General features: G+C 36.3%; 6 protein-coding genes across 12 annotated transcripts; 2 read left to right on the top strand and 4 right to left on the bottom strand.

Moving 5' to 3' along the window:
• Positions 1 to 3,361: 3,361 nt before the first annotated feature.
• On the top strand, positions 3,362 to 18,215 carry si:ch211-195b13.1 (STKc_SGK domain-containing protein). Of its 2 annotated transcripts, none has more exons than XM_067410899.1 (12): positions 3,362 to 3,672; positions 12,357 to 12,432; positions 13,486 to 13,593; positions 13,683 to 13,740; positions 13,832 to 13,915; positions 13,999 to 14,130; positions 14,230 to 14,342; positions 14,456 to 14,579; positions 15,119 to 15,214; positions 15,318 to 15,473; positions 15,562 to 15,651; positions 16,463 to 18,215. In XM_067410899.1, the coding sequence occupies exons 1-12, from the start codon at positions 3,639 to 3,641 to the stop codon at positions 16,628 to 16,630; spliced, it is 1,239 nt and encodes a 412-aa protein (XP_067267000.1). In that variant the 5' UTR covers positions 3,362 to 3,638; the 3' UTR covers positions 16,631 to 18,215. The 2 variants fall into 2 exon arrangements, with proteins under 2 accessions (XP_067267000.1, XP_067266999.1); XM_067410898.1 differs by lacking the exon at positions 3,362 to 3,672 and adding an exon at positions 10,272 to 11,765.
• Positions 18,216 to 31,490: 13,275 nt separating this feature from the next.
• Positions 31,491 to 52,949, top strand: eya3 (EYA transcriptional coactivator and phosphatase 3). Of its 3 annotated transcripts, none has more exons than XM_067411494.1 (19): positions 31,491 to 31,599; positions 36,137 to 36,258; positions 39,666 to 39,715; positions 40,132 to 40,235; positions 42,119 to 42,202; positions 42,305 to 42,374; positions 42,899 to 43,008; positions 43,243 to 43,380; positions 43,615 to 43,694; positions 44,266 to 44,446; positions 45,186 to 45,355; positions 45,662 to 45,745; positions 45,864 to 45,953; positions 46,034 to 46,092; positions 46,296 to 46,456; positions 48,002 to 48,116; positions 48,670 to 48,791; positions 49,543 to 49,643; positions 50,377 to 52,949. In XM_067411494.1, the coding sequence occupies exons 2-19, from the start codon at positions 36,226 to 36,228 to the stop codon at positions 50,455 to 50,457; spliced, it is 1,833 nt and encodes a 610-aa protein (XP_067267595.1). In that variant the 5' UTR covers positions 31,491 to 31,599; positions 36,137 to 36,225; the 3' UTR covers positions 50,458 to 52,949. The 3 variants fall into 3 exon arrangements, with proteins under 3 accessions (XP_067267595.1, XP_067267593.1, XP_067267596.1); XM_067411492.1 differs by having other exon boundaries at positions 42,116 to 42,202; XM_067411495.1 differs by lacking the exon at positions 43,243 to 43,380 and having other exon boundaries at positions 42,116 to 42,202.
• Positions 52,950 to 62,322: 9,373 nt separating this feature from the next.
• LOC137037478 (XK-related protein 8-like) lies at positions 62,323 to 66,986 on the bottom strand. Its single transcript, XM_067411496.1, has 3 exons — positions 66,317 to 66,986; positions 64,119 to 64,312; positions 62,323 to 63,091 (listed from the first exon to the last, which is right to left on the bottom strand). The coding sequence occupies exons 1-3, from the start codon at positions 66,622 to 66,624 to the stop codon at positions 62,358 to 62,360; spliced, it is 1,236 nt and encodes a 411-aa protein (XP_067267597.1). The 5' UTR covers positions 66,625 to 66,986; the 3' UTR covers positions 62,323 to 62,357.
• Positions 66,987 to 76,793: 9,807 nt separating this feature from the next.
• On the bottom strand, positions 76,794 to 81,638 carry LOC137037906 (XK-related protein 8-like). Its single transcript, XM_067412296.1, has 3 exons — positions 80,724 to 81,638; positions 78,570 to 78,754; positions 76,794 to 77,885 (listed from the first exon to the last, which is right to left on the bottom strand). The coding sequence occupies exons 1-3, from the start codon at positions 81,029 to 81,031 to the stop codon at positions 77,173 to 77,175; spliced, it is 1,206 nt and encodes a 401-aa protein (XP_067268397.1). The 5' UTR covers positions 81,032 to 81,638; the 3' UTR covers positions 76,794 to 77,172.
• Positions 81,639 to 84,714: 3,076 nt separating this feature from the next.
• On the bottom strand, positions 84,715 to 96,750 carry xkr8.3 (XK related 8, tandem duplicate 3). 2 transcript variants are annotated; one of them, XM_067411526.1, is made up of 4 exons: positions 96,199 to 96,750; positions 90,694 to 90,881; positions 86,602 to 87,452; positions 84,715 to 86,469 (listed from the first exon to the last, which is right to left on the bottom strand). In XM_067411526.1, the coding sequence occupies exons 1-3, from the start codon at positions 96,531 to 96,533 to the stop codon at positions 86,611 to 86,613; spliced, it is 1,365 nt and encodes a 454-aa protein (XP_067267627.1). In that variant the 5' UTR covers positions 96,534 to 96,750; the 3' UTR covers positions 84,715 to 86,469; positions 86,602 to 86,610. The 2 variants fall into 2 exon arrangements, with proteins under 2 accessions (XP_067267627.1, XP_067267626.1); XM_067411525.1 differs by having other exon boundaries at positions 84,715 to 87,452.
• A 1,454-nt stretch (positions 96,751 to 98,204) lies between these two features.
• On the bottom strand, positions 98,205 to 140,768 carry ptp4a3a (protein tyrosine phosphatase 4A3a). Of its 3 annotated transcripts, none has more exons than XM_067411649.1 (6): positions 140,660 to 140,768; positions 110,909 to 111,377; positions 110,337 to 110,429; positions 104,894 to 105,024; positions 101,478 to 101,552; positions 98,211 to 101,147 (listed from the first exon to the last, which is right to left on the bottom strand). In XM_067411649.1, exons 2-6 carry the CDS (start codon positions 111,011 to 111,013, stop codon positions 101,030 to 101,032), a joined length of 522 nt encoding a protein of 173 aa, XP_067267750.1. In that variant the 5' UTR covers positions 111,014 to 111,377; positions 140,660 to 140,768; the 3' UTR covers positions 98,211 to 101,029. The 3 variants fall into 3 exon arrangements, with proteins under 3 accessions (XP_067267753.1, XP_067267750.1, XP_067267751.1); XM_067411650.1 differs by lacking the exon at positions 140,660 to 140,768 and adding an exon at positions 111,986 to 112,132; XM_067411652.1 differs by lacking the exon at positions 140,660 to 140,768 and having other exon boundaries at positions 98,205 to 101,147; positions 110,909 to 111,022.
• Positions 140,769 to 144,179: the final 3,411 nt, after the last annotated feature.

The raw sequence follows: 144,179 nt of genomic DNA, 5'->3' as shown, positions 1-144,179 counted from the left end.
AAAACACCTCAGTAATGCTGTGGCTTACTAAAGAGGCATGCTGTTACCTTTTCTAAGTGATCAGACTTATCTAAACTTATCCGGACAAGAATATCATAGAAACCTAAGTTAATTTAAAAAATAAATAAATAAATTTTCATCATGGTATAAACAAGTATTAGTATAAATATAATTCACTGTAGATTATTAGCTTAAGGAGCTATTTCTTCCTAATCTAACTCTTAAATTTAGCTTTGTATTTAGGTTGATTCAGTGAACACTTTACAATAAGGTTTCACAGTTAACACTTTATAATAAGGTAGCATTAGCTAACATAACAATAAGCAATATATATATATAGTGATATTATATATATATATATATATATATGTAGTATTTATTAATATTTGTTAATGTTAGTAAAATACAATTGCTAATTGTTTGTTCATAGTTTACAGTGCATTAAAGGTGCCCTAGAACCAGTTTTCACAAGATGTAATATAAGTCTAAGGTGTCCTCTGAATGTGTCTGTGAAGTTTCAGCTCAAAATACCCCATAGATTTTTGTTTTATAAATTTTTTTAACTGCCTATTTTGGGGCATCATTAACTATGCACTGATTCAGGCTGCGGCCCCTTTAAATCGCATGCTCCCTGCTCCTTCAAGCTCTCGTCTATAATACAGTGCATTTACAAAGTTCACACAACTAATATAACCGTCAAATGGATCTTTACAAGATGTTCGTCATGCATACTGCATGCATGCGTCGGATCATGTAGTATAGTAGTATAGTATTTATTTGGATGTTTACATTTGATTCTGAATGAGTTTGATAGTGCTCCGTGGCTAAAGCTAACATTACACACTGTTGGAGAGATTTATAAAGAATGAAGTTTATGAATTATACAGACTGCAAGTGTTTAAAAATGAAAATAGCGACAGCTCTCTTGTCTCCGTGAATACAGTAAGAAACGATGGTAACTTTAACCACATTTAACAGTACATTAGCAACATGCTAACGAAACATTTAGAAAGACAATTTACAAATATCACTAAAAATATCATGATATCATGGATCATGTCAGTTATTATTGCTCCATCTGCCATTTTTCGCTATTGTTCTTGCTTGCTTACCTAGTCTGATGATTCAGCTGTGCAGATCCAGACGTTAATACTGCCTGCCCTTGTGTAATGCCTTGAACATGAGCTGGCATATGCAAATATTGGGGGCGTACATATTAATGATCCCGACTGTTATGTTGAGATTCACCTGTTTTTCAGAGGTCTTTTAAACAAATGAGATTTATATAAGAAAGAGGAAGCAATGGAGTTTGAAACTCAATGTATGTCTTTTCCATGTACTGAACTCTTGTTATTCAACTATGCCGAGATAAATTCAGTTTTTGATTCTAGGGCACCTTTAATGTTAAAACTTGTGATTTTAAAAATGAATTAGTAAATGTTGAAATAACATTTACTAAGATTATTAAACGCTGTATAAGTATTATTTATTGTTAGTTCATGGTATCTAATGTAGTTAATGAAACAGAATAACATTAAGCCTTAAATTAAACCTTATTGTAAAGTGTTAACATACAAGTTTTCACAAATAATATATTTTTGACTTCTAATATTTTAAAAATCTAATAATTTATTGTACCAAGCAGATTACTTAGGTTAACATTTTTATTCACTGTAGCTTAATATAATAATAATAATAATAATAATAGTAATAATTTTTTCAACAACAACAATATTGACTAATTATTATTTAGTTAGTTAGTTAGTTAGTTAGTTAGTTAGTTAGTTAGTTAGTTAGTTAGTTAGTTAGTTAGTTAGTTAGTTAGTTAGTTAGTTAGTTAGTTAGTTAGTTAGTTAGTTAGAGAGAAGTGTTTTCTAGCTTGGAAAGTGGCCGGAAAAAAAAAAAAAAGTTCCAATCACACATAGAATTATCACACTGAGCTAAATTTAGTTAAACAGGAAGTTCTCAGTATAATGTAGCAATTGACTGCCATTGCTTGATGAAAACTACCAACACTTTCAGTTCCTTTACTAAAGCGTCATGGGACAATGTTCTAATTAAAACACAATTTGACCTGAAGATGTGAAAATGTCAATAAATGGTGGAAAATTCACTCGGTTTGACAACCAGATCATAGTTCTGCACATCTGTTAGCAATTTAAAAGTAAGAATATAATGGCACTTTTTTTTTTTTTTTTAGTATCTGGTGTTAATAACCACATCATAAGGAAGTCAATAAATACGTACAGTGAGTGCACCCTGATAAACTTTACACCCTTTACAATCTTTCTGTCTATAAAAGCTGAATAACAACATTATGAACAATGAACAAATTCCTGATTTATAGTTGCATGTAGTCACTTGCAACAGTTTAATAAGAAAGCTCTGCAGTGCTATTGCTGAAATTGCTTTTGTGTCCTTCCTTTGTTTCCAGACTAACTGAATTGGTCGGCAGAACGTATGGAGACATAAATATTGAGGTGTCCTATAGAAACGGCTAGGCAGTAATAAGGATATAATGGTTTCATTAAACTTCCTGTGCGTCATTAAGCCAGCCGTTTAGAAAGAACAGCCTAGCAGATGCCATTTACGGATGCTACGGAGGTGGTCTCTATTACCCAAAAGGCCATTAACATAAAACTATTCTACAGTGGGGATGAATGTGCACTGGGCAGGAAATCAGTAATAAAAATTCTGATTGTCTCTTTAAAAATCTCTGGATTGTCTTCATGATTTAATGAGGAAACCTTTAGGTAACCTTTACACAAGGAAATATGCTTCTTTTCATTGAGGCACTTCATCATTTAGCTTTGTTGAATTTGCATGTGTTTTGAAAGAAGCTGAATGTAATTGAAACCATTTGATGTTGTTAGGACATTAAAGGTCTTTGGCTATGTAATATATGTGTTATATTATATATGATTATGTATAAATAATAGCCAGTGTATGCACTGCACCTGGCCCATTTGCACAAATCATGCTGGCCAGGTGTAGCAGCACATTTGCCTGACTACGCAATTCCTAACAGCAAGAAACTAGAAAAACTTGCCAAGTCATTGTTTTTATCAGTTTTATTTCTGTAAGATATTCCCAGAGCGTAGCAATGGACCTGGGAAGTCATTAGAAGCTTAAGGCACATTTAAACAGGTGTAGAAGATGGTGCAGGTATTGCCCTAGTGACTGCTGTAACCTGGAAACTGGTTTCCCTATAGGGCGGTACCAGGACACTCGTGAGACGAGCTGCTATCCGACACCTGTCGCTTTGTTTTGTTTGCAAGGCTCAAGAACAAGGGAGCTGGGAGGGCAAGTATACGTCACTAGTTTTTGGTTTCAGTTACCACTGATCTGTGAGAAAGACAAGGAAAGAGCAAAAAGAGAGGCAAAGTGATACAGAGCAAGGAGTGATGAGGCCAATAATTTGCTGATCCTTGAAACTGAAGCGATGAGACCGCCTCTGACAATACTGCAGCACTAGAGAGACCTACACAACACCCACACACACATACATGTTCACATGCAAAATGTTTCAAAATGATGAACTGCTGAGGATACGACATTAAATTCAGCTTTTAAAAGGATTTCTGACAAAGCACAATAAAGAGGAAGGATCAACTTTGGACTGAGACATACGCTGTTAAATGACTATGAAGACCGGGAAGAAATCATTCATAGGTAGGTAGTTTTTTTCTACTAAAAACTAACCTAGATGTAACAAAGTTTGTACATTTTACAGGTAACACTTCACAATAAGATGTGTTTGTTAACATTTGGTAACTACGCATGAACTAACAAAGAAAAATACTTCTAAAGCATCTATTAATCTTAGTTCATGTTCATTTCAACATGTACAACATTGTTACAATCTGTAGGATGTCTGTTAATGTTATTTTATGGACCTAATCTAATATAAACTAACAATATACAGTTGTATTTTGAATTTTAGTTGTATGTCAATCTTAACAAATGTAGTTAATGCATTAACTAATGGAACCTTATTGTAAAGTGTTACCATTTTACATTACCTTTACAGAGTACTACACTCTAAAAAATGCTGGGTTGTTTCAACCCAAGTTTGGGTGAAAAATGGACAAACTCAACCATTGGGTTGAATTTTTTAAATGCATTTTTTAACCCAACGGTTGGGTTTGTCCATATTTGACCCAAATTTGGGTTGAAACAACCCAGCATTTTTTAGGGTGTGCTCTGTCATGTTTAACTGTGTGAAATGTTACTTCTAAATCTCCAATTTTGTGAAATTTATTAAGATGAAATTAAACTTTCATTGATTCTTTGAGAAAAAGAGATTGGTGTACCATAAATAGTAAAAATGCTGGGTTAAAAACAACCCAAGTTGGGTTGAAAATGGACAAACCCACGATTGGGTTGTTTTAACCCAGCGGTTGGGTTAAATGTTTGCCCAACCTGCTGGGTAGTTTTATTTAAACCAACTATTATTTAAAAATTGCTATATGGCTAGCTTAATGAACCCAAAATAGTTGGGAAATTAAAAACCAGATGCAATTAGAGACAACAATAATAGACAAAAGGTGAATGTTTATTAATAAGCTTTAATATTTTATTAATATAAATGTAATAGTTAATTAATATAAATGTATTAATAAGCAATTTAATAAATGTTTATTTTTTAATAATTATTCATTGAACATTAATAAATGTTCATTTCCAACATACTTTGGGTTCATTTTAATTAAGCAATACAGTCATTTTTAAACAATAGTTGAGTTAAATAAAAACTACCCAAACATTTAACCCAACTGCTGGGTTAAAACAACCCAATTGCTGGGTTTGTCCATTTTCAACCCAACTTCGGTTGTTTTTAACCCACCATTTTTTAAATTTTTACAGAAATGGCATATATGTGTTATTCTGAACTCCATCTTTGTGACGTCAAACATATGAATACATCAACATATCACACCCTTTTAGTAAATTGACAAACTTATAGGTGTCCCACTTATAGGTGCCTAAATACTAGTATGTACTAACATTTAAATGAATCATTTTATACAATACACTTATTATACAAACATGTTTTTACATTATACTTATATTATTAATAACCTGCATGTAATTACATCTATAATTACTGTAATTACACTGTTGTTACCCTTCCCTTACCTTTTAACCCACCCTTAAACCTACCCATGCCACCAAATCTGTCCCTAACCTTACCCGTATCCCACCTCAAGATCAGCAAAAAAGTTTTGCTATACAACATGAACACAATAAGCACATAGTAGTTAAGGCACCTAATATAAAGTGTGACCATAAACTTTACTTGCTGTAGCAGATGAAGGAATCGTGATGCCGTGCTCCTAGAGTCACCTATCAAATGTATGCCTACTTTTCTTCATGTTGTAGAGCATATAAAAAATTGTTAGCTCTTAGGTTGTAGCAATTTTGAAGAAAATTAGGTGGTAAGGCAAATGTAGGACACTGCAAAATATTGTGTATTTGGTCTTTAAAATGAGTTAATAAATAAAATTAGTGATGCATTATGATGCTGTATAATTTGAATTGTAGGATCCAGTTGAAAAGACAAAACCTCTCAGGTAAGATACACACAAAATCCCATTTTAAATGAACCGGAAATTGCGGCCAACTTCAGTATTGTGGAGTATTTCTGAGAAAAACTGAATATTAAATAGAGGGCGGGGCTTGATTTAGTGCACCTCCTCACCATCTCTCACTGACAGCAGACTGAGGTGTTTGTTTAAGGATTTTCTGTCCAAATGACGTCATTAGAGAACAAAAACCATTCCAGAGGGGAAGCACATTTTTAGATTTGGACTAAAGATTACGAAGACAAACATTTCTTTTTTCAGTGGATTAACCTGCACAGATTAATTGTTCACCACAAGACTAGTAACAGAGGCTAATAAAGTATATTTTGATTTCATGCGGAGGCAGCAGTCATTGGATATGTATATACTTTTCATGCCAGGTTAAATAACAGTTTTTTAATTGTGACATTTGCACCGCCTTTATAAAAAGGGTAAATATTTTTATAATATTGTGTATATTGTATGAGTTCCTTCTTTTGCCACACTGTTTGTAAAAATTTAAAGTGCAAAAAGGAAGCCAATTTTGCAGATAAAATCATTATCATGGCACATATTGTGTTTGGTAGAACAGCTTTGGCAGTCCATCCATTTATTCATCCATCACAACAGACATAATCCACTTTAGCCTGATTTAGCTGTCTAGGCTTTGATCTCTTTGACTCTGTGTTTGTTTCATCTGTCACCTGAGTGAGCAGGATGCTCTGTTTCACTTTTACAATTAACCTGCTTTATATACTAAATACACATACATGGCCTAATTGTGTATGATTTATCAGTACACATTATTCAAAAGGGAAAAAAAGAAGTTTGATTGTGCTCGATAAATCAAATTCCATTATCTTTTTTTTAATTAAATATCTTGTTTAATTTAGAAACAGGCATATATATCACTTTAGAAAACAAGGTCCCAATTTAGTTGACTTTACTATATACTACTATGTAACATTTCAATTAATCAGTTGATACAATGCACTTATTGTACATACATGATATTACATTGTACTTAGTTTTTAAAAATGCCAGCATTTAATTACAGCTGTAATAAATTTCTGTAATTACATCTACAATTACACTTTTGAGCCTTCCCTTACCTTAACCCACCAAACCTGTCCCTAACCTTACCCGTATCCCACCTCAATAGCAGCAAAAGAGTTTTGCTATACAATATGAACACAACATTGTACTTATTTTTGATGCAAGTGCATAGTTAAGGACACCTAATATAAAGTGTGACTGAAAATAAAATTTGGATGCTGCTTCAATTCTTATCACTCAAACAGAGGAATAACAATAGTTATCTCCCCCACATCATTCTTTGAGAAGTGATCCTTTAGGGGAAATACCGTAGCGTGAAAACCCCAAACTGAGGCATTGTGATGTCATGAACACTCAAATTTTGCAAAGATTTTAGCAAACTTTCTGTGGGAATTCTGTAAATGATCATGGCAGAGACTCAATCAGTGTGAATAGTTAACAAAGAAGACAATAAAAGATATTATTAAATGATATTTGGCAAAAAACAACTAAATAAATATGTCATTATATTTCTACTTATAAGTACCTATTTCAGGCCTTTTTCAGTAGATTTCCTCTGTAACACTTTACAGACAGGTTCAGTTCATTATGTAATGCATTGGTTCATGGATTAGATATCATAAACAATACGCTTATATTGCATGTTCATTAATTTAAGTTAATGTTAAATTAAATATTTAACAACATTATTAATTTATAATTTAATGATTATTTATTTATTTATTAATTATTTAATGATTTTACAATTAGTAATTTCTTTCATTTAAATGTATTTAATTTGAAATTGATATTAAATTAACTAATTTCTAGTACTAATGCATGTCTAATATTTCAATTCATATAAATTTACATTAGTTAAAGGACAAACATTAAAATAACAATAAATTTACAAACTAACATTAACTGTTAAATGCTGTAAAATAAAAGTTTAGTGTTGTTAGTTTATCATACATAATGAATTATGTTATTAAAATGTTACTAATGTTATTAAAAATTATTGTAAATGATTTTAAATGTCTTCCACTTTGCAACTATTTGATATAAGCTTTATTAAGATTATGGAGCGTCTTAATGCAGATTTCACCCCAAAATGGCAAAGAAGTGCTCCACCAGGCCAAATAATTTTCTCTTTAATATTCACATAACTTGCTTTCTAAATCATGTCTGCCCTGTAATCAACATTTAGTTATAGTTAAAGGGATCGTTCACCCAAAATTGAAAATTCTGTCATCATTTACTCACCCTCAAGTTCTTCCAAACCTGTATAAATTTCTTTTTTCTGCTGAACACAAAAGAAGATATTTGGAAGAATGTTTGTAAACAAGCAGATCTCGCCCCCATGTCACCCCCCCCCCCACCCCCCATTGACTACCATAGTAAAAAAAATACTATTGTAGACATTGGCGGGCGAGATCTGCTTGGTTACAAACATTCTTCCAAATATCTTCCTTTGTAATCAGCAAAACAAAGACATTTATACAGGTTTGGAACAATTTAAGGGTAAGTAAATGATGACAGAATTTTCAGTTTTGGGTGAACGATCCCTTTAACAGTTGCAAAGGCCTCAAAGCCCAATACACAGCTCCTACTGAGCCCTATACAACACAAATACATTACAGAGAACAATATATAGATGAGGCATAGGAAGGATGAGATGAGAGAGAAAATGCAAGTAGGGAGAGTCACGAATCAATCAAGAAAACAAAGAACTGAGATATCAAACATCAAGACCATGTGTCCGACTATAGGCAAACAGCAGCTAGAGAGAAATCGATGTATTTTACATGAGTGTGTGGGCATGAGGTTGGCGCAAGCCAGAAAGTCAATCGGCCCTGAGCAGTGAGAGAAGGTGCAGAAGTCAAGAATAAACTCCCCCTTCTCTTTAGATGATTCACTTCCTGCCCACCAGAATATGGCAGACAGTATCTGACCGAATGACACTCAGCCTGTTATGCAAATGCACACTCTCAGCCGAGCAACAGAGACCTGCGTCTCCACGGTAACGTGGCAAGTATAGTAACAGGAAATAAATAGTAATAATTGGATCTCTGACAACTATGACAGAATGACTCATTCAAAGACCCCTCGGTGAGAAGCGGAAAGACTTTGCCACCTGTGCGCTTGGCATATGAGATACTGTTACAGTAACACGATTATGTGGAAATATGGCAGGTTAGTGGGGGAAGGACGAGACAAGACTAAAAGAGAAAAGGTTATCAAGTTGAACCACCAGATATAGTCGCCTGATCTGAATAATATTGTTTTATCTCAGTTCTATAGTGTCAGAATAAACAAACAAACAAGCAAGCAAATAAATAATACAAAAATTTCAGTTATGAGCTGAAATGCACAGGAACCTGATAAGCGCTATCAAGTATTCCAATGAACTAAGTGACTTTTCTCTGAAGAATTTCCCTATTGTTTTTGTTATTTGAAACCTACAGCTCCAGCTGAATTTCCCTCTATGGTTCCTCCTAACTGCTATCTAAAAGACAGGATGTTTGGTTTGGATACAAAGCATGTAATGCTTAAGTCAGGTAATGTCATGCAATGTCACCCGATCCTGCTCGTGTAAACAGAACTTGGCGAGGCTCCTTCTCCACAGGCCACTTCAAAGAACTCATCCTCTTTGTTTAAAATGAAAGCATAACAGCGGCATTACGTGTAGACCGGATTTACAGATAGAACAGGTTATACATTCCCAATGGAAGTGAAAATGCAAATGATTTGCACCACAAGGAGACTGAACTGCAATCTTTACTGGCTTTGTTGTAATTTTTAGCAGCCATTGTGCAGTTAAACTCAGCATATTTTTAATACTGCAGCTGCCTACATGCGCAAGAAGCAACTGTTTACACTTACGCGCATGCCCAGTGTGCATGAACGGTCATGTGACATACTTTTTTGGTCATGTAGTGTAGACGGAGATCTGTGGAAATGCCAGCATAGACGCTGTTTTAAAACAAAAACGCACTAGTGTATATATACACTAGTATATTTTAAAATTCCAGTACTTGAATAACTTAAGCCGTGCACACACTTAACGATTGTAAGGCCGAATATGAATGTAAATTGATACTTATGACTGATCGCGCTCAAACGCGTCCAGTCAGAGCCAGTTGTTCAAATTCCATGTGAAAGTATATAAATCTGCTTCAGTCGCAGGAAACAATCGCTGTATGTTGAGCACAGTCTTAGAATGTTTTAGCTAGTCGTTAAATGTGTGCCCGGCTTTAGGCCCCGTTTACACTAGTGCGTTTTTTTTTTAAAATGGCATTTTAAAATAAAACAATCCTCGTCTACACTGGCGTTTCCACAGCGTTTCAGAACCACACGACCGAAAACGCATGTCACATGACTGTTCATGCACACTGCCTCTTGTTGTGCAAGTAGATAGTTGCAGTACAAAAAAATGCAGTTTAACTGCAAAATGGCTGCTAAAAATTACAACAAAGTCAGCAAAGATTGCAGTTCAGTCTCCATGTTATTGTTTACATGGTCGTCAAGGATACGCTGAGCGAACTTGGGCAGCCACGCCATCGTTTTCTCAGTTTTGGTCCATTTATTCTGAAATGCAACCCTGGCGTTTTCAAACTAAAACGAGGGGTCTGCAGGGTTTTCGAAAGTCTCCGTTTTCCAGGTTCGAAAACGCTGGCGTAGTGTAAACGACAGGGGTAGCCGTAGCAAAACTTTTGCGTTTTAAAACGAAAACGCACTAGTATAAACAGGGCCTTAAACTTACTTTATTTCAGCTAGTTGCCAAGGCAAATTTTTCATTTAGTTAAAGTTGATGTAGGCTACAAAGTGACAAACTAAAATAAAAAAATAAAAAAATAAAATACTATAGACATTTTTAAAAATGACTAATAAAAATGACAAAATTCACACAACAAAATAATTTAAAAAAATTAAACTTAAAAAGAAAATGGGAAATATAAAAATACAAAATAATTCAAAATATTAATAAAAATTAGTATCTTATTGATGCTAAAATAACTTTTTTCTGACAAGAGAGTTTTCTATGCCAAGGTTTTTCAGAAATTTTGATGTCATAAACCGCCAAATAGGATAATCCTTTTGTGTGGACCTCTTATCTAAAATAAGCAGCTAGATTTTCATGTAAAAAGAAAATCTAGCTGCTAGACATTATTTAAATATTTTATGATATATATATATATAATATATTTATTTAGTATTACACTTTCATGGACCCCTGGGGACCCCAGTCTTTAGTGTGACACCTTGTCCCAGTTGTGTCCCTTGACGTGACATAACCCTGTACTATAAGATCGAGGATGGCATCGTGTTATGACACACTTATATAATTTACAGGGTCAGTAGACCACATTTGAAGAACAGGCTGAAAAATAAATGATGTGGCTCAGAGTATCGGTTTACGTAATCCTTGATGGCGCAGCGTCCTCACACCCTTGACCTGGTCGGATGGCTTGAACATGATGAGAATCTGATAAAACACAGGCTTTCACAGATTAATAATGCACGTCAAAGTAACACAGAGAATATTTTAGCACATCTGTTTAGCACAGGAATGTCTTCCATTAACAGAGAGACCTTGAGAGATCTCATGTGTATGATGCCTAACGCATTTCATTTCTCATTTTCACTGCTTCAAATTCTTCTTCATCATTACTGATAAGGATTAGGAGTTAATCTGTTACACTATGATGAGATGGTGAGCCAGCTGTGTAGCGATTTTCAATTAATAGAAATTAATCTGGCTCACTTGAATGGAAGCGCTTCCGTTCCTCTTGCATCGCCCCCTATCGGTGGAACAGAGATTCGTGGGATCCCGTGACGTCACATTTTGCAAGTCTCCTCGGTTACTCAGGTGATGTCAGAGCCTCGCCTCCACAACCACGTGTTCCGTATAAAAATACGAGTCCAGCGCTGGCGGGGGAAGACAGTAGCGCTGACCACCGGACAGCCTGGCATCCAAACTCAGTAGTGCGCTTCGTCAAACGGTTTGCTGCTGGGAGATCAGCGCGGTGCAATAAAAGGCTTCTAAAGGAATACATTTCTCCTGTGGATTTATATCTACTTAGAAAATAATAGTGATGGCAGTTACTCAGGCTGGATGTGACTTGACATACTGCAAGATGAGGGGAATCGTGTCAGTTCTCACCGGTACGTCTCTCTCGACAGATTTGAGTTATTCTGATAGACTATGCTTATTTGGTTATGCTTTAGAAAAAAGGATGTAATATGTCAAAAATTGAATTAAACAACTGTAATGAGAGGGGGAAAAAAGATGTCTTTGGAGGTGTGATAGCCGTTTTTGTGTTTGTAACGTTAGTCTGTTTTAATTAGGTCTCCTAATTTATTATTAGGCTTCGCTATTCGCATTTTTTCTTTCCTTCTTTAAAAAACAAATGTAAAAATATATATAATATTGCATTTTTTTAATAATTCATTTATGCGGTCGGATAAAAATGATGAGTATCGTTCTTGATATTTGTACAGTGAGCACTGCGGTCTGTTGTGTAACACTGACACTGTTTTTGATATTAAACCATATTCACGCGGTTCCTGAATCACAGCATGTATAAAACACGATATCTGTCAAAGACCTGAAGTGCAAATTATTATTTTGCCGATAACCTTTAAGATTTTTAAGGATTTCCCTTCACGTATGTTCTTTCGTTTCAAATGCAGGGGTGTTAATGACGTCAGTTGTGGATTTCCTTCTGACGTAAATGTTTTTTTTCTTTCTTTCAGCTTTTATTAAAGAAAGGAAGATGGGCTTAAACGACTTCATCCAGAGGCTTGTTTCCAACCCTCCCATTTGTCAACAGTAAGTATCCCAATATATTAAATTATAAGAGCATAATAAACATTTTTATTAGGCTACACGTAGATTTTTGTACAGACAAAAGACACAGGCTAATGAAAATGAAGTGACTACTGTGTTTCAAAATCAGCAAGAAAGTGATTCAGGAAATTTCCAGCATTCATTCACCAAGTAATACTGTAGTGTATTTATATATGCCTTCATTGAGGTGAGGTGTACTAGAGGATGTAATCCCATCATCGGACTTTAGCTGTACATTCTGCTAATTGTGTAGGTTAATCTGTACCGACAAGTTAAAGCCAAGCACCAGAATAGTGCTCCACGGAAAGCAGCTGTCCAGGCCGCCGCTTGGCTGCAGTAAGCACCTTTGAGAAAATCCCTAATGTCCCCTAGACGAGGATAAGGGCCTGATTCAATTAAGTGCGGCCCATTTGGTCTTAGAGTCATTCAGGTCGGACCAGCGGAAAATTTCCCACCGTGTCATCTCTACCCTCCATATGCTCTACAATATTCATTCATGCTAGCGGATGCTGGGGGTGTCTAAAAGATTCAGCCCTCAATAGACTAAATAAAAAGTCATCATTTTGGGCAGGAGGACTGTTTTTATGAGGGCAAATGGTTTCAATAAAATATTATTTGATATATATTTTAGTAGATTTATGTAAGGTAATATTCTTGCACCGATAGCAGCTGTCTTGTCAGGTCAAAAAGTCTAAAATTTTGAATTTTCCAAAGTACCAGAAACGGCCCCTCATAAAATTCGACAACACTGCCATCTATCTGCCTGCAAAGGCATTACAAGAAATGCTTAAAAGATGAATAGTTCTATTTACCAATATTTAAAGAGCCTCTATATAATACAATACTGTAACTATAATATAATTTTATAAGTATAACTTATTATTAACAGAAACTGGGAGTGCCAATATAGGTCAAATTAATTCATTTTGTTATTCTGTAAGTGCTTTTTTTTTTTTTTTTTTTTACAAAATCTGACTTTTTAAAAAAAAAAATCTGAAATAAAATGCCTAACATTTTTAAACCTCTTTTCTCTAGTGCTGAGGTTGGATCATTCTTAAAAATTGATGAAAACCAGAACGAGGAGCTGGAAGAGAATCACCTGTGTTTGACCAATCCCAGGAGCTCTTTGGCTGAAGAAACTCAGTACGTAGTTACTCCTCGCAATCTGTTGTTTGGTTAATTTCAGTCAGTCAGTTGTTTGCATTACTGATGTTATTTAATTTCCTTAACAGGATCAAACCTTCAGATTTCGACTACTTAAAGATCATTGGGAAGGGGAGCTTTGGAAAGGTGTGCACAAACATTTTCCATACAGTCAAGATGTAAACATTTATGTAATATACTTCTAAACTGAGAACGCTAACAACATCTTATCCCACAGGTTCTGCTCGCGCGCCACAAGGAAAGCGAACTATACTATGCTGTGAAGGTGCTACAGAAGAAAATCATTCTGAAAAAGAAAGAGGTAAGACCTAATGCAATGTTCTCATAGATGTGAAAGCGCTTCGCCGCAATCATAATAACAATGACACTCAAATTGTTTTTCAGCAAAAGCATATCATGGCAGAACGGAGTGTATTAATGAAAAATATCAAGCATCCATTCCTGGTGGGACTGCACTTCTCTTTCCAAACCACAGACAAACTGTACTTCGTGCTAGACTACGTCAATGGAGGCGAGGTTAGTAAATAATGCGTTCATAGCCTGAAAGAATCCACACCTTAGCTCAAAATAGTTGACTAAATTCATGAACTCATGGAATTTGTTTTTCTCCTGCAGCTGTTCTACCACCTCCAGCGTGAGAGGGTGTTTCTGGAGCCCAGGGCAAGGTTTTATGCTGCTGAAATAGCTAGTGCACTCGGTTACCTCCACTCACTGCACATAGTTTACAGGTATGTGAATGCTTGCAGTGCCTCCTAGTGGAGTAGTAATTGAACTGAGTACTCGATTCTGTTCAATATAATGGCGACCATGGGGTCTTACCTTTACCTGTCTGTTTTCACAGAGACTTGAAGCCAGAGAACATCCTCTTGGACTCTCAGGGCCACATTGTCCTGACAGATTTCGGTCTGTGCAAAGAGGGACTGGAACCCAGTGGCACAACCACAACATTCTGTGGAACTCCTGAGGTGAGTCATTCATTAAAGACTATACCTTGTGAAAAAGAAGAGCACTTTAATTCAATTCAGTTCTATTGAATGTGCAATTCTATTGTACTTCAAATCTTAAAAGTATATTTTCTTGCAGATAATATTATAATAATGAAATAAAGGGCAAATTTAGTTTAGGCTACTTAAAGAGAGTACATTTAACACACTTAAGTACACTTTTAAAATGTCAGTGATTTAAAGTTTTACATTAAAATATATTTTAAATCATTATGTTTTAATAATTTTGGTCATGGTTTAAAGCACACTTATTTTGTAGTGTGTTATGCAATATTACCTTTAAAGTTAATATATTTTAAACATACTAAATTGCAACTTCATCATTATAAATATATTTATAGTTCACACTTAAGTATATTCTTATATTATTTCTGTAATAAGTGCTCTTTTTTAAAGTATCCTGAAGTGTACTTCCTTTTCACTGGGAAATACAAGATAGTTTGCCTATATTTGACTAGAAATTCTGATTTAAACATTTCTGTTTTCCCCTTTTTCCACAGTACTTGGCACCTGAGGTGCTCCAGAAACAGGCCTATGATCGTACAGTAGACTGGTGGTGCCTGGGATCAGTACTGTTTGAGATGCTGTACGGACTGGTGAGAAGACCCATCAATTCTTTTGCCTGATAAATGACTAGACCAGCTGTAGCAAAGGATAAATATTTACAAACAATTAATCTCTCGACCTATGTATTTCCAGCCTCCATTCTACAGTCGCAACACAGCCGAGATGTACAACAACATCCTTCACAAGCCTCTAGTCCTGAAGCCTAACGTTTCCAATGCGGGCCGTGACCTGCTGGAGGGTTTGCTGCACAAGGACCGTACCAAGAGACTGGGGTCCAAAGATGATTTTGTAAGTGGAACAACACACAGGTGCTACTCGCATATGGTTTATTTTCCTAAGATGCGTGATTCTTATACACACTTTTGCTTATTTGTAGCTGGAGCTGAAGTTCCACAGCTTCTTTTCTCCAATAAACTGGGACGACCTCATGGCCAAAAAGATTGTTCCTCCTTTCATTCCTTCAGTGGTAAGTTAACTCTTTACCTGTATAGTAATAATTAGTAATAACTGTGTAATTAGAAATATATTTAAATATATGACATACAATTCTCAAATAAGGCATTAAAGGGATAGTTCACCCAAAAATGTAAATTCTGTTATCATTTATTGATTTATTAATGGAAATTTTTACAGGTGATTAAATGATAACAACATTTTAATTTTTGGGTGAACTATCCCTTTAAGGCAAGACACCACAGATAAATAGAGTAAATTTAATTAAAAATTTAGACTAATAGATATCACCACACTTCCCCAGTAAATCAGAGCATGTTAAGCCATTAAATTCCCTATTACAAGTCTTCTGAAATGTTGATTAAAATGCAAATGAGCTAAATATTAAAATGCTCTCATTTGCATACATTTCCAGAACAAAAATCTGAACATTGGATAAAGCCAGGTTCAAAACATATGAAAGGTTTTTACAGAGGGGATTTTGGAAATCTCTTTTTATCACTTCAAAAATGAAAATAAATACATTTCCACCATGTTTGGAGTATGTAAGTGCTACTAAAGTGGAGATTTCTGATTTAGTTCATTAAAAAAAAAAAAAACATTTTGAGAAAAAGGCCTTTAGAGGTATGTTTTGTATTTGAAATCTTAAAGTATAATAATAAACCTTTTCCTTTCCACTAATCTACATATTTTGAAAGCCAAATAGCCCAGTGCATTAAAAATAATGGTTTTGCGTGTAGTGTCTTGCCTTAAAGTATATTTTAGTTTATCATAAATCCTTGTCTCTATATAGATATATAATAAATTTTCTATTCAATCTACAGAGTGGTCCCACTGACCTTCGGCACTTTGACCCAGAGTTCACACACTTACCTGTGTCGACCTCCCTATGCAACAACGATTACCTGCACATGACCAGCAGCGTACGGGAGGCAGCCGGAGCGTTCCCAGGCTTTTCTTATGGTCCTCCGGCTGACCATTCCTTCCAGTAATAGCCTCCGTGACACCATCAGGAATGTCCATTCCAGCATCGAGACAGAAGAAGGACCACAGGGTGGGACACTTAGCTCTTCCAATTTATTTGCATGTACGACCTGGCAGCACAAAGGGACACTGATACAACCCGGACACTCGGGCATGCCCAGGAGGAACATGGGACGTTATAGGACTACAGTAACAAGTTCCGGAAATTATGCAATGTGTGCCAATGTTTGCAGAACAGACCTGAGCTCCTAGAGAGATAGAGATTAGAAGTGCCTGAGAGTTTAACTGATGATCTATGGGAAAAACAATAACAGGCAAAATGAGCTTGCCGGAGATGATGGCACCAGCTACTGGGCGAAATGCCTTCTGTGATCTTTTACATTTGATCAAAAATGTCTTTGGATGATGTTTTATTTAATTGTATTTGTCATGCATTATTGCACAGTGGAGGTAAAGGATGAAGAAAAGTACAAAATATATGAATGGTTCGAAAAGGGGAATGAAATACATCAACCCCTGTCAGTACAGTACTGTACTGTCAGTAAGAGGATACACAGGCTGTATGACTCAAATATCAATACATTTTTAATGAATGCATTTATTATCTTCCTATTGACAAATGTTAATTTAATAACTGCAATATTTATCATGTTGCATTATTTTAGTGTGGTTTGGCTTAACTCTTCAGTCGTACTCAGAATTATATTAGAAGGGAAATTAGTTTAGATTACGAAGCCACAAGGCTTTTAGCTGTGATTATTTGTCTGAATGAGTAGAAGACATCCTGTGTTCCTCCTAAAACGAATATTTTGTCTTACAAGTACGTTCTTTCCCTTTTTTCTCCAATGCCAGCACTTTTACACAATATGCCAGACACTGTGTTTCTTGGGAAGGCAATTTTACTAGTCGTACATTACATTCTTTCATCATACATTTAGTGAGATGGATGTATGTTTTAAACATACTTTTATCACCATTATCTGAAGCGATTGCTGTCTACCGAAAACACAGCATGTCGATTAGATTGTATTGAAACAGTTTGCATCTTGTATAGAAGTTATATTTACTAGCCCAAAAGGATCTGTGTCTTTTTTTGTTCAAATTGTGCCTGTTCTGCTAATTTATGTATGTTGTGATGCACTTCCACGTGTGTCTATCATTCCTGTCTGCATCGTTCTGGGTTGGGCAGGGACATGGAATGCTGTGCAATAGAAATGATGACTTGATAGAGATGTGAACAATTTGTCATGCAAGACGTTGTTGTTGGGACGATTGAGTGGCATCGGCTTAATGAAGAAGAGGGGTTTGGATGCCCTCATGAAATGCATCCCTGTTTTAACTGAAATATATTTCATATCACTGGACCAGTAATGCGCAATACATTGTTTTTTAGATTACTGCAAACATGGCAATATTGATAAAGTTTATTTTCTTCCATTTTTGGAAGCTAATTCATATATTGTTTTATATTTTTCCATGTATATTTATTTACGTCACATATTGTACATCTAATGATCAGAGTATTAAATTCTTAGAATGAAGAAATATTGGAGAATGATCTATTTGAATGCAAAATAAATATTTAAAAATGAATCCATGGGTACTTATTCCTCACTTTTGTTTTGATGTTTGATTTGTTTGCTTTAAAGCAGAACTAAGTAACTTTTTTACCTTCATAAATAGTTTTCTAAGTCCTTACAATGGTTAATTGACTTGTAGTGGTGTGTTTGAGGCCAGCACTAACCCCCTCTGGCACGTCTACGCCAGAATACAGCACTTGCAAGTTGAGCTGCGCCGACCCGACACAATCTCGCCTCATGTTCACGTTCACGCGAGAGTGACAAAATGCTTTACGGTAATTCAAAAACAATGGATATATTATGACTTTATAAGACAATTTAGAAAATTACCCACCTCCATCGAGATTTCTTGTACTGTATTTGCAAAACTGCTGCGCTGGTGAGCGTTGTAGTCGTTGTAGTCCAGAGCTGCGCTTGGACTATTTACTACAGTGTGATTCACTGAAGAAACCTGTAGGGGGAGCTTCGCAAATCTTACTGAGTTCCGCTTTCATTTTTAAAAAGTTGTTCAGTTTTGGGTTGTGAATTTTCTCATTTCATCCATCCAGGGTATTTCATTTCCCAAGCCCCGAGATGCTGCAATCCTATACAGGACAAGAGATCTGGGAAATGGATAAATGAATGGAGTTCTTATGAATGGAGTTCAAGAAATAATTCTCATTATCAATGTTAAAAGCTTTACACACACACACATACACTGCCCTCCAAAAGTTTGGAAACACCCATGGCAAAGTGTGGTTTTGGACGATATCAGCATAAATTCTTATCATTTTTTGGTGCAAATACATTGAAGTAACTTGACATTATCATTGAAAACCAGCAATAATAATTTTCATTTTGATTGCATAATAATGGCAATATATACATGTCAAAGTCAGGCATGCCCCTTTGCCAGCTGTGATGCCTGGTTACTGCTTTAAACTTGGCCCAGGTTTGTAAAAGAGTTTTGGGTCAGCAAACCTTAAAGGGATAGTTCACCCAAAAATGAAAATTTGATGTTTATCTGCTTACCCCCAGTGCATCCAAGATGTAGAGGACTTTTTTTCTTCAGTCAAATACAAATTATGATTTTTAACTGCAACCGCTGCCGTCTGTCAGTCAAATAATAGCAGTAATTGGGAACTTGAACAATAAGAGTCGAAAAAACTTCCATAGACAAATCCAAATTAAACCCTGCGGCTCGTGACGGCACATTGATGTCCTAAGACACGAGACGATCGGTTTGTGCGAGAAACCGAACAGTATTTATATAATTTTTTACCTCTAATACACCACTATGTCCAACTTCGTTCAGCTTCCGGCTAGTGAGGTCTGATCGCGCTCTGACAACGGAAGTGATGTCTCGCGCTCATTGAAGTATATGGGCGAGACATCACTTCCGTCATCACAACACGTTTTTTGACCTCACTAACAGGAAGCTGAACGAAGTTGGACATAGTGGTGTATTAGAGGTAAAAATTATATAAATAATGTTTTCGCACAAACCGATCGTTTCGTGTCTTAGGACATTAATGTGTCGTCACGAGCCGCAGGTTTTAATTTTGATTTGTCTAAGCAAGTTTTATTTACTGTTATAGTTGAAGTTCCCATCTACTGCTATTATTTGACTGACAGACGGCAGCGGTTGCAGTTAAAAATCATAATTTGCTTTCGACTGAAGAAAAAAAGTCACCTACATCTTGGATGCACTGGGGGTAAGCAGATAAACATCAAATTTTCATTTTTGGGTGAACTATCCCTTTAATAGCTTCAACAACTGATTGCCAATTAAGTTTAGAATACAACACTGTAAAAAAATTACCGTGATTTTAACAGTAAAAGACTGTAAAAATGCTGCGGTGAAAAACTGTTAATTGGTTTACAGAAAGTTTCCGTACTATATACGGTGAATAACTGTATTAGATCTAACAGTACATTTAATGTAATTTTACGGTAAAATACCGTTAAATTCACAGTTTTTGAAAGTGAAAAATAACAATTCATTGTAAAATTTACAGTGAAAAATCGTAAATTGACATTCCCACAATTCCCTGCGTGACACTTCACATTTGATATATTTTTGTTGAAATAACTCTGTTTCTTCTTAGTTTTTCTCATTTTTTTTCTAATCAGTTACATTAGGGTTTTATGTTACATCTAATGTTGTTAAATTAATGTTTATTGCATTTTTAAAATTTCATGCATGTTACCATGATGGTGTTTAGTGTGTGTGTGAATGACACTGTGTGCTCCTTCTATATATTAGTGTTGTCCTTCTCAGCTTGTGGAAAAGCTGCTTGTGATGAACTTTGATTCATCATGTGAATATTGTCACCACTGTGTTTGGTGACTGTCAGTGTATTATAAAGATACAAAACAGATATTAGTACTTCATTAGGGTTGGCAAATTAACATTATATCAGTTAATGAAATATGTTATTTTACCGTAAATTGTACTGGGATTTGATTTTTTTTTACAGTGTACTGAAATCCAATGTTAAATATACATATTTAAAATGTAAAATTCACATGTAACTCCGTAAGTATGTTTACGGTTTGATGTCATTTTTACAGTATTGTTCTGGTAACCACAGCTGCCGGTATTTTTCCGTAGAAACAACGGGATTTTTTTTACAGTGAATGAACCAATCAGAACCCAGTTTAGGTCAGATAGCTGCTAATGGTGGATATTTTGATTAATCGAAAATTTAAGTTTTTAACTGTTTATGTAATAAAATATGTTTTCGTAGTTTGTGTTGTGTCTTATCAGTGCAAAATTATCACAAATTAAAAGGATTCATGTCAATATTGTCCAAAACCCCACTTTTCCCTGCATTTCCAATCTTTTGGAGGGCGTTGGGTATATATATATATATATATATATATATATATGTGTGTGTGTGTGTGTGTGTGTGTGTGTGTGTGTGTGTGTGTGTGTGTTTTAATGTCAATACTATTAGAAATACATTATGTTAGTGCTTATTTTAGCAATACTATTTTAGTGCTTGATCTGAATGCAGCTTTTAGCATGGTAGATAATGGGATTCGCATTGACCACTTAAGTCAGGATAAAGTGCAAAAAAACAAACAAAAAAAAAAGCAATAAAATGTTTCTCTTCTTAAGCCGGATGAACACTGTATGATTTATAGTCCTTTACGATTGTTGTTTGTCAGAATGTACAAACATGATCCCAGCTGTAAGCCATGCCACACTATGCAATCAGTTGTCTTTAATATCAGACTGTCAAGTTCTCTTTCTAACATCTATTCGGTGTTTCACTATTGGAACGCCTCAGGTGTGACCGACTGCTGAAGCACCAATTACACCACGTCTGTCAGACTGACAGACCAATCGCCACAGCGATCAGGGAGCCCCTGCTATACAACTCACTGCAACCCACTACTGCGTCATTCTCACTTTCTTCCCAATGAAGATTGTGCAGCTGTACTCACAGACACATTATTTGATTTACAGTTTATGGACAAAGATGGCTGGTGACATCGCAAACACAGTAAATATTGCTGTTAGCTAGGTGCGTTTTGCTAGAGTAGGAAAACATCTGCGTCAAGGTGAGTATTTGTATTTGTATTTGTATTTATTTATTTATATAGCACCAATTTAATACAACGTTAGTTGTCCAAAGTGCTTCACAGTGCAAAGAAAGAACAAAAGTAGAAAAAAATAAAAATAAATAAATAAAAATAAATAAATAAATAAATAAATAAATAAATAAATAAATAAATAAATAAAACAATACAAAGCACACACATAACACACATTAAACATCACTCTCAATCATTAGAACTTGCATTCAGAACTAAGCAAATGTGATTTCAACATGGCTTTAAAAACAGGTAAAGATTTTATGGATCTAATCGCGACTGGGAGATCGTTCCACAATTTAGGACCGGCTCGAGAGAAGGCTCGATCACCTTTGTGTTTGTATTTTGTCTTAGTAACGGCAAGCAGATATTTTTTTTCAGATCTCAAGGATCTTGACGGAGTATACACTGTCACCATCCTAGATAAGTAAGTAGGCGATAAATTGTGAATGGCCTTAAAAACAAGTACAAGAATCTTAAAAACGATAACGTACTGGCAACCACTTCAGTGAAATTAAAAGCGGAGTCACAGAGTCATGTTTTTTTGCAGACTTGATCATTCTCGCTGCTGCGTTCTGAATTTTCTGCAGACGCATTAGTGCTTTACCATCAACTCCAAAGTAAAGGGAGTTACAGTAATCCATTCGAGAAAAAACCATAGCTGAGATTGCCTTCTCAAGATCCGATGAAGATAGAAATGATTTAGTCTTTGCTAACAGACGTAGATTAAAAAAACATGATCTGACAACTGAGTTTATTTGACAATTCATCTTTAACTCACTGTCCAAAACAAACCCCAGGTTTTTCACCTTAGCTTTAGTAGATCCTGATAGGGTAGTAGCATTTAAATGCTGGATTACTTCATGCTTTCTAGGTCCAAACACAATAGCCTCGGTTTTATTTTCATTAAGCATCAAACAATTTGCAGCCATCCAGTCCTTAACCTCTTGAAAACATGTCAACAGAGCATCAAATGAATTTGGCTGTATCTCTCTCACGGGCAAATAGATCTGCGTATCATCAGCATAGCAGTGAAAAAATACGTTATATTTTCTGAAGATAGCCCCCAAGGGTAACATGTAGAGGGAGAAAAGTATTGGAGCAAGAATCGACCCTTGTGGAATACCCCAGGGAAGATGTACTCTTGAAGACTGACAGTTCCCACTGCTAACTGAGAAAGACCTGTCCAAGAGATACGATTCAAACCATTTCAGCACATTGCCTTTAAGGCCGACCCAGTGTTCAAGACGATTTATTAAAATCTTGTGATCCACCATATCGAATGCCGCACTAAGATCGAGCAAAATTAGAATAACATTCTCGCCATTGTCAAGTGACAACAAAATGTCATCTAACACTTTAACAAGCACTGTCTCAGTACTATGGCGAGACTTAAAGCCTGACTGAAACGGCTCATCTATTGCATTCAGCGTAATGTGTGCTTGTAACTGTTTAAAAACTACTTTTTCTAAGACCTTTGCTAAAAAAGGTAAATTAGAAACGGGTCTAAAGTGATTAGGATCCTCTATTGCCAAATTTGGCCTCTTTAACAATGGAAAAACAGTAGCATGCTTAAAGGCCGTTGGGCAAATGCCCTGACTGAGGCATTTGTTAATAAACAGCAGTACAGTGGTCCCTACACTATCAAAAATCTGTTTAAAAAACCACGGTGGCATAACATCCCCTTTAGATGAAGAGGGTTTAAGATGTGACACAACATCAGCCAGGGCTGGAAGGGTAATAGGATAAAATTCCCCCCATTCCATGCAACACGGCACAGCCGGGTCTACAGATGGAGCCACGAGCACTTTTGGTATTTTAGATTGCAGGTCGACAATCTTCCCATAAAAGAATTTAAGAAAATCTTCGCAACTTAAAATGGCAGGATCTGGAACCATATTTTGAACAGGGTTAATGACTGCGTTTATAGTCTCGAATACAATTTTAGGCTTATTTGCATTTAGAGTAATAACATCAGAATAAAATTTGTGTTTTGCATCTCTAGACGCCTTCTGAAATGTCAGTAAAGAATCTCTAAATATTTCATAATTGACCTGCAATTTATGCTTTTTCCATCTCCTCTCGGCTTGCCGAGTAAGTTGTCTAAGGTTCCTTAAGGATTCATTTACCCATGGCTGATGTTTTGATTTACCTCTTTTCACTTTAAGAGGAGCAACACTATCCAGAATTTCCACACAAACAGAATTTAAACTGATTCAACTGCTCATCCACACTTAAATTCATCAAGGATGTTTCACATCGAATAACTTCACATCTGTCTCTGTATAACATGGAAAACTCTGCGCTAGTCAATGAGTTAATTTTCCTAGACCATGTTTTTTTAAGCACAGGCGTTCTCAAATTCTTATAACAAGAGACATTAAAAAAGACTGGCTTATGATCAGAAAACACTACCTCGTCAATCTCAACATCCTGAATATGCAGATTAAAAGATAAAATCAAATCTAGGGTATGGCCCAATTTATGAGTTGGCCCTTTAACCCACTGAATCAAGTCAAAAGATTCAATCACATTTAGGAGCTCTGTAGACACAGCATCCTGCCTACAGCACAAATGTACATTGAAATCCCCAAGAATTAAAAAAGAGTCAAATTTTACAACCAGTCTACTCACGAGATCAGAGAATTCATTTATAAAGTCCTTATTTGGCTTCGGTGGACGATAAACAACTGCAACCAGCACAGGAGTCGGCTGCATTATCTGAAAAGTCTGTAATTCAAAGCTATTATAAAATTCAAAAGATACCGACCGACATCCAATGTCATCTTTAAAAATCGACATAAGCCCTCCACCTCGACCAGTTAATCAAGGGGAGTTAAAATAGGCATAGCCCTGTGGTAAAAGTTCAGTCATTGGAGTCAGGTCTCCTACCTTTAACCAGGTCTCAGACAGAAAGAGGAAGTCCAGCTTATTGTTCGTAATAAACTCGTTCACCATAAAAGTTTTGTTTCCCACGGAGCGTACGTTGAGCAGTGCCATTTCAAACGCGGCATCCTCTTTCATCAGCTGCCGCTCACAGCGAATAGAGCGCAGATTCCGCAGGTCGATGCCTCTCGTACAAGCACGGGACCAGCCAGTCCGTCTAACGACTGGGCCCTTTGGCAGTATCGGATGAATCCAGCCACATCGGCCCTTCGTAAAGCGCCGGTCGATCCTCCGGTTATCACCTCCTGTGGCCGCGAGCCCCGAACACAAACGGCACCGAGTTCTCTGCCACCCCTGGCTTGTTTCAGTTTCTTAATGATACCTCCACGCTTTCCTCGCTTCCTACCGCGTCTTCTTCGATGAACGCCGGGGGAGGAGCGACACAGGTACACAGGAACATTTTCTAGCAGGTGTGGAGGAATAAAACCAGATCCTTTAAAATCGTATTTGAACGCAGCCTCCACTGTCGCTTGAATCTTTAAGAGTTTAGTCCGATCATAGATGAACATTGAGGACACATGTTGTGTGAAACAGGTTATCAACAGTAGTGACAAAACAAAGACAAACAGAGCAGGTAGACGGCATGCCATGTACACCGGCGCCATCTTTGATTTGCAACTTGAAATCTTGAAATTTGAAACTTGAAATTTCCATTCCAAAGAGAATTTGGGAAATAAGAGTTCATTTTCAGAAAGAACTCTGAGGTGGTAAACTTTCACATCACTGTGAGAGCTTACTGAACAAAGAGAGTGAAGAGAGTCATGAACACTGCTTGAAAGGCAGAGAGCATGGTGGGGAAGATGCTCTCTGCCGATTTCAGCAAAAGATCCACCCTCTGCATATCATGCTTAGATGTTAAGCACACTTTACATTAAGGTTCCCTTTGTAAAGGGTTTATAAAGGTGTTTGTTCATGAGTAATAAGTCATTCACAAATGCATTATAAATCATTAATAATGCAGTTAGAACTGCATGAACAAAAAGGGCAACTTTAATGCAATACCTGCCAAATAGTGAGCCATTTAACTCACATGTGATAAATACTTTATAAATGTATTTATTAACACTTATTCAACTCAAATCCAGATTCCTGGTTTATTCATAATGCAGCAAATATAGACTGAATTAGACTGAAGGGTGTTGTATTTGTGGTTTTCTTATTAATATCTCATGACTGACACTTTTCTTACTATGTTGCTTACCTAGTTTCTGTCTTACCCATAAAATGGTTCACAGGTTTCAACTTTACATAAAGGTTCACTTTCATAGGTTATTGTTTATAACTCATGAATAAATGGTTCACAAGTGTCCACCCTACATTAAGGTTCACAGGTAACTAATACTGGAATTATTTTTTCATTATTAATATCTCATCAAGTTATGGTTGTTATCTTATGTTTTATTTTCAAAATAAAGTTGGAATTTAATCTTAAAAAAAACAACAAATCAGTTTTTATACACTGCTGTGGATAGACATCATGACCTTTTTGGAGAGTATCATGGGTAAGACAGAAAGTTCTGCTAAGCAACATATTAAGAAAAGTGGCAGTCATGAGATATTAATAACAAATACAACAGTATTTTCCAATTATGTCCAGTTATGAAAGTCAATTTTGCTGCATCATGAAATAAACCAGGAATCTGGTTTTGAGTTAAATAAGTGTTAATAAATACATTTATTATGCATTTATAACATCCCTTTACAAAGGGAACCTTAATGTAAAATCTTACCCCAAGCTGTTATATCTAACCCAGCTGGCTGCTCTATTTGTTCTGGTTTTCCTACTAAGACCCAGGAAAGGAGACTGAGGGTCGCGGTAGCAGGAAACAAGGATCCATGCTTCTCCTCTCAGCCCAGAGAGGAGACAGCTAAGCAGCCACAGGAGCCTGATAACTGGGGTGATATTATTGATGTTGAATCTCCTGATCACCACCCCCCAGCCACCCCCCCCCCCACACTTTGATGATGAGGAATTATCCCCCCATCTTCTAGACAAAGATGAAGAGGAGAATGATGATGCCATCCTCACACCTAATTCATCTCGTCCACCTAGTTGCCAGAGTAGACCAGTGTGTACGTGTGTGTCTTGGTAAACCCTATATTATGGGGACAAAATGCCCTCAAAAGGATGGCAATATCTGAAATCCCTGTGCTTGTGGGGACATTTTTTGGTCCTTATAAATCATACTATTTGATGTTTTTTGAAAATGTAAAATTATTTGCCAACGCTGTTCACGTTAGCACCACGCGTGCAAAGCTGACACAGGAGCCAGCCAATACTGAGCTGCCGTTTCGGACGTAAACACGGAAGCTCTGAACTGCTTTCAGTGCGTCAACTACGTACGAGTCTGACAAGGTAGAGAAGAAATTGTTGAATAAAGTCGTTATTTTTGTTTTGTTTTAAGTATTCTTGTCGCTTCATAACATTAAGGTTGAACCACTTTAGTCACATTGACTGTTTTAACAATTTCTTTAATACCTTTCCGGACCTTGAATGACGGTAATTACGTTGCTTTCTATGGGGGATAAAAAAAACTCTTGAATTTCATCAAAAATATCTTAATTTGTGTTCCGAAGATGAAAGGTCTGACGGGTTTTGGAACGTGAGTAATGACAGAAATGTCATTTTTGGGTGAACAAACCCTTTAACAGCATTGTTGTGTGCCAAAAACTGGACAATATTGATGTGAATAAGCCAACAGTTAATTTGACCGGTGTAGAGATGTGTTTGGCTTTTTCAAAAAGGAAGGAACAAGACCCTAGAAACATTCACATTGACTATTGCAATGCACTATGAACAGAGTTAAGTCTCTGTTAAACTGCCTACTTGTTATTATAAGTTTACTGTGACATTACAGAATACATTAATAATATTGTTAAGGTCAATATAGAATAAAATCCTTAATACATTATGCTCTCCTATCCTGAATCCTCAGCTTCTAGGGATGTCCCCACCAATTTCAAAATCAAACCTGCGCCCTTGCCCCACATTAAAGTTAATATTCTGTCTCTTCCTATGAGTTCCATGACAGAAGACCAGAGCAACACAATGAATGCAGCGGTGTCATCGTCCACCAGTGCTCTGGATCCAATCAAGGAATTGGTGAACAAGCTTTGTTGAGCACTCACTCTACCATCTCACACTGAAGCTGCTCCTGGATGATGAGCCGGTGTATACAGGCTGTGAGATCCTGGACTCCTGAAGTTGGAGGGGTCATCTCAAGTGATGACATCCTTGACCCTGCTCACCACCTTCCACACCAAACATCCTACACACCCATTACAGCGTGGTTACAAAGTCGGAGACTATGGCCCTCAGAAGCGGTCTGAGGGTGGTTGGATTGTGGTTGAGGTTCTCTCACAGACATACTGTGTCCCCCTCCTCCAACACACTCCACTCATTCTCCTCAACATTCTGATTACACACACCTAGACATTATTAACCTGTCAATCAAGGACTGCATACTCACCACTCACTCTTTGTCTATCTGAAATTGCCCCCTATACCCTTTTCATGCATTCTGACTTATTTACACTGTTAAAGAGTTGGATTCTCATGCCAAAGTTTCTAAACACAAGACAGACCTATGACGGAGTATTTTCTGTGCCAAAAATACTCTTCCAAATTCTCACTAACTTCGGGGTCTTTTTTTCAAGTATGTGCCTGTGTGACATCAGAATGGTCGGAATTCCTTGTACCGGCACTTCTCCCAGAAGAGCCGGTGCGCACACGTCAACCAGAGCAAGAGAGCAAGAGCACGCCCATCAACGCACTTCGTTCGGCTTTACGGAAGTCATCAGCAGCGCTGCACAGGACTTGCTCGAGAAAGATTTGCCATTTTGTTTTTAGACTACGAAATCAACAATGTCACCAAAGAAGTGTTTTTGGTTGTGAGGGAAAGATAACCTTGTTTCCCAAAGAACCCAGTGGAGCTGAGAGATTTGTGCTTAAGCATTACATTAATGCGCTCTCGAGATTTGTTATTAAAATAACCATACAAACTGATAGTTTCAATCACTTTTTTATTGGTTAAAATGAATGGAGAATATCTCAGTGTTTTTCCGTGGCTGCTCAAGCCCTCAGGATTGGCGCTTATGGTTTTATAAACAAGGCCCAGTTCTACGCTGGATTTACAGATGAACTTTGAAACTGAAAGATGGAGCGGCTACAGCGATAATGATCCCGATCATGAGTCAGAACTGCAGGTGGTGAGTAAAACTGCTGTTTTGTTGGCAATAGGCACCAAAGTGCATATAATGTAAACAATACAAACGTAGTGATTTAATAAATTCATTATTCATCATTCACTATACGCTATATTCATTATAGTGATTCAAAAGTTATATATAAGTTATAATGCGATGGTGTATTTTGTGTGTTTAAATTTAGCTGACCGTTGATAGCTTGCAGACGATCTCTATACAAAAGCTGCACTGCATCTCTGCTCACACGACACGCCACCAGGCGCACAGCTATTTTCGGAAAGACTCGGTACAATGTATGTATCTTTTATAAATATGATAAAACTAAAGACTTTTCGGCGATATGAAGGATGCACTACTACTCTATAGGTTCTTAAGTTTAACATGAGAAACTGTGTGTGATACCCACCCCCCTTTAAATAGAGCGATATTTGAGAGGACAGCCATTTGTAGTGGTGTCTGAAACCATAGCGGACATTATTGAGTGCACTCATTCAATCCCACAATGCACCGCAATAACGAAGCTCCGCCCCCGGAGCTCGTGCTTGCCTTAAAGGTGCCGAAGAACATGTTTTTAAAAGATGTAATATAAGTCTAAGGTGTCCCCTGAATGTGTCTGTGAAGTTTCAGCTCAAAATACAAAATACCCCATAGATTTTTTTTTATTAATTTTTTTTAACTGCCTATTTTGGGGCATCATTATAAATGCACCGATTCAGGGTGTGCGGCCCCTTTCATTCTCGTGCTCCACGACCCAAGAGCTCACGCTTGCCCTAAACAACATAAAAAAGTTCACACAGCTAATATAACCCTCAAAATGGATCTTTACAAAGTGTTCGTCATGCAACATGTCTAATCGCGTAAGTATGGTATTTATTGGTTTACATTGATTCTGAATTAGTTTGATAGCGATCCGTGGCTAAAGCTAACATTACACATGGTTGGAGAGATTTATAAAGAATGAAGTTGTGTTTATGAATTATACAGACTGCAAGTATTTAAAAAATGAATATAACGACAGTCATCTCCGTGAACACAGTAAGAAACGATGGTAATTTTAACCACATTTAACAGTACATTAGCAACATGCTAACGAAACATTTAGAAAGACAATTTACAAACACCACTAAAAATATCATGATATCATGGATCATGTCAGTTATTATCGCTCCATCTGCCATTTTTCGCTGTTGTTCTTGCTTGCTTACCTAGTCTGATCATTCAGCTGTGCAGATCCAGACGTTAATACTGGCTGCCCTTGTGTAATGCTTTGAACATGGGCTGGCATATGCAAATATTGGGGGCGTACATATTAATGATCCCGACTGTTACGTAACAGTCGGTGTTATGTTGAGATTCGCCTGTTCTTCGGAGGTCTTTTAAACAAATGAGATTTATATAAGAAGGAGGAAACAATGGAGTTTGAGACTCACTGTATGTCATTTCCATGTACTGAACTCGTTATTCAACTATGCCGAGGTAAATTCAATTTTTGAATCTAGGGCACCTTTAAACAGTGTATAAACAAAGTTTACACAGCTAATATAACCCTCAAAATGGATCTTTACAAAGTGTTCGTCATGCATACTGCATGCATGCGTCGGATTATGTCAGTATTGTATTTATTTGGATGTTTACATTTGATTCTGAATGAGTTTGAGGTTTTGCTCCGTGGCTAAAGCTAACATTACACACTGTTGGAGAGATTTATAAAGAATGAAGTTGTGTTTATGCATTATACAGACTGCAAGTGTTTAAAAATGAAAATAGCGATGGCTCTTGTCTCCGTGAATACAGTAAGAAACGATGGTAACTTTAACCACATTTAACAGTACATTAGCGACATGCTAACGAAATATTTAGAAAGACAATTTACAAATATCACTATAAATATCATGTTATCATGGATCATGTAAGGTATTATTGCTCCATCTGCCATTTTTCGCTGTTGTTCTTGCTTGCTTACCTAGTCTGTTGATTCAGCTGTGCAGATCCAGACGTTAACACTGGCTCAATTTTTAATTCTAGGGAACCTTTAATATTCTTGCAATACTTGGTATTGTGGTAATCTCCTCTTCATCTGTCAGTGGTGGTGGTGCATTTTGCCTTGCTGTTGGCTGAGTAGAAGTCAAATGTTAATTTCATTACCCTAATTAAGAAATGTAATATGTTGTATTAGAGAACATTTACTCATGTGAAAAGCACATTGGACTATGTGGAAAATGCTGCTGCACACTGAAATAGAGAATTAATTATATATAGTTATTTAATATGTCAAATGTTTGTAAATTCATGTAGCTTACACCCATGAGCCTGTTATGCTTGAATTGTGTTTTTATACGTCATTTTTATCTGCTGCCACGTTTCTTTTTCTTTATTTGCTTTTTTTCTGCCCGTGGGATACCATGAAAATGAATATTAGTTCAATAACTTAGGCCTAAAGTTACCATTCTGCCAGTTTTCACCCCCTGCTTACCTCAGCAGTCATCGCATTTTTGCAAGGGTCTAGTGATTCGAAGGAGCGCTTGTTGTTTCTGCGCATGCGCTTTGAGAATTGTAGCGACTTCCTGCCAAATAGTTGTCCCTAACAACACACGGCGCCCCACCGAGGGAATTTCAGTTCAAGGAAACATAAAGTTTCCTCGAAAGTAGCACTTGGGGCGATGGTAAGAGTTTCTTTCCCATTTATGTGTCATACACCGTGCTTTTGAGTGCTTTAATGAGCGGTTTAGTGTGAAATGGTAAGGTCAGTGAGCCGCGAGCTAAAATACACACGTTGGCTAACTGCTCAAACTCCGCTAAACGCTACATTAACACAGCGACCACTGGAAAACAGTTTATATTTCTCCTCTTATAGTATGTGCGCCAGCAGTGATATACGTGTTTCCGAACTTGATCACATTTAATGTGTGTTTTATGTTGGACATCTCCGGTGAACTAGCCACCGTTTTGGAGAGAAACACTGGCTGTGTCTCAAATTCTATTGATCTTCCTACCTAGGCAGCGCTTCGGCGTCATGGTTGTTTTTGTAACGAAATACTAGAGAAAGAGAGTAAGATGGTCAGCCGTCCTTGAGTCACTGCTGTTGTGTGTTTTCTTAAGCACGTCTTTAAACTTACATCACTAAGCCTCCTGCCATTGTGATCCTCCTGCTATTGTGTTTTGTTTGATAGGTTAATGCTGTACTGTGTACTGTCAGCACACTTTTATGCCCACAGATACAGCAGTCTAATTAGTCTAATGATTCTAGCTGACCTATATATTTATATCTGACAGATGTTTAGAGAACTACAACTATATATAAAAGTAAAATACATAAAAACAGAAGATTCAAAATGACTAATTGCTTTTGTCATAATTTTTAATGCAGATGATGTTGTAACATTTTAAAATTGGTATATGCTTTAAATTTGAGGTCAGTAAGATTTGTTTTATGATTTTGTTCATTAAGGATAAAACGATACAGTAAAACCATTTATAATGTTACATAAAAAAAAATCTATTTCAAACAAATGCTGTTTGTTTTAACTTTCTATTCATCAAAGAATACTGAAATAAATGGTTTCCACAGAAATATTAAGCGGTACAGTTGTAACATTGACAATGATAAAAAATGTTTCTAGACCACCAGATCAGCATATTATAATGATTTCTGAAGGATTATGTGACACTGAAGACTGGAGTAGCCTAATAACTGCTGAAAATTCAGGAATAACTCCTCTCAGGAATAAATTACTTTTAAATATATTAAAATAGAAGACAGTTTGAATTGTAATAATATTTCACATTTTTCCGATTTTTTTCAGCCTTTTTTAAAAATCAAATAAATGCAGCCATGCGGTGCATAAGACACTTTTTTCAAAAACATGACACAAAAATGTTACTTACCCCAAAAGATCATTTGGGTAACTGCATTATTTGTATTTTTATTCAGTCGTATTATGCCTTGAAATGCTTTTATATTAAAAAGGAATTGGTTATTTACTGAATTAATTGTAGATGGCAAACTATTTAAAGTAGGGCTGGGCGATATATCGCATGCGATTCTATCACTGACAAGCTATGCAATATCGCGTTCATTATCGCAGATGAATCGCCTTCAATAATGAACGCGTTATTGCATAGCTTGTCAGTGAACTACGGTTCTGTCAATTAAATGCCACTCCATTTTAAAGCAGGTGATGACAATTTAGCGGTAATCAGGGAACCGGCTTTACTGACGAAATGCGTGTGACAATCGCATGCGATACATCGCCCAGCCCTACTAGAGCCCTACTAAAGGTGCTATCGTACGTTTTTTTTTTTTTACAAGATGTAATATAAGTCTAAGGTGTCCCCTGAATGTGTCTGTGAAGTTTCAGCTCAAAATACCCCATAGAGTTTTTTTAATTAATTTTTTTAACTGGCTTTTTTGGGGCATAATTAGAAATGCGCTGATTCATGCGGCCCCTTTAATTGCTCGCGCTCTCCGCCCCCTCCCGAGCTTTCGACTCTATCATTGCATTTACAAAGTTCACACAGCTAATATAACCCTCAAAATGGATCTTTACAAAGTGTTTGCCATGTATGCTGCATGCATACTTCGGATTATGTGAGTATTGTATTTATTTGGATGTTTACATTTGATTCTGAATGAGTTTGAGGCTGTGTTCTGTGGCTAACGGCTAATGCTACACTGTTGGAGAGATTTATAAAGAATGAAGTTGTGTTTATGCATTATACAGACTGCAAAATGAAAATAGAGACCGCTCTCGTCTCCATGAATACAGTAAGAAACGATGGTAACTTTAACCACATTTAACAGTACATTAGCAACATGCTAACGAAACATTTAGAAAGACAATTTACAAATATCACTAAAAATATCATGTTATCATGGATCATGTCAGTTATTATTGCTCCATCTGCCATTTTTCGCTGTTGTTCTTGCTTGCTTACCTAGTCTGTTGATTCAGCTGTGCACAGATCCAGATGTTAATACTGGCTGCCCTTGTGTAATGCCTTGAACATGAGCTGGCATATGCAAATATTGGGGGCGTACATATTAATGATCCCAACTGTTACGTAACAGTCTGTGTTATGTTGAGATTCGCCTGTTTTTCAGGGGTCTTTTAAACAAATTAGATTTATATAAGGAAATCATATTATATGAGGAAATAATGGAGTTTGAGACTCACTGTATGTGATTTCCATGTACTGAACTCTTGTTATTCAACTATGCCGAGATAAATTACATTTTTAATTCTAGGGAACCTTTAAATTAAGTGGACTCCTGCTTCTGTAAATGTTTTTGTGAACATTGACTTTGCTTGCAGATGTATTGAAAACTGTGAACCTGAAGCTGAAATGTAATGTTTGATGTTTTTGTATGTAGTTTTAATGCAAACTTTATTACAATTTTAAAGGGTTAGTTCACCAAAAAATGAAAAAAAAATCTGTCATTAATTACTCACCCTCATGTCCTTCCAAACCTATAAGACTTTCGTTCATCTTCAGAACACAAATGAAGATCTTTAATGAAATCTAAGTGCTTTTTGTCCCTCCATTGACAGCCTACGCAACTACATTAAAAAATATGAATCAACTCACGTTCACACAACAACGTTTGCTCTCACGTCAACACAGCATCATCATGAACATGCGTACCTGTGTGTTATGCTGTCGGGAATGTGCGTTGACAATTAATGTTTTGTAAATAAAGTGGTTATGTTTTGTTTGTTTTTTTTGCGCTTCATGAAATTAAAGTTAATCCACTGGAGTCACATGGATTACTTTTATGATACCTTTACTACCTATCTGGGGCTTGAAAGTGGTAGTTGCGTAAGCTGTCAGTGGAAGGACAGAAAACTTTCAAATTTCATTAAAAATAGCTTGATTTGTGTTTCGAAGATGAAGTCTTACGGGTTTGGAATAACATGAGGGTGAGTATTCATGACAATTTCCATTTTTGGGTCAATTAACCCTTTAAGCTACATTTTAATGATATTCAATGTGTTTGTTTATCTAGTCTGAAATGCATGGGTTAGGGTTAGTGTGTTTATTATTTGTGTTTATTTCATTCATAGGAAATAATATACATTTATATTTATGTGTTTAGCATATGATTTTATTCAAGCAACTTACAATAGAGGATAATTAGCTATTCATCACAGACACGGAATTAACAATATTCACTGTGTACAATGCCAATTATATAAAAAATAGGTCAAAATCTTTAATTAAATTTTTTTATAATAGTAGTTATTGCCAAATATATTCAAATGCTTAAGTATAATAGAGTAAAATGTAGGTAAGCTGGGGGTTTTTTCACACTTTTTTTTCCCATACAGTGACAGTCAATGGTCCAATGTTGTTTTGGACATTGACTTTCATTGTATGAGCAACAACAGAATATTTTGGTCATAAGCAGGTTTGGAGCGACATGAGGGTGTTTAAATGATGACATAATTTTCATTTTTGGGTGAACTAAACCAAACTAAGATGGTCTGTGTATGTATAAATTTTAAAATTTATTTCAAAAAGAGTTTCTGGTTTACCTGTTTTTTCCCACATTTTCCATTTCTACATCACGTTCCTGGGACATTGAGCTGGACATTGCATAAGCTATCGCTCAGGGATACACGTGTTTTACTAAACAATGTAGTCTCGTATTTACGTGAATGAAGCTTTAGCAAGCGTTTGCTAAATTGGCTCAAGGGTAAGTGAGCGTCTGACCTGCTTTCTCCCTTTCCTGCTTCGTATTCCAATTATATAAATGCAGTTTAAAGAAGGCATGAGGTGAATAAAATTAGGTTAGATCTTATCCTCGCCCACCCTTTGGATGTGACAGCTTGCGCAGAAACACCTAATGCCTTTTTGATATAATCAGGAAAGAATACAAGCTTCCTAGTTTTCACCAAATGTAGGTTAGTAAACATGTAAGGAGAGGCGGCCATATAATCCAGGCATGTGCCCTGGAGAGTGGGAGGGTACGGGGGAAACATCTGGTGCTTTTGTGGGGGCACCTCACGTGCTGGTGCTGAGCTCACCTGCCACGAGGGTGACAGTGGGATTAGGCCCTGCAAGCCCCACTTTTTCCCCTGACTTTCCCATGATGCTCAGCACCATGATTGCGCACACACACAACTGACGAGGATCAACCCCAGTGAAGTGGAGAGCATATATAAAGATGTCTCACGGTGTTGTCTTATGTCTTTCATGCAGGGCCTTGGCCAAAGCAGAAGCAGCGGCAACTGCAGAGACTGACAACGCGGATTTATTAGGGAGGACGGTGAAGACGTCTTTTCACAGCCATGGACGAGTCGCAAGAGGTGCCCGAGCTACCTGTAAGTACAATGCACTGAGTTCTTTCATACTGTCCATATGACTGATTTAGTTTAAAACACTAATTTCTTTCAGGTTTTTAGTAAAAAAATACATACTTACACACCAGTACAGGAATGAAGAAACATTCATGCTTAGCTGACAAACAGTATTAATTTTATCTTGTTCAAGATAAAGGGAAAGTGTTTATTTTAGGTGCATTTTAATCACCTTTTAAGCTTTTTTTGCATTTCATTCAAAATTAGCCCTGCAGTCTGACCAATGGGAAGGTGATGAGGAATATTCTTGAGTTAACTACCAAAAAGCTAAAAGTTAGGGCTGGGTGATATACTGGTAGACACGATTAACTGGTAGAAATTTGTCAAGTGGTAGAGATTTTGGACTATTGTCTCTATCGCGGTTATGCTCACCTGACGTACCTGTGCTGCACCATCACGAAAGCTTATCATTTGAATGCATCTTAAGCTTTTTAAGCCTTTAAATCATTCAATCACAATAAGCAACAAAAGAGGACTCCTGTCTGTATATGCGCACGCTGTCTGAGAGACTGTTTCTGAGCGCTGTGAGAGACACGCACACTGTGCACATGAAGCTGGTGCTGATACAGCTTGTGACGTGAGTTTTGAACTAAGTTGTTTTTGGCACATTATTGGGCTTGAACAGTCAAATACACACTCGTTTGTGTCAAAATGCCCATCTTTGCAAGTATACTTGTAGACAAAGTCTACAAGCATGTGAGCATGGGGAGCATAGGGAGCATGTGAATAGTAGGCTATATTAAATAAGTGCATTCGGTCTTAAAGTGACAGCAGCCTAATAAACTTGCTGCTGTCTTTGCCATTTAATTTTAATCAGAAAATCTCTTGACTAAATTGCATTTGTAACACAGTGAAGACTATGCAGTGTTTTTGTACATTTTGATTACTTTATATAACTTATGTAGTATTTCTAACTTTCTAGTGCTAGTTTTTCAGGTAGGTCTAATTCATTTGTGTCTTTGTCCTATTGTAGTTTTTTGTCCTATTGCTTGTAATTAGTTTCTTTGTTCATATTTTACAATTTTTTTTTCACTTGTGTTAGTCAGGCTAGTATTCTTTTCTTTTTTTTGTGATATTGACATTGTTCATGAGATTTATGAAATTTCAGTGGTATCATAAATGTTTATTAGGGGTGTGACGAGACGGGTATCTGATGAGACGAGACAAGACGAGACTCGAGATTGAGTTCACGAGACAAGATTTTTACACACTTTTTAAGAAGTCCTCAATGGTGAAATACATGACTAGAAAAAATATTCTGCAGGTATATTTGTAATGTTTTAACTAATCATCTTGTAATGAAGGTCATTTCAGTTCTACTTTCTGAATGTGAATTATCATATGCAGTAAAAGACAATAATACTCAAGTACTGTAAAAGGTTTTGCCACAAACTCAACTGACTGACTTCTCTCCTGTATGATTTCAGTCTCTTCAGACCTTACTGTACATGATTTATGAGCTTCTACAACCTTTGACCTCCTAACTGACCTCCTTTCCACAAACTGATCATAGAAGTAAAAACAGTATAAATAAAAATGGTAACACTTTACAATAAGGTCACATTTATTAACATTAATGTATTAACCAATATCTAACAATGAGCAATATCTTTGCTACAGTATTTTTTAATCTTTGTTAGTTTATAAAAATAGTTATTCATTGTTAGTTCATGATAGGTCACAGTTCATTAACTAATGTTAACAAATGAAACCTTATTGTTTGTGCTTAATAAGATTAAGAGAAAACTGTTATTCATTTTTATGGTAACACTTTACAATAAGTGCAACCATAATAGGGCTGCAACGATTAATCTTGATTAATCATTTGCAAAATAAAAGTCTGTGTTTACGTAATATGTGTGTGTTCTGTGTATAATAATGTATATATAAATACACACACATTCATGTATATATTTAAGAAAAAATTTATATTTATATATAAAATATTTGTTTATATGTAATATAAAATATATATATAAATATACATATATATATATTTATAATACATATATTTCTAAACCTTATACCTGTATGTGTGTGTATACATAATTATTATACACAGAACACACACATATTACGTAAACACAGACTTTTATTTTTCAAACGATTAGTCACGATTAATCATTGCAGCCCTAAACCATAATCACACTCTCAATATTCAAAGTGCAAATAAGACCAAATTTTTCTTTGATACAGAGCTAAAAGGTTACAACTACACTGCCCAGCCTAAAATAGCTTTCATATTGAGAGATATTTGCATTCATCAGGGAGCCGCTTTCAAAATGCAGGGTTGAAATCGCGTTTGAATGCACGCTCGCGTTTACTTTCACTTTAGCGATCGCGCCAACTCTGTAAATATGGAGCGGCGGCGAAACGTTATCCAACTGAATTAAATGTTTTTTGTTTAAATACAAAGCAAAACGACAGTGGAGGCGTAATGTAAACGTAGCGGTGGCATATTCTTTCCTAATCATTCTAACACTCTGTCATGGCAACATCACGAGACTACTTTTCGCCTCGACAAGAAATCTCGTCACATTTTAGTCTCGCGAGATCTCGTGACACCCCTAATGTTTATGTAACTATTTAAAGCAAAAATACCTATATTACGATATATATCATCATCGTGAATAACATTACTCATATTGTGATATAAAATTTTGGTCATATTGCCCACCCCTACTAAAATGCACCTAAAATATACACTTTTCCCCTTTCTGATAGTGTGTGAGACAATTATACAGGAATTAGAAAAAAAATATTACTAGTAGTGATGTGCTAGACTAGTCGATTAAACGATACTGCTGCTGCTAGTCAACTTGGAAATACTAGTCTTTTATTTATTTTTTTTATTTGCACAGTTAATGTTTTGCTTTATATTTTTACAAAGGCTAAATTACCATCATGTTAATGTTACATTTGAAAATGAATACATGAAAAGTGTATATCTGGAGCGGCAAACAAAAACAGAGAAATGTCCACTCAGAAGATTAGCAAGGTGAAAGAGTATTTTGAATACCTACACAACTTTTCCATTTTCATCTGTCATGTCAGACTAGTATATAACAATTAAGCTTGCTTATAGGCTTGTTATACTGCCAGTTAAGAGGGACGGTACAGTATGAATATGGTATATTTAGACTAGTCGGTTGCAAAATATCTTTTTAAACTTTAATGAAATTAGTCTTTGCTCACATCCCTAATTACTAGTTTTAGATTAAGCATAGCATGTCACACTGCAGGATGCTGCTGTCACTGCATGAAATTCTTCACATTATTATGTCAAATGCCATCAACCACTGTAAATCAACATGGTGAGAGACATAATGTAATAAACGTTTGCTCTTTTTCTCTTTTTTTTGATTAAATAGACAAAGAAAGCTCGGCATGATCCAGAAGTGAGTCAGGATGGTGATTCACGGTAAGTTCATTTGCATTTTCATCACAGGGTGGTGTGCATTTCATATTTTTATATGTAGCCTGCATATAGGCTATAACATACTAAATAAGGATTAGACTGCTAGGATGTGAAGACGCCATTCTAAGCAGTGCAGATCAAGGAACTTGATATAAGATCATAATCGTGCTCTATTACTGTTGTGCCCTTGAGCAAGTAAGGGGAAAGAGAACAAAGAGTGTCTTGTCAGAGTAAAGTTTGATGTCTTTTTGGATAATTGCCAATCTTCAGTTACAGTTCATTATCTTTAACAAAATGTCAGACAAACAACAAACAAATGCCACTCGTGCACAGAACTAAAGAAATCTGGTTTTCATTGTTGTGTTCATTATACATTAAGAAAACAACAGGACAAAGCTCTAAAAGTTGTTCTTTTGCAGTGTGATTGCTAATGACAGCAGTGACTCCCCTAACCGGGACGAATCAACAGCACAGTCTGAAGTCAATTCATATCCACCATCATCTGTTGCTCACTTGCACTTAAGTAAGTAGGTTTCTGCTTTCATTTTCATCATCTGAAATATTTAGTTAATTTTAGGGTGGTACAAGATGCGTGTGTGTGTTGGGCAGGGCAAATAGATCAAATATATTTTGTTGACTGTTTATAGGACTGCCGCGATAACCAATATTGTAATACCGTGATACTGACAAGCCAACCACAGAGGAATGCAAGCAACCACCACAGCCATGATGTTCACATTTTTTTTTTCCCATAAGGCTATACCTTTCTTTACACTTCATGCATGTGTATTGAATGTTAAATAAGTTAATTATGATAACAAGTTGAAGAATGTAATCTCCCCCCTCCCCACCAACTGGCTCTTTTTACTTAACTGATTTGTACAGAGGCTCCTTACATTTGCACTAAACAAGCCTAAACAGAGAGAGAGATTGCCTGAGTGTGTGTGATTATCTACGTCTGTCCTTCTTCAGGTTAAGTCATATATTTGTGAAAAAAAAAAAAAAAAGTTTGCCAATGTCCAAAGAGGAAAGCGATCTTTGTCTTATCGTAGCATCCTTTCAACCTTTAAGAGTATTTCCCATGAATAGGGTCAGCACTGGTCAGTGCATTAAATCAATGCCATTGCTTCTATGAGAGAAGCATCAGCTTCAGTGTTACCCTGGCGACATATTGCTGGTTGATTGAGCCTTGTGAGATGGCGCTCAAAGTTAAAATAATTTCAACACCTTGTTTCATTAATGAATGAATCAGCGTTTTTTTTAATATATTAGATGAATGAGTGGTTTAATGATTCACTCAGTCCCTTGCCTGCACCTAATGGTGTAAGAGTGTAGCCTGCACTGACTGACAGCATGTGTAAAATGCACAAAGCAGTGCTTATGTTGGATACTATTGAAAAATATCAGCAGTCTTAGAAAGCCTCTAGTCCAGTCAGATTTGAGGATCAGAACTGTTATACATATAACAATAGCCCAACGAGCTTATTGTCAGGTTTATAGTCTGTTATGTGGACCCTTATTTTAACATTCTGTTCTGTTTCCTTTAGTTCCTGTTTCCCCACTTTGTTTAGTTTCAGTTTCGTTGGTAACTGATTATTTCCTTGTTTGTTGCAGTAGTTATGTATTCATTTCACATACGCCTATTTTACTTCCCTTTGTTCTACCCCTGTTTATAAAGTCCTGTGTTTCAGTTGTTCTTTGTCAGTTCTTGTTTATGCATTGTGTGATTTGCATTATTCCCCTGCGTGTTTATTCGGTGTGTTTGGACTATTAATAGCTAAAGCCTGTTTTGTTTTTGAATCTCCATCTGTCCACATCATAACTTATTTATATAGCAAAAACTAAATAAATAAAAATGGCGATCATATTGCGATATTGAGCCACTCAGAATCACCACAAGGGAAATTCCTTTACCGTGACTAACTGTTCACCAACTTTGTGAATTTTGCGATGATTGTAACATCTTTTTTATTTGGCCATTAGGTATGAGAGTAATAGGACAGAATCACATTTTTGATTTACACAACAGGAGCAAAAGTTTTGCTGAGAATTAATGTTTTCAAATGAGTTCTTTCATACTGTCCAATATCATTTTTAAAATCTATTTTTACAAGCTTTAAAGTTTAGTAAAATACATGTAAATATGGCTGTTTATTATTATGCATTGTTATATTGGTTCATATAAATTCTAAAATTATATAATCATAAATAAAAACTTGCTTCTTATATTAGGCCTATACATTTTTAACATTTTAAATATACTTTTTAGTTATAATTGCTTTATTTCTTTATTTACTCAGACTGTAACACTTATGTTATTTTATATTGAATACTGTCAAAAGACTGTATTGCCCCTGCATGTATTTGACGTGTCAATATAATCCACCTCCTCAATGTCTTCAGCAGTGCCTGGGGGTCCAGAACAGCCAAATCAAGAGACGATATCAAGATCTCAGGGCTGTGTCACAGAAAATGCATATACTCACAATGGTAAGGCCCATTTACTATATCAGGGCAAAAGATGCTCTCTTGCTCAGACATTAATTTAAAACATGATACCATTGAACTAAAACATCCCTGTTTTTTTAACAGCAGTGACATGCAAAGACCTCACCACAACCACAGCCACTGAATATACCTCACAGATCTACCAAGGAACCAAGTAAGTACTAAAAGTTATTTTAAAACCGGTTAGTACAGAAAATGTGTTTTAATAAAACCTGAACTGAATAGTCTAGCATGTCATGTGGAATCAATATGGGATCATAATTTACCTTCTTTGCTTGCTTAAGACATTGGTCTTATAGTGCACGTACATAACACATCAATAAATGTTGTTTCAATCCACAATAGGGTTTTTCTTTAAACTCTCTCTCTCTAATGGAAAGCAAATTTTAGGTGTAAAAAAAAGTTTATGAACATTAAGTGAAAAAGTTAAGACATTTTAATGAAAGTAACATGCACAGTATGTTTCATAAGACCAGGAACATGTAATAAGAAAGTAAATAGTTTCAGTTTTGAATTCATGTTGACTAAGATCATACCACATACTGAATGGACTGCACCTTCATTTGTTTAAGTCAGAATAAATATGTTGTCTACCCAGACTACAGTCTATCGCAGCTTCCCTAAGTACAGTAGTGTTTTTGAACATTCAGCTATTAACTCTCCTCCATTATTCTTCAGCACGGCTGTCACTGCATATGCCGGTCAAGTGGCTTTCCCCTCCCTGGGCCAGTCGACCGTATACAGCGGCTTTCCTCAGTCCGGCCAGACGTACGGACTGCCACCATTTGGTCTGTGCTTCACCCAGTTGCCGTCTGTGCTTTAATTCATCAGAACACTTCACCCAAACTCATTCCACTTAAACCCTCACCCTGCATTCACACTGTACGCTGGCAGTCAGATCAGTTCACGTCTGCATTACATCCTGTTCTTAACCTCCCTCTAATCACCACTTTCGTCTCTGCATCCCTTCTCTCCTCCACTCTTTGCCCTGTCCTGCGCCATCTATCCATGCACGGCCTCAGGGTCCATGTGGCCGGGCATAAAGACAGAGTCGCGGCTGCCCGAAGCGCCCTCTGTTGGCCAGACGGGGTTTCTCAGCTTCAGCTCAGCCTATACCTCAACCCAACCCAACCAGATCCACTACTCCTACCCCAGCCAAGGCAAGCCTGCTACTGCTCTCTGCCTCTACACGCTCTTTGCACCTCACAGCCTTATCACTTCAGGACCGCTGAGGACAAAGACCCATCCAGTTCCATCTGCCAAAACCTTATCATTAACGCTCATACAACATTTAATTCAGTAATATTTATCATGCTCTCCAATAATTGTAGTACTGAACTGTTCACTGCATGTCTTTTTGACATCCTGTATAATTATTCTTCTTCCCCATTCAGGTTCCTGTTTCACTACATCCAGTGTGTACACTAATATCCCCCCAGGAACTGCTGTGACCACAGCCACTGGCACACATCAGGTGAGTCCATCTGAGGGAGGAAGGAACACAATACTAGAAGGGACAGCGTTACTCGTATACGAATGCTGTTGATGCTTCTTGGATTAGATTAACACTTTATTTTACCTAAGTTGAAGTCATATTTAATTATACAGGTTGTCTCACTTGAACTACAATTTTCATTAGTCTGGAAACAAAATCCTCTGCTCATTTAGTTAGACATTATACAGTGAAGAACAAGGTTTCTTTTAAAAATGTAAAAACATCATGTTCTTGATCATGATATGTTACAATATACCTTTTTTATAAATGGAGAAGTGATTAATATAAGACAAATAAGATAAAATAAAACAAAATAATAAAAATAGAAAGATTTAGAATTCAAACAGTTTTTTTCTGTATAGTTTCAATCTGTAAATTTTGACTCTGGTTCAGAAAAGTAGGTTGTTTTACACATAGAAAGGAAAGATTGAAACAATCAGTTTGCTTTGGTTACTTTTTGTTGAACAAACAATGAACATGAATTTAATTTATTTAAACGCTGCAGATTGTTTAAGACGCATTTCTGATGTCCCTTTTTTATTTTTTTTAGGAGTTTTCGAATTATAACTCTCTTGGCCAGAGTCAGTTCTCCCAGTACTACGCTCCTCCTCCCAGTTACCTGTCCGCTGGGCTGCCCAGCAATGATAGAGATGGAGCGGGTGTAGTGGCACCTGGATATCCAGCCATTAAAACAGAAGGTAGTGCCTCTGCAAACCTGCCCAACACAACAGGTGTGTTATCATCTTCCCTCTGTAACTTTGCAATAAACCTTTTTAAAATTTTCTAATTATACCAGTACTAGCAATTTTCAATAGTGGTCAATAGTGTCAGTAATTTTTTTTTTTTTTTTTTTTTTTTTTTTTTTTTTACCCATTTCTAAACATTTTCATTTAGCTTGGACACATTAAATTGGTCATAAATTACCTCTTAAACTTTCTCTTCATCAAATAATCTTGAAATAAAGCGGGTTTCCACAAAAATATTAAGCAGTTGTAAACTCGTTTCGATATTGATAAAAGCATAAAACCAGCATATTAGAATAATTTCTGAAGGATCACATGACACTGAAGACTGGGATAATGGCTGTTGAAAATTCAGCTTTTCCATCACAGGAATAAATTCATTTTTAAAATGTATTAAAATAGAAAACCATTATTTTAAATTGTAATAATATTTCAGAATATTATTGTGCTTCCTGTATTGTTTGTACTATCTTTGATCAAGTAAATGCAGTCCTGGTGAGCAACAAAAGACTGTTTCAAAAACATTAAAAGCTTTATATAAGTATGTGTGTGTATATATTATACACTATTATTATATATTATACAAAAATAAAGTTTTGATAGTAAATGCAAGCAAAACTGTTGCTCTGTACTGACTTGGTTGACATGTTGTCATTGTGAATGCCCGTCATTCTTCTGGCTCTCACTGCAGTGTTTTTTTGTTTTTTTTTTTGGCTCATTCCATCAGATGCATCCCCAGGTGTGACGCTTCCAACTGGTGTGGCTTTGCCTGCTGGGATGGCCCTTCCCACAGGAGCACAAGACCAGGATGAGCCCAACCGCAAAAACCCTCCTAGCAAAGCTAAAGGCAAAGCTAAGAAATCAGACGGTTCCCAGTCCACAGACAGTGACCTTGAGGTAATGCAGTAGCTTGCATAGTTTTAGAAACATATTCTAACCTCTAAAAAAAAAAGAAAGATATGTGCCAATGATATGCCAATGTGAAAACAAATGGAAACCCCTTGCAACAGCACTGAAAATTCACTTTTTACTTGCATTGCATTCTGACTCATTAAATTGAGCTTGCTCAGCTAAACAGTGTCAGCTTTACATTACTTTATATAAATGTACTAAATGGAGTGATTAAATCATGAGATGAACATAATGGATTAGCCAACAAGCCAAATGCAACAAACTTGACAAGGAAATCTTTTCTTTTCTCAGCGTATCTTCTTGTGGGATCTGGATGAAACCATTATCATTTTCCACTCTCTTCTTACTGGTTCATTTGCACAGAAGTTTGGCAAGGTACAGCAAATTTCTTATAAAATCTCAGAGGTATTGTGATTGATTTGTTCTTCTGTTTTGTTTTGTTTTTTCTCTTCTAACATTCTTGCTGTTTTCTGGGATGGTTTTATTTATTCAGGACCCAGCAACAGTTCTCAATCTGGGTCTTCAGATGGAGGAGTTGATCTTCGAGCTTGCAGACACACATCTCTTCTTCAATGATCTGGAGGTAAGTGTAGCGTAACACAAGGGTCAGTTTGCTGTCTGTTAGGTTCATGTAAATAACATTTACCTCTGCTGTCAAAACAGGAATGTGATCAAGTCCATGTTGATGATGTTGCCTCAGACGACAATGGGCAGGATTTGAGGTAATGAAACAGTCAAATTTTGTGATGTGCTTTCCAGCTCTTTCTTAGACAAGCAAACTGCTTTTCAGTTGTTTTGCTTATATCCTCAATACATACACACATATTACCATTACATTTATGACAAAGGTTATGTGTAAAAGTTTTTGTAATAATTTTTTGTTTTGTCTATATTAACACATCTAATATTGATCATTCTGTCTTAGCAACTACAACTTCTCTAGCGATGGCTTCAGCGGGCCTAGTGCGGGTGGTGGTCCGGGTTCCACCGCAGCAGTACAGGGAGGAGTAGAGTGGATGCGTAAGCTGGCTTTCAGATATCGCCGTCTCAAAGAGATCTACAACGGATTCCAAGGGAATGTGGGAGGTGAGATTGTTTTATATCTCTATTTCAAATCCCACTGCACGTTCACACAGGCAGAGTCCCTGCAAGTCCTTAAAGTCTTAAATTCAGTTTTATCATTATCTTAAATATCTTTAAATTGTTTTAGAAAAGTCTTAATTATCATTTCACGATGTCTTAAAGTTGGGGACGAATAAACGGGAATCACGATATGGCTTCATGTGATTATTAAACTTCAAAAGGTGACGATTTAATTAAATGTTATCACTACACATTGCAAAGTCAACCATCATGTCATTTTACGATTTAATATGTTACCATAGACATTGCCCCTCACATACAGTATTGATTTGTGCATGTCTTAAAAAGACTTTAATTTGATTTTGAAAACCCTGCAGACACCCTGCACAAGGTGGTGCTGTTACTTAGTCGAGTAGTACTCTGGCTTGCCTTAGAGCTTGTTTTTCATATTTGGTTGATATCTAATCAAGAAATTTGGAATGAAGTTCATGACAACCTCACATATGCTGCCTGATTGAACTGACAGTAGGACATTTTTAGAATTACTGGTTTACTGTTCTAACAAAGCTTGTACACAGAACACCAAAGCAGTAGCAGTGTTACACCATGGCTGGAGTGAAAATGCAGTATTAGCTGTGTGTTTCCAGTTCATTTCTTCTTCACTTTTGTTAACAAAGATCCACCAACATGTTCTTTATGCCAAAACCCTTTATCCCTTAAGCATGTTTTATTAGTTTGTGTTGGTTTTAACTTTGTGAGAAACCTTTTTTAGAGTTTTTAGCAAAAATAGATGTTTTACCACAGAAGCTGGCATGGCATTTAAAACAAACACTTTTGTTAACCCCATGAAATGGCTTCTGTTTCTTCACTTTGTTGATGTACACTAGAGTTTAAAAGTTTGAGGTCAGTAAGATTTTTTTAATTCAGTAACAATGCATTAAGTTATTAAAAATGACAGTACTTTTATACTGTTACAAAAGATTTCAATTTCAATTAAATGTTGTTCTTTTGAACTTGCTATTCATTAAACAATCCTAAAAAAAAGTGTCAAGGTTTCCAAAAATATTAAGCTGCAACTTTTTTTATTCTTCATAATTAGCAATGATAATAAGAAATGTTTCTTGAGCAGCAAATCATCATATTAGAATGATTTCTGTACAATAATATTTCACATTATAAATGTATTCACTGCATTTTTGATCATATAAAAGCAGCCTTGCTAATTTAAAAAAAAAAAAAAAAATTTAAATCTTACAGACCCAACAATGTTCACAATATGTTCACTTTTCAATTTACACAATTAAGTGGTTAGACACAAGAACAGAGACCAAAAACCGAGACCAAACATTTTTTTTCCTTAGTGTGCCCCATCTAAATTTTGTCAACTTTTAGGACTGAGTATACTAATCCAATCTATTTTTATTTTTTATTATTTCATAACATGTGGTATTATATTAAACCAAGTCCAGCAGTATCTTTAAATTACTGCATATCATTACAGCATAAAATATATCATTTATTTTAATGTCAACATTACTGTTTTTGTAGGTCTGCTGAGCCCAATGAAGAGAGACCTACTGCTCAGGCTGCGCTCAGAGATCGAGACTGTTACAGATGCCTGGCGGAGCACTGCCCTCAAATCTCTCTTGCTCATTCAGTCAAGGTATGACTCACTCAACCTTCATCTTAATTAATAGTTTGTTTTTTTCGCATGTACAGTATCAGTATATTGGATCCGTGCATTAGTCTTAAAGTGACAGCAGTCTAATATTCCTGCTGCTGTCTGTGATTTAAATGTTAATCAAACAAGAAAAGACTGCTATTGACTGAATAACATTTCTAACTTTAATAAGGATTAATCTATATTTAATTTATACATTTACATTTAATTTACTTCATTCAATTTCTGTTGGCCTACCTGAGTATTATTAGTATTTGTATTGAATCTATATTCACTGAATCAAATTGAGAATCACATCGAGAATTGAATTGAGATCTTGTGAATTGGAATCAAATTGAAATTCGGGGCATCTGTACCGATATCTAACCCTACTGTATCTGTTTCTGAGAAAAACATCAGATCTACCTCTAGGCATTAAACACTGTGTGTGAAGTGATAGATAATCATGCTAAACAGGTTTCTCAGTGCGGATATGTCAGCTTAAATGTAGTGTACACGCTAACAATGAGCTAAAGGTTTTGGTCTTTGTTCACAGGGGCAGATGTATGAATATTCTGGTCACCACCACTCAGCTGGTTCCTGCTTTAGCTAAAGTGCTTCTCTATGGCCTGGGTGACGTCTTTCCTATCGAGAACATCTACAGCGCCACTAAAATAGGTAACAGGTTTTGTTTACCAAAAGTTAAAATTCAGACCCTTATGTTATTCCAAGGCCAGAAGGTCCAGACTTGCAGAACACAAAGGGAGAATGTTAAAGAATAAAGAATGTTCACACTGCGGTTTCCTATACACCAGGGGCTTTTAAGCTCCAATAATTTGAAAAAACAAGAAAATCCCGCACACTATCAACTTGCAAAACAATAAAAAAGTTACTTTATTAGCAACGTTTCGATCGTAAGATCTTCATCAGGCATCAACATTGTATTCAAACTCCATTGTATTTAAAACAACATGACAAATCACAAAGAATCATCAATATCCAATCAAGATTGGATAGTCTCGCAGTTGTGCGACGCTAATTGTTCAAGCTCCAATAATTTAAAATAAACTACAACTGTATAGACCTTTAGCTATCAAAATTTTAAAAAATAAACCTTTCCACATAATCTCTATAAAACATGGGTTGTGGAAATAAGATAACTGAATAACAGAAGACCATAAGATATCATATGTTTTCTGGAATAAAGTTTTCATCCACTTTCATTATATAGAAGAGTAATTGTGATATTCTTTGAAAATTGTGTTCCTGGGAATAAAAAGTCATATGGTTTTGAACAATCATCATAATAAATGATGCCAGTATGTTTGTTTTGAGTGGACTCGCCCTTTAAAATAATTGGTATAACTGAAACTGAATCCAAGGGTAAATTTACACATAGTATAGCTAACAATGACCGTTCTCTTAACAGGAAAAGAGAGCTGTTTTGAACGTATCATCGCTCGCTTTGGGAAGAAAGTGACCTATGTTGTTATAGGGGACGGCCGTGATGAAGAGTTTGCAGCAAAGCAGGTACAATACCAGCATTTGGACATATTACATAATCTTTTCAATGTGATCAGATCATAATATAATACATCATATTATGCAATTGCAAAAAATTCCTGTGATGATACTGCTGTTCATGGGGTTTCCAAACTTTTTTTTCTTTCAAAATTCGATGATCTAAATTATTTACGCAATGTACACCCTGAGGTACACTACCGTTCAAACATTTGGAGTCAGTGAGATGTTTTATGCTCACCAAGACTGCTTTTATTTAATTACAAAATTCAGTAAAAAATATAAATATTGTGAAACATTATTACAATTTAAAATAACTGTTTTGTATATTTATATAAATGTAAATATATTTTAAAATATCATTTATTCCTGTTATGGCAAAGCTGAATTTTCAGCCGCCATTACTCCAGTCTTGTCAGTGTCACATGACCCTTCACAAATCATTCTAATATGCTAAATTTGCTGCACAAGAAACATTGCTTACCATCATGGTTGTAAACAGTTGTACTGCTTCATATCTTTGTGGAAACAGTGATACTTTTTTTTTGGATTCTTTAATAAATAGAAAGTTTAAAAGAACAGCATTTATTTGAAATGGAAATATTTTGTAACATTATGAATAATACAGTTTCACTAGTGTTGCTTTATTGTATTGATATACTTTTAATACATTTTTATTTGGCAAATCTCAAATTTGTTCTACGTATTTGTGATCTAACCACTTTGCGCTATCACTGTTTAGCACAACATGCCATTTTGGCGAATCTCTTCTCACGGAGACCTGATTTCCCTTCACCAAGCTCTGGAACTGGACTTCTTATAGATGGAGTTTCATTTGCACCCATCAGCAATCCCATCCACCCTTCCTTATCCATCGCATCAGTGGAGCAGATGAAGTAGAGTCTGGAACATTAGTGGTCATAGACAAGAACTCAAGAAGATCTGTGACACATGACATGATCTCACAAGCCCTCCACTCTCTCAATGGCAGCTATCCTCCCCCTAGGTTGAACCTTGCACTGGGACAACACACCACTGTACACACGGAAAGAGGAAAACACTGTCTCCCATTCTCCCTGCATCTTTCTCTTGGAAAAAGGATGTAGCTGTACCATCTTCAATGTAACTGGATTCACCAAAGGAACAACCCATGACCAAAAGTCTGCACTGGCACAGAAACTTAGGAGTAAACTTAGTTCTGTCTGGGTTTTTTTTTTTTTTTTGCATTCTAAAGGGCTGAAAAGTAAATTAACCATTTTGATTTGTGCCCATTCCAAAGGTCAGGATATTGGCTCTTATGAGATGGCAGGTTACATGTTTTAGACACATCCAAGAAATACTGCATTTATTTCAGTTCTTAAAAATGGATCACAGATGTGGCCTGTTTAATATCTATCTTCAGATGGTAGCTACAGGGTTTAGTATAGATCACATTTCATTTTTATTGTATCTATGAATTTTCCTAAATGCTCCTCAGTTCCAGGGGTCTACATGCATTTTACCCTTCATACACACTTAATTTCTGCTTTAAATTGGGCAATATTACAAATTAGAGTGCCGAATGAAAACCATATTTCTTTCTGTACATTTTGTCCCTTTTTCTTTAAAGAATTAATCACTCAAAAATGAGAATTGTCATCTTTTGCGTTTACTTTTGTTTAAAACCTGTGATTCTTTCTTGAAGCACAAAAGGGAGAATGTTCACACTGCTCTTTTCCATACAATGAAATTTGAATGGGAATCACCATAAAAGAAGTCAAAATACATCTAGTATGTTATATGATTGAAGTCACATGATGAGGAACATGCCTAAATCCTATTTTATTTTATTAATGACCTAAATTATACACAAACAGCCTTCTCCTTTGCTGTAGCTCTCAAATCTAATTCGGGTATGAGACCTAAGCGGCTCATTACTTGCCATGCTGTATTTGTATGAACACAAATTCAATTGAGATTTCAGAGCTATGACAGAGAGGAGAATTTTCAATGAATGGCTTCCTAAATTTGTTTTGATGACTTCAGAAGAGTTGTGGATTGCAGTAGCACCATCCCTACTCACTTGCAATGTATGGAAAAGAGCAGCATAACATCTTTTTTTGTGTTCCACAGAAGAAAGTCAGGTTGTACAGGCTTAAACATGAGGCTAAGTAAATGATGAGAATTTTTGGGTGAGCTGTTTCTTTAAAATCCATATAAAGGTGTTGTTTTGAGGGAATCTTAAGCTGTAATTATACGTCCTGTTCGAAATATATCTGTTAAATGTATATAAATGCAATTACGAGCCACATGAACTAACTGCATCCTTGTCCCCTGAGGCAAGTCATGTGGTTGTGTGGGATTTTGTAATATTACCTCTTGCATAAAGCCAAAATTACCCATGGATTTGAAACTACAGGGCCCCAGCCTGTGACCTTTTTCTTTCGTTCGTACGTGTTTGGGAGAAAAACTGTGTGATAGTGTGCAATACATTTCTGATCAGTGATAAATGATTGTTTCAGTTTTGGTTGAAGGTGGTTTTACGAGCCGGTTGGGTGTAATATTCCCGGCCGCTGTGAGATTGTGACTGAACATTACTGAGCCTGAAGAAAAAGCATTTTTACTCAAGCAGCTTTGACAATTAAGAATGTGTACTCTTCATTTGTTTGCATAGATGTGTGTGTGTCTGTGTGTTTCTTTTCCTGTACATATTTATATCGTGCCTTTTAAATATAATCACCATTCAGTAAATGTATTATCTTAAAGGGAATTACTGAAATATGACAAACATATGCAATATGACAAACATATGTTTGTATTGTTTGTTTTTCTGGTGAAGTGTTAACTTTGACTCATAGGCCTAGGCCGTTGTCTGTCATTTTCTTTAAGTTTGGTACTTTTGATGTGCGCTGACTTCATTTCTGCATAAATAATTTTCCTCCATCGCCCAGCCAATCAGATGCTGTTATTCTTTCACTTGAATGCTCTTCTGGTGCTTTTTTCCCCCCTATGTCCTACTTTGTTTCCTGTATTTTTCAGGAAAAAAAAACCAAAACAATGATCTAGTCCCTGTATACTGTCTATTATCTACACCTAATTGAAGATACGTGACTGTATCATTTTGGGATTTGTTACTAATGCATAGACAATCAAGGGATGTAACAGCTATTTTAGCTAGAGAATAAGTACTCAATCTAGCCCTGGAATTACTCTTCAGCTTTCAGATTAGCAGGAGAACCTCTGGCATATTCAAACTGAAACTGGCTGAAGAAGCAAATATCTGTACCTACACTGTTTATGGTTTTGTGTAAGTGAACTTCATTAAATACTTTGAGGCTGGCCTACCTGCTTGTTTATCTCTCGACTTATAATCTCTTTAGCATACTTTTAAAAAGAGTATTTATTACAGAAATAATATACTTTAAAAGAACAATGTAATGTTTTTGGACACTTAATTACATGTAAGTTGCAATTAAATGTAAATGTACTGTTTACATTTATATTAAATGCAGCTATCTGAAATTTAGGGTAAGTAGAAATTAAGTTCATATTTATATGTAAATTCATAATTATTATCTTTAAAATATGAAGTGTATTGTCACTGACAAATGTACATTTAACCCTCTTTGGTAGGGCCGGATTATCCATAGACGGGATTGGGCGAGTGCATGGGGCACCAGCCAATGGGGGCACCAAGTGATTGAGATAATGACTAGACTTTTTTTTTTTATATTTTTATTATATTTTTTATATTTGTTTTGTATATATATATTATTTAGCTAGAAAGATACGGATACAAAATCACTTCATCACTGTGTTAATCTGGGCCTTGGGACGAATTATGAAATCAGTTACAAAAAAAGAATGGCTTTATATTTGACATATTTAAGGCTAAAATCATTTTCCCTATTTTTTTTTTTTTTTTTTTTTTTTTGATTACATCTGACCTTTTGATCTTTTTTCATAGATTTCATAGTATGGGATGTCATACACTACCGTTCAAAAGTTTGGGATCTGTAAGATTTTTAATATTTTTAAAAGAAGTTTTGTCTGCTCACCAAGATTGCATTTATTTAATTAAAAATACAGTAAAAACAGTAATATTGTGAAATATTATTACAATTTAAAATAACTGTTTTCTATTGGAATATAATATAAAATGTAATTTATTTCTGTGTTGGAAAAGCTGAATTTTCAGCATCATTACTCCAGTCTTCAGTTTCACATGATCCTTCAGAAATCATTTTAATATGATGATTTGCTGCTCAAGAAACATTTATTATTATTATCAATGTTAAAAACATTTTTTTTTTTTTTTTTCAGGATTTTCCTTGATGAATAGAAAGTTCAAAAGAACAGCATTTATCTGAAATACAAAGCTTCTGTAGCATTATACACTACCGTTCAAAAGTTTGGGGTCAGTAAGAATTTTTTTTTTTATTTCTTTGAGAAGAATTTAAAGAAATTTATATTTTTTTTCAGCAAGGATGCATTAAATCAATCAAAAGTGACAGTAAAGACATTTAAAATGTAACAACGGATTATATTTCAAATAAACGCTGTTCGTTTGAACTTTCTATTCATCAAAGAATCCTGAAAAAAAAAATATTGTACACAAATATTTTGTACAATTGTACACATTAAATGTTTCTTGAGCAGCAGATCAGCATATTAAAATGATTTCTTAAGGATCATGTGACACTGAAGACTGGAGTAATGATGCTGAAAATTCAGCTTTGCCACCACAAGAATGTTACATTTTCAAATATTTTCAAATAGAAAACAGTTATTTTAAATTGTAATAATATTTCACAATATTACTGATTTTACTGTATTTTTAATTTAATAAATGCAGCCTTGGTGAGCAGACGAAACTTCTTTATAAAACATTAAAAATGTTACCGATCCCAAACTTTTGAACAGTAGTTAATACTAGTATGTAATTTTAGTTGGTTGAATATTATTATTGTATTTTAAATTTGTTTGTCTCTGTGTCATTTATAAAATGATAAAAAATTATAATCAAGTACTTTACATGTACTTTATCTTAGTCAACACATGTAAGTCTACTTCTTTAAAGCGTGACAAAAGATTATTAAAGCACATTTTAAGTGTTCTTACAGTAAATATGTTAAGAAATGAAGTCATGAAAGTGTAATCGTTAAGTACTCTATAGTGGACTAAGGTGTCAGAATACACAGTGCATCGCAGTTTGTTGCGTATGGGGCTGCATAGCTGCAGCCCAGTCAGGGTGCCCATGCTGACCCCTGTCCACTGCAGAAAGCACCAACAGTGGGCACTGGTCTGATGAATCACATTTTCTTTTACATCATGTGGATGGCAGAGTGCATGTGCAACGTTTACCTGGCCAACATGCACCAGGATGCACAATCGAAAGAGGGCAAGCCGGCTGATGCATTGTGATGCTTTGGGCAATGTTCTGCTGGGAAACCTTGGGTCCTGCCATCCATGTGGATGTTACTTTGACACATACCACCTACCTAAGCGTTGTTGCAGACCATGTACACCCTGTCATGAAAACGGTATTCCCTGGTGGTTGTGGCCTCTTTAAGCAGGATAATGCACCCTGCCACAAAAGCAAAAATGGTTCAGGAATGGTTTGAGGAGCACAACGAGTTTGAGGTGTTGACTTGGCCTCCAGATTCCCCAGATCTCAATCCAATGAGCATCTGTGGGATGTGCTGAACAAACAAGTCCGATCCATGGAGGCCCCACCTCGCAACTTACAGGATTTAAAGGATCTGCTACTAACACCTTGGTGTCAGATACAACAGCACACTTTCAGGGGTCTAGTGGAGATCTTGCCACGACAGGTCAGGGCTGTTTTGGCAGCAAAAGGGGGATTGACACAATATTAGGTTGGGCGATACCGAACACATTAATCAGATTTTTTAATCTCAGAGTGGACCCGGTGTCTTCCTGCATGGATTAGGGTTAGGGTTAAATGAAAACGAAAACTAAATGAAAGTTGAATGAAAACAAAAGTGGCAGAGTTGTGTTTTATAACATATCTTGTTTTATTGTTGCCTAAAATATACATACAAAGTAGCCAGAGAGAGCTGAGTGACCCTATCAAGTACGCTACTGTACCATTTCCAGTATCACCAGACTTGCGTCCTCCCGTCCTCGGAAGTCCGTTCTCCTGTCCTAATTATGTCCTTAACTACTATGTACTTACATTTAAATTAATCATGTGATACAGTGCACTTACTGTGCACATACATGTTTTTACATTGTACTAATATTTTAAAACTACCTGCATATAATAACATACATATGTAATTAATTTCTATATTTACATCTATAATTAGACTGTTAATCCATCCCATACACCTTAACCTGTCTGTCACCAATCAAAACACCAATCCTGTCCCTAACCTTACCAGTATTCCACTTCAATAGCAACACAAGTGTTATGAAATACAACATGGACACAATAAGTACATTGTACCTATTTTTTATTTAAAGGTGCCATAGAATGGAAAATTAAATTTACCTTGGCATGGCTGAATAACAATAGTTCAGTACATGTTAATGACATACAGTGAGTCTCAAACACCATTGTGTCCTTCTTCTTATGTAAATCTCATTTGTTTAAAAGACCTCAGAAGAAAAGGCGAATCTCAACATAACACCAACTGTGACACAACAGTCGGGATCATTAATATGTACGCCCCCAACATTTGCATATGCCAGCTCATGTTCAAGGCATTACAAAAGGCAGTATTAAAGGATTAATTCACTCTTAAATAAACTTTTGCTGATAATTTACTCACCCCCATGTCATCCAAGATGTCCATATCTTTCTTTCTTCAGTCAAAAAGAAATTTTGGTTTTTGATGAAAACATTCCAGGATTTTTTTCCATATAATAAACTTCAATGGGCACCAAACGGTTCAATATATATAAAGTTTCCACCAACAGAAGGTCGGATAATAGACAATATCAAGTTTCTTAAAAAAGATGACACCGTTATAAAATAATGGTAACACTTTTAACTAGTTGCTTATTACTATTAGCATGCATATTACTAAAATATTGGTTATTTATTAGTAATTATTAAGAACATATTAATGCTGTATTCTGCATGACCTTCTTCTACATTCTTAATCCTGCCAATACATAAACTTAACAATTAACTATTAATAAGCAGTAAATTAGAGTTTATTGAGGGATAAGTCATAGTTAATAGTTTATATATGTGTTCCCTATACTAAAGTGTTACCAGAATAATGTAATGTAATGTTCACCCATAAAGCTAAGTAGTTTCTTAAGTTTGATAATTAATCTGCTATGTCATGTTTATGACAGGTTACGTAGTCTTGGTAATGTCAAGTTGTCATAACACAGACATCTCAAACAATGTCATCTTTGCATTAAAACTGACATAACTGAGCGAATGACATGTGTCATGTCATGATTATGAAGGGGTCATGTCAGTCTTATGCACACCCTTTCAAGTAAAGTGTTGCCGAAAATATTTTTAGTGTAATCTAAGCAATTTCTGTCCCTCCATAGACAGCTACAGACTTAAAATAGTTCATAAAAAGATTGTAAATCTATTCCCTATTAATTGAGCGGTTTAGTCCAATTTTTTTTGTTTTTCTGAAGAGACTCAACTGATAAGATGTACAGATTTTATTTAGGCTTTTAATTATATAAACATTGATCAGAAAGCATAACCTCAAACAAACCTGCTTAGCGTGCGAGAACAAACATCTTGCTGAAGCTTAAACTTGATGAGTAACACACGAGAATGAACCTCAATGGTTCTCGCACGTCAAACAAACATGCTTGAGCTTCCATTTAACACAACTGATGTATGTGTTGATGAGTGTTTATATGTGAATAAAAGCCTAAATCAAATCTATTCATCATATAAAGTGACCGAGTAACTGATAACTGGAGATGATAAATGGAGTAATTGAATCCGTGCATTAGTCTTAAAGTGACAGCAGTCTAATATTCCTGCTGTTTAAATGTTAATCAAACTGCACTTCTTTTTCATAAGGGATATGTTTAGAAGATGATGTAGTTTACATCCATAATATCTGAAAGAAAATGTTTATAGTAAATTTCTTTAATTAGCAAAGTTGGAATGAACAGAAGTAATAGGATACTTTATGCCAAGGTAGAAATACATTTCTCAATGACTTTTTCCTCTTAGCAATGTTGTTCTTTATATAAACCAAAACAGTTTCCTGAAATTAACATTGTCTGGCTGTATGTTGTGTAACTTTGCTCTCTAATAGTCATCCAGAATCAGTAGGTTTGTACTAACATTGTATCAATGAAAATATACAGTTTTTGTTGTTTTGTTTGTTTGTCATTTTTTTAAGCTGTAAATTTAAGTCAAATCCATAAACCTAAAATGTTGCTTTACTATAAAGTTCTAGCAACAACTACAGCATTTTTCCCCACCATACATTACAGATTTTTTGGGTTATGTAGTTTGCTCTCCAGTAGTAATCCAGAATTAGTTTAGTCTAAAGGTGCCCAAGAATGCTTTTTCACAAGATGTAATATAAGTCTAAGGTGTGTCCTGAATGTGTCTGTGAAGTTTCAGCTCAAAATACCCCATAGATTTTTTTTTAATTAATTCTTTTAACTGCCTATTTTGGGGCATCATTAACTATACACTGATTTTGTCAGCGCCGCTCCTTTAAATGGCGTGCTCCCTGCCACACAAGCTCTCGACTATATTACAGCGCATTTACAAAGTTCACACAGCTAATATAACCCTCAAATGGATCTTTACAAGATGTTCGTCATGCATGCTGTATGCATGCTTCGAATTATGTGAGTAAAGTATTTATTTTGATGTTTACGTTTGATTCTGTGCTCCGTGGCTAACGGCTAATGCTACACTGTTGGAGAGATTTATAAAGAATGAAGTTGTGTTTATGCATCATACAGACTGAAAATGTTTAAAAATGAAAATAGCGACAGCTCTTGTCTCCGTGAATACAGTAAGAAACGATGGTAACTTTAACCACATTTAACAGTACATTAGCAACAGGCTAATGAAACATTTAGAAAGACAATTTACAAATATCACTAATATATATATATATATATATATATATATATATATATATATATATATATATATAAATAAATATTGGGGTCATACATATTAATGATCCCGACTGTTGCGTAACAGTCGGTGTTATGTTGAGATCCGCGTGTTTTCCGGAAGTCTTTTAAACAAATGAGATTTATATAAGGAGGAAGCAATGGGGTTTGAAACTCAATGTATGTCATTTCCATGTACTGAACTCTTGTTATTTAACTATGCCAAGATAAATTCAATTTTTGATTCTAGGGCACCTTTAACTGTCTTGCTCTATTAAATGTATATGATTTGATCACAACTACATTTTGAAAGCTAAAAGTATGGAAGTAAAATAATGCCAAATGTTTTTGAAATAAAAAGCTTGTTGAATTGCACTATTTGAAAAAAATATGCATTACATTAGCTGTACTTGCATTTAGATGCACTGTATTTTTAAGGCTTGCATTTTTATGGGCTGAAATTCAACATGGTCGTATATTTAGGCTGTGAATATTTCAATTAAAAATATTTCACACACATTTTCATTATTAAAAATTCAATAATTCATATTCACCTTTTAGATTTCACTTCCAAAATATTCATTCTGTTTAAAAATACAACCTATAAAATTCAACTAGCAATTTTCAGTCCATTTTATTTCGCTTTACAAATTCGCTTCCACAAATTCAGTGGCTCAAATTCGGCAGAAAATTCAACATTTCACATCCGGGAACTGCAGGAAGAGCAGTAGAGTGCCGATGCATCATCTCTATCTGCTGTTGGTCTTCTTCACCAGCAGGTGCCGCTAGCGGCTGTTTAAGACGAGATCACGGCTAGTAAGTCATCATTCATTCATAAAAACAGATTTACAGAAATGGAGCAAGCGGTAAGTGAATGTGTGATGATTATCAGGGCCAGTATAAATGCAGAAAAGCTGATAAAGACACAAAAGCTGCATTTATGTTTAATTCAGTGTATTTACGCTTACTTTCCCAGTGTAGCTACAGCTTTCTCTCCAGTGAACAAGATAACGTTATTGCCCGATGCTGGTGTATAGATCAAACGTTAAATCTGAGATAGACATATATTTTTCTCTGTTGTTTAGTTTCCTTAACTTTATATCGCGGCGCTGTGTTGTAATACTAGGGCTTCCCTCATCCGTCATAGCTGCCATCAGGACATATAAACTCTTAACACAGCTTAATGGACTCGTACAGTGATATAAAAGACCAAACTCGCACCTCATTTGTGATGTAGGTTAGACTATATAGGCTCCAAGAAAGCAGATACTGGCATTAAGTTGATTTGACGCTGAACGTTTGATTATGATATTCGCAAATTTAGGGACTGTCTCTAAAGTTACAACATTATATATTCACGTTTCTACCTTCAATAGCATTTAAAGAGAATGACTTAGTCACAAAACCAACTGTAAATTGTTCATCTAGGTGTCAGGTATAATGCAAACCTTTTAGATTTTTGATGTTTATTAAAATAAAAAGTAACACTTTATATTAAATAGTTGATATGAACGAACAATGAACTGCACTTCTACAGCACTTACTAATCTTTGTTAATGTTAATTCCAGCATTTACTAATACATTATTAAAATCAAGAGTTGTATTTGTCAACTTTAGTTAATGCACAGTGAAGTAACATGAACAATGAACTGCTGTATTTTTATTAAGGTTAACAAAGATTAACAAATACAACAACAAATGTGTTGCTCATGGATAGTTCACATTAGTTAATACATTATGAACCTTACTGTAAAGTGTTTCCAAATAATCTGTCAAGTAATATGTAAAGATTGCTATGTATTTCACTACTGTATTGGATCATACAAAAAAATGCCATAATTTAAAGCTCAATAGCATTTGATGAGAATGATTTACAATCACCAAAACTACCTGTGAAGTGTTCATCTATAGGTGCCAGGTCGAAGAGTGATGCACCCTTCTCTCTCTCTCTCTCTCTCTCTCTCTCTCTCACACACACACACACACACACACACACACACACATATTCAAACACACTCAACTCAAAGTACATGCACATATACTTTTTCTTTTTTTTACACATTCATCACACAATTAGTTCTACTTAGTTAATTTTATTTCTAAATTTAATTTAAAATTTGTATAAGCAGGATAATCTATGATCAGGTAAAATAAAAAATGAACAAAGTAAAAAAAAAATTGTGTGATGAACGTGTAAAAAAAAAAAAAAAAAAAAGAAATAGTATATATGCATGTACTTTGAGTGGGGTGTGTTTGAATATGTATATGTGCATGTGTGTCTACAAGAGTTTGGTAGAAGGTAGAAACGTGAATACAGAATGTCGTAACTTTAGAGACGGTCCCTAAATTTGCGAATATCATAATCAAACGTTCAGCGTCAAATCAACTTAATGCCAGTATCTGCTTTCTTGGAGCCTATATAGTCTAACCTACATCACAAATGAGGTGCGAGTTTGGTCTTTTATATCACTGTACGAGTCCATTAAGCTGTGTTAAGAGTTTATATGTCCTGATGGCAGCTATGACGGATGAGGGAAGCCCTAGTATTACAACACAGCGCTGCGATACAAAGTAAAGGAAACTAAACAACAGAGAGAAATATATGTCTATCTCAGATTTAACGTTTGATCTATACACCAGCATCGGGCAATAACGTTATCTTGTTCACTGTAGAGAAAGCTGTAGCTACACAGGGAAAGTAAGCGTAAATACACTGAATTAAACATAAATGCAGCTTTTGTGTCTTTATCAGCTTTTCTGCATTTATACTGGCCCTGATAATCATCACACATTCACTTACCGCTTGCTCAATTTCTGTAAATCTGTTTTTATGAATGAATGACTTACTAGCGTTGCTTTGGTCTTCCTAAAGAGCCGCTAGCGGCACCTGCTGGTGAAGAAGACTAACAGCAGATAGAGATGATGCATCGGCACTCTACTGCTCTTCCTGCAGTTCCCGGATGTGAAATGTTGAATTTTCTGCCGAATTTGAGCCACTGAATTTGTGGAAGCGAATTTGTAAAGTGAAATAAAATGGACTGAAAATTGCTAGTCGAATTTTATAGGTTGTATTTTTAAACAGAATAAATATCTTGGAAGTGAAATTTGAAATGTGAATATGAATTATTTAATTTTTAATAATGAAAATGTGTGTGAAATATTTTTAATTGAAATATTCACAGCTTAAATATACGACTGTGTTGAATTTCATCCCATAAAAATGCAAGCCTTAAAAATACAGTGCATCTAAATGCAAGTACAGCTAATGTAATGCATATTTTTTTTTCAGTTAGAGCAATTCAACAAGTTTTTTATTTCAAAAACATTCGGCATTAATTTACTTCCATATAAAAGCATGTTGCATGCAGGTTATGGGTCAAACAGAAAATCTGTATTATTCATTCTTTATTATTTATTCAAAGTGTTTTGTTTTTTAATAATAAATATAAAAAACATTTATCAAATATATATTTTTATATCTTTTCAGAAAATTATATACAACAGAAAAAAAACTATATAAAAATTGTTTTTTTTTTTTTTTGTACAAACAATGTATTCCGTGTATAAAATATTTTTTATTATAAATAACATTTTAATTACATTTAAATAATTTATGATAGAACTGAACCAGAAAACTGAACCAATAACTAGTGATAGAAATTAGCAGCCATGGCCCTTCCCCTCTTGAGAATTCCAGTGACAGGTTGAGCAGGAACTGCAGCTCTAGCTTTAGGTGAAGCTTCCAGGGAGTCTGTCTCATCGCCATTCAGTGCTGCAGCTTGTCTATCATTCTGTTCTTCACTGGGTATAGCTAATTTCTGTTCGTCACAGTTAGGATGAAACCATCTGTAGTATATCATTTTCAATATAATTCCCGAAATGTACAAAACTACTAATATCGGGATTACAATGTAAGGATTTAAGGATCTCCAACAGCCTGTATACTCAAACACCTTCCAGCACCAGAATCCCAGCAGCATCAATGTGTCCAACCCCATGACACAATAATAGAGAACAGTCTTTAATTTTATGCTTCCTGTTGATATGTTAAACCAGCTGAAGTACCAAATGATTCCAACAGTAGCTCTGTAGAACCATTCCCAACCAGAATGTTCCATGAGATTTGTTTTCTGGCTCCAGGCCCCTAAAACCAGCAGCATCCACAAAGACAGGAAGTGAGCTATGATATAGCATGGCAATACAGTGCAAAAGAGTGCCAGAGCAGAAACACGGGGAATGATCAGCAACAAGTTCCACAGGAAGTAGACACCAGTGGAGATCCAGCTCATCTTGCGTTTTTCTTGAAGAAATGCACGCATGCTGCGGTGATACATAGCTACGGTACTGGCTATTGCAGCAGCTGATGTGAGTATTTTTAAACCTGAATCAAAAAACACTGCATGTTATTAAACAATATCACACAAACAATAGTGCTGTTCTTCACATATAATCGGTCAGCGCACATATATAGAGCACATCAAATATGGTAAACACTAAACATGCTTGACACACAGAACCAATGAGGTTTGTTCTCACACTTCTTCAAATGTTAAGTCACCATTAAATCAAAATTGACAATTCTTTCTATTTTTAATGGAATATTGCAGTGCTTTCTGTAAATTATTTATATAGGTGCTGGTCATACAATTAGAATTTCATCAAAAAGTTGATTTATTTCACTAGCCTACAGAACTAGACTGAGAGACCATTTAAAGGCCTTTGCAGGTGTTTTGAGTTAATTAGCTGATTAGAGTGTGGCACCAGGTGTCTTCAATATTGAACCTTTTCACAATATTAGAATTTTCTGAGATACTGAATTTGGGATTTTCCTTAGTTGTCAGTTATAATCATCAAAATTAAAAGAAATAAACATGTGAAATATATCAGTCTGTGTGTAATGAATGAATATAATATACAAGTTTCACTTTTTGAATGGAATTAGTGAAATAAAGCAACTTTTTGATGATATTCTAATTATATGACCAGCACCTGTACATGCACATTGTTATTGTTATTATTTAATTCATATACCTAATCTTTAATCAAAAACAACCTGTCACCCACAAAAGCACGACAATAAACCAACAATCCAATTTCCCGAAGTCATGACCTACGTTTTTTATCTTCGTTGAGAAGAAAAAGATCAGATATACATCACACAGTAGAGAAGAAAAGACTATCACAATTTCAGTTTCATGCTATTTTAAAGGTACCTTTTCCTTTTTAGGTTAATTATCACTCTAAAGTCTGCATTAAATGGAAGTTGCAATCATCTTTTCTTCACTATTTTGACTTATTAGAGTGAATTGGCTTCTCAAACAAGAAAAAAAATATAGAGCAGGACTTTGAGGGGTTCAGAGACACTATAATCTGAAGGAAACAAAGATTTGAAGTGTTCTGGATTTGACCTGTGATAAGCTCCAGCTCTCCTCTCTGTAAGATTATAGACATCATAAGTGTGAGTTGTGGGGTACTTTCAGAAAACGCCTCAAATAGACGAAGCATCTGAAGATCATGGTTCAAGTACACAGCCACACCCTCTGCGAAACTATTAGATTTTTGACGAAAATGCTTTGTCGAAATCTCTATCACACCAGCATACCTGTGAACAAAAGGACATGCATTTACTCAAGCAACACTTACAACAAAACTTTACAATATAGCCAACATTGAACCCAGAGTTTGGATTTTGTTCTACATAATGAAGTACTTTGAAAAAAAAATTAAAACAGTTTGGCTCCAGACCTAATCAGTTGCTCTCAATAATGATTAATAAATAGCTGTTTAACTTTGATTTAATGTTGATTTTTAAACAACAACAACAACAAAAAAATCACCCAAAAGACTTTTATATTAAAAAGGCCGAATTGTTGTGAACACGGAACAAGACGCAACTGACAAATGCTTTGACTAGTGCTGTCAGTCACGGGAAAACCCCTTAACTGTTAAAAGGACAAGATAATACATCAGACTATTTTTTATTATGAACATACGACTGACCTTAAATAAAATGCTAAATCTGAATGCAGGTAATAAACTCACTCACTCAAACTTTTTCTCACAATACTCTTCTACATAATACAGTAAGCTTCAATGAACAATATCAACTGAACATACAGTTTACGTTGCTAAGAGTGGTTGCTAAGGGTGTTGTGTATTCATACACGGAACTGTTGGGTGAAGCAGTCATAGCAGTGTTTTATCGTGAATAAAACCAAAGTCCCTTTAAGACAAGTCATTTCACTCGCCGGCCATCTTTGAAACGCCTCTCGGGCATCCTGGGCATCATGCAATCTCTTTGAATGGGGAAACATCAAATTCTCCAAAACTGTTCGCCAACCTTACGATTAAATTTCATATTTGAAATCACCAATGAAATCTAACAACAACCGGCTCATAAATTTATTTTCTAAACGCTCGAATCATGACAAAAAAACCTGTATTTTTCAGGCTGGATCAAGCTAATGCGCATGCGCAGACCTAAATGCGCGTCTCTTCGGAGGCGCGCGTCTGACTGTTTCTATAGAAACCGGTGATTCTAACGGCCGCTGAAGTAACGCGATGACTTTACCAGTCGGGGATTGGCTCTTATTTAGAAGGCGGGACTTATTCCGCTATATTGCGCGTTACACTTTCTCCCATTCAAAACAACATGAGTGACACGTCTTGTGTTATTCTATAGTCTTTGATAAAACACAGCCATTGACCAATCAGAATCAAGGACAGGAACTAACCATTTTATAAATGTGAATAAAAGCTTTAATTAAATCTGTATTTCATATAAAGACATAAGTGCGAGTAAATGATGAGAGTTTGGGTGAACTATCCCTTTAAGCATTCATCATTTTATGAATGAAGTACACTTAATTTTACTGAATGTGCACTTGTATTGTATTTCAAATCTTAAATGTATATTTAAAAAAAACTAATTGCAGTAACTAATGCACTTGTATTGTAATATTAATGAATTTTATGGCCATGTAAGTATAGCTACTTAAAGCTAATACACTTACATGTCTACCGTATGATTAACACACTTCAAAGTGCACATTGTAATAATGTCAAATAAAAAATTAAACTTTAAATCATTGTTTTAATATTTTGTTGTTTTAAATAAGAATACATATTTTGAGATGACTTCAAGCACATGTACTTGATTACAATTTTAACTGTAGTGTTATTCATTATTAAAAGTTAATATATTTTTTCATCAATACAAATGTGTAATTACAAATATATTAAAATACATTACATTCAAGTCATTGTAGTTTACCATAAATCCTTGTCAGTACCTTCAGCAGTACACTTTAACCATATTTAAAAACCCAAAATAAATAATTATGAAATTACATACAAAAATGCTAAGTGTGTCAGAAAACAAACTAAATGGATTTACTATAAATTTAAACTATAATGCGTTTTCATTTCATTGCAATTAACATGCAGTAAAGTGTCTATACATTCATTCAGTTCTATTACATTCAATTCACAATGAAGTATTCTTTTAAAGTAGTCTATATTATTTCCATAAGTACTCTTTTTAAAAGCATGCTAACGTGTAATTTTTTTCTACAAGACTAGAAAAAGAAGCAAATCTGTCACCGACCTGAGATAGACTCCGAGCTGAAGGAAGTGGAATGGTTTGATCAGTATATGCTTTTTTGCAAATGTCTCCACATTAGTCTCAAGCTCATCCAGGCAATCAGAGTACCAGAGCCAGCTGAACACCTGTAACAATACTGAAGAGCCCAGCAGCAGAAAGATCATCACCGCCATATACACATAGTCCCCATTCTGATAAAATGACACAACAGTCAAAATGTCCAGCGCTATATCCAGCAGGAAAAAAAGCAATCCCACCAAAACAAACAGATATTCCAATAAATAGTAATGAAAAGGGAAGCTCTCCTCCATGATTGAGTCCAATGTGAGAAACTAATAAATACAAACAAATAATAAAAACTCCCTTTTTATGTGGATACTGTTAAAAATATTTGAAAGAGAAAGTTTACACCCACATATAAACTCCTCCTATCTCATCTTTGCATGATTCGTCATGTATGATTGTGAGATAAATGATGTCACGTGACCAGACTCACATAGAACTGATCAAAGTGCCCAAATGGTTGTACTAAAAAAGCTATAATACCGTATTTTATTTTCTTCTTTGTTTTTCTTTTCTAAAAATTACACAATATTGGAATAATTATGTAGGCTAAGTATAGGTAAAGTTAATACTATAAACTCTACTCCACGATACTAGGGTTCATGGTCATTAGGAGTTAATATGCACTTGCTTAAGCATTCTGAGGGGTTTACAGTCACTTCAAACCGCCGACGGCGAGAGCGTCAAAGTGACAGGAAGTCATTCATTTTCAATGAGAGCCCGGCGGCGAGCTCCGGCGAGAGCGGCGAGGAGAGTTGAAATCAGGGCTGCGTTCAGCCCAGACAAAATGTTGCAAAACGTTTTTTAAACGGAAACGGTGGTGCGTTGAACACCCCGTTCTGATGACGCAAGAGATGCAACTATGGGAGCTGAGAAGGACAATATTTGTGTTCTTTTTGTCGAATTAAGTCGGTAAATACGTGTTTAATACTGCAAAATACGCTCGATGTTACAGTCACTGCCCCTTGCCGTCCAGAATAAAACATCTCAAAAGAGTGAAGGGATTTGTGAAAACCGTTTCTAATTATTGTGATCCAACATTTTACTTTATGTTTATAAAAGTTTATGAAAGTATCACTCCACAATACAATAACAAAATATATAAGTATAGAATTTTTTATGTTTATCACATTAATCAGTGTCTATCACCTTCCTAAGGAAAGGATATGGACCAGAAGACATTGTAATTTGGATTGCAGGTTCCAAAACCGAGCAGCGCAACACTTTCTAATGCTTGATGCCAGCCAATGTATATAAGCTGCTGAACATGACGAGACAATATACAGCAATATTTGCCTAGGCCTACTGTTTCCGACAAATAATAAAACTGTTAAACGACGGACATTCATTTCCAGGGATGCACTTCTGACATTTTTTGGATTTTTCATATTTTAATGCCATTTACGTTATTCGTCATACTATTTTGCTATTCGTCATAGCACAAAGAAACATTAACGTAGCCTATATAGATTTCAGCATGTCAAATAAGAGTGTGAATGTGTATATCTTTTGTCAGGATTTCCTCAGTATTTTGAAAATTATTCATAAAACTCGAAATATCATACTCAAACTTACAATACATGGCAAAACCGGTGTTACAATATATTCGGTTCCTGAAATATTCTGTTCCACTGGGTGGCGCTTACGCGAATATTCATGAGATCCTCATTTTGTGGGCGTGTCCTTGAGAGAACGCGAAAGCAAATGGAACTGAAAATATTAGTAGACGCTTCTAAAATCGAATCGGTTTAATGGATTATTTCGAAAAGGTAATAAAATATTCAGTGTTAAGCAACAGTTCACATGTTCAAAGTAATACATAGTTTGCATAATATGATAAATCGTCTGAGCTATGTTGCCTGATTGAGTGCAGGCATTCAGATAAACAGAAGGATACAGCAGAGCAAACATGAGCGAATAACCTTGTTTTACACTGATGTGTTTTCTGTTTAGTGTTTTTATTTGTGAGGCTTTAAAAAGTTTTTGAATAGTTTGATTAGTTTGCTTCCTTCGTTGTCATTCTGTGACTTATACTGCATAGTGTTGACAACTTGAAATAAACCTCTACAAATGTATCTGTGTCCTAATAAATTAAGCTATAGACTGGTGTATTCTGTCATCCTTAATTTCTTGATTATTTTGATATTTTCAGTGTTTATCACCACATAGGCTACCCTTATCAACTCTAAACTACAAATATTTCCTGTTTTCTCATATTTTACTGGATATCATGACAAATTTTCATTAAAGTCTAACAAGTAACACTTGATGTTATTTGTCACATATTTTTGTTGCAAAGCAACACCAAAAATTTTCGAACATTTTGAGTTATTCACTTTCAGCAAATTTCTTTTTTTTCCTCAGCAAATTTCTTAAAAAATATATTTGTACAAACAAAAATATTCAACAACTGAGACATAAACTGAACAAATTTCACAGACATTTGATGGACAGAGTATTTGAAAGTCTGAAGTGGCACCAGCTGCTTTAGAGCATCTCATCCTCAGCACCAGATTTGCAGCTCTTGCTGTGAGATGTTACTCCACTCTTCCATCAAGGCATTTCACATTCTCAAACATGTCTGGGGGGACTTATGGTTACATGTGGTTTGGCACTGAAAGGACAATCAGCTGTCTTTCTGTCTCCCTTTAGCACTGTCTCAGGCATCTTACATTACTGACCTTGCAGTTTATTGCTCTGTTCTAAGGCATGTCCACACAGGTGATCAGAGACCCTGGTCATCTTTATTCTGGTGTTTTTCAGAGTCAGTAAAAAGGTCTCTTTAGTGTTCTAAGTTATTGTAACTGATGACCTATACTGTAGGTGCATGTGTAATAATTGAAAAAAAAAACATGACAAACATTGTTAAAACCCTTTCTTAAGATCTGTAAAGCTTATTTGGAATGCACAAAATAATCTTTAAAATATTATCCTGAAAATTGACTTTTCTTTTTTTGTGTTTTTTTTTTTTTAAACAACAGATACTAATTACATTAAACGTTATAACAAGTACAGAAGTAAATACTCTATGAATGTAACTCAAATTGAAAAGACATTTAAAACAATATGTGAAAAGAAGAAATGCTAAAGGTTCTGAGGTAAATATTAAAACAGGGCCTTGGTACTCGGGAACAGCCTTCATGTCCGGATCACACACTGCCAGAACTATCCAAGACTTCAGCTCTCACATCCAATCTGAAACAGACAGTGACTTTACAAGATGATGAGAATAATGTGGAAACATCACAAAAGCAAAACAAAACCATACGACATTGGTGATAATAACAAGTATAATGTCATCTTGTAAAGTAGCTGCTTATTTTTTTCTGTGCATTTGTGCTGTATTACCTCACAGAATAAATTATGATTATTATCAGAATTCTTTTATTTGACTGCTTTTTAAATTGCTTTAAATCAGCTAGGCCTACATAAGGTTGTTTGAGTAGCCTATGTGTTATGTTTGACACATTTCAGGGTTTTGTGCTGCAATATCCTGCCTTGTCAAACTTTAAATATAATAAAACTATATAATTTCCTATCATAATTATAATATTTTGAACAAAAATAACATTATTTAAGTAGCTGCTGGCATAAAGACTGTCATCAAAGTTCCAAAGGTATATTCCAAAGGAGTAATTTTATTACCTTTTCGAAATAATCCATTAAACCGATGCGATTTGAGAAGCGTCTACTAATATTTTCAGTTCCGTTCGCTTGCGTGTTCTCAATGGACACGCCCACAAAATGAGGATATCATGAATATTCGCGTAAGCGCCACCCAGTGGAACAGAATATTTCAGGAACCGAATATATTGTAACACCGGCAACTTTCATATTCAAGTGTCTAAAATATATCATTTTCTAATAAGTTCACATGCATTATTTTACACTCTAAAAAATGCTGGGTTAAACCCAAGCTGGGTAAAATATGGACAAACCCAGCAGGTTGGGTTAAAAGGCACATAGTATGCCCTCTTTCACATGATGTAATATAAGTCTCTGGTCTGGTCAAGTTTCAGCTTAAAATACCCCACAAATTTGCCCCTATTTGGGGGTGAGCAAAAACACGCCTTTTACTATATTACTATATTGCTGGCTAAAAAAATAAATCCAAAATTGGTTGAAAAAAATAGCTGGGTGAAAACAACCCAATCCCTGGTTTTGTCCATATTTAACCCAGCAGTTTTTAGAGTGTACAGACTGGTGAAAAAGTTTGAAATAAGACTTCTTTAATGTTTTTGAAAGAGGAAGGCGGAATTTATTTGATCGAAAATACAGTCAAATAGCTGTTTTCTATGTGGATTTATTGCAAAATGTAATTTATTCCTGTGATCAAAGCTGAATTTTCAGCATCATTACTCCAGTCCTCATTACGTCATCTGAGGATGTCCCCACCAATTTCAAAATGAAACAAATGCCCTTGGTCATTTGTGTTGTCTAAAGCTCATCAGGGGCACGTTCAAACTCAAACCGGTGCGCAACGTTTTGCTACGTTTTCCGGGTTGAACGACATGTTTCCTGGAAACGGTGTGAGACGATGTGCAACAGGTTTGAGATACGTTTTCTCTTGTTTGGTGGGTGTGTCAGAAATGTCAGCCTAATCAGCGGCAAGATGTATATAAACCACGCAGTATTAAAGAGACAGCTCGCACAATGGGTATGAAACATAAAAATACTATATATTTTGCTGTTGTATTGTGAAGTGACACTTTAATAAACTTTTCTATTCTCCTCTGATTATATAATGGTAAATATTACAATATCAAAGCACAACAACAGTGATCAGCAATAATGATAAGCCTAATACAAACAATAAAAATAATATAGATCAACAGTCTCGGAGGTAAGAAGTGGATTATCCTTCACCTGAAATGTGTCTTTTCATCCTGAATTGCAAGACAAGTGTTGTATCACAATAATTAGAAGTTTCCACAAATCCCTTCACTCGAATGGGATGTTCTCTTTGATTCTGGATGGCAAGGGCAGTGACTGTAACATTGAGTGTATTTTACAGTATTAAACATTTATACCGACTTCATCACGCTCCGAAAATTACTCAAAAACAACACAAAGAATGGCCTTCTCAGCTGCCATAGTTGCAACTCCTGCGTCATCAGAACAGGGTGTTCAACCAGTGCCCAAGGAAGTCGACCGGAAGTTGAAGTCGGCCGGGTGCCGCCATCTTGTAGCAGAACTTCACTTGCGTTAGCATCTCCATTGACTCCCATTCATTTTGGCGTCACTTTGACAGTGAATAACTTTACATCTGAGGTGTTTAAAGACTCCATTTGTCCATTATTTATTTCCAAAGATACACGACAATGTATAAAGGGCTCCATTACCTTCTATGTTACATTATGGCCCCGTAGAAACAGTTTTTGTAAAAATAAGCTAACGATTGCGTCATAACCACTCGACTCTCTGTCGCACAGTAGAGAAATTACCGTACAGACAGGAGGAGAAGCTCGCAGACAATCGGGGAGATTATCTTAATATGGCGTACTGGCGTTACATTTTAAAATACTATACAAAGTAATTAATCAGAGTACTTACTCCTGCTCACTCACGCCAAAGAACTCCCCGCTCAAGCTCGCCGTCTCTGCAAGATTAACGATGGCAGTTTGCACGCACAGCTACTAGAAGATTTACATCTGTCAGACAGGTTGCTGACGTCATCAAGCTTAGTGTGAGTCTGCGCGTCAGTAACGGAAGTGCTAAAAATCGCTAAAAATGGGCTTCACTTGACTCAATTGAGTTCCAATGGGGTCGCTGTGTCCATTTCTTTTACTGTCTATGTGTTCATCGCACCACTGTTTCCGTTTAAAAAACATTTTGCAACATTTTGTCGGGGCTGAACGCAGCTCGGCCATTATCTTCATTGATTGGTTGATTAGAGACCAATCAGTGACCAGGCATTACAAACATGAACATTACAAACATGAAAATCACTCATTGTCACTGCTCTTGACTGAATAATATTTGTAACTTTAATATGAATTAATCTATATTTAATTTATACAGTGAAGACTATGCAGTTTTATTTTACATTTGATTACTTTATTCAATTTCTTTCTGCCTACCTGAGTATTATTAGTATTTTTATTGAATCTATCATTGAATTTAATTGAGAATCACATCACAAATCGAAAAGAATTGAACTGAGATCTGGTGAATTGGAATCAAATTAAATCGGTGCATCTGTACCCATATCCAGTGCATTTGTTTCTGTTTTCAGAACATGCATGATTTAGAGGAAATTATCTGATCCACCTCTAGGCATTAAACTGATTGTGCTAGAACAACATGCTAAACAGGTTTCTCAGTAAGGATCCATCTGCTTAAATGTACATGCTAACAATGAGCTAATTGTTTTGATCTTTGTTCACAGGAGCAGATGAGTAAATATTCTGGCCACCACCACTTTGGTTCCTGCTTTAGCGTAAGTGAAGTAAAAATTAAAGTGATGTGACATGTAGCCAAGTATGTCCCATACTCAGAATTTGTGCTCTGCATTTATCCCATCCAAGTGCACACACACCATGGACACACACACCCAGAGCAGTGATGCAGTGCCCAAGGAGCAGTTGGGAGTTCGGTGCCTTGCTCAGTCATGGTATTGAGTGTGGAAGAGTACATTCACTCCCCCCAATACTCCCCCCAATGCCAGTACTGAGACTAGGGCTGGGGGATATATCGCATGTGATTGTCACACGCATTTTGTCAGTAAAGCCGGTTCCCTGATTACCGCTAAATCGCCATCACCTGCTTTCAAATGGAGCGGCATTTAATAGACAGAACCGTAGATCACTGACAAGCCACGCAATATCGTGTTCTTATCGCAGATGTACTGTACTGTAGCCCTGAGACTCAAACCCACAACCTTTGGATTACAAGTCTGACTCTCTAATCATTAGGCCACGACTGCCCCTAAAGATAGAACCTCCCCATCGAGGCCGAGACAGGGTCCCTGGCCATTCAGTGGTAGTATAGGTGTTATGACAGGCAGGAAGTAACATCTCCAATCCCTCCTTCAGGCAACAGGGGTTACATTAGTAACCTAATTGTTCCCTAACAATCAGTCATGTTCAACGTTATGTCAAATGACTGATGTATTGGGATCCCTATGGAAAGCACCACAATTGCTGCCCCTTCCCAGCACCCTGTGTTAGCCGCACAGACCTCCGTACCTGGTGGGATGGAAGAACATAACTTTCCCACTTTCTCATGTTGATTGCTGCTGTTCCTTCTTGACCTTATTCAGCCACGACTGGTTGGATAACACTTTGCCTAGTCCAGACTGAAAGGGACACTATACATAGACCACATCCTGCCCATAGGGAGGTAACATGTGGAATTACACATATAGACTGACCCAGGGCAGTGCTACATGGAAGAACTCTGCAGTAGGTCCTGCGCCTAGACAGGGATTGAACCAATACCAATGCAGAGATAGGCAGAGTGGAATCTGCACAGGGAAAGACAGGGAAACCCTACCGTGGAAGAATCACATATGGGATCACAACATACGGGCATTTAGCTCAGTACAGTGGCTGACCGACCGGGCATGCACACAAGTGCTAGGTCTGGTGTCTGATGCCTCCACCATGTCTAACTGCTGAAGAATGCTTGGAGGACCTCCATCCAGCTCTCCAACAACTTGCCTGGACCCTTGTTCTAGGGGCACTCTGGCCCGTAGAAAGGCAAGGTCTGACTATGGCTGAAAGTACGGCGACAGATTGATGTGATTATCACCTGATGTGTGCCACTGTGCCATGCCCATCTCAGCACTCGGGCGTGTGGGCAATGCTGAAGCTGTCTCATATGCAGCAATCCAAGTGGCGTGAACGTGGCTATGGATGCCATATGCCCCAGGAGCCTCTGAAATTGTTTCAGTGGAACCACTTTCCTGCCTCTGAATGAATTCAAGCAGTTCAGCAATGACTTCAGCAATTACCTGGCTCCATGGATCCCGCGAGGGAGTGGCTGGAGACACGTGAGGAGGCATTGCGTCCTCAAAACACAGACTCCTGCTTTGTGGCAAAAGAAGAGGGGGATGAGAGTGAGGAAGCATGGTATCTCTCACTGTCAAACCACACCTTGTGTGACCCAAAGATTGAGGAAACTGACCTTTTATTGAGAATTTGGGTAGAAATGAACAGAAATGAACTCTTTGGGAAGGAGCGGTGCACCCACCATCTCCTGAAGAGCAGCTTCCTCCATCTCCGGGATGGTGTTTCGCTGACTGCTTAGATGGTTTTGCAGCAGCTGAGAAGAGCTGTGTCGCCTTCCCACGAGCATCTCGAATTTGTGGCCTGTTTCGTGGTTGCCGCACTGCAGCAGATGTAGATGCCGGTGGAGGGGCAGCCCCTGGCAGTCTGTTGGCAGCAGCATCCCACCGGGGCAGGATGTTTGATTGCCTCTGTCTGCTTTTGTACTACCGAGAACTGCTGGGCAAAGTCCTCGTCATTGTCACCGAAGAGGCCGGCCTGGGAGATGGGGGTGTCAAGAAAGTGTGGACATCGTCTGACTGAGGGACTGTGCAACCTGATTTTCTTTGAATAGTCACCTTGTGTTCCAGGGTATACAAGTCCTATGGTTTTAAACAGCCATGAGGGTTAATAAATTATGCCAGCATGTTTATTTTTTGTTGTTTTAAGTGAACTCTCCCTTTAAAACCATTGGTATCAAACTGAAACAGAACAAGGGTAAATTTACACATTGTAGAGCTAACATTTGTTAAAGTAACACTGAATGACTGTTCTCTTAACAGGAAAAGAGAGCTGCTTTGAACGCATCATTGCTCACTTTGGGTAGAAAGTGACATATGTTGTTATAGGGGACAGTCATGATGTAGAGTTTGCAGCAAAGCAGGTACAATACCATTTGGACATATTACAACAGATTCCTGATACTGCTCTTCAGGGGTTTCCATACTTTTCTCTGTGATCTAAATTATTTACATAATGTACACCCTGAGGTGCACTACCATTCAAATGTTTGGAGTCAGTAAAATGTTTTTGAAAGTCTATTATGTTCACCAAGGCAGAATTTTTTTTTTTTTATTACAAAATTCAGTAAAAACGGTAATATTGTGAAACATTATTACAATTTAAAATAACTTTCTATTTTAATATATTTTAACATGTAATTTATTTCTGTGATGGCAAAGCTGAATTTTCAGCATCATGCATTTTTAGCATTATGACAAACATATGTTTGTATTGTTTTTCTGGCTCTATGCCATCATTTTCTTTAAAGGCTTTGTTCACCCAAAAATGAAAATTCTGTTATTAATTTCTCACCCTCATGTCGTTCCAAACCAGTAAGACTTTCATTCTTCTTCGGAGTGCAAATGAAGATCTTTTTGATAAAATCTGAGTGTTTTCTGTCCCTCCATAGACAGCCTACACAATTAAAAGTTTGATGCTTCAAAAAGTTCACAAAGAGATCGGAAAACTAATCCATATGAATTGAGTGGTTTAGTCCAAATTTTCTGAATGACTTGATCATTTTTTATGATGGACAGATGTAATTTAGGCCTTTACTCACAATTAAAACCTTGATCAGCGAAAATAAACAGAAGCTTAACAGAGCCTGAATGACACACGAGAACAAACCTCTTGCGGAAGCTCAAACGTGCTGTGTAACACACGAGAAAATAACCTCACACGAGAACTTTTTAAGTGGACTTTTATTTTTCTAATATCTGCAGGTACAGATTTTTAAAAATTAACTTTTAAAATTTAAAGTACTCTACAAGTACACAGTGAGTACAATTAACTGCACTTCTTTTTCACAAGGGACATCCATAGTATCTGCGAAAGAAAATGTTAATAGTACATTTCTTGAATTAGCAGAGTTGAAATGAACACAATTAATGGAATACTTGAGGTAAAAATAACAATTTAATGTTTCTCAAGGACTTTTTCCTCTTCACAATGTTTGTTTTTCTGCAATCTATATAAAACAGACATATGAAAATTTCTGAAATTAACATTGTCTGTCTATATATTGTATAACTTTGCTCTCCAATAGTCAACCAGAATCAGTAAGTTGGCATATTAACATTGTATCAGTTAATGATCTATACTGTTTTTTGTTTGTGTGTATTGTGTTTTTGTGTATATTGTATTTGTGTTTGTGTATATTCCTAAAACCTAAAGTTTCTGTACCATAATTTTTTACAGTAAAATTCTGGCAACCACAGCTGCAGTATTTCGTCCCCTTGGAATTATAAGGTTCTATCTCTGAACAGTTCTGAGATATTGAGCTTCAAATCTTTTGTATTCCATTCGACTTTGTAGATAGAACCTCTTTGTTTTCCAAATAAAAAGTCCCTAGATGTACTCAACACCACATAATTAAGCTGTCACAGAATAAAAATATGTGAATAACTCGATTTTGACAAAAATGTCAGATAGAACCTTATAATTCCAAGGAATATTTATTGATTGATTATACCATATATTTAAATTTTTTTGCTTCGTCATCCAGAATCAGTTCAGCTTACGCATTAAACATGCATAATTGGATCACAACTACATTTTAAAAACTAAAAGCATGTTGCATGCAGGAATGGAAAGGTAATCTATATTATTCTATTTAAATAATAGAGAACTTGACCACTTGATGATAAATATATATATATATATATATATATATATATTTCAGAAAGATTAAATAAAATGTGCTATTTTTGTACAAAACAAGGTATTCTGTGCATAAATACTCTTTTATAAATAAAACTTTAATTCAATTTTAATAATTTATGATAGAATTGGGAGGGGGTTGGGGAACTAGTAGTAGAAGTTAGCAGCCATGGTCCTCCCCCTCTTGAGAACTCCAGTAACAGATTCTTCAGATGAAGCTTCCATGGAGTCTGTCTCCATGTCATAAAAAGCTGCAGCTTGTCTAATATTCTGTTGTTCACTGGGTTTAGGTATTTTCTGTTCATCACAGTTAGGATGAAACCATCTGTAGTATATAATTTTCAATATAATTCCAGCAAAATGCAATCCTAGAAGTGTTGGGATCACAATGTAAGGATATAAGGAACTCCCACAGCCTGTATACTCAAACACCTTCCAGCACCAGAATCCCAGCAGCATCAATGTGTCAAACCCCATGACACAATAATAGAGAAAAGCCTTTAATTTTATGCTTCCTGTTGATACTTTAAACCAGCTGAAGTACCAAATGATTCCAACAGTAGCTCTGAAGAGCCATTCCCAACCAGGACTTTTCATGTAATCTGTTTTCTGGCTCCAGGCCCCTAAAACCAGCAGCATCCATAAAGACAGGAAGTGAGCTATGATATAGCATGGCAATACAGTGCAAAAGAGTGCCAGAGCGGAAACACGGGGAATGATCAGCAACAAGTTCCACAGGAAGTAGACACCAGTGGAGATCCAGCTCATCTTTTCTTTTTCTTGAAGAAATGCGCGCATGCTGCGGTGATACATAGCTACGGTAAAGGCTATTGCAGCAGCTGATGTGAGGAGTTTTAAACCTGAAACAAAAAAAAAAAATGTTGCATGTTATTAAACAATATCACACAAGCAATAGTGCTGTTCTTCTGATTATGCGAGACTCTGAGAAACGCACTTTGGTGCTGCTATTCATATTTCATAACAAGCCAAGTTGTTTAATTTCACAGAAGTGGGACGTGAATCACCATAGGTGCATTCACCAGCATGCTCCAAAAGTGTGATAAGATTTGCTCGAGTCATTCTTATCACGACGCTGATGATAAAACGTGAACCTATTTGAACTCTATTGAGAATGTACCACTTTAAAATGTTATGGAGAAAGTCAAACATAATCCTGCACCAGCACCAGCTTTTTAAAATACCCATGACTTGAATTTATCTCTTACTTTTGTATTTATTGTTGTAGAATTTATCTTTATTATATATATTTATTTTTTATTATATATACATTTATTTGTTATTTTGATTAAAAATGACAAGAACAGGTGAATTAAAAAAAACACAGATAAATCATTTATAATAAATACTGCTGCATTATTCCATTAAAAAAAGAGAATTGTCAATTTTGATGACATTAAGTGCTTCAGAGACACATGATAAAATGTGCAACCCATGTGAACTCTATTGAGAATGTACCACTTTAAAATGTTATGGAGAAAATATGTAATCTGAAAGATTTGAAGTGTTCTGCATTTGAGACAGACCTGTGATAAGCTCCAGCTCTCCTCTCTGTAACATTCTATACATCATAAGTGTGAGTTGTGGGGCACTTTCAGAAAACGCCTCAAACAAACGAAGCATATGAAGGTCACGGTTCAGGTCAGGCTTATGCTCTCTTTCAGTGCGATGAAACAAATGCTTTGTGGACATCTCTATCACCCCAGCATACCTGTGAACACAAGGTACATGCATTTACTCAAGCAACACTTACAACAAAACTTTATAATAGCCAACATTGAGACCACGGTTTGGATTTTGTTCTACATTATGAAGTACTATATGAGTAAACGGTTTGACTCCACATCAGTTCTCATTCACATTTAACTATTATTCACAATATGGATAAAAAAAAAAAAAAAGTCTATTAAATGTTGATTTAATGTTGATTTTAAAGAATTAGTTTACACACCCTCATGCTATTACACAAATGAAGATATTTTAATGGCATGAGAACAAACCTCATTGATTGAGGAAGTTGAAACTTGCTTGCGTGACACGAGAGAATTTTGCCATATTTTGTGTTCTGTGTATTTGTTGACCAGTGTTTATTTGTGAATTTTAAAAAAATCAGTTAAATTTGTATATATGAGGGTGAGTAAATGACGACCGAGTTTGAGTGAACTGTTCCTTTAAGTGTTCATAATTATATCTTAATCTTAATTTTTTACATTACCTTTGAGAAAGTGTGCACTTAATTGTATTGGATGTGCAATCATGCAATACATGTGTTTGTCATCTTTCTCATCCCTCATTTACCAGTTTTTTTTTTTTTCTTGTGTGATACTATTACCCTCTTCATCATTATTATTGTCACTAAAATTCTTATTATTTTTTTCCTCCTCTTTGATATATATATATATATATATATATATATATATATATATATATATATATATATATATATATATATAGATAGATATATATATATATATATATATATATATATATATATATATTTTATTTATTTATTTATTTATTTTTAAATTCTGGTTAAGTCTGTTGTACTTTCCCACATGCTCCTATATTCATATATTTCCACTACCACACCCAGTTATACTTAAATTCACACACACACACACACACACACACACACACACACACACACACACACACACACACACACACACACACACACACACACACACACACACACACACACACACACACACACACACACACACACACACACACAAATTGTACTGTTATGTATGTTTTGTTGGTTTTTGTATTTGTATTCTGCATTTAATTTGTTTTTTGTAAATATTGTAATTGTCTGTTTGCATAATAATAATAATAAAAAAAAGGATGTGCAATTCTTAAAAGTATATTTTTAAAAAACTACTTACAGATAATATATTAATGAAATAAGAGGCCACTTAAATGAACTTAAAGTGAATTCACTTTCATGACTGTTAACACACTTAAAAAGTGCCCTTAAATGTGAGGCTCTCTCCTTCACTAGCCAGTTTTAAATTGTCTCTTAAATCTTATTTGTTCTCTCCAGATTTTGATTAAGATTAGTTTAAGGGTTTTATGTTGAAGTTTTCTGATTGTATTCTGTTTAATGTGTTTTCCTTTAATGTTTTTTATATGCTCAAAGTTTTATTGTACAGCACTTTGTTGCAACTATGTTGCTTTTAAATGTGCCATATAAATTTAATAATAATAAAATAAAAATAAACTTGACTTTTGACTATTTTAAATATTGCTAAATTGAAACTTCATAATTACAAAAGTGTAATTACAAGAATATTATAAAATACATGACATTAGTCATATTTTAGTTTTAGCTTATATGCTTATAAGTACATTCAGCAGTACACTTTAATCTTGAGTCACAAAACAAAATATTTATGCAATTACAAATAAATATGTACTAAAGTCCTACTCAAGTGGGTCAAAAAGCAGTCCAAAGTTCAACTAATTACATTTAATAGGCTACAAATTTAAACTATAATGCATTTTCATTAAATTGCAATTAACATGAAGTGAAGTTTCTGAAAACATTACATTCAGTTCATACTTAAGTATGTAGTTCCATAAGCTCTTTTAAAAGTAAGCTAAAGTGCACTTTTTTCTTTCTTTCTTTTTTTCACAAGAGCATTCAAGGAAAATTGAGAAGCAAATCTGTCACTGACCTGAGGAAGACTCCGAGCTGAAGGAAGTGGAATGGTTTGATCAGTATATGCCTTTTTGCAAATGTCTCCACATTAGTCTCAAGCTCATCCAGGCAATCAGAGTACCAGAGCCAGCTGAACACCTGTAACAATACTGAAGAGCCCAGCAGCAGAAAGATCATCACCGCCATATACACATAGTCCCCATTCTGATAAAATGACACAACAGTCAAAATGTCCAGCACTATATCCAGCAGGAAAAAAAGCAATCCCACCAAAACATACAGATATTTCAATAAATAGCAAAATAAATGGCAGCTCTCCTCCATGATTCAGTCCCTTGTGAGAAACCTTTACAGCATGACAATGTAAATACAAAAGCTTCCCTTTTTACATGGATATATACTGATCTAAAAGAGAAAGTAAACACCCGCATAACTCCTCCAAAGTCATGTCTTTGAATGATTAATCATGTGTGAGAATGTAGTGAGTGATGTCACTTAAGCATGTGACCACACACAACTGGTCAAAATGGGAAATGCCTAATCCTCTAATCCGCTAATTTAAAATGAACAGGTTTCACACAATTCCTTAAAAGACTAAATTAAAATACTACAAAAATGTATGTCCCAAAGGAAAGTTTCTCAGCTGTAAAGTGTTGATAATTACAGTCATTACAGTCTCTCTCAACTTTACAAACAAACAAATTACATCTCCTGACGTTCACACACAGACAAAACTTATTAGACAAGAGTGACATTATATACCTCTGTAAATAAATACAATATATTACCATAGTTCAATACACATGTGTATAATACATAGGCCAAGTACATTTATATAAATATCAAGTTGTTATTATTAATTGAATATAAATTGCCATATTTAATGTGAAAATAAATGTAATTGGGATAAAATTGTTAGATTTTATTTAACCATAATCATGAGATATGCATAGTAGTCAAGTCTTGCGCAATTTAATGCCCTTTGAACAGAACATTTACGCTCCTTTCGCAGGGCACTTAGGTCGAAGTGAGTATGTATTGAGTATGTGTGTATGATATAACTTGATATTATGGTCTCAGACCCTACTTCAGTGTAAATCTTTATTTTTTGCCCACTTGAAAATCTACCAGGAAAAAGAATTTGAGAATTTGAGGTCTCATTCATGTCTGTAGCACAAACAAGTTATGCACTGAACTTTAATACTTAAAGGGTTAGTTCACCCAAAAATGAAAATTCTGTCATTTATTACTCACCCTCATGTCGTTCATCTTTGGAAAACAAATTAAGATATTTTTGATAAAATCCAATGGCTCAGTGAGGCCTGCATTGACAGCAAGTTAATTTACACTTTCAAACGCCCAGAAAGCTACTAAAGACATATTTATAACAGTTCATGTGACTACAGTGGTTCAACCTTAATTTTATGAAGCGACGAGAATACTTATTGTGCACCAAAAAAAACTAAATAATGACTTTATTCAACAATATCTAGTGATGAGCGATTTCAAAACACTGCTTCATGAAGCTTCAAAGCTTTACGAATCTTTTGTTTTGAATCAGTGGTTCGGAACATGTATCAAATGATCTCAAACTGCATGTGATTTCAGTAAACAAGGCTTCGTTACATCATGTGTTTTGAAATTTCAATGGTTCACGTGACTTTGGCAGTGCTCGGAACCACTGATTCGAAACAAAAGATTTGAAAAGCTTCGAAGCTTCATGAAGCAGTGTTTTGAAATCGTCCTTCAATATATATTGTTGAATAAAGTCATTATTTTTGGTGCACAAAAAATATTCTTGTCACTTCATAACATTAAGGTCGAATCATTGTAGTAATATGAACTGTTTTAAATACATCTTTAGTAGCTTTCTTGGCATTTGAAAGTGTAAATTAATGTTCTGTCAATGCAGGACTCACTAAGTCATCAGCTTTTATCAAAAAATATTAATTTGTGTTTTCCGAAGATGAACGAAGGTCTTACGGGTGTGGATCGACATGAGGATGAGTAGTTAATGACAGAATTTTCATTTTTGGGTGAACCAAATACTTTAAGGTTAAAGGAACACTCCACTTTTTTTGAAAATAGTCTCATTTTCCAACTCCCCTAGAGTTAAACAGTTGAGTTTTACCGTTTTCGAATCCATTCAGCCGATCTCCGGTTCTGGCGGTACCACTTTTAGCATAGCTTAGCATAGTTCATTGAATCTGATTAGACCGTTAGCATCGCGCTTAAAAATGACCAAAGAGTTTTGATATTTTTCCAATTTAAAACTTGACTCTTCTGTAGTTAAATCGTGTACTAAGACCGACAGAAAATAAAAAGTTGTGATTTTCTAGGCTGATATGGCTAGGAACTATACTTTCATTCAGCCATGATACGGCAGCAAAGTTCCTTGATTATTACGCCTGAATGAGCTATGCTAAAAGTGGTACCGCCAGAACCGGAGATCGGCTGAATGGATTCGAAAACGGTAAAACTCAACTGTTTAAATCTAGGGGAGTTGGAAAATGAGCCTATTTTCAAAAAAAGTGGAGTGTTCCTTTAAGGGCTGGTTCAAATCCATAACCTTACGTATAAACAACAGTAACAGTGACGCCAGGCTCAGCAAACATAATAAAAAGGCACATATTCTCTATATGAAATGCTAGTTATCTTAAAGTGAAATAAAGGGATACCAGAAGTACCAGTCATAACTTGAATTCTTTTAACCACTTCATAAGCTTCAAGCCTACAGTAGCTGAAAAAAATGCTTCCCATCAAGCTTGTTAAGCAAAGTCCGCTGTCAAGCAACCTAACAGTCAGTACAAGTTTACTTGTAGTTACTTGGAAACAAATTTATACATGAAAGACATAGTTTGAATAGGCTGGGTTTATTCATTACATACACAAAATGTTCAATGGATCCCTGTCAAAAAAAATCCCTGAACAGAACTGAGACATGATAGCATAACCCATGATTGCTTGCATTCCACATAGCATGACAAGAGGACACATGTTTAAAATTGCAAACCAATACAAGTTGTCACGACATGCATATGGCATCCAATTCTCAAGAAACTACAGCTATAAACACCACATACAGGAACATACAATAGGGGATATTGGCTATTGGGTAATGTTGCAATACTTCTGTTGTCAGACATTTTTGCTGATGACATTAGTGAGTTATTTAATGTATTGAAAAATAAATTCAAAATGTAGACCATAATCGTTAAAGGGTTAGTTCACCCAAAAATGAAAATTCTGTCATTTATTACTTACCCTCATGCCGTTCCACACCCGTAAGACCTTCATTAATCTTCGGATTTACAAATTAATATATTAATATATTTTAGTTCAAATCCGATGGCTCCGTGAGGCCTTCATAGGGAGTAATGTCACTTCCTCTGTCCATAAAGGTACTAAAAACACATCTATATCAGTCCATGTGAGTACAGTGGTTCAATATTAATATTATAAACCGACGAGAAAAACAAAATAACGACTTATTTAGTGATGACCGATTTCAAAACACTGCTTCAGGAAGCATCAGAGCGTTATGAATCAGTGTATCGAATCATGAATCAGATCGCGGTTCAAACCCGCCAAACGGCTGAAATCACGTGACTTTGGCGCTCCGAACAGCAGATTCGACACACACAGATTCATAATGCTCCGATGCTTTCTAAAGCAGTGTTTTGAAATCGGCCATCACTATATAAGTCATTATTTAGTTTTTTTTTGGCGCACCAAAAATATTATCGTCGCTTTATAATATTAATATTGAACCACTGTACTCACATGAACCGATTTAAATTATAAAGGTTATATTATTGCTTATATGTTTTTAGTACATTTATGGATCTTGAGAGAGGAAGTGTCATTGCTCCCTATGGAGGCCTCACGGAGCCATCGGATTTGAACTAAAATATCTTAATCTGTGTTCCGAAGGTTAATGAAGGTCTTAAGGGTGTGGAACGGCATGAGGGTGAGTAATAAATGACAGAATTTTCATTTTTGGGTGAACTAACCCTTTAACAATGCTGTTCAGATCAAGTCCATAGTGAAAAATAAGACTACAAATATATAACATATATTTTCACAAAATATAATAAAATGAGACCACAAATAGAAGCTAGTAGGATGATTTATGTACATTTAGATCCATGTCCATGATTCTGAGCATTTACAGACAATATAAATAATGTTTGAGTGTAGTCTTCAACAACTAGTACCAACATGCTTTTGTCAAGAAATCCTGAAAGAATGCTAATAAAATTGGAAAGTGAAAGTGAGTGAGTGACATGAAGTCTAGCCAATATGGTGCCCTATACTAGTGATTTGCGCTCTGCATTTCACCCATCCAAGTGCACACACAGAGCAGTGAACACTGAACACACCCAGAGCAGTAGGCAGCCATTTTGCTCAAGGGCACCAGTTGTGGGTACTGAGAGTGGAAGAGAGCACTGTTCAATCACCTACTTTTCCTGCCTGCTGAGACTTGAACCTGCAACCTTCGGGTTACAAATCAGACTCTCTAACCATTAGGCCACAACTGCCCCTAAAAAGGGCTAATTGTTTAGAAAATCAATCTTAATGGGATCAAACCCAAGCACTTTAAAGGGTTAGTTCACCCCAAAATGAAATTCTGACAAAATAATTTCTCGTTCTCATGCCATTCCAAACCTATATGACAGAACATGATATGACAAATGTCATATGACCAAACCAAAAAACTGTTCTCATCGCATGCGCTTATTGGAGAAAGTGTTAACAGCAGAATGAACTAATGGATATCTATGGACTTTTAAGGTAATCAACTAACCTACCTAGTTTGTTTTGTTGTTGATGTTTTTTATATCCAAATGTTAGTGAGAAGATAAAAAAAAAAAAAAAAAATCTATATGCAAGGGACATCAGTTATGCTCATCTTTACTCGCTCTTTTTAAGGCATCTTGAGTAAAACAGCTCTATATTCAACAAAGTACATACAAAGGAGCTGTTTTAGAGAATATGGAAGTGAATTTGTGCTTAACCCCCATTTTAAAGAATATTGGTGACCAAACAGTTTTGGACATCATTGCCTTAAATGGACAAAAAAGATCAACCAAAGCCATGCAGGTTTGAAATGACATGAGGTTGAGGAAATGATGACAGACCTTTCATTTTTGCATGAACATTCCCTTTATGAATCAAAGATTGCAGGATGGTTTTCATTTTCATTTCATTTTCAGTTTATTTTACAGAAGCTCTGATTCTGAGAGGATTCTTGTTTGATCCCATTGATTGTTTCTAAATTATGACACAAATAGATTTAGAATTCTGTAAACACTAACAATTTTCGAAAAACTTGATAAAACATTACACTGTACACATAGATTCATATGTACAAAAGATAGAAATAGTTTTGGCAAGATGACTAAGGATCAGTCACATATGTGCACATATTTCTATTCTACATTAAAGAAATGAAAACATTCACAGAGTCAGATTCCACAACAGTTGTGCTTCATGTGAGTACTACTAGAGTAGAAAAAACATCAATTTCGGTCTGTTCCCCAGACAAAGCCATAACTTTATATGATTTAGAATAGGGTTCATAAGTCGTAAAAAAACAACAACAAAAAACCCTTTATGACTCATGTTGTTTTGTCCTTTTTGGAGCTTATCAGCCCACCCATCATCTTCTGTGTTCAATGGAAGACACAGAAAAGTCATGCGGGTGTGAAAGTCATGAGGGTGAGTAAATGAGGACAATTTTGGTTTATGGTGACATATACCTTCAATACAAACAACAAAATTAATGACTTCAGTTCAACTGTAACCATTCAAAAACCATAATTTGTATCAACGCTATGTACAGATAATTTACAAATGTAATAAAATGTGTAACAGTCAAACAAGCTACATACCATTCATTTTTAGAGTACCGATACATTATTTGTTCCACATTCATTTGTTTTAATTGCAGAGGAGGTGTTTGTTGTGTAAAAGTAAGCAGCATGTTGGCTCATCCTCTTGTTAAATCTTTGAAAAGAAGCACCACTGGCCTGAACAACGGTGTGTGGCTCCTTCCCTCCAGCTGAAGCACCATCGGCCCCAACAACACTGTGTGGCTCCTCCCCTCCATCCGAAACACCATCAGCCTGCATACAGCTGTGTGGCTCCCCTCCATCTGATACATCATCTGAAAATTTCCCCAAATCCGGAGGCCACCACAATTTGGGGTGAAAACAGCAATAGTAGAGAACTTTTATCATTAAGCCCAAGACATAACAAAGTGGGATGGAGATAATCAGACTAATGGCATACGACTGGGTCATCTCTGCGTCACGGTAAAACCACCATGTGGCCAACAGGATGCCAGTGTCTGAGATCATAAATGTGTGGTAGATGAAACTCCTGTCTCTGGTGTGTCCTTCAGACACATTAAACCAGCTGAAGTACCAGATTAGACCTATAGTGGCCCGGTAGAGCCATTCCCCCCCTGTGCTGTCCATGAAATCAGTACCCTGCCTCCAGGCCCATAACACAAAGAAAGGCCACAAAGACAGGAAGTGAGCAGCAATGTAGCAGGGCAACACAGAAGCAAAGAGAGCAACCGCAGCTACACGTGGGCCAATTAGAAAGAGGTTCCAGAAGAAGTAAACCACAGAGGACAACCAACCCTGCTTGTCCTTGTCGGGCAGAAATGAACGGAGCGACCGATGATAGTCCACCACCATCCAAGCTACAGAAGTAGTGGAGGCGACCACACTCACACCTGTGGAACAGAAACATCAGTGTCACATTTCAGTGTTTTGTACTTCCATTCTCTACTGCTGGGTCATAGACAAAAAGGAAAAAAAACAATGCAAAATGCATACAGTGAAATCTAACTAATATAAATGTGCATAGCAGTGTAGTTATTATTACTAAAACTATTACATTAAATTGAACTTAACTAAATAAGTACTAAAATCACTAAAATTAAAATTGAAATAAACATTAAATAAAGCCGAATAGAAATATATAAATAAAAATGACAAAAGCGCCATTTAAAAAATTACTAAAATTAAAAGTAAAAACTGATATAAAAAAGTATCATAAAAATTATATATACATACATACATATTTACACACATTATATATATACAGTACAGTCCAAAAGTTTGGAACCACTAAGATTTTTAATGTTTTTAAAAGAAGTTTCGTCTGCTCACCAAGGCTATTTATTTAAAAATACAGTAAAAATATTAATACAATTTAAAATAACTGTTTTCTATTTGAATATATTTCACAAAGTAATTTATTCCTGTGATGCAAAGCTGAATTTTCAGCATCATTACTCCAGTCTTCAGTGTCACATGATCCTTCAGAAATCATTCTAATATGCTGATCTGCTGCTCAAGAAACATTTAATGTGTACAATTGTACAAAATATTTGTGTACAATAATTTTAGGATTATTTGATGAATAGAAAGTTTAAAAGAACAGTGTTTATCTGAAATCTAATCTTTTGTAACATTATAAATGTCTTTACTGCCACTTTTGATTGATTTAATGCATCCTTGCTGAATAAAAGTATTAATTTCTTTAATTTCTTTAAAAAAAAATAAAAATAAAAATTCTTACTGACCCCAAACTTTTGAACGGTAGTGTATAATGCTACAGAAGCTTTGCATTTCAGATAAATGCTGTTCTTTTGAACTTTCTTTTCATCAAGGAATCCTGAAAAAAAAGTACACAACTGTTTTCAACATTGAAAATAATCATAAATGTTTATTGAGCAGCAAATCAGCATATTAGAATGATTTCTGAAGGATCATGTTTTTTTACTGTATTTTTAATTAAATAAATGTAGCCTTGGTGAGCAGACGAAACTTCTTTTAAAAAAAAATCTTAGTGGTTCCAAACTTTTGGACTGGACTGTATATATATATATATGTATGCGTGTGTGTTATATATTATATATCTCAAGTTTTAGGTTAGGGTTACATTCTACAAACTGAAATAACCTTAACGCCATGTCTACATTGGATATGATAGTCGTTTTGTCGACTCGCACCATTGCTGCGCCGCAAGAAAGGCTGTCTACCCTGGACATGACTAAGCGACCTTTGCAAATCGAATTGTTCTTCCTGTCAGAAGTAGTACGAACACTTGAAGTACGTCAGAAATAGAAAGAGGATTGTCAGGGATTTGTCATGTCACACCAAATCCAGTGTAGACAGCATCACTGATTACAATGGGTTCTATTTGCTTTTGTTTGTCTCTATTTGCATCTGGTGTAGACACAGTGTAATATATTAAAGGGATGGTTCATCCAAAAATAATGTCATCATTCTGTCATCATTTACTCACCATCAAGTTGTTCTACACCTGTATGAATTTCTTTTGTCTGCTGAACACAAAAGAAGATACTATGATACTTCTTTCATACTATTAAAGTCAATGGTTTGGCTGTTTGATAAACCATATTTCTTCATTTTTGGGTGAACTATCCCTTTAAGACATGATATAAAGCCTGATGTAATTTGTAATGTAAATTATGTAATTTCCAGTTTTTTTCTGTCTTTTTTTGTTTCTGCATGTTGGTCACACCATGACTGGGTTGGCGGACAAAAAAAAAAAAAAAAAAAAAAAAAATTTTTATACTAATATTAAATTTACTAATCCTTAAAGGTGCCCTAGAATTGAAAATTGAATTTACCTCGGCATAGTTAAATAATTAAGAGTTCTGTACATGGAAATGACATACAGTGGGTCTCAAACACCATTGTTTCCTCCTTCTTATGTAAATTAGATCTTTGCAAAAGACCTCTGAAGAACAGGCGAATCTCAACATAACACCGACTGTGACGCAACAGCTGGGATCATTAATATGTATGACCCCAATATTTGCATATGCCAGCTCATGTTCAAGGCATTAGACAAGCCAGTATTAACGTCTGGAGCAGCACAGCCGAATCAACAGACTTTATGCAGGTAAGCAAGCAAGAACAATAGCGAAAAATGGCAGATGGAGCAATAATAACTCAATTTTGAGGGTTACATTAACTTTGTAAACTTTGTTTATGCAATGTATTATAGAGTTGGGAGCTTGGGGGCGGGAAGCGCGAGCATTTAAAGGGGACACGCACAGAATCGGCGCATTTCTAATTATGCCCCAAAATAGGCAGTTAAAAAATTGAATAATAAAAAAACTATTGGGTATTTTGAGCTGAAACTTCAGACACATTCAGGGGACACCTTAGACGTATATTACATCTTGTGAAATAGGGTTTTAGTGCACCTTTAAAAATGAAAAAATATATATTCATCAACCCAGCCCTAGAAACAGCTGACATATTTTCCTGTTGATGTCAAAAAGTGCCATCTGAGTGCTAATGAAATGTCACTGTTTCGGTAAATTATTTCAGCTCTCCAAAACCATTTCAGCCGAAACCATTTTTTTTAGACTGAAACAAGTTGCCGAAATTTCAGTACATCGCCAATTAAAATATGTTTTAACTATGCCAATTAAAGAATCTGTCAAACTACTTTATAACAAGGTTTTTGTTTCAAGAATGTCATTGTTTTAATAACTTTTTTTCTTAATTAGGATATTTTCACCATGACATTTTTAATTTTATGCACCCCAACCCTACATACAAACGAAGTTTGTCCAATGTCCAATGCAAAATCATAAACATGCTGATGTCTACATAGGAAGATCAAATAACCACACATTACTGCATTTCCTGTAAGTCAATGCTCAATTTTCTCAGATCAGACTGGATGAAAATGTTGGCTTCAGTCAAGAGGAAATTCTTTTTACCACAATGGAGGAAATGGAGCATAAATTGGAGGAAGTGTTTTATGACGGTTTTAATGTAAAATACAGTATTAACTTATAATGGATGCATCTCATGCGGATGGTCATTCCTCAGATTGGATGTCATAAGCAGATTGGATGTCATGTTTTTTTTTTTTTTTTGTGAAGTGGTTAAAAGCATTAGAGCAGAAGTGGAGTGGTTACCCACATTGTACCATCCTTGCGTGGTTGTTGCGTAGCATGATGTACATCATGAGGGTGAGCTGGGGAGCGCTCTCGCAGAATGTCTCAATGAGACGCAGCATGCTGAGGTCATGGGTCAGATAAACTGCATACTCAGACCCACTCCCCCCTCGCCACCACACACGAAAGCCCTGCCAGATAGCTGATACGTGCCTATGGGTAAAGAAAGAGAGTATATGAACTGAATTACCACAGTATGCTTAAAAAGGAGATTAATAACTTTTTGTACATAATAGTAACCATGTTTTTAAGACAATACCGAAATATTTTGTCTGACAAGTATCCAGCTGTCTGTGATAGTTTGGATGTTTATACTTAGTGTGACATAAACAGTGTGACATAATCAGGGCAAGTATTAGGAAGTCAGGGAAAATGTCAACATGACTCTGTGGTCACTTGGTTCCGGATGTGCTACCATGGTAGTACCATGTTTGTTTAAACACTGTCCATTTTACTATCATGTATATAATCATATATCATAAAAAAAACTGTAAAAAACTGTAGAAATGTAAAAAATAAATAATAAAATTAAAATAAATAAGATTAAAATGTAAAAAATAAATAATAAAAATATAGCTGCAAGCAGCGATGACGGGCCCAAGCTTGGTGGCACCACCAACCTGGGGTGCGTTTCCCGAAAGCATCGTTAGCCAACTATGGCCGTAAGTCCCACTGAAATCTATTGGTAACGACGGAACTTGAGACCATAGTTCGCTTTGGGAAACGCACCCCTGGTTGCTTCAGGGCAACTGTGCACGGTGGGCAATAGACATTTAACCCTCTACCGCATAGTGTTGCCATATGGCAACATACTCTTTATGTTCATTTCCTTGCCACCGACTCTTTAAGAGAACATTCTAGTTTTTTTTATTGGTAAGAGAAGACCTTAATTTAGCCAATGATGTGCTTTGGTTAAGTCACATGACATGCAATTTTTTTTATGTGACGCGATATCTGACAGACTGCCATTTCTTGTCGGTAGTTGCTGAAAGCAAACTAAAACGTCAGTAACAAACAAGGACCTGCCCATGTCACATTCACAAAAAAAATGTTAACATCATCTCAGGTAAGGTATGATGACATATTCACCACTCAAAAATGTTTTTATGGAATTAGTTTTTGGTAAATCGAGGAAATGTCTGTGTTGCCATATAGCAACACTGCGCAATAATGGAATGGCATTATTATAATAGGTTAGATAGCTAGCAAAGATCAGCTGCAGTCTGTTAAGCTATAACAATAAAAACATTAATGCTAGTGATATAATGTTCATTAGTCGTATGTTTAGGACTGCCATGGCATTTGTATTATGGATCAACATCAGAGATCTGCCATCACAGCCATGTATACTGGCCCAGACCTACCACTTTCCTATCATGGTGTCTCAAAAAGGCAGGTGCAAGTGGCTCTAAGTGTATTGTAAGTGTGAAGAGCACCAAATGTGATGTCTACATGTGTCTCACCTTTGTAAAAAAAAATAAAAAATGCTTTTTGAAGTTTCATACAGAAAAAAGGTGAAATTTAAAGAATATAAAGCATTATTCAGCAAAAGAGAATGGAAAAACACAAGATGTTGGAAAATAAGTATAAGGTATTGTTTATAATTACTGCTAAAATTTATAATAGCACTAATTGATTCAATACAAACAACATTTCTGAGGAAAAATATGAACTATATACACTTACACTTATTCTAAGTTTTTCCACTATTGTACGTTGTTGCCATATGGCAATGTATTATAAAGTACCTTAAAATAATATTTTTTTCCAATTTTTTTTTTTTACAGCACTTTAAGTTAAGCCATTCTAAGAAAAGAAAAAGAGTCAAATATTTTTTTTTTATAGATTTATCATAATGCGTGCGGTAGAGGGTTAAAACAGGTAAACTTAAAAAAAAAAGGACTATGTCAAAGTTACACCACATTTACTGCAGCAGTTGGTGCCCATATGATCACAAACCACAACAGCCACATCCATGAGATTGTTTAAATTTATATGAATTTCATGTCACAGAATGTCATAGGTCAATTTCAAATGAGTGCAGAATATCATCCTAAACTGCCTTATCTGTGTTTTTCTCAGACAACCTCTATAAAACATTCCAGAGAAAATTACATAATGTTATTTGTGCAAATTCAACAGTAATCTGAGAAATGTAATCCAGTCTCAATGTGAATGTCTGTGATTGCTAATGCTGTATTATCCTAACACTTCTCTTCATGTGTTTTTACCTCCCTGAGCCATCATTTAAAAGATAAAAATAGATAAAAATAGAAATTTGATATAAATGAATAAAATAAATGTTAGATTAAAATAAACATTTGATATTAATGAATGAATAAAATAATCTTTTATCTTTTTTAAACTAGAAAAATTTGATTAAAATAAATACATAACACAGAGAAGTTCTGAGAGAACTGTACTATAGTGAGTTTAAAAAAATAAGCAGCTAAATATTTCCAAATAATATTTTACAAATTTATTACATTTAATTTTCAGTGTTTATAAATAAAGAAAATAACCTTGTTATAAAATTATAACCCTGACGTCAATGAATTTTGGTAATGCTATTACTTTTTTTGTTCGCAGCTCAAGAGCTAAGGATTTACATTTAAGGATGTAAATCTAAGGTTTTGCATGTTTTGAATACAGATTTTCATTCAATGGAAATAAAGTCACTATACGCCACAAGCTGTTGCATGCCGTTATCAAGTCTTAATAGAAACGATTGCATGTCTACATCGGAATGTGACAGATTAAGAGACAGAAAATGCACAAATTTAACATACTTTACTATAAATAAATATAAAATGAATGTAACGAAATATAAAAGCGTTTACAAAGTTTTGTATTAAAAATTCCAATTTATTAATTTTTTTAGATGTAGGGGAGACCGGGGATAGTTGTAATATTTTTGACATTTCTGTCTTTATCTTGGTGTTCTTTTAAGCCAGTGCATTCAAAATGTGATTTTAACTAGTGTCAGCTATTAAATGGTATAGCTGTTATCTTTGCAACACAAACAGAAAATGTGTGGTTTAGTTTCAAACACGGGGAGTGAAATGTTACAACTAACCCAGACTATGGGGTGAATTGTAACAGACCCTGGGGTGAGATGTAACATTATGAGATAAGGATTATAACAAAAAAATCAGTTTTGAAAGCTTTTTATTCAGCGCAGACTTTTTAACATAATTGGTATATGTGTGTGTGTGTAACAAAAAGGAATAAAATGAGCAAATGCTCATTTTACATCCCTCAATTTGTCTTTCTCTTTCAAGACTTAGGCCACGGTGTCAAATCCTGCTCCTGGTGGTTCACCATCCTGCAGAGTTCAGCAACAACCCCAATTAAGCATATCTGAACCAGCTAATCAAGCCTTGCTTCCCAATGTCCATACTATCCATCCTAAATAGTATGTGAGATTAAAAGAAGTGTATCCCAAAGCATAGTATGTTGAAAAGAGTATGCCAAAAGTCCCCCGATGGACTACTATTTCCGGTAGATTTTCGAAGTGTGGATCCGTGCACACTATAAAAGGCTAATATTGCCCACACCCCATTGCACTTTGAATGAGGATTCAGTTCAGAACTACAAACACGAGTAAAAAGTGCAAAACATGGCTGATGTGTGCGACCGACGGTGAGAGGTTTGAGAAACCAAAATATTTAATGTTATCTGTGTTAATTTTCATCTGCAATAACAATGTGGACTTTTATAAAGATCTGATTGGCCATTAACTTTTAAATGCATCATTATGCATTAAAGGGTTCGTTAACCCAAAAATGAAAATTGTGTCATTAATTACTCACCCTCATGTCGTTCCACACCCGTAAGGCCTTCGTTCATCTTCAGAACACAAATTAAGATATTTTTTATAAAATTCGATGGCTCAGTGAGGCCTAGACAGCAAGACAATTAACACTTTCAAATGCCCAGAAAGCTACTAAAGACGTATTTAAAACAGTTGTTGTGACTACAGTGGTTCAACCTTAATGATATGAAGCGACGAGAATACATTGTGCGAAAAAATAAAACAAATAATGACTTTATTCAACAATGTCTAATGATGTGTCATCTAAAAACACTGCTTCATGAATCTTAACGAATCTTGTTTCGAATCAGTGGTTCGGAGCGTGTATCAAAAGATCTCAAACTGCCAAAGTCATGTGATTTCAGTAAACGAGGCTTCATTACGTCATAAGTGTTTCGAAATTTCAATGGTTTGCGTGACTTTGGCAGTTTGATACACTCTCTCTGAAACACTGATTTGAAACCAAAGATTCGTTAAGCTTCAAAGCTTCATGTTTTGCATGTTTGCAGTGTTTTGAAATCGCCCATCACTAGATATTGATCAATAAAGTCGTTATATTGTTTTTTTGCACACAAAAAGTCGCTTCATAACATTAAGGTTGAACCACTGTAATCACAAGAACTGTTTTAAATATGTCTGAAGTAGCTTTGTGGGCATTGAAAGTGTTAATTGTCTTGCTGGCGATGCAGGCCTCACTTAGCCATTGGATTTTATTAAAAATTATCTTAATTTGTGTTCTGAAGATGAACGAAGGTCTCACAGGTTTGGAAGAACACGAGGGTGAGTAATTAATGACAGAATTTTCATTTTCAGGTGAACTAACCCTTTAATACAAGGGGAGTTCTCTGCATGAAACACCCGTGACTGCAGATCAACGTGCTACTGCATTTCTCTCCGATAAGGTAGGAAATCAGCTAAATGAAATGTGGAGGATTTAAGATGATTGACAGTTTACGGTGACAGGATGCGACAGAGAGCAGAAATGCAATTGTATGACGTGAAAGTATGTCCCAAAGCTTGTCTACTCAAGAGTATGTACTTGTGTGTGATTTTGCTCACAAAAAGAGTACATACTTTTAGGGGCGTAGTATAAGTGGGAGAATTGGGACGCAGCAAAGGTCTACTAGGCATTCTAAAAACTTTCAGCCAGGTGTTTTGGGTAATAATAATAATACACAAACTTGGATTAGGGTGTAACATGATTAATTGATGTCACAACTAACCCAGAGTCTTGTAGCCATGAACTAGCTCACCTTAAAGCCAACAGCTAAAACATCACTAACATTAATTGGCACGGACTAATGCTGCCTTCACGTGCTATCGGAAATTTGATAATTCCCACTTCGGAAGTCGTGATTACGAGCTCGTCGCATTCAATCAGGGCGTTCATGTGCAATTTCTACCTAGGATAGTTTTTTACGATCATTCCGAGAGCACGTGAAGGCAGCATGAACCCGAGAATGTGTGAAGTGAATCGGGTGATTTGTAACCTGATCGAAGAAATTGGAAGTATTACAACCATCCCCGGTCTCCCCCTATTTGTTTTCATTTTAGTTTTATTTAAAAGTCTACATTACTTGAAATGTTGAGCATCTGAAAACTCGAGTTAATAAATCAGCCATTTGTAAGACGCTCGTGCAGTTACTGCTGTCTCACCTGATGAAGAAGCCCAGCTGACAAATATGCAGGAGGAGCAACAATTTTACTCTTTTCGCTTCACTTAACAGAACGATGTTCCCGGCGGACGCCTGAGACTCAAAATTCTCCAAAGGACGATCATACTTCAGCCAAAACCAACTAAAAAGCTGAATTATGACAGATGACATGAGCATGAAGCCCACCAAAATACCGAACCACATGAAATCTCCATGCGTGAAGAACTCCTTAGCCACCCACAGATCCGAGCCCACGTCAAACAGAAACGTGCAGACGCCGATCACAGTAAAAACAAAATCCAGCCAGGAATACTTAGAAAAAGTCGCGCACTCCATGATGGGATGAGCTTCAAAACAAGAGCAGCTGACTGAAGTTCAGCCAGAGCATGCATTTAGCCGTGAACCGTTAGCATAGGGTTACAGGCAAAACACAAAAGTTCCACAGCTTAAGTTAATCCTCATTATTCACGTAAACGAGAAATCCGCGAGCAAATACGTCTCGTCAAAGCCATTTCTATAGCAGCAGATAGACGAAGACATTTTTGAACATGAAAATCACCCAAAACTTTCCAAGTGGCATAACATAAGTCACACCCACATGACGTCACACTGCAGCTTTTTACGTGATAATTACAATGGTACAATGGTAAAAAAAACAAAAAACATCTAATGTTTTTGCACAGAATTGGGTACATTTTTAAATCGCTTGGAAATAATTATGTTTCAATTTAATTAGCTGACTTTTATTCAGAAATGGCTATTTTTTTTTTTTTTTTTTGTGGAAAATGCAATAATAGTAAATACAAGTCTAGATGTTGCAATTTTAATTGCTACATAATTTTATTTTAATTGTTACGTGAAACTAAAGTTTCCAAATGTTTTAATAAATTGTATATTCCTTTTTGACCATCAGAGAGCAGTGTTGTACTGTAGTCCTTCATAACTGACTAAGTGAACGACACAAAAATAAATAATAATAATAATCATTAAATATAAGTTCATATAGGCGACAATAAACTTATTTTCAACATCAACATTTTAATATTGATGTTTACACATTTTAATATTTATTTGAATGTATAAAATGAATGTGTATACTGTATAGTATACTGTCTCAATTAATAGGAGGCAATAAAAATTGGATTAATATTACTACTTAATCATGTATAATACTTTCTTTATATTTCATGTGAAATATTCTTATTTATACATATACGGATCAATGACAACTAAGATGATAATTAGAGAAATCCTTTAAAAAGCAAGTTTAAAACATCTCCCAAGTAGAAATGTGAAGTTCATGTTCAGGTAAGAAAAAAAAAAAAAAAAAAAAACTATTTTGTACACTTAATAGGTCCCTTAATTAACACTAACAAATTAACTTGAAAGAAGTCGATTAATTTCTCCGTGAAGGAGTATGAGCAATGTCACACTCATAGCCGTGTGATATGGCTGTATCAGCATGGCTGTGATTCAGCCGTAGGCACAAGCGTGCTGATATACAGCAATATCTCATGGCTATGAGTGTGATATTGTGTTTATAACAGTTCTACGATATGAGTGTGTAAATAAATAAGAAGTAACGAATGTCTTAAACTCTCTTTTGTACATAAGTACTTCCTTCCGCCATGGATTCAAATCTCAAGTTCACAGTTTGACCAAGGCTCCTTTACTAATTCTAAAACGTCACTTTAGATCTAGTAACGAAGGAATGTTGAGTCCCTGCATTCAACTCATTGTATTTTGTACAGTATTAGAGAGAGAGAGAGAAAGAGAGAGAGATGCTTTGGCAATACTGTGTAAGTCATGCCAATAAAGCAAATTTGAATTGAATTGAATTAAATTGAGAGAACTTTTGACTTGTAAAGTTTTGCCGCCATCTAATGGCATATTGATGTAACTTTCACTCAATCCATATTACACACTAATGGACCCTTTCTCAATACCAAATACAACATATTTATATATAAAATAATATTTATTGAACAATATTTAAATTAACAACAATAGCCATTATAAAATGACAATAGGAAATAAATATTTATACAATTCAGTCAAAAGCAGTGCTCTACAGGGGAAATAAGTGAAATATAGCCTTAATTAAATTATCAAATTTAACATAGCACAATTTGATTTGCTCTGGAACAAGTAATAGATTAATAAGACCAAAGAAGTATGTTTTATGTACCCCAAATTAATTGTATCTCATGTTTAAGACACAGTGGCAAATCCCCGAAGCACTGGCTGAGATGAAGCTGTTCTCAGCGGGTACACTAGCACTGAACGGCCGCTGACAGTCTGGAGCTTGCATCTCCAAATCTCTAAAATAGGCACTATGATTAAATATGAGTCACATATTTCAGATTTAAACAATTACATTCTTGCCTAAAAAAACTTGTGAAAAAGGTAGAAGTGCTGTTATCACTAAAATATTGCAGGGCTATTAACCAATCTTATTCAAGAACCAGAAAGAACTGTTATATACATATATATATAGTAGACAATCAGCACTGTGATTGACATGACTAACGAAATCTTTAAAATGAGCTGCAGGTTATGTTCAGAGAATAAGTTGCTGCGGTTACTTACATATCTTGAAAGTTAGCTCAGTTTCTGGAACCAAAAGTTGAAAATATCCATTTTCTTATCTGTGAACTTCAGGTTTGTCGCATAACCACATTTTGCATTATTTTGTTTTGCGCATTAGAATTTCTTAAACTTTATTATGCATCACATGAGACTGTCCAAGCATGCAATGTTTTAAAATATGAAATTTGCATGTTGTTTACATAACAGCTATAGCTTATGGTCTCTTTTCAGCAGCATGAACTTAAAATAATAAAAACACTACATCTTCAGTGCTATCAATAGGTCTGATGGGAGAATTTTTTTTTTTTTTTCTAACATCACACAGTTATCATTGCCATCTACTAGCTCTTTTGAGAAAGACATTTAGACAAAACTGTATATTGATTTCAGTTGTTGTGGCTCACTGACACTAAACGTGCAAGCCTACAAAAAAGGAAAAATGTCAAAATATTTCTAACAAGTCTTATTTTTTTACCTGGATTTTTTCTCATATTCTTTGTTAAAGCCTTGCTAAAGCTTTATTTGAGGAAAAGGGACTGAAGTCATTAAAATTTGCATGCAGTAATATTAATGTGTTGTTAATTTTGGAATTATACAAGTAAAATTTTGCAAGTTCTTGTGCAGGTGGGTCATTAAGGGTCTCGTTTTTATTTGAACTGCACCCACAATTATGTAACAATTCAGGCAAAATTATTATAAAGATGTTAAATTTTCATGATAGTGAATTAGTTGGAATTTTAATTTGTATTTTCATTTTTATAAAGAATGGTTATATGTTTAGAGTGTACTGCATGTCGTTTAGCAGCATACACTCTTAAAAATAAAGTTTCCAAAAAGAGGTTTTCGGAATGTTTCCATAGAATAACCATTCCGGGTTCCCCAAATAACTTTTCAGTAAACAGTTCTTAAAAGAACATTTTAATAAACCATTTGCAATTGAAAGGTTCCATGGATGTTAAAGGACCTCCAATGGGTTTAACATGAATACCTTTATTTTACAGGTCACACATGTAAAAAACACTTTGTTTCGATGGTTCACTTTACATATTCTACTAAATATAAGTAACTTTGCAATTACATGTCAACTAACTTTCATTAGAGTATTAGTAGGCTGTAGTAAATTGCAAAATTACTTAGTAGAATGTCTAAAGTGGACCATCGAAATAAAGTGTTACCGATCACAATTTGATCAAGATGAAGAAATTGCCATACCTCCCTGCAGAGGGCAGTATGGCAATATTTTGACAGGCAGTGAACTTGTTGCACATTATGAGGTCACCTCATGACAAAACACTAACAGTCCTTATTCATGATTGCAACAGCCTTTATTTGTATTATGCAGCTGGAGGTGTGTTCTTAAAAAACAGAGGAAAAACAACTTTAAACCACCGTCTTGTCTGGTAATTCACTCATATAGGGCCTTTTTTACCATCTGATCTCTGTTGACCTGAATGGACAAGTATCATAGACAGATCGCCTCCAGGAAGCCCTGAAGTCCTAACACATTAAAATTACTCCAACAAACACAAGGTTTGATTTTAAGCACATAAACACGCATAAGCATTTTCGCAGTTAAATTCCTTGGCCTTCGCTGGCCTTCATATGTAGCTTTCAGAAACCCTTTAGTGTCTGGCACTCAACCTAATAGAAATAGCAAAGAGTTGCTTTATGAAAAAGAAATATCTTTCACATAAGCCCTTCATTAGTCCACTTTAACCGTTGTTTGCTCATAAAACAAAAGCATCATGGAAAAGGTCAACAGTAAAAAGATTTGTGCTGAAAAAAAAGTGTTAAAGGAACCGTAGTTGTCTAAAAATCAGACTCCTGGCAGGGAAGAGTAGGAAAGCTGTAGAAAGAAAAATAAGTAGTAGAGAGAGTGAGAAAGAGCACAAATTTTGTCCATGATTCACATTATCACACCGCCTGGCTCTTTTAGACAATCGCAATCATTTGAGGCATGATTAGGGTGTCAGTCCTGGTGCAGGGTCAAAGGTCAGAGGTTGCCTCCGCCGAATCTCATTAATCTCAGAGATACGTAGCCTTTCAGACCTCTAAGTCGTAAGTCTCGGAAAAGCCATGGCAGTATCCACACCACAATCAGAGTGAGGAGGATTTTAGGCACCAGTGGGGTTTTCATCCAGACCGAATCGGTTCGTATTTTTATAGCAAATCAGCAAAGTGCATCAGTTGTGGCCCAGTCCATCAGGTTCAGCTTGGTTCAGAACAGTAGGGTGAGGGTGCAGTCACATGATGCAGCACTTGTTCTTGAAAATGTGCGGGTGCTTGTAGCGCAGTCTCTGTTTGGGCCGATATTTCTCTAGATACGTCAGCTGCTTGCTGTTTATTGCACCCCTGCGCTTCCTGTGAAATCAAAAAACGCCTATTAGCATGTTGATTGACAATTTCGTCACGAAACATGGCAGATCTCATGTTTCACTCCAGCCCACAGTGGGCTGAAAATAGCATTGAAAACACAAGGAACAGTAACTGAGGGGGCGGAGCTTAAAAAAGGATCAATTGCGAATCTTTTGCGTACTGAAAGCTTTAAGCTTGGCCTTGCTATCAAAAGGTACTCTGGCAAGCATAGCAACTGAGAACTAGCATTTAAGATCCACTTGTATGAATACAGCAGTTGACGTCAAGAGCTCAAGGTTTTTTGTCCTTGAAAGAAGTCAAGAGAGATGTACGTACTGTCGGATGAACTGGATGGCATCTTCGTACTTCATCCCACTTTCAATCAGTGCCACGGCCACAAGTACTGGAGCTCTACAGGGAAAAAAGAAAAAACATTGAGAGATGTTATACGAAAAAACAAACAATGTCAAAAGTAATTTAGCTGTTTTTTGTACTTTTTGTATTCTTGTTTTATAAGAACAATTTGTATTTTGCATTTACTTTTTTATTATTATTATTAATATTAATTTTATTATTATTTTTGAATGTTTACTTAAAGGGTTAGTTCACCCAAAAATTTTAATTCTGTCATTAATTACTCATCCTCATTCGTTTCACACCCGTAAGACCTTTGGTCATCTTTGGAACACAAATTAAGATATTTTTGATAAAATCCGATGGCTCAGTGAGGCCTGCATTGCCAGCAAGAAAATTAAAGGAACACTCCACTTTTTTTGAAAATAGGCTCAACTCCCCTAGAGTTAAACAGTTGAGTTTTACTGTTTTCGAATCCATTCAGCCGATCTCCAGGTCTAGCGGTACTACTTTTAGCATAGCTTAGCATAGTTCATTGAATCTGATGAGACCAATAGCATCTCGCTCAAAAAAAAATGACCAAAGAGTTTCAATATTTTTCCTATTTAAAACTTGACTCTTCTGTATTCACTTCGTGTACTAAGGCCAAAGGAAAATGAAAAGTTGCGATTTTCTAGGCCGATATGGCTAGGAACTATACTCTCATTCCGGCGTAATAATCAAGGAACCTTCCTGCCATACCATGGGTGCGGCAGGCGCACAGGGAGCGTGCTTTGCAACCGTGGAGACATTTGTGAGAGGCGCTACGTAATATCATTGCGCCTGCTGCACCCATGGTACGGCAGCAAAGTATCTTGATTATTAGTTTTAAATAGGAAAAATATCAAAACTCTTGCTATTAGTCTCATCAGATTCAATGAACTATGCTAAGCTATGCTAAAAGTGGTACCGCCAAACCCAGAGATCGGCTGAATGGATTCGAAAATGGTTAAACTGTTTATCTCTAGGGGAGTTGGAAAATGAGCCTATTTTCAAAAAAAGTGGAGTGTTCCTTTAACACTTTCAATGCTCAGAAAGCTACTAAAGACATATTTAAAACAGTTCATGTGAGTACAGTGGTATAACCCTTAAATGTTATGAAGCAACGAGAATACTTTTTGTGCGCCAAAAAAAACAAAATCGTGACATTATTCAACAATATCTAGTGATGGGCGATTTCAAAACACTGCTTCATTAAGCTTCAAAGCTTTACGAATCTTTTGTTTAAAATCGGTGATTCAGAGCGTGTATCAAACTACCATAAATTTGTTAGTTTTTTTGGCGCACAAAATGTATTCTCCTCGCTTCATAACATTAAGGTTGAACCACTGTAGTCACATGAACCGTTTTAAATACGTCTTTAGTAGTTTTCTGGGCATTGAAAGTGTTAATTGTCTTGCTGGCAATGCAGGCCTCACTGAGCCATCGATTTTATTAAAAATATCTTAATTTGTGCTCCAAAGATGAATGAAGGTCTTACGGGTGTGGAACGGCATGAGGGTGAGTAATTAATGACAGAATTTTCACTTTTGGGTGAACTAACCCTTTAAATATTCAAAGGACTGAATTCTTAATTTGTATCTGTGTTCTATTGTTTTTATTTGTTTTATTTGTAATTTGTTAAGTTTGTGCTTTATTTTATTACTGACTGTTTACTTGAAAAAAACAACACACAACACAACCTGCATTCTTTCACTGGTAGTAGATTCAACTGCTTAAACAACTCTAACACACACAACTTTACTGGCTCATTAGAGCAGCTCAATTGTTCCATGATCTTAGATATAAATGACTGTAGCTGCACAGTGCAAAACATATGGAGCAATGCCACATTAAATGCAGTGGAAAATGCATTACAAGGAGTTAATTCATCATACAATAAGTACTGTGTCACAATCCTAAATGTCAAGATTCAGGCAAAGCAAGAAAAAATAATTTCCAGAAAAGGTGAGTGGTGGAAAACAATTGTTTGTGCAGTTGCTAGGTGTTTTGTGCTGTTGCTAGGTGGATACCTAATGGCCCAAGTCATATAAAAAGAGCCCACCCCCAAGTCTCTACGATATTCTGGTCTTTGCATATCACTCGGGTCCTCTCTTTAATGTCTATGCGATCTTTCCTCTCTATCTATCGCCTCCCAAGCGGAAAATCTTCAATCCGATCTCTTACAAAAGTAACAGCACACCTCTCCTTAACAACCAGCGACTGGGGTATGTCTTTAGGCACAGCACAGCAAATTTTAATACTTAACCATCAATACTTCTCTTTCAAACATACACTGTACAGTACAGACAGTTAAATCTTACGGCATAACCCCAGCTCTAAACAGTGCTGCCATCTGAAAATAAATGAGTCAGGCCAAAAAAACACTGGCACTCTTTCAAGATTCAAGGCCTATTCCCTTTGGAAATGGATGAAGTGCGTCAGAGACTGAGTTTTACCGCCCAAAAGACGAAAGCAGCAAGGCCAGACTACCTCCTCCTCCTCTTAACGTCACTTGCTGTTTTATAGCCGTTGTTTGTGTGGTTTTGTTTCGCTGTATGTGTACCAACAGAGATCATAAATACATAATCTGCAGGAGATCCTACAGATGAAACACATACTGTTCAATATTTGTAACGACAATAGTACTTTATGTACGTTACGCAATATTGTTGTTACCATGAAACTATTTACCCATAGTACCCAAATGTACCCATTGAACTTCTATGGAAAAAAACAAAAAAACAAAAAAAAAAAACAGCTAAATGAGTTCCCATTCATAAACGAAATTCAGCCACAAGGTAAATGGAAGCATCATGTATAGCTAAAATATCCCAGTCATGTGGGATAGACTGTCTGGCATAAAGGCCATGGACAGTGCATACGTTTGAGGGGGACAGTAATAACAAATGCCCGTAAAAAGCAACTTCCTGTTTTGTCTTCGGCCCTCACCCTGATGCCTCTTAAAACAGAGCGGGACTGCAACAGAGTCCGTGCACTTTAGAGACTGTTGACTTTGGCGGAGGACTCTGTCCACTTTAAATCCTCCTAAGAGGTACCTCTCGCTCACTATGTACGTAATATGGTTTCAGTCCATAGGGGACTATCAACTTCTTCCAGAGTTAATAGAGGAGACGTATCTCCTGGGAGACTAGAGGTGCATAATGTTCTATAGGGCACACAGTACACATTCTTTTCCAGATTAAGGTCTAGAACAGGGCACCAAAGGTGGGCTTACTTATGGGCCACCAGAAGAGAAAATGAACCCATTTGCCCCCCAAGTTCCCAGGCCTGAGCAAATCCCAGCTAGTTAGCTAGTTAAAGATATGTTTAAACCTTCAGATCAGTGCAATTCTTTATCTGTAAGGACATTTACTGACCTTCCTAAACCGGCCACGCAATGCACAGCCACGCAGCAGCCGGGGTCTTCAATGAAGCGTCTCTTCAGGAGACTCAACCAATCCTCCACAACCTTAGAGGGAGGAGGAGCGCCATCATCAAATGGCCAGTCCTAGGGAGAGAAGAATACGCTACACCTTAACATGAGCACATTAAATGTCTGTTTACACTGAAAGACAAGCTTTGACTTTGAAACAATACATTACTTTGGACTTCACCTGATAAACTATATTCAAATTTGTTGCATCTAATGGTGGCTTTTGTTCATGTTGCCTCAAGTTAGTGACAATGAATAACATCCAGTCAGTTTGTTGCTGCAAATTGCTGTCAATGTGACAGTCCATTTAAGGAGTCAAAGGTAAAAATGACAAAAAGACAAATGTAGATATTTATATCAACATTTATATAATATCAAACCAAGTGGCATTCATTTGAAGGAAATATAGTAAAAACAATTCTAAAGCAAAATATTTCAAAGAACTTAAAAGTATTGAAACACTTTGTGGTTGTCCAACGTTAGTGTTTCGTTCAATGTTAATTTGATGAACTACACGTGGTTACTGCGAGTGGACACCTGTGTGAATTGCAAAAATGGCTCAGAAAGTGAAGTTAGTTCTGAGAAGAGCTAGTACAGGATTTGTTTACAGATGCCACCAGGTTTGCATTGCAAACACTTTTTTTTAAATGTGACCTAAGTGTCCAAATAATGGTTGAGGCTACTCTATCAGTTTTCACAGTATAAGAGAGGATCTGTAGGCTTTTGCTAAATGTTTCTTACACTTGGTTTATTTATAAAAGTGGGTTATCCAAATGGTGAAGGTGCTTGGGGAGGTCAGACCTGCAACAGTACTGGGTTAATGAGGACCATTCAGAAATAACCATCCACGGGTGCATTTCCCATACAATGACATAACTGGCTGTTGAAGTACCATAGTATGATGCATTGTTGGAGAAATTAAATCACAACTGTTTCCTGAAACCATAGTAACTTTGACGCACATCTATTGTTCAAGCCAAGTTGGTTCAACAATATAGAACTATTGCTAATGATGTCGACATGCAGGTGGAGTAATAACTTCTACTAAATCATCGGTTCAAGATCAGCTTAATGTCCGATTATTGCCGTCCGAGGACTACTTCACTTTTTTGTTCTCCTTAGTTTTTCCAGATGTTTGATTCAATCATGGGTTCTCCCTTATGTCAAAGATATTAAAGCATTCGACTCTTCGAAAATGGTGGTTTCTTGATCTTGACAAAGTGTGTATATATTTAATAGATAGATAGATAGAAGATAGAAATCAAGACTAACAAAAACGCAACATGAAATGCAATTCATGTACCTTCTTCTCTGAGGTGAATATATCTATTGTGTTCATTGTAACAAGTTCACATCACATTCACATCGGTCAACTGAGCCAAATTGAGTTCTGGTTGGGAGATGAGTCAGTGAAGAAAGTACAAGTAGTGCATATTTATTCATCTTGATTTCTCTCAACTTGTGTTGTTTTTCTGGGCGAGACGAAGTGAACCATGGAGCTAATAAAGACTCACGAATGCACAACAGCCAAGGTCAGGATTTTCGTTATATAATAGGCCAACATTAAATTTCGGCTTGTTTTTCACAAAACCTTATTGTATACCCCCAGAACAATTGGAATATACGGCACGTGTCGCATTGGATCATTCTGTGATACTTTTGCATCTTAAAAAGCTTGATGCTGGTAACTATTTGCTGCCATAATATGGACAAGTGCAAACAGGTAATTTTTTTAAAAAATTCTCAGAAAGAAAGAAGGGCATATGGCATTAGATCAACACCAGGGTGAGTAAATGATGACTTTATTTTCATTTTAGGTTGAACTATCCCTTTAAGTCCACATGTGGTTCTAACAAAAAAAAAAAACGTTTCTAACTACAAGTCGAGAGCTGTAGTTCCAACCACACAAATTTGCGATGCTGTTTGCAAATGTTCATTAGAAATATTTTTTGGGAAACACCAAATTGTTGGAATGTTGGAGCATAGTTGGCTAGCAATGCTTTTGGGAAACTTACTCCAGAACAAATAATTGCACTACAGAATCTGAGATCACTGCTAAATGCGTGTTTGAAGCCATGGAGTCTCTTACCGACTGAGATTGTTGGGTTTTTTTTTGGGACTTATACAGTACAATATGGTTTGAGACTTTCAGACACTGCTATAAACCATTCAGTTTACCAACAAATGTGCAAGTTCAGGGTTTGATACAAGCGTTGGTGATGTACTGTCATCTATCAGTCCCTGCTCCTGTTCAGGTGGATTGTAAAAGCGGTGCATGCTTCTGTGTCAGTAAGGCAAAGTGTGAGGCCCGAGAGGCATGTGGAACATGGCATAAATTTAGCATACGCATTTATCTTTCCGGTGCTCTCGTGACCTTAAGTTGAGAGGTGAATCACAATCATGCTGAACAGGAGACCGGGAAAATCCCACCTCTCCTCTTCCGTTTGCCCACCTAAACCACTGCTGGGGGAGTTTGATGTGGTTCAGCTACTGAGGGACGTGGTTTATGAAGAACAGTACACTAACTGGCATGTCTTCACAGGCACAGATGCCCACACAAACACGTACTCATGTGATCCACAGAGGCTTGGCAGGGCAGGCCTTAATCATAAAGAGCTTTCTCACAGTACAGGCACATAAGTTGGCATTCAGATGCCTCAAAATATTGCTTATCACACGGTACCAACAAGTGATATGTAGCCACACAACTGCCCCAGGGACAGAACACTCAACACTAGCAGGTGTGAGTCTTTTCAAGTAAACAAGTCAGACCAGCAAGGCCTTTAGGAGGCTGGCTTTACTGAAAAGCCTTTGAAGCATGAATGACGCGCCACAAACACTTCCTCCACTTCCCTCCAGCCCATCCTATTGATTTCCTGGGCAAACATGCATCAGAAACCTTTCGGGAGCGGATGGAGGGCCACTGATGTAATGCAGGTTGGGTAAACAGCCGTGGCCTACTTTGGGAATCCAGAATTGGGTAGCGGGGTCACTTGCTCAAGCCTGCAGTCTCGCAGATCTCTGTACAGTGTTGTTCTGAGTTGGAAGGGTGCGGAATGGCACGTGTGCACCTCCCAGGAGCACACAGTTTACTCCCTTGTTGCAGGTGTTCGCACAAATACATGAGGCGAACAACACTGGTGATTGTTCCCACTGGGGCCAGCATGTCCTTTATATTCACAGAAGGCAGTAAAGACAGGACTTATGCAACAGTTTGCCTTGAGTTTTTCTTTCTTTTTACAGTTTTGCTGCGAGAAAGTCAAGAAGAAAAAGTATAAAAGAAAGGCTGGGTGGTGGGGGAAGGTGGGCAGGGACCGATCGGAGGCCACACGGAGCGACCAGGCTCTGCTGCTACCATAGCAACTGTGAAAAGTTGACGTCGGTAATAAGAAACACGTGTGGCTGCTTGGAAGAGAACATTCTCTATAATGAATTTAATGTGTGTGTGTGTGTGTGTGTGTGTGTTAGAGGGAGAGAGCGAGTATACGGGGGTCAAGGGGGTCTGTGGGGAGCCGTTTCACTTTTCACTTCTAACGCAGAACACTTTCAATAACTGCCTACGTGCACCAGAAGCTCTTACCTCTCCATTATGTTCACCATATGGCCCTATAAATGTGAAATAAACATGATTTATTTACACATCTCAAGAATAGTTAATTCTGATTGGGTGATTGTTGCATTCTGGGGTCAAATATTTTTGCATATTGACCACTAAACTGTATATTTGAGTGTTGTCCTGGGTAATCCATTTTCTAAATAACAGCCCTAGTCACTAATATCACTCTACTGTCTTTTTTTCCATATTATAAAATTATTTCAAATCGAACCAATATTTTATGTCCATTTATGAACTATCTGGCAAGTAGCGATGTATACTGCAAAACTTGCTTTTTCGTGAATTTATAATTACAGTAACACTTTACTGTCCAATTCTCACTATTAACTAGTTGCTTGTTAGCATGCATTTTACTAAGATGTTGGCTGTTTAATAGTACTTATAAAGCACATATTAATGCCTTATTCTGTATAACCATACTTCTACATGCCTTAAAGGATTAGTTCACTTTCAAGCCATCCTAGGTGACTTTCTTCATTTTGATGAAAACAATCAGAGTTATATTAATACATTTCCTGAGGCATCCAAGCTTTATAATGGCAGTGAACAGGACCAACAAGTATGAAGCTCAAGAAAGTGCATCCATCCATCATAAACATACTCCACACGGTTCCAGTGACTGCCTTCCGTATTCAACTTACGAAAAAAGCGTAACAAATCGCATCAGTTATGCTTTTTCCGTAAGTTGAATGCGAAAAGCGTAGGACATAGTGTAGGCGTTTTGAACTGCGAGAGGCGTTACACTTCCTTCGTAAGTTGAGTACAAAAGGTGGTCTGGCGGAAGCTAGATATTTTACTTTAGAACTTAAATATGGATATTTTTCTTACACAAATGCATCGCTTCGCTTCAGAAGGCCTTTATTAACCCCCCGGAGCCGTGTGGAGTACGTTTATGATGGATGGGTGCACTTTCTTGAGCTTCATACTCATTCGTCCTGTTCACTGCCATTTTAAAGCTTGGAATGCGTCAGGATATTTATTAATATAACTCCGATTGTGTTCATCAGAAAGAAAAAAATCATATACAACTAGGATGACTTGAGGGTGAGTAAAGCTTGGGGTAATTTTCATTTTAAAGTGAAGTAATTCTTTAATCCTACCCAGTACCTAAACTTAACAACTAACTTATTAACTTTTAATAAGCAGTAATTAGGAGTTTATTGAGGCAAATGTCACAGTTAATAGTTCGTTAATAATCAGAATTGGATCCTAAACTAAAGTGACCATAATTACTCTTTTGTTAATGGTTTTCCAGTTAAAATATCTAAAACTTGAAATTTACTTGAGAAGCAACACTAAGACTTCAAGACTTTTCACATTTTGCATAATTTTTTTTATTGAATTTTGTCTAATTAATTTTTTTACTTATTTTAACGTGTTTACAAGTAAAAAAAAAATAAAAATCTGCCTGTGCAATATGACAAAATACACTTGTATTAAAGATTTTTTAACAAGAATGCCAATGTCTTAATCTCTTATGCAGCGTTTCTTCTCAAATATATGTTGTTTTAAGGAATTTTAGATATTAAAACAGGAAAATAAGACTTGTTAAGAACACATTTGCTGTGCACTAAGTTAGATAACCTATAGTCAGAAGGACAACATCACAAAATAAATTCAGGGTGACAAGATCCTTCATGTGGAAGTTTTGATTACCCAGTTTTTTTTTGTTTTGTTTTTTTAAAGTGATTATTTTTTTTTTTGTAAGTAAGTAATATCCAGCTGACAGTACATTATGGCCTACAAGGGAATCAAAAACATGTGCACTTACCACGACAGTGATCCCATCCTTTTCCAATGGGGTTTTGTCGTAAGTTATCTCACAAACTCTGACCACTGTTGTGGCACCATACTTCTTAAGATCCTAAAGTATGATGGGAATAGAATAAAAAAAAAAAAAAATCAATTCAGTAAAAACAAAAACAAAAAAAAACAATTACCATTTGTTATGACATAATTTTTCCACATTAAAATACAAACACAATCATTTTAATGGGGTGAGAGGTAAGGTAAGCCGTCCATGAACACGCTCTGTCCCTCATCCCTGCCATGTGACGGAGCACTGGGATGGGTTTCCATAGAAACGAAGGCTTTGTGGATGTGCTATTATCACTAGAGCTTCTACAGTTCATGTACACTTTCCCAGCAAGATAAGAATGAGTGGGCCATGTGACAGTGGAGTTGTCTTAAGATAGACCACGTGAGCCGAGACGGGACATGCTGCTAAAATGAATGTGTGTTCAAGCGAGGGATAAAAGTAGAAGCGGAGGGTGGGAGGAAACAGACGACACAAATACACGCAGAGAGGGGACTCGCAGGATAAGATGGTGTACAGATGCTCACCTCTATGAAGCTGCTCAGAGTGGAGTTTGTTGGGTTGTGTGTGATTAAGAACCTCATGTTCTTGTAGCACACCTCCACAGGGGCCGGTCGGTTCATCCGAGCCATTTTGCTTCCTCCAACTCAGTGTCCAAACCGTTCACAAGCAAATTAACCCAGTGGATGCCTCTGATCTTTCTTCGTGAATAAAACACTGCAAAACTCCTAGATGTTCAAAGTCCCCAATATCTTCTATCCTCTCTCTAATGGCTTGCTGTAGCCAGAGAGGTAAGATCACCCCATTAGATTTAGGAGGAGTTTTGGGTGGCAGGACCACAAGTAGTAGAAGGAAGAGCGTCTCAGTGCATCCAGAAATCAGTGGAAAGAGCGCAGCACATTCTCCATGGGTTTAGACGTGTAGATGTTGAGCGTGGCAGTAGTCTCCAGTCCTCTGCAAGAACGCCATGGACAAAGCCACTACTGAAGAAGAGAGCTGTTGGAAAGAGAATCGGAAAAATAGATAAGTGAGTTTTCTTCTCTGAAATAACCTGACACGCAGAACCAGGGCAGTCCGTTGAAGACAAACATGACGCACACATGACAGCGCAGCTCACGTTAACTATGAGTGTGTGACCGCAGATTACATACAGTGTCCTCGGTCCCACCCACACACAATCCCACTCACACACACGCACTCAAAACATTGCACAACACAAAGGCTGATAGGGACTTGAGGGTTTACAGAAAGCAGAAAATGAGAGTAAATACATTTCCCAGGCTTTTTCCTTTTTTTCTGCCAGACTTTTTTTTTTTTGGTACACAAAACTATTTTTTATTTATATAAAAAATAGATTAAAAAAAAAAAAAATAGTTTCACAAGTATAAAAAAAATGTTATAAACACTTTAATGCATGCACTGCCACTTTAAATGTTATATACATTTTTTTATCTTTAAAAGTTAATTTTTTTTACAAGCAATCACTCAAATTAGCAGTGTTGAGCAGTGAAAGATCAACAAATTTAAGGTATCGTACTCTAAAGTGACATTCACAAAAATAACATCTCAATGCAGCATTTCAGATCAAAAAGTCTGTTACTTACCTGTGCTATGTCTCTAAATAATATTTTTATTGTTATTCATTACAATTCAAATTGGTCAGACGTACAGGCGAACTGTGAGAGATTCTTATGTATGAATGTTGCTCTCTTGCGCTCTACAGTTTTACTGAGCGCTCCCCGCAGATCTGAGACTGCAGGGACCTACACGAGTGTCTTCAGCAGTGAAATCTACAGCAGTTAAAGGTACAGAGACGCCTGAAATCAAATTTTCGGATTTGGCCAAAACTGTCTTGGAGTGCCAAGTCACTGACTGCTTACACCAAAGTGGAAAAACTTTGTTTCTAACACCCATTTGTCACAGAGAAGAAAACAATTCAAGCAATATTTACATGATTTCTAAAAGGCATTCAACACCAAATACTAAAATACTCAGTATTTATTTTCAATCATTTGTTTACACTTACAGTTTTACAGTTTTTTTTTAATTCACATATTCTGATTCTTTAAAGGGATAGTTCACCCAATATTGAAAATTCTGTCATCATTTACTCACCCTCAAGTTGTTCCAAACCTGTAAAAATTTCTTTGCTCTGTTGAAGATATTTTGAAGAATGTGAGAAACGGAACAGTTCTGGGGCACCATTGACTTCCATAGTATTTTTTTTTTTCTACTATGGAAGTCAATGGTGCCCCAAAGCAGCTTCGTTACAAACTTTCTTCAAAATGTGTTCAACAGAACAAAGAAATGTACAGTGGCATGAAAAAGTATGTGAACCCCTTGCAGAATCTGTGAAAATGAGAATTATTTTAATAAAATAAGAGGGATAATAAAAAATGCATGTTATTTTTTGTTTAGTACTGTCCTGAGTAAGATATTTTACATAAAAGATGTTTGCATTTAGTTCACAAGACAAAACAATAGCTGAATTTATTAAAATAACCCCATTCATAAGTATGTGAACCATTGATTCTCAATACTGTGTGTGGTTACTTGATGATCTATGACTGTTTTTATGTTTTGTGATGGTTGTTCATGAGTCTCTTGTTTGTCCTGAGCAGTTAAACTGAGCTCTGTTCTTCAGAAAAATCCTCCAGCTCCTGCAGATTCATCAGTTTTCAAGCATTTTTGCATATTTGAACCCTTTCCAGCAGTGACTGTAGGATTTTGAGATCTGTTTTTTCATACTGAGGACAATTGAGGGACTCAAACTCAACTATTAAAAAAGGTTCAAACATTCACTGATGCTCCAGAAAGAAACACGATGCATTAAGAGTCGGGGTGTGAAAACTTTTGAACAGGATGAAGGTATCACCATTTTTCTTATTTTGTTTAAAATAAGATTATTCTTATAAAATTATTCTTTGTTTTTCATTTAGTAATGCCCTTCGGAACCAACAGAAGATACTTGCATGTTTCCCGGCAGAAAAATTAAGTACAATTTACCTTGATCGTTGAATTCAAAAGTTTTCACCCCTCGGCTCTTAATGCATCGTGTTTTCTTCTGGAGCATCAGTGAATGTTTGAACCTTTTTTAAAGTTGAGTTTGAGTCCCTCAATTGTCCTCAGTGTGAAAAGATGAATCTCAAAATCATACAGCCACTGTTGGAAATGGTTAAAATATGCAAAAATGCTTGAAAACTGATGAATCTGCAGGAGCTGGAGGATTTTTCTGAAGAACAGAGCTCAGTTTAACTGCTCAGGACAAACAAGAGACTCATGAACAACCATCACAAAACATAAAAACAGTCGTAGATCATCAGGTAACCACACACAGTATTGAGAATCAATGGTTCACATACTTAGGAATGGGGTTATTTTAATAAATTCAGCTATTGTTTTGTCCTGTGAACTAAATGCAAACATCATTTATGTAAAATATCTTACTCAGGACAGTACTAAACAAAAAATAACATGTATTTTTTATCATCCCTCTTATTTTATTAAAATAATTCTCATTTTCACAGATTCTGCAAGGGGTTCACATACTTTTTCATACCACTGTATACAGGTTTGGAACAACTTAAGGGTGAGTAAATGACGACGGAATTTTCATATTTGGGTGAACTATCCCTTTAATATTATATAAAGCTGTGTTTTGCATGACAATCTGTTAAAAACATTTGTTTACTTCATAAATTTTAAGTGTATCACTTTATTGTACTTAAATGTAAATTAATAAAATAGTTATTAAACATATCATTAAAAGGACAAAGTTTAATACAATACTGTGTTTGTTTATCTTTTAAACCTGATTTTATGTAATTCAATATTGTCATAATACCATAATATGAAAATTGTATACTGTCACATGGCTACTTGTCACATGAGACACAGTGAGTCTTCACACTTTTTTTTTTCAATGTTGTGTGTGTTTGTGTGCGTGTGTGTTGATTTTGGCATTAGGCAGTGCTAAGAGTACAACACTTATTTGTAGCTGAAAGCCATATCCATAGCCCAGTTTTTTTTAACATTTACTTAGCATTTATTCAATATTATATTTTATATATATAAAGTTTTGCTCTCCTGCAGTATTAAGTAAATGCTTCAAAATCAGGCACATAAAGACTTCATTTGGAAAGTTGTATTAGGCCTATAACTGCCATCCTAATCCACCATTTATGGCTGGTAATTTATTAAAACTTTAATACTGAAGCTTAATACTGAGGCCTAATTTGCCATTTCCTCTCTTCAAAATAATTTTTTTTTTTCTAATCCACACTTCCAAAATTCCTAGTTGCTTAGACACAAACTAATCATTTCATTCACTTTGTGGAGCAAAAGAAAGAACAAAACAATAACAACCAAACAACAATGACCTACTTAATGTAGTTAATATAAGCCTACTTTTGAACAGCTTTACTCAGGAACAAAATTGAGACTGTGAGGGTTATTATACACTGGGATTTTTCACTATATTTGTGTTTGCAAAGGCAAGCGTTACAAATTCTGCTGCACTTTTGTTAATATAACTTGTGGGTGGGCTCTTTTGATTATAACTTGGTACATAAACTACTTAGCAACAACCCAAGACACAGAGAACCACCACACACATTTTTGTCATAAAATGTACAAATGCAATTAAAAAAATTGTAACTATAAAATTTAAACTAATACAATTAAAACATGAATTAATAAATTAAATAATATTTTAATAAAAATGTTTGGAAACTCACTGCATTATTTGTTGCTTTTAAAAATGTAATTTCATATAATTTGACACTTTAAGGCCAATTCACACCGCACCGACAAACGGCAACACCAACAAACGCCAACGAACAAGTTGGCCGTTGGATTTAGAATTCTATGAGAAAAAACTGTCATGTTCACACCACCCCAACAAACACGTCTACATATGTAACCATGTTAACAATATTGTCAGGCAAGTTTATTATATTAATAATATAGTATCATATATATTTTCATTGTATTACAGTATTGAGGAAAAACAAAAATACCTGAAATCCGAAGCGCTGTAGCCAACGATCTGATCGTAACCTATTGGTTTGTATACACCGGTTTTTAAACCTTTTTATTAACGAGACCCATAAGCATATACAACCATGTAGCTAAACAAGCCAAAACGAATTGTTAAAAACGAAACTGAAGGTAAACCTGCGTTGCTCTCATAGTGGTTAACATTACCTCTCTCTCTCGGTGAAGAGGAGCAGCTGCTCTTGCTGAATGGCACGGATTGCACTATGGACTATTGTACCTTTTATATATTTTTATTTTTTTAACTGTATTTTATTTTTTATAATGAACAAGCTGCGATGTCACGTTTCCAGTACATTGTTGTGTGTGAGGCGCGGGCGCGATCAAACAGCTGTCTTTGCAGGGGACTTGCCTCATCGTCATGGCAACGGTTCATAGCCAGGTCAGATTACATCAGAGTTTGTTGCCGTTTGTTGGAAAACTGTTCACACCATTCCACGACCCGACAAACGCCCATTAAACATGTTCAGTCGGGTGAAAACCGACTCCGAACAACGCCAACAAACGGCAACAGACGCCAACAGGGGTTTCACACCGATCCAACAAACTCCAGCAGACGAGTTTGTTGGCGTTTGTTGGCTGTTGTCGGTGCGGTGTGAATTGGCCTTTATATGTCTTTTAAAAATATACTCTAAAATGGATTCAGAGATTTAAGAGATTCTGGACGCATGAGGAGAACAACGGTGGCTCTTCATTTGATATTAAGAACTTTGTGTGTTTGTGATTCTTGAATGTCCTATTTAGCATCATGTATATATGATATGATCCCAGCGATTACTGAAAGTAAAGCCACTGAAGGGTTAATTTCATACAGTTTGTTGCTTGTACACTGATCCAATTCATTTTTTCCATTTTTTGATAATGTAGCATTAAGTTTGGTTTCATGGGATTTCACATATATTAAAGTTCAGTGTTTCTAGTTCCAACAATATGGAAAAGATTTTTCTGAGCTGCATATAAATCTAGCCTACATGTGTGGAGCAATGAGCTATGAACTTCAATTGTTGATCAAAAACCAGCATGTAAAACAAACAGAGAGAAGAATACTTCTGACACCAGGTCCACCGGGGGTCCGACCCTGAGGTACTGTACTCCTTTACTCCATGCAGAGTAAGGTTAATTGGAAGATTCTGTGCTATGTCAACAACACACAGGGGTCACACACATCAACCGATACACACAGAGAGGATTGAGAAGATCGGTAAACAAATGCTGTCGAGGTAACAGCACCACCAGTATTTACTCGGAAACCCGTAGCATTACCATTAACTTCAGCACTGAGGGTAACCATGACAGTGTTTTTCTTGTCTTCACAGACCAATTACCAGCCCTTGTCCCTTGAGACCGCAAATACTGGTTAAATATTTGTGCTGACAATTTAAAGTGCTGCTGTGGGCATCTGGGATCTTCATGTTGTCGCACTATCAAATAATCTATGGCAAAACAGGACGGGGAAGAAAGGAGAAAGAAATTACACTTATGTTTGACAGCAAAAAAGGAATTTGTAAAAGATTAAAAGGTCCCTAAATGAGGGGACGTGGGTTGGAAATAGATCAGGGACCAACTGGGGCTCTTTACAAGTCCTCAGTCACGTTGGTGACCCATAAGAAACAAAACACACAACAACTACTTAGATATTCATTTCTACACATAAATTGGTGCCATGATTCTCGTTACCCAAACTGGCCTCTCAGAAGCTTCTTGGACTTCAATCAGTTGAGTTGCTATATTCAGTCACAGAATGTATGGACAGTGCCAAAAAATGGGCTCTTCAAAATGTCAGGCTGTAGACATGGACATCCTGCAGTATGCTCCTACTTGAGAGAATATCCATTTGAGTGATCACAAAAAAAAAACATTTTTTTTTTTAAATGTCTGACAAAATCAGATGTGTTTTTAGCAATATATGGACACTAAGCAAAGATATTCAATAGGATAACTGCATATTAAACAAAATCATATAGATAAATAATAGTAATGCAATGAAATTTAAGCAACCAAAAACATTTGAGCAAAACAACATTTCAGGCTTTGGCCGAAAGTTTTGGAAGGCCAAAAAAAAGATCACTGTTGTCAATCACAGACATATCTGTTGAGCACATGAACACAATGACCAATCAGAGGTGTTTGAGAATCTGCTTAACAGTGCTCAAAATGCTAGGAGGAAATGCTGGTATAGTCACATTTTTAAAATTTCAATGCGGACTTGGTCCCGAAGTCGGTACTTTTGACAACACTAGCCAGTACGTTTACCTTGGTTTGTTTGTAGTATAGTGTGATATCGGATATGGGTAACATTTAAAGCTGCAGTCCACGATTTTTGGCCCTCTAGCGGTTAATAAACAGAACTGCACGCGTCTTGCAGAAGAACATTGTAGCCGGAACTACTTTTCTCTGTGTATGTCTATGGCGAGTCACGCAGTTACTGTGATACTCTGCGGCGGGTCCTACCAGTCCGGTCTGAGATAGTCCGAATATAAACACTTATTATAATTGTACCATAATGATTCAGGGTAAGACAAAAACATGGTTTGGAAAATGGATTCATGTTGTACATTCTCATTATAACATTTTTGTAAATTTTGAACACAAAAAAAGTTGCAGACAGCAGCTTTAAAAGAAGATGCAAGCTGGTCATCAAAAATTCATATATAGTTAACAAATCGGAATCGGAATCAAGACCTGCAGTGTAAATGCATCCAAAGAGACAAGTCTGAATCTATAGACATGAAAGCCAGGCTAATAGTATCTCACAAACAGCTCAGAGTGATGATGTGACTGGCCCATGTGGTGCGTGTCACCTGCATGATATAAATAGGCCCGGCAGCTGTTTTCAGATGCATTTAGCCCTGACTGGACTGGGCCACTGGATATGAGATAACAGCAGGTGGGGGTTTGTTTCCAACTCAGTCTAGCTTAGTGAACTTTGTTTGAGAGACCAATCTCTATCCTAAGTGATGGAAAATCTGTAATTAATTATGGATTCATTGGGCTGTTGAACTGGAAATAACAACATCATAAAGTTGTTGTGGTGGAAAGTACAAGATGAAGTTATCCAGGAAACATGAGATCAGGACAGAAATGCACAAGCTAACTTACTGAAGTGTCCATGACTGTGTTCGTTGGTGCGTTAGCTTTAGCTGTGCTACTGAAATTGGTATCGAGAATCGTGAAATTTCACTGGAATTTGCATCAACTACTTGAAATGGGGTTATGACTAAGATCCTATGGTTTTCCGTGATATGGAAAATAAGGACGGAATCACAGAAACCAATGACAGAATGCCCGGTTTCTAAGCCTAGTCCCAGACTAAAGCCGCATTTTTCCACCGCAGGAACTTTCCCCAGGAACTAAGAACTTTGGGGTGGTATTAGGTGTGTTTCGAATGCAGGAACCAGGGTTTAAATGAAGTTCTGGTTAAAAAATTCCCTGCTCACTAGGTAGTACTTTTTCAGACTTTCAGAACTTTGGGGGGTGGGACTTGGGTGCTGAACATGCTGATTGGTTGAGTTCATGCAGCATTTTATTTCAACCATCGTTTTTTAAAGTCTGTTGCGGTGCATGCAGTAAGAGTTGTTTGCTATTCCAATCAACAATGGAGTTTAAAAGTACGACCGATGGACTGACGATGAGGTTCAGGCTTTGTTAAGCTTATATGCATTATGCAGAGGACGAAATCTACTGAGAACTGGAAAATCGTGCGCAGTCCTACGTCACCGGATCATCTTCACGGGGTGGGGAACGTGATGGAAACGCGGCTGCATGTTTGAGTTGTTTTAACCATAAGCAACTTGCAGTGACATATCTTAAAATATGTCAGTGCCATTGTTTTGTCTCAAGATGCACACCAGTAATGTTTTTTTCTAAGGCACGTTTATAAAAGCTACTTAAATTGTCCTAATTAAACCAAGGCCTAATCCTGGCTTAATCTAAGCCTTGTCTGTGAAACGTCTGAATGTCACAGAATTTGGCAAAATGTTGATGAATAATTCAAAAGTAGGGCTGTGCGCATCGCAATATCGACTAGTATCTCTGAATATTAAGTACAAAAAGACCGCTGCTGAAAACTACCATCAGAATCTCAAAAGGTCTTCATTACAACCAGCCAAAATAAAAGCTAGATTTTACTGTTAAAATAATGACAGAAATCTATTGCTATTGTACAGTAAAAGGTCATAATAATAATAACACTTTTAATACAGTGTTTAAGGAATATCACAAAAAGCTACATAGTGGCATACTTCAAAACTCCAGTCCATGGTGATAAACAAATGAGATTTGGAGGAGGTATTGTGTACTTGTGTTGCAGCAGGTGATGGGCCCTTAGGGGCAAATCTGCACCTCTACATCTATGTACACAACTATGTGCTTCCCACAGGGATAGAGCAGTTGGTCTCCAATAATCTCAGAAGCATGGATCACCATGGCAGGAATTTGTCCAGCTACGTGCGAGTCACGACTGTGGTGCCATGAAAGCAAGAGGTCCCTTCACTTAGAGCCATTGTGATGTATATCACATACTAACCCGCCTGCATTGGTCATGGGAATATTGGTTTGCATTTCATCATGTCAGCTTCAAGATCACATTCCTCAGTCCGATTGAACTGCCACAAATTGAACTTTCACCTCTAAACTAAACTAAAGGGTTGGTCATTTAATGGGCAACTATGAACTACTGATCTCTTTTGGCCCTATTCAAATTAAGTCTATGGGACAAGGCATTCCAGAAGGTTTAAAAGAAGAAACTTGATTCTTTAGTGCTTCTTTATTCTTTCATGCAAAAGTGGGAATTGTGAGCTGTTTTACTTACTTTAAAGGGTTAGTTCATCCAAAAATGAATTTAATTAATTACTCACCCTCATGTTGTTCCACAGCTGTAAGACCTTCGTTCATCTTCTGAACACAAAGATATTGTTGATGAATCCAATGGGTCAGTAAGCCCTTGATTGAGAGCAAAGCCCTTCAAACTCTCAAGGTCCATAAAGGTACAAAAAACTAGGGATGTCCAGATCCGATCATGTGATCGGAAATCGGGCCCGATCACGTGGTTTCAGACTCGATCGGAATCGGACGTTACCTCCCGATCAGGACTCGGATATATATGTATTAGGGGTGCAACGGTTCTCGGTAAAAAAATCGAACCGTACCGTATGGTTTGTTTAAAATAGCAACGTGGAAAACAGTCGATGGATGCGCAAAACGTTTCAGTCGATGGATGCGCAAAACGTTACAACAACGATAATCAAAAAGCGTGGACAAAACAGTCACTCTTTGTAAACTGTTGACTGCGAGTGCCGTCTGCTCTCATGTCCAGTCATTTACGCCGTCATCACCCGGGTGTTGATACAGGTGAGACCTGAACAGCATCCGCTCATCCGAAGCGCACACACGCTTATTCCAGTCAGCGCGCAAATACTGAGTTCTCTTTCACGTCTTGCGCTTCAGCGGACAAATTCATACAAAGTATTTAAAAATGCCCGTCCTAGCGAGTATCCTAGCAAACATAGTCGGTTATGTCTTAAGTGAATTAAGACATTGAGTATATTAGTCGAGAAAGACATGTATGTGGAACAGTAAAGGTATGTATCTGGATTGTGCATGTCTTAAAAGGGAGAAAAACTATTCCTGCTGCCTGTTTTTAATGTTAAATAAAACAACAAATAACAAATAATTCACTTACTGCTCTTGACTGAATAGTTTTTGTAACTTCAATAATGATTAATCTTTATTTATTTTATACAGTAAAGATAATATGCAGTGATATTTGATTACTTTATCCATTTTCTGTACGTGAAAACGACTGTTATCTGAAAAACCTGAAAAGCACTGTTCCTGGATCTGTTTTTTCGCTCTTTATTCTTTTTCATGTATTATAGAAGTATCGGATCGGGACTCGGTATCGGTAGATACTCAAAATCAAATGACTCGGACTCGAGGGCAAAAAAACGTGATCGGGACATCCCTACAAAAAACATATTTGAAACAGTTCATGTGAGTTCAGTGGTTCTATCTTAATATTATAAAGCAACAATAAAACTTTGTGTGGCAAAAAAACAAAACAAAATAAAGACTTTAACAATATCTATATGGGCTGATTTCAAAACACTGCTTCAGAGAATCAGTAAATCAGAGCACCAGAGTCACGTGATTTCAGCAGTTTAGCCATTTGATTGGAGATCCGAATCACTAATTCGAAACAAAATATTCATAAAACTCAGAAGCTTCTTGAAGCAGTGTTTTGAAATCGGCCCATATAGATTTTGTCGTTTTGTTTTTTTGGTGCACAAAAAGTATTCTTGTCGCTTTATAATATTAAGATAGAACCACTGAACTCACATGAAATGTTTCAATTATTTTTTTGTACCTTTATGGACGGTGAGAGTTTGAATGGCTTTGCTCTCAGCAGAGGCCTCACCGAGCCATTGGATTTCATCAACAATAACTTAATTTGTGTTCGGAAGATTAACGAAGGTCTTGCGGCTGTAGAACGACATGAGGGTAAGTAATAAATGACATTATTTTCATTTTTGGGTGAACTAACCCTTTAATCATGAGACTGCTGTTATAAGCGCACAAACTTCTGGTTATGCATTACATCATAATAATGGATAATGGAACTGAATTTGTATTGAACCCAGAATAATTCTGTAATCCAGTGCTTCCCAAACTGTGGGCCGCGGCCCCCCGGTGGGCCGTAGCGGTATTGCAGGGGGGCCGTGGATAGGCTTAATCAAGATATTAAAATAATTAAAAAAATTAAAATATACTAATTGTTCTGAAATGTGATTTCTTCCCTCCTTATTACACAAACATAAAACATATAAAAACATTATTTTTTCACATTATAGCGAGGTGAGATACATTACTTATTTTCAAACTGACGTCAGTTGCTTAGCAGGAATTCACAGTTGGTCAATTCAATAATGCCACGGTGGAGCAGAGGATGACAAAAACCCAATAACAGACCTAACTGCACTTCAAGTAAATGTAAAACTAGTAAGTAGCTACAGCGAGGAGTACATGTATCCTGTACGAACCTGAAAAGTTCATTTGCAAAAACCGATAAACGCCATTTTAAAATAAATAAATAAATAAATAAATAAATAACTGACTGCTGTGCGTGTGCATTATTCTCCACATAGACTATAGCACGTTCTGAACTCAAAATCCGTTTTGTCAAAAAGCCGGTATTTTAGTCAAAGCTGACTAAAAGTGATCGAGGATTTATAATTTCGACCCCTGCAAGTCCTTGTACACCTTACACGACTTTTACATGCTGAACCCTTGTTTGTCCTTTTGCGTTTGTGTATGTGTGCGCGCGCGTGTATGCAAAAGTGCGTGGATGCGTGTGTGTATGTGTGCCGATGTTAGCGTGTTTGTGTGCACGTGTGTTTGAGTGCGTTTTAAATTACTTGGTTTTGTTTAACTCTGAAACATGAAATGTGGAGTTGCTTTTGCCAAAAAACGACTGTTGGAGTTATCTGCTTTTGCTAAAACTTTTATTTTTATTTTTTATTTATTTATTTACATACTTTTAATTTTGTATGTTACCTGTATTTTTTGGAGTTATTACTTAATCAAAACAACCCAACTGCAGTTTGATTGATAAAAAACATGATTTGTGAGAATTCATAAAAACGGAGTTATCTGTTTTTGCAAATGAACTCTTCAAATATATTTGTAAAGAATGTTTACGTCATCTTTCACAGGAATATAAAATATTATATTTTATGGTAGTTTCTTACAAACTGAAAAAGAAATTCTTACAAACTGGTTAATAAATGTTGATAATTTGTGGGGGGGTCGTGGAGCTTTTGCTATGTTTTTGGGGGGGGCCTTACCACTCTGAAGTTTGGGAAGCTCTGCTGTAATCATTCTAGTAAAATTCTTTTTATTTTTTTTAAATAAATGGGTTTATTAATGTTAATCATGTTTACATCATTCACTAGCAATTCCAGAGAAAGCAAAGAAGCACAAAGTACTTCACATTTTAAAGGAATCTCAAGTTGTATTAACCCAGAACAGTCCTTTCAGATATCACTCCTGTCATTTTCCTGCTGCAACGAAAATGGACTCATTCAGATGTACCACATGGGTCTCACTGCTAATAGTCTTTAAATGCAGCTGAAGTTGTCGAGTAGGCCCACTTACAGGAAATCAGGAAGAGGCCAACAACCTACAGGTGCCTCATGTATATGAGATGGGTGAGTGGTTTTCTTATGAAAAGACACGTTATTTCAGCAGCCAACAAGTTAAGAACAGCAGATAACATGTTGCAAACACCTGCTGTAAGCAAGCTGAGCGATGTCAAGAAAACACAAACAAATTAATATCATTAATAAAAAAAAACACTCATCTCCTTTTTCTGAATGAAGAAATCTGTTCATTTTTACACAATTTTGATGTATTAATAATAGTTTTGATGAAAATGTTCTTTATATTTACTCAATATTTAATCACATCACATTCATTAAATTTTAGCCCATTTTATTCCGATTGAAATGTTATATAATTGTATTCAGTGAAAACAACATTAGTCAATGAATCTCATACGTAGCCTATTAAGTACTGAATTGAGAAAATTAAACTGCTAGCAAAGTGGTTCACAGATTCTCAGCTCAAGCGGATCAATACACAACATAACTCTTTCGTCATGTTTTAATTACATTTGCATTTAATCACTTAGAAGATGCTTTTGCCCAAAGCGACTTACAAATAAGGAGAGCAACAGAAGCAGTTGAACCAACAAAAGAGCAACAATATGAAAGTGCTGTGACAAGTCAGTCTAGCACAGTACACGTACGCTAACCGTTTCTTAATAATGGCAAAAGACTCAGCTGCTCGGGTTGAGTTAAGGCCCATTCATACCAAGAACGATGACTATCAAGACAACTATACTAAGATACAGTTCTAAAAATCGTTCAAAATATAAAAGAATAGCAGAGTCCACAGCACAACTGTAATAATTAACAGCACAGAGAAATGATACAATTGGAATCACTAACAAAAAAAAATGTTTATATACTTTTTAATAGGGCTGCACGATATATCGCATGCGATTGTCACGCGCATTTCGTCAGTAAAGCCGGTTCCCTGATTACCGCAAAATCGCCATCACCTGCTTTCAAATGGAGCGGCATTTAATAGACAGAGCCGTAGTTCACTGACAAGCCACGCAATATCGCGAAGGCGATTCATCTGCGATATGAACGCGATATTGCGTAGCTTGTCAGTGAACTACGGCTCTGTCTATTAAATGCCGCTCCATTTGAAAGCAGGTGATGGCGATTTTGCGGTAATCAGGGAACCGGCTTTACTGACGAAATGCGCGTGACAATCGCATGCGATATATCGTGCAGCCCTACTTTTTAACCACAAATGCTCATCTTGCACTGGTCTGCGATCCGCCACACATGATGAATCACATTACAAAGTTCAGTCATGATGTTTGGCAGAAGTACCTATCCAGTGTCTACAAAGTGAACATGAAAAGATTAAGCCAAATGCCCTTTACCGAAGAAGAAGAAAAAAAGAAAGAAAAAAAAAAAAAAAAGGTAAATGATTTTGAAGTGAAAATGAGATGAGTTTTTGCCCTACCACCACGGTACTTCCACCAACGTCACACGTGACCTTTCTGCAGTTGAACCCCAGTGAAGTCCACTAATATATGGAGAAAAGTCCTGGAATGTATGCCTTAAAAACCTTAATTTCTTTTCGACTGAAGAAAGACAGACATGAACATCTTGGATGACATGGAGGTGAGTAAATTATCAGGAAATTTTCATACAGAAGTGAACTAATCCTTTAATAAACAGAATGATATTGTGCATTAGATGTTAAAATAGTTACATTATAGTTATCTTTATAGTTATTGTTCTTGGTGTGAATGAGCCTTCAGGCAGGTCATTCCACCAGCAGGAAACAGTGAGTGTTTACTTGCACATTCTCAACAAGAATGGAATGGAAATATGTTGCAAACTCAGACTCTTTCTTGACCCAAAGAATTATAAAAATGTGTTCTCATCTTGTGCAGAAGCAGAAGTGGTACAGTCAAAATGCTGCATCTGTAACTGCATGAGAGGATAATATACGAGCCGCAAGTTTCGCGCTGACATGTTTCAATACTCTTCTTCAGTTTTTAACGCTTTATTTAACATTACAACTGACATAAATTAAATGCTTAAATTTTGACATCACTACTGGGAAATAACCAGATTTACTAAAAATGTCATGTAAACAGTTTACTCCAGACAACAGGTTATTTCAATAAGCTGATTTTTGTGAGTTATCGGCCTACTGGTGTGCATGTAAACATGCTCAGTCAATTTGAGTTTGTTTCATTGTCAACATAATACATATTTTTTTTCTTTATGTCTCCATTACAGCTGACGAAACTTAAAAAAAAAAAAAAAAAACTCTTCATCACACATTTGTGTTAGTAATATTATTGACGAGATGAACACTAACAAAAGTACTATGAAAATTTACAGGGACTATCTTTTCTGTGATGATTACCAGTTTCAAAGATACATTTGTATTAAATTTAAAATAATTTTTAAAAACTGTAATTTTGACCTTCAACTGTCTGGAGGCATTTGAAGTCCACTATAAGGAGAATAATCCTGGAATGTTTTCACCAAAAACCTTCATTTTTTTTCGACTGAAGAAAGACAGACATGAACATCTTGGATGACATGGGGGTGAGTAAATTATAAGGAAAAATTTATTTGTAAGTAGACTAATCCTTTAAAGTAAAAATATATTTAAAAAAACATAACACTGAATTTATAATAAAAAAAATATAACAGATTTGATAAGGGCCTAATTACTGTTAACATTTTAATAAATTATGAAATTGATAAGTTTTATAATTTGAACATTTTGATTGTTAAAATATAATTAAGACATTAAAAAGAATGTGAAAAACATTACATTTGGAGGGGAGCAGAATTTGGTAATAAAATAAGAAAGTAAAATTAAATAAAATAAAACAATTTGTGAAAAAATATAACAGATTTACCAGGGCTCTAAAATTTCTCAGCGCTTTGAATCAGCATAATTTCACATTAAAAACTTAATGATCCTCTGGGATTTTCTTTCACAAGAAGCTGGACAATCTGGCCTTCCTGTGAACCACTAGGGGACCACCAGCGGTCTGGTCTGGAGGTCTGTCTGAATGCAGGAATCCAAATTCTCACAGAACTCTGAAAGGTCAGGACTGCCAAAATTTGGCAGAGCAGGGAAGGGGATCACAACACAGGAAATCCCTCATCCTGTCTCGCAAGTATCAATGAAACACACACACACACACACACACACACACACACACACACACACACACACACACACACACACACACACACACACACACACACACACACACACACACACACACACACACACACACACACACACACACACACACACTTCAGTGTGCAATGAACACTGGTCAGCAAGAGGACAGCATGACCATGTCAGTACATTAAAGGGATAGTTCAGCCAAAAATTAAATTCTGTCATTAATTACTTACCCTCATGTGGTTCCAAACCCAAGACGTTTGTTCATCTTTGGAACACAAATGAAGATATTTTTTAAAATAATTAAACTATTACGGTCCCTCCATGGACAGCTACACTACTACCACTTTGATGCCTCAAAAAGTTCATAAAGAAAATGTCAAACTAATCCATACGAGTTGAGCGGTTTAGACCAAATTTTAAGAGATTCAATTGCTTTATATGATGAACAGATTGAATTTAGGCTTTTATTCACAAATAAACATTCATCAACTCGCACATCAGTTGTGGTAAACGGAAACTCAAACATGTTTGCTTGACGTGCGAACCAATGAGGTTCGCAGCAAGATTGAGCTTCCGCAAGAGTTTCGTTCATGCTTGTGTAACAGGTTTGGTTGAGCTTCTGCTTGTTTACTAATCAGTGTTTATATGTGCATAAAAGACTAAATTCAATCTGTTCATCATTCAAAGCAATCGAGTCTCTTCAGAAAATTTGGACTAAACTGCTAAATATTGGTCTGTGAAGGGATTTCATCAACAAAATCTTTTGTGTTCCGAAGATGAGCGCAAGTCTTACGGGTTTGGAACGACATGAGGGTGAGTAATTAATGACTGAATTTTCATTTTTGGGTGAACTAAGACTCACACACCTGCATTATCATAGTCTGTTTACCAAAGCTGTCAGTTTAAAAAAAGAGCAAGAAACTCAGAACACATTATTTAGTCAAAGTGGATATTTTGGATGCTGTTTTTTTCATGGGACATTCCCTCAGTCTGCAGCTGTGAGTTTTCAAACAACACACAAACCTTATGCTGATGTCAGAGGGTTTCCTGTCTGAGAACTGCAGCTGGACAATCAGTCTCGTAAAAAAAACAAAAAAAAAACCTGTCCACCAACATTACACAAATACTCAAATCGCTAAATAAAATTAATCTGAACCAATTTTGACATTCCCCTACAAATTTTTACACTGAATATCCTGTTTGAGATGTAAAATGAGCTGTGAATGCCTTTTCGTGTTGACTTTAAAGACAAAATAAAAATTGATATCATTTACTAAACATATCATCAACACACTAAAGAAATATTCTTTAATAAAACTTTTATGCAATCCTATCATGCAATCAAATCCCAAATGAAAAATAATTTTAAAATCCCCAAAATTTCATCCCTGAAAGAATATTTTTTTTTTTACTAATCTACACTTTATGCACCTTTAAATGCAATGCGGAATGCAAGCTGGACTCTCCCATCATGATAATGTCTGTGTTTAGTTAGTGGCCCAGAATCCTCCGTGAAGCAGAGGAGAAGAGAGTCTGGGAAGTCTGTTCATTTGGCCAAAGCACAAATCCTAAATCTCCTTGAAGGACACTGCTGCACCACATCACACAAATCATATGGTACAGCCTTACAATTTAGTACCTGAATTTGACATTAACATTCAATTGTGTTGTCACCCCAAATGTATTTCAGTCTGATCACTTAAAGTTAGGCCTATGACATACACTACCTTTCGAAAATTCAACACAAGACAGACGATTTGAGGTCTCATTCATGTCTGTAGCGCAAATAGCATGGTATCAAACACAGCTAAGGTCCAAATATGTTTCCCATACACACAAAGAATTTAGGCATTCAAAATGTTACACACTTAACATGGGCCTCACATTTGACATTATTGTAAGGGATTAAAAGCCACCCAACATCTATTTTAAACCTTTTATCTTGTAGTATGATTTGTGAATTAGTTTCCTGACTAAGCTCCAGAAGTTTTGCCACTTTTAACAGCCTGACATGGGGGCGAATGAGTTTCCCCTCTTTTCCCACCCCGTCTCCTCGTGATTAAATCCCAGGCTTGCGTCACAGCAGGCTCGGGCAGCCACCCATGGCCCTCCACTGGATTAATTAAAAGCATTTCTATTATAACCACTTCATGGGATGAGAACAATAAGCCACTGTAAAAGAGCAATACGACATTGGGAGGTAGATCTGTGCAGAGTGATTGCTTTCACCGGTGTTTCAAGTTAATGGATGTAAATCAATCAAAAAGTACTGGTTACGTACACAGTTGTGTAACTTTGTTGAGATGAGAGGCTTTTCAAAAAATGTACAAATATATATCACCAATTAAAGGTGATTTCTAGGGATGCACTAATAGGATTTTTTGGGGCCGATAACGATTTTAACAAACAATTATTTGTCACTTCCTGCGTTTTGAAATTTTGTCATCAAAATAGATAGTATTTTGATCATGTTTTAAATCGGCAAAAATCAAAACACCTGCATTAAATTATACTAGCAGGTTTATTGCTGCATCATCAAATAATTTCTAATGAACATGGATTGGATCCATTTAACATTCAGCAGGCCTACATAAATACAACTGAACAAAGATATATATGAAATGAACAGTGCTCTTTAGGTAGACTTAATAGTTTTCAGGTAGCCTACAGAAATAAAGTAAACAAATGTAAAATGGCACTGCATGTTCTTCACTGTATAAATGAAATGCATATTAATACTTTATTGTAACAGACTTTATAATGTCTATAGTTTGTTTTTGTATACATTTTAATTTTTTTGTAAGTTTAACTATGTATGAGATCTTCTTTACTAAGGCGGGACTCTTATTTTGACGGGTGTTGTAGTCTATGGAGCAATACGGTAATGACAAGGAGTGCACGCATACATAAAAAAAAAGTTCTTCATAGATATTTTGCAGATTTAAAGTTTGTCAGTTAATTAAGCACCCCCCGAAAAGGAACAAGATCCATATGTATTTATTTACTGTTAGTTGTAATAAGTGTTTTGTGTAATTCGCTGTATGTTGATGATAATGCAACGGAGAGATAGAGAGTTTAATGTGCACTTCTTGTACTCTGTATTGTTTAACTCTTCTGTTGATTTTTTTGGAGTGAAAACAGATGCAATAAATTAATGATGACCAAAACTTTACTGATGTTTTAGTCGTCATTCAAATGGGGTTCGCTACACTTTTGAAAGTTACAAAAGCTATTTAGTCAAAAAGTAGTGTGTGATCTCTTGTTATTTGATTAACATTAAAGCTCAGACAGCAGCGCTAGGATTACGCAACAGTCATTATACAAGTCAAATCAATTCACCTTTATTTATATAGCGTTTTTTACAATATAGATTGTGTCAAAGCAGCTTTACATTGATAACTGGTACATAATTTTGGCTGCACAGCAGCTCTTAAAGAATAGTGTCAATGCAGGCAGATCAAAGCACTGTTGAATATCAAATGTCAAGTCAAATGTCAAGTGTCCCCAACTAAGCAAACCAAAGGCGACAGCGGCAAGGAACCCAAACTCCAACAGGTGACATCAGGTGGCAAACAAGTGACAAATAGGTGTTAAAATGGAGAAAAACAACCTTAGGAGAAACCAGGCTTAGTCGGGGGGGGGCAGTTCTCCTCTGGCGAACAGTGCTTTGTTACGTTTCAGGTTGCTATCATAAGTCCAATAGGATCGCAACATTCAAAGTATTTATTTCATTTCCATCCAGTTGAGGATCGTAATCATCACACCGGTATGGATGGATGTTGAGGAACTGTGCCACTGGTTGTCGTGTAGATGAGGCTTTCACGATGAATGATCTAGTTGACTCAATCTCTGCTGATTCTTCAGGGCTGTGTTGTGGTCATGTCAAGGCGCAGGTCCTTGGTCTCACCTGGAAACGGCCCGGATCCGGTTGACTACAGGCCGTATCCAGCTCAGTGCCTTCACGCAGTTAATTAATATACGGTTTGTTATAACAGCCTTTTTCCTGCTAAAGCAGATATGTCGATGGTTATAAATTGAGCAAAAATCGGCCGATAAATATTAGCGGCTGATACATCGGTGCATCCCTAGTGATTTCAGTTGGCATATTGCATTCTATACTAATTGCAGGTTACACTGTTGGTTATAGTTTTAACATGTCTTACGTAGCCAGACCTTTGACTATCTGACTTGTAAACAAACAACAACTGTTCGCTTTTTAGGATTTTGACTTACATTTTTGCTTTTGATTTGTTGTGACCTCTCTACATCCCTCCCTTTTCACATAGGCATTTGATTCACTGTATTTTTGAGACACTGTATAAAAAGACTATTTCCTCGGCATATCACTTTCTTCCATTAACCAATAATCAATATGGGTTTGTTGAGATCTTGTGCCATGAGATCTCACGAGATTAAAATGTGATGAGATTTCTCGCTGAGGTATAGAAATATTGACATGACGGAGTGTGAGGATGAAATTAGGATAGAATATGTCACCACTACATTTACCCCTCCAGTGCTTTTTATAGAAATAATAACTATTTAATTCAGTTAACGTTCACTTCAATTCCATCTAGCTCATCCAACACGAGCTGCAGAGTCATACGTAGTGCAGCAGGAATCAGAGTTCACTGATCAAGTGACGAGATGACTGACAAGACCATGGCGGAGGATACATTGCACAAAAAAAAAAAAGTGGTCTCTATTTGCACTTTGAATATTGAGATTTTGATTTTGGTTGCACTTATTGTTTGCACTTAAAAGGTGCTAAAGAGGATGTTTTGTTTTATACATTTTTGCAATATTACTTGAAACTGTCTTTACTAACTGATAAACGACTATTTATTAGGTGCACTGAAAGGAATAATATTAATATACATCATCTGTGCACGAGGTAGGGCCTTAAAGGGATAGTTCATCCAAAAATGAAAATTTGATGTTTATCTGCTTACCCCCAGTGCATCCAAGATGTAGGTGACTCTTTTTTCTTCAGTCGAACGCAAATTATGATTTTTAACTGCAATCGCTGCCGTCTGTCAGTCAAATAATAGCAGTAGATGGGAACTTCAACTATAACAGTAAATAAAACTTCCTTAGACAAATCAAAATTAAAACCTGCGGCTCGTGACGACACATTAATGTCCTAAGACACGAAACGATCGGTTTGTGCGAGAAACCGAACATTATTTATATAATTTTTACCTCTAATAAACCACTATGTCCAACTTCGTTCAGCTTCCTGTTAGTGAGGTCAAAAAACGCATTCTGAAGACGGACGTGATGTCTCGCCCATATACTTCAATGAGCGCGAGACATCACTTCCGTTGTCAGAGCGCGATCAGACCTCACTAGCCGGAAGCTGAACGAATTTCCCTTAGTTATTAACTAAAATATTAACATTGCGTAGCTTAATTATTTGTTAGATTTGTTGGAATATCAGCTCAGCAGAACACATTTATAAGCCAAACCCAGTTGAACCAGTCATCCGTTCGAGCTAGCTTTCAGGTAGCTAAACTAATTGCAACTAATGGTAGGCCATTCAGTGACGGTGAGTTCATCAAGAAATGTATGAATGCTGTTGCGGAGGAGGTGTGCCCCGATAGAAAAGACGTCTTAAATGCGGTGAGTCTGTCCGCAAGTACCATCACCAGACGAATTGAAGAAATGGGGAATTATGTATATGCCCAGCTTAAGGAGAAAGTGAAAGAATTAGAATTTTTTGCATTAGCACTGGATGAGAGCAATGACGTGCAGGACACCGCACAGCTGCTAATTTTTCTTCGCGGAGTTAGCGCAAACTTTGAAGTGTCCGAGGAGCTGGCAGCCCTACAAAGTCTCAAAGGTACAACGACAGGGGAGGATATTTTTGGTAAAGTGTGCCAAACAATGGGAGAGCTTGATCTAGACTGGTCTAAGCTGGCCAGCATCACGACTGACGGGGCTCCTAGTATGGTTGGCGCGTCGAGGGGGCTTATAGGACGGATGAACAGAGAAATGGAGGAAAGAGGTTTCACTCCCCCGTTACAAGTCTGATTCACCAGCAAGCACTGTGCTGCAAAGTTCTGAAGTGGGAATCGGTCATGAAGGTGGTGGTGTCATGTATAAACTTCATCAGAGCAAACGGACTTAAACACAGACAGTTTCAAGCCTTTCTCTCCAAGCTAGAGTCTGCTCACGGAGATGTGCTTTACCACACTGAAGTTCGGTGGTTAAGCCGGGGCAGAGTTTTGAGGCGTTTTTACGAGCTGCTACCCGAAATCAACGCCTTTCTTCTGACAAAGGGCAAAACTGTCCCAGAACTGATCGACACAGAATGGAAATGGGACCTCGCCTTTTTAACTGATGTGACAGAAATGTTAAACGGCATTAACTTGCAGCTCCAAGGCAAGGGGAAACTAATATGTGACATGTATTCCCACATAAAAGCATTTGAGGTGAAACTAGCACTGCTTGTGGGACAAGTGCAAAAGCAAGAATGAAGATGTGCACACTTTTTGGCAGTACGTATATCTGTGAGCAAACCTTTTCTCGTATGAAACTGATGAAAACTCAGATGAGATCAAGATTCACTGTTGAACATTTGCATCAGACTTTGAGACTGGCTGTGACAGGAATGGAACCTGACATCGAACTTCTCATCAGCCAGAAGCAAGCCCACAGTTCACACTGATTAATAATAGGCTATACATAAGTAAGTAAATGTTTTGATTTCAATAGTAATGGATATGAAACATTTTTATTTTGATAATAATTATGCTTTTTTAAAAGGCTATATATCTCTTGTAAAGTAATACTCATTTGTCTGTATGGTGCATAAAATAATAAACTAAGCATTAGGAGGCATAATAAATACATTTAAAATAATAATAAAAACTCCACAATAATAGTCACTCTGGCCCATGTAATTTTCTGTGACCAACCCAGCCCCCCATTAAAGAAAGGAACAATAATGTGGCCCTCACAGAAAAAAGTTTGGGGACCCCTGGTTTACGCGATCATCGCGTAAACGATTGGCCCTCTGACTTGTCAATCACTGCCATTACATTCCTTGTGAAAGACGTGCGCGGATTGGCCCTCTGGCTTGTCAATCACTGCCATTATGTTCCTTGTGCGAGACATGCCTGCCTCTGCACTCCAGTAACTTTCCACACTCTACAGGCGCCACATGCAATGTTTTTGTCAGGAGACAGGAGCAACAACTGCAGATTATGAGTTACCTGCGGTGAGTCCGACATAATGAATCCACTAACACGACACAGCGAATGCCGGTGGTAAACGCTTGTGTTCCAATACTCGTGCACGAGTTTTGGGAGGCGTTCCCTCAAAATGAGCTGTGAAGGAGGGGGGTTGTTCTTACGCATGCGCTCATTTCAAAAACGGTCTCACTAACGGTCTTTGGTTTCTCAGTCGACGAAAAGATCCTCTTTAGCACCTCTAATAAGACAATAAAATCTTTTTATTTATAGATTTTTTATTTCAGTTCAGTTAGGAGGTCAAAAGTTGTAGAAGCTCATAAATTATGTACAGTTTTAAGGTCTGAAGAGACTCATTTGAAATCATAAAGGAGAGAAGCTAGTCAGTTGAGTTTGTGGCAAAACCTTTTTCAGTGCTTGAGTATTGTTGTCTTTCACTGCATATGATAATTCTCATAAAGCAGAACTAAAATGACATTCATTACAAAATGATTAGTTAGAACATTTCAAATGCACCTGCACAATATTTTTCTAGTCGTGTATTTTGTCTTTGAGGATTTCTTAAAAATACCGTGTAAAAATCTCATCTCGTGCTTGTGAACTCAGTCTCATGTCTCATCTCATCACACCCCTAATAATCAAATATGAATGATTCTTATAGGACACGAGAGTGCCAATGCATTGATATTCTGGCTGTCTTGACCACTAATGGTAAATACACTGGAGTCCAGAATGATTCATCTTTGCATGATAACCTATTAATTAACCCTCCATCTCATCACCCTAACAAGCCTGAACCAGAAGAGCATCTCGAGACATCTGTACAGTGACGCATTTGATATGAGAGTCAGAGGCAGTCATGAGAATTGTTATCTTGGTTACTGAATCAAATGTATGGAACAATGCCTTCAGGAAGATTATGGTTTGATATCTGATGTTGAGTATGTCAGCTAAATACTATACTTAGTACAGCTCAGTCCACAACCAATGCACTGAACTTAATCAAAAACAGATACAAAAGATGAAAACCGCCAGTGATCTCTGTTAAGGAAAGCCACTGCGCTTGAAACTGCAGCAGATAAATTATAGCCTGGATACCAGCCGAACTTAGCCCCGCCCACAACATTTTGAGGTCGTTGAGTTCGGTCTGGACTCGATCCGTAGAGGAGTAATTATGCCCGAACAGAAACTGTTCGGACCAATCACATTTGCCAGGGCGATGATTGACAGATTATCACCAGAAAAGTAATCAGCCACGTCATCAAAGAGTGCTTGGGTTGAATTAGTTTACAACAATGATGGCTGTTGTTGAAGAACTGAGATGTGTAGATTCCGCCATCGCGTCCGTTATAGAAGATATCGACAGCGCATTAATTGGCAAGTACTCCGTGTATACTTATTCTTTTTACAACACCGGCAAAGATTGTTTACGCTCATCTTCTACTAGTTCCAGCATCTGTGCAGTTGAGTTCTGTTGACAACTATGTGTCGCTCAACATACGTCACTTACTCTGTAGCTCTTATTGGTTGTAGGTCTATCCAATTGAGGTCTTTCCTGGATCGGTTGAAATACGCCCCCATAATCAAAGCCCAATGGAGCAGTATCAGACTCATATTTGAACTAGAATTGAGTATGACCACGTCAGACTGAATCAGTCAGACAAACTCACTTCTTGACTGAATCGTCTCAGATTAGACTTGCTCACTGAACAGCAGGTTATTAGATCTGACACAAAATACTGTTAATGAGTTAGCAACAGGGTTGCACAATATGAAAAAAAATTTTTTTATCTGTATTAATCTGTGATTTAATAATGTGTTTAATAGACAGAACCGTAGTTCACTGACAAGCCACGCAATATCGCGTTCATTATCGCAGATGAATCGCCTTTGATAATGAACGCAATATTGCGTAGCTTATCAGTGAACTACGGTTCTGTCTATTAAATGCCGCTCCATTTGAAAGCAGGTGATGGTGATTTAGCGGTAATCAGGGAACCGGCTTTACTGACGAAACGTGCGTGACAATCGCATGCGATATATCGCCCAGCCCTACGCCCAAGTATAATGGAGACACATTTTTGCTTTTATTATTTTTATCCTCTTATACTTTTAATATCCGCCCAAGATAATGAAACCATCCGCGATCGATTAACTAGTCGTTCCGTACTCGTTATGTGTGAGTCAGAACTGTTTACTCCTGCTAGCATTCCCACAGGTGCTGCATGTTGCAAAGTTACAAGGGGGCGCTGTTGTGCATTCTACAAGCTCAGGCAACAGCGCTTCAGACTGCTTCAAAGTGATTCTCAATCAATGAAAAGCGCAGATTTATGCCAGGCGATTGCTAATGAACTCAAGTTAATGAATTATTACAATGTCTACTTTATGGCCTTTATATAAAACGTTTTATACGGTTGTAAGTATCTGAAGGATCAGCCTGCAATAGTACAGACATTTCAAAATAAAGAGTCCCGGTGTATTTCGGGCTTGTTTATAATTAAAAGTTACACGCTAAGTTTTTTTCTTTTTCTTTTGGGCATTATTGGTTTTTTGGTTACACAATAAATTGTATTTAATTTGATTTCCATTTAATTCATATTAAATTATTGTAGTCTCCCCCACAGGAAGAAAAACTAAGAACATTATTTGACACACAAATTATTCATTATATACATTTTACTAGTAAAATCTGTGTCCCATTCACTAAGAGAAACACTATATGACAGCAAGGAGAACATAGGAAAAGGATAACCATTTAAATGCTGTAATTTTGCATAATTTACAATAATAATGCATAATATTAGTATGTAATTAAAATTAAATGAATACAAATAATGTTAAAAATCACACATTATTTGTTTGTCACATGTAGTAGACCATTTTTGTGCCGTGGGTAATAGAAGAATTTTTCACCCGGCTACCACCGCAAGTATATTTCAAACCTGTGGGAAGCACTGGACGATATATATAACATTGACATAAGAGATCACCCGGATTTAGTGTGTTTAGTGTGTGCGGACAGATCACAACTAAGGTAGGCAAGGAGTTGTCAGAGTAACACTAAACACTAAGAGCACATCAGTAGGAGCTCTGGAGTGCACGGCTTAATAACTCCCCTGCTGTGATAACGAAACCAAAGTTATGTTTACTTGGCAACAGCTGAAATGTTGTTGGCAGCTGCATGTTTGAGAGTTTACAGTTTAAGATGTTTGTTACGTAAAGGACGTGGGAGGTTCTTGCGGTTATCTTAGAAGAAACTGAATTAGGTTTATGCAAATTGTAATTTCACATCTGTGCATACACACCTTAACACAGAAAAAGTTGAAGGATGACAATATGAAACAGGACTACATGAGTGGTCAAAAATTATATTGAGGTTTGAACTGCAATATTCCAGGGTCCTGGTGCAGCAACACTGAAGCCCTAATACAGGTTTCCTCAAATCCAGTCCTGTTGGGCCACTGACCTACAGAGTTTAGTTCCAACCCTAATCAAACACACCGGAACAAGCCAATCGGGGTCTTCAGAGTTGCTAGATAATTTCAGTTAAGTGAGCTTGATCAGGGTTTGAGATAAACCAAAGACTTTTGATATACAGAGATGGTACACTCATATTACTATGAATCTGAAAAAGTGCAGTGCGCAATATCCCGCCTTCTAAATAAAAGAGCCAAAGTCATTGCGTCACTGCAGCTGCCTTTAGAAGCTCCGGCTGCTTTAGAAGCAGTCAGTGTTCCTAGATGTGCACTTATGAGTGTACATGTGCATTGGCTGGTCCAGCCTGAAAAATGCAGTATTTTGTTATGATTTGAGCTTTAAGAACAAAATTTATGAGACAGTTGTTGTCATATTTCATTGGTGATTTAAAGGTGCAGTAGGTGATCTGGGAAATGCTAACGTTAGCCTGCTAGGATACGATCCCACCTTCCCTGCAAATCGCAGTCTAAAGACATTGTTTCATTTCATTCGGACCGAATATAATAATTGGATGAACATTTTATGGTCCTACACCTACCACAAACGATATATGTATATAAAAATACATGTAAACAGTGATTGCTATCAGGATATGAGGAGACTTTCAACCAGTATAAGAAAAAAAGTTTCTGTAGAGAATCACCTATCATACCTTTAATCGTACGCTTGGTGAACAGCTTTGGAGAATGCTTCCCCATTCAAAGAGATAGAAAGCTGTACTTGCATGACTGAAATAGCCTTATTTGAGGAACCCTGCCCTAATATGTGGTAATTTATGATGTTTAAACCTCTAGTTTCCTGAATTATATTTTCCATTACAGGTTCTTTGAAACAGTTTATGGAATATTTGCAAAAATAAATTTACTTTTAATTTCCTAACTGGTTGTTTCTGGATAGGCAGATGACCAATAATTCACATTAAGCGCACAATGGAATCAATGGAAGCCCATCATTTGACATGATGAACAAAGTTCCAGTCAGCTGGAGAGTGTTTTTGATTCATTTGCATGATGTTATTTGTTTGTGCGAAATTGGATGTACCCACAGTTTAATACATCTGTGTGTGCTGCGCTCATGTGCACCTGCAAGAATACATGCATCACTGAACTAAGAGAGTTCTCACACATAACAACAGACAAACCACCTGGCCCACCAAAACCACTTCAGCTTTGAGTCAGCAACTAAACCAGAAAACCTGTCAATCGTAGTCATTTTCTGAGTTTTTTTCCTATGCACATCTGTTCTTGTGCACAAGAATGCGTGCATTTCAAGATTATTTTAATTATTATGCACATTAAATGTTCTGCACTAAAATTCGCAAAACAAAGATGCACAAGCCGCATCTAATTAGCACATAAATTAGGAACATCTGAAACATAAAAGAGCCTATATCACCTGAGGCTAAGTGCAAGTTGGCATACACACTGGCACACTGTGTGTGGTTAACAACTGTTTATCAAACAGATAATTGCATGACCCGTATCCGGTTTGGGTCAAGTGCTGGCTGATACTCATCAACTTTGGCACATACTTCAAAGCCAGAGATAGGAGCATGTTTATTCATTTTCATTCTGCAGGGGCTGGTTACTATCAAAGTCCCAAACCTAGAGAGAATACACAAAGATTTTTCGGATACGATTAGGTTTAAAGAGCTCTGTGACCCCTACCATCGACAAACACCACCTCTGGCACTTTAGGAAGGAGCTCCATGTGATTTTTCTTTCATGCAAGATGTTAGTGCCTGGTCATAGTCATCCAGCTTGATAGATGTGATCTAAATTTCCCTTGCACCCTACAACCTCACGATCAAGTTTTATAGACCACAGCCGAGGGCAAGTAAAATTCCCAAGCAATTGAACAAAAGAGGAGCCCCATATAGCTGAAACCACACAGCAAAAAAGAGCAGTCGGCTGACATCTCAAGGAATCCTGTACGTCACTGAGAGTGCAGAAACAGCTCTTTCTGGCACAAGGACTGAAGGTCATGTGGAAGTATTTATTTGAGGCTCGGGACCCTCTTGGGGAAAGCTCTGCAGAATTCTTGGTCCTGAGAATTTGCTGGTCTTTCTCTTACCACATAAGAAAGCCAATGTAGAGGATGAAAAACAACGTGCAAAGCAGACAAAAATACCACGGGCTTTGAGCGTAAATGTGATGCATTTCTGATGAAAATAGCTTATTTGCTCTGCCAAAACATTTTCTTCTGTAGAAAACAGCTTTGCCTCCAGTCTTTAAGCAGACAGAAAATTTACAAAAGTCATTTTAACTGCAACACTATAGCAAACAAAGTTGGCAACAAATACCTGAAATGAAAATGTAGCAAAAGTGCTACCATAGTAGTCAAACATGTAAGATGACTCAAAAAGTCCTCTGTAAATGTGATTTATCCACCTGAATTGTGAATGACCTGTTTGGTGGGTGTCTTACTTTCTGCTATTAATCATGCCGGGTCTACCGAACACAAGTACAATGGCAATGCATACCACCAAAATGTCATCACTCAATAAGAAAAGGAATTACCTTGTTCAGCATCCATCTAAAGTCAAAAAGACTTATGTAACTGGCACAAATCCTGACTAAAATATGAATCTGTGATGTGGGTGACCTGGCTGAATTACTCAGGTTTTTAACCAGATGCTGCCATACGTATGGTATGTTACTCTCCTATTGACACTAATGCTAAAATACCTAAGGGTTCTTATCATGGAAAAAAAAGTTACACGACCATTTTTTTTTTCTCAGAAGTACTTCATACAGTAGCTTTCAATCTGGAGCTTTAACGACACAGAGACGTGGACAGAAAAATTACAAGATGTCGCCCTAAAAACCGTGGAAACTGGCCTATAAACTGACAATACGAAATTAAAAACCTCATTTTAAAACGAAAACCGTGTACAATCTTTGTTATTTTACTAAAATCCTGTAACGTTTAGTTTATGCTGGTCCCCCTGGACATCTGTCTGGACATATCCCACAAAACAGCACGTTAAGCACATTAACACCACAGACAGCTTTTTTATGCAAAATTTCTCTACTTCAAGAAAAACAACCAAAAAACTACAGTGATAACTCTGCCAACCATGATTTCCGACAGAAAGCCGGTTTGGGCAACACCCTCAGCCACACAATCCGCTTAAATGCTCATCATACACGGCGCTCTGGTCGGTCATCAAGTCTATTTTCGTCAGTTTTGAACATCTAATACGCATTTATTAAGATAGATCGCAAAAGATTGTGCGTTCATTCTACTTACCGAAAGGTTCCAGCAAATAATCTACAATCTCTGAGTGACTCAAGCCTCGCCATGCGATCGTAGTGATGTCCGATTCGCGAGCCAATGATTCTGTTCAACACGTTCTTTCTCATGAATCAGACGAACCGATTCGCAAAACCAAATGGTTCGCCCACATGAATTCTAATGTTGCCTTCACGTGCTATCGGAAATTTGATAATTTCCACTTTTGCAGTTGTGATTTACGAACTCATCGCATTCAAGTTTCGAAATGGGAGGACGTTCATGTACAATTTTTACATAGGAAACTCGTATTCACGATCATTCCGAGAGCACGTGACTTCAGGCAGCATTACAAGCCTTGATAACGTTTATTCATCAAATGAATGAAAGTATAACACTTGATACTTTTAAAGAAAAAAAAATATTTGTAGAAATATCCAGACATGTCTAGACATTACACTAAAATTTCCTTTTTTTTTTTATTTCTTTTAAGACAAAAAAAAAAACAAAACAAAACAAAGACTTAAGTGAGTTTTTGACTCAATCTGAATTGTGCAATGTTTAATTAAGCCTATGATTTTATATTCAAAAAATAGTTGCTTGTGGCTATATTATGCAAATAAACCTATATAATTATAATAATTATTAAGCTTTTACTTAGGCTATTATTAGATTGTTGTTATAGCCTAGTTAATCAGAATCGTGTTGCCATTAAACCTGTGCATGTTGCACAATTAACATATTAATGATATTGTTGGCCTAAATGATATCATATAATCACCAAATGACTATCCTACCATATTATAAATAAATAAACTATTTATGGGGACACTCACAATACGACTTGTGGGGATTCATTTCCCTAACACGCATCAGTACGGTTCTCAGTGAATCTTGAATCGGTTGCTGTAGCCTAACTGACTTAATAAAATTGTTCAAAGGAATCGATTCGGTTAAATGAATTGAACTAGCGAGCACGTTCTCGCTTATTCGGTCCTCCCACAATCTCATTCTGCGTCATGACCCGCCACATGACGACAACGCCAACCAGGTTAAAATCTAAAGCGGCGTTTCAAATCTTTGTCACATGAGTCCTTGTTTTTTTAAATATTCATGAATTTATTAAATACAATGCTAGTGGTTTTACAGGATGTTTTATCTAAAAGTTGAATAATTAAGACGTATCAAAACGTCGAAATAGCAGGAGGAAACAACGCTACAACATTTTGTAAACAAGAATAAACAAGACGTCTTGAGATGCATTCCCCACAATATTAGGCTACTTCAACAAGTAGCCTAGCCAAACATAAAAGAAAACTTCTCTGTGATTATGCAAAACTTGTCGTCCTTATTAATACCTTAATATGTGTTTTTATCAGAATGGACCCCTTTCTAAGGATATGTATTCAATAATATGAAAGATTATAGGTACATTTTAGATATGTTTAAACCAAGTTATTCTAGGCGTATTAACCTATTTGATATAAATGTGGCCTATTTATTTGGATGTTATTGTTATTTAATTTTTACATTTATTCTCATTGTTCAAACTTACAGAAAGTTATTAAACATCTACAGCTAATAGGACTGTGATGCCCACCCACATGTTAACACATCCATCAATTATCCAATAAAAGAGACATTAAATGTGCAATATGTAAGAATTTTGCATTAAAATATCCAAAAACCACTAGGCCAGTGCTATATATTTTGTTCACTTGAGTACTTACACTATCCCAAATGTGTGTGAGGAGTCGCCTGTCGCTTGCGTCATACCCGTGTTAACCCTTGGTTTCTGAGGTTTTTATTTTGTAGAAACCACGGAAACACCAAAAGACGCTTTAATATATTACATGTTTTAATAGACAAGGGAACAACTATTTGGTTACATTTATAGACAGAAAACTAATCATATAGCTCAACACATTTAGTCTTATTGTTTAAATCTAATTTTCTTGATTTTATTAACATTTTCAACACACTCAAATGTATCTATGATAAACAGAGCTGTGTTCATACTCATGACCAGAAATGCGGCGCCGGCGACTGTGGCATAACAAAATTTTCGCTGCTCACGGCGTGTGTTGCGCAATCGATCCAGCAGCCTCGTTCAGTTCCCACAACACTCGGTCCTGCTCTGCTTCATACTACAGTAATGTTAATAATCGCATCCATGAGCATGATTTCTTCCCGAGTCCTATCCCAATTCTTTTCCACTGGCTCTGTTGTGAAGACAACATGCCCAAGATTCCGCACTCAAACTTGGCATCATCAAGCTACGCCTTTCTTTTGAATAGGCCACTAGCGACCTCTAGCAGACAGAAAATTCTACATTTGCACCTTTAATTAGGAATGCCCATCTCAGAGATGCTACGAGAGCATGCAGACATGCTGGTCAGAAGAAAATACAAGAGATATTCCAAACAGAAAATGACGTACCTGAGTCTGATCGCTTATGTCATTCAAAACACACCTGAGAAAAGATTTATGAGGTAGCCTACATTTAAATTGATTACCGCTGATTAAAGCGCGCAATAACCTGATCGTTTCTGAGCTAAATTCTGTTTGGGTTGAATTTATTAATTGGATTTGATAGCAATGTGCTGAGACAACTGTAACAGACCTACAATTGGCTAGTCAAAAGAATTTCCTTCGAGATAGGTAGACAAATAGACAGATTTTTATTTATTTATTTGTTTGTTTAAATCTGCTCTTTTCTCATATTGATCGTGGTGCCATTTTGAAAAGGTTAAGCCACTCGAGACTGCGTTATGCTGAACACTGAATCAACAACACACGTACTTTAGTGTCTAGGCTACTGCTTTATTAGATGAATAATACAGTGTTTCTGTTATATGTTTATTGTTGCCTTCTACTGCTTTTTTTTATTTCTTAAACCGTTAATTAATGTGTTGACGACATTTGTGGATGGGGAAAGGAAAGGCCTTGAAAATAATATTAGTCTGTTTATCATCACTATTTTGTAAAGTTACAATTATTATTAATAATTATTATTACTACTAGAGCTGCACTGATACTAAATTTCTCTGCCGATACCGATAGCCGATTATTCAGAATGATATCGGCCAATACCGATAGTTTAGTTTTTCTTAAGGAAAAAAAATCTCTCCCAAATAACGTTGCAAACTATACAGGGAACCCTCTCATTTGGTATACTACAATATTAGAGGTTACAATTAACAACAGAAGTTTTATATTCAGCTGCTGTTTATTTTCAGATATAATAATTACACTCAAATAAAAACTGAAATGTTTGTATAAAACATAGTACCACATAAGGTAGTTTTCAGAAGCACTTGCTGTCTTCATGGCAAATTTACACAAACACAATTAACAGTAAATATGCTCCTCTCTAGTGTTTAGATAGATAGATAGATAGATAGATAGATAGATAGATAGATAGATAGATAGATAGATAGATAGATAGATAGATAGATAGATAGATAGATAGATAGATAAGGAACTGTGAACATTGGAAAACTTTCCTGAGGTAAATCTGACATGATATGACACATTG

This window comes from Chanodichthys erythropterus, chromosome 15 (assembly GCF_024489055.1).
Source record: "Chanodichthys erythropterus isolate Z2021 chromosome 15, ASM2448905v1, whole genome shotgun sequence".
Taxonomy (NCBI): Eukaryota; Metazoa; Chordata; class Actinopteri; order Cypriniformes; family Xenocyprididae; genus Chanodichthys; species Chanodichthys erythropterus.
The sequence above is the reverse complement of the archived record's forward strand: the minus strand, read 5'-3'. Positions and strand labels throughout refer to the sequence as shown.

Excerpts from the sequence above, each read along its gene's own strand:
- ptp4a3a (XM_067411649.1), bottom strand. The coding sequence starts at position 111,013 with ATGGCTCGGATGAACCGACCGGCCCCTGTGGAGGTGTGCTACAAGAAC. Across the intron at positions 110,430-110,908 it reads CTCTGAGCAGCTTCATAGAG|GATCTTAAGAAGTATGGTGC; the intron begins GTGAGCATCTGT and ends ATCATACTTTAG. Across the intron at positions 105,025-110,336 it reads AGGATGGGATCACTGTCGTG|GACTGGCCATTTGATGATGG; the intron begins GTAAGTGCACAT and ends TTCTCTCCCTAG.
- xkr8.3 (XM_067411525.1), bottom strand. The coding sequence starts at position 96,533 with ATGGAGTGCGCGACTTTTTCTAAGTATTCCTGGCTGGATTTTGTTTTT. Across the intron at positions 90,882-96,198 it reads CAGCTGGGCTTCTTCATCAG|GCACGTATCAGCTATCTGGC; the intron begins GTGAGACAGCAG and ends CTTTACCCATAG. Across the intron at positions 87,453-90,693 it reads CCACGCAAGGATGGTACAAT|GTGTGAGTGTGGTCGCCTCC; the intron begins GTGGGTAACCAC and ends TCTGTTCCACAG.
- si:ch211-195b13.1 (XM_067410898.1), top strand. The coding sequence starts at position 11,696 with ATGGCAGTTACTCAGGCTGGATGTGACTTGACATACTGCAAGATGAGG. Across the intron at positions 13,916-13,998 it reads TCATTCTGAAAAAGAAAGAG|CAAAAGCATATCATGGCAGA; the intron begins GTAAGACCTAAT and ends ATTGTTTTTCAG. Across the intron at positions 15,215-15,317 it reads TTGAGATGCTGTACGGACTG|CCTCCATTCTACAGTCGCAA; the intron begins GTGAGAAGACCC and ends ATGTATTTCCAG.
- LOC137037906 (XM_067412296.1), bottom strand. The coding sequence starts at position 81,031 with ATGGAGGAGAGCTGCCATTTATTTTGCTATTTATTGAAATATCTGTAT. Across the intron at positions 78,755-80,723 it reads CAGCTCGGAGTCTTCCTCAG|GTATGCTGGGGTGATAGAGA; the intron begins GTCAGTGACAGA and ends TTGTGTTCACAG. Across the intron at positions 77,886-78,569 it reads AGAGCTGGAGCTTATCACAG|GTTTAAAACTCCTCACATCA; the intron begins GTCTGTCTCAAA and ends TTTTTGTTTCAG.
- LOC137037478 (XM_067411496.1), bottom strand. The coding sequence starts at position 66,624 with ATGGAGGAGAGCTTCCCTTTTCATTACTATTTATTGGAATATCTGTTT. Across the intron at positions 64,313-66,316 it reads CAGCTCGGAGTCTATCTCAG|GTATGCTGGTGTGATAGAGA; the intron begins GTCGGTGACAGA and ends TTTTGTTCACAG. Across the intron at positions 63,092-64,118 it reads AGAGCTGGAGCTTATCACAG|GTTTAAAAATACTCACATCA; the intron begins GTCAAATCCAGA and ends TTTTTGATTCAG.
- eya3 (XM_067411492.1), top strand. The coding sequence starts at position 36,226 with ATGGACGAGTCGCAAGAGGTGCCCGAGCTACCT. Across the intron at positions 42,203-42,304 it reads AAATGCATATACTCACAATG|CAGTGACATGCAAAGACCTC; the intron begins GTAAGGCCCATT and ends TTTTTTTAACAG. Across the intron at positions 45,356-45,661 it reads CCACAGACAGTGACCTTGAG|CGTATCTTCTTGTGGGATCT; the intron begins GTAATGCAGTAG and ends TTCTTTTCTCAG.